Source organism: Diospyros lotus, chromosome 5, assembly GCF_014633365.1.
Source record: "Diospyros lotus cultivar Yz01 chromosome 5, ASM1463336v1, whole genome shotgun sequence".
Taxonomy (NCBI): domain Eukaryota; kingdom Viridiplantae; phylum Streptophyta; class Magnoliopsida; order Ericales; family Ebenaceae; genus Diospyros; species Diospyros lotus.
In genome coordinates this window covers 9,180,165-9,289,608 of record NC_068342.1, presented here as the reverse complement: position 1 = coordinate 9,289,608, position 109,444 = coordinate 9,180,165, and the positions used below count along the sequence as shown (strand labels likewise).

Below are 109,444 nucleotides of genomic sequence, written 5' to 3'. Positions count from 1 at the left end.
GTTTTTAAGCTGCAACAAACAGGTCCAACAACAAAAACAATAATACAATAATTTTGAAGAATACAAAAAGATTTATAATGTTTTGTATCTCACTTTACACTCACTTTACTATACCTTTGTACAAATAAGTCTCCTACCTATTTATAAGCAAAGCCTTGTTAAATAAATGGTTATAATCAAGTTGATCAAATGGTCAATATTTGGTCTTTAAATAATTCTTACAAAATATCTACAATAAACAATTCTATAGTCTAGTCTGATTTTCTCTAGATTATTTTGCACGGAGAAAGCTAGTCTCTGTAATTCTCTATACAAATATTTTAAGATATTGTCCATACAAAAATTTATCATTATCTAGAATATTTAAAATATATTGTATCTAAATTTTTTCATGTAAGAGCCATGTTCGGCAAGTCATAAATTCATCCCTCTTTCAAATATGACAGTCCATTTTGTATTATGAACTTATGTGACGTGACACAAAGGAACTTTGATATTTAGTTTAAAATTGACAAATTATACATGAGGTTTAAAAGATAAAATTTATATTTAGACAATACCTTTTAGATATTGAGATTTTTTTTTAAATTCAGATCACGGATCTTGTGTAAAAAATAGGGTCTAAATGGAAATTTATCTCATTTGGATTACAAATTAAATATAATATTCTAAGCCAAAAAGGAGAAAAATTTTATGATATTTATAGGTATTGATATAATATCTTATATAATATAAAGAGTATGATCTATAATATAAAATTATATTATAAAAGATATATTATGTAGTTATTAAATAAATACTATTTCACTTGGTATAATCACTTTTGCACGGCCTCTATCGCTCGTGCCCTCAAATTCGACAGAAAAGGTAAATCGCAGGTGTGAGGCTTTGTCTCATTACGTAGAGTGAGAATCGAATTCATGACCCATCGATGCAAACTTGACATATTACTTGGCTGATCACTCGACCTATGCCCTAGGGACAACTAATATTTCACTTTTACGATACACTTTGGTTAAAATAAGACGTGTTTTGCATTATATAGCATAGTCACTTCCTTGCAAATGTGAGATTGGATACTTGGTTGAGGTGACCCATTTATTTAGCCCACCATTGGCCATCAAGCAAAATAAGGTTTCGTGAACGGGGTGGGATCGTGTGGGCTAAATCTAGGCGTGACTGCTTGTAATACCCTAAGAGTCTAAAGAAAGTTAGTATATATCAAGGATAAGTAAGAAAGGAAATGGACCGTCCGGGCCCAATCTCGACCCTTTCCTTAAGGCCCAATCTCGGCCCTCTCCTTATACCCAATTTCGACCTAATCTTGGTCATCTCTCTAGACCTAGCCTTAGCCTAGCGCCAGCTTACCACAACATCATTGCGATTCCCACTGGATATCCGTGTGACCGCCTTAGATTCTATCCTCATTAATGGTAGATCTCATTCACATTAATAAGGGTCCCGTCGCCACCATGCTACCACCTGGGAACCTCCACTGGCGCCGAATAGTCAATCTTATCACCTGCAAACGCACGACGCATGCATGCAGGATGACCTCTTATCCTCTTATATCAGTCAGCTCTCTTCAGAGCCAATGTATGTTCTGACCTCTGATCTACTGATACACTGTCTCTCCTTACTCTCTTATTCACTAGAGTGTAAGAGTGTTTGCAGGTGCTAGCCGCCCCCCGGACCGACTCGTCGTCGGAGCCCGTGCCCTGCCTCCGATCGTCCTCTTTTGGTCAGGAAGGAACATCTAACGCCCATCGTGGGGCTCGATAAAACTTACCTACCCCATAAGTTCACTAAAGCCTTTCAAACCAACCTCCTCGTTGCTGCACCATGACAAGAACTGGAAACGCCTATACCCAAGGATCAAGCGACGACCACCACCGCTTAACTGCCGGCACCCATTCTTGCATTGGCCTAGCCCCAGCCAATCGGATAACTGGGGTGGTCGACACCATTTCTAGAGGTTTTACCAACTGAGTGCCAAGCTCGGCACAAGGGCAATACCCTCATGCGATCATGACAATAGACGATACTAAGAAGAAACCAAGAAGAATGGCCCGACACCTTGCGATTTGCTTCACGGATAAAGATTTTGAAAGAGTAAATCTGCACCTCGACAATCCCATGGTAATTTCGGTTGCCGTCGCGAATTTTTTGATAAAGAAGGTTTTGGTAGACCAGGATAGCTCAGCCGACCTGTTATACTTGTTTACCTTGAAAAGAATGAGCATCTTCGAACGAAAGTTGGGACCCTTTAATGAAAACTTGATCGGCTTCTCAAGAGAGCAGATAGGTATCAAGGGTTACATCGACCTGTCAACCTCATTCGGGATAGCTTCGCTAGTCAAGACCATCATTATCCAGTACTTGGTGGTGGATTGTCGGGCGCCATACAACGAGCTCCTAACCTGACCGCCTCGCAACGCTTTGGGCGCAGTAGTATCCACTTTCCATCTGGCCATGAAGTTCCCGGTATCAAACACCTAGGTTGGGGTTGTCCACGCTAACCAAAAGAAGGATCGATGATGTTACCCCGACAGCCTCAAAACCCGGGGTCCTGAGCTTAGCAAGGACGGGAAGAAAAGCCAAGACCCGCAACACCATGTACATATGGTTGAGCTAGACCCGCAGAATGACCTCTCGGACAGACATCCCCAACCCACATAGGAGCTCCACCCTATAAGCTTGGGTCCTCGCCCAGAACAAATCATCCGCATAGGCTCTATGTTATCAAGAGAGTTAAAGGAGAGGCTCATTAGCTTACTTCGGTAAAACGCCAACTTCTTCGCTTGGACCCCGATTGACATGCCCGAGATAGATCCACTTGTCATCTGCCACAAGCTAGTGCTAGATCTGGAGGCCAAATCGATTGCCCAGATGAGAAGAAGATTGGGAGAAGAAAGACGACATGTAGTTGCCGAGGAAACAACCAAACTCCTAAAGGCCAGATTCATCAGAGAGGTTCCGGACACAACGTGGCTCGCCAACTTCGAGGCACCAAACCCCTTGAGGAAACAATAGCCCGATCCCATTCTGCGGACCAAAATTATGGTCATGATAAGCTAGCCAGGACATCAAAGTCGCAAGGACCAAGTAAGACACACACAAAGAGAAAGATAGGAACAAGTTATCTCGATAAGGGAAGAAACGCGATTTGTTATTGACTAAGAAGCACTCAACAAAATTACAAGACAAATGCCAAAAATCTACACAACCATACAAAATCACGACTCGACTCGACTTCCTTTGAGAAGGCCAAAACTCGAAAGATCTAGCTTCGGGAAGGTAGCTCGGACATCGGACAGGGTCGTTTCATACCCTTCACTTCTCGACCCCTCCGCTTTCGTTTTCGCCTTTGCCATCTTAGATTAAGCAACGGCCACCTCGGCCCTCACTCTCATCCCTATTGCTGTCACTTTTGATTTGGCTAACGCCATTTTTGCCTCCCACTTCTTCAACTCTGCCTCGACAGCATCCATCTGAAATTGAAGAATACCAACTACATGACCGGCCTCATCAACCTGCTTCTTCTCCCCTACGGTAGTCGTCTCCATGGTCTTCTTAACCTCTCCACTTATCGACTCTCGAGCCTCACACAACTCCTCTTCGTGGTCTGTTTTCATCTCAGAAAAATAAGTCACCACACCTACCTTGAGCAAGAGGCAATCTGCGGCAAGTTGGAGCACCTGGTGCTCGACCTGATGAAATGCGACCGGTGAGCCAGCACTTGGTAATCCTCTTTGATTCGACGACAAGTTAAGATAGGCGTCAATGAAGAGGTCACTTCGAAACTCTGGGTCTTGAAACGAAGGCAAGTAGCCACCATTCTCGACAAGATTCGAACCATCGGGTGATCGAACCTCCCCATCAGGACCCTTCTGACACTTCTTATGTCGGGCCAGTTTTTCATAAATCATAAGCTCCGTAGGGCTTGTGCCCGGAGTTGTGGTCTCAACAACCATAGTAGCAGGTTGCGTGGTGGGACCAGCAGATACCAGCACAACAAAAGCCCTACCAACTGCCTTATCCACTAGAATGGAGCCTGACGCAACTCTACCTCTCTCCTTGCGAAGGATGTCCATCTCTTACCTGATATCCTTCTTGCCATATGTGGAAGCCATTCGCCCTACAAAGCACACAAGCATAAAGAACAATCGAATAGGCTGTTACTCACAAAGTTCACCAAAACCCCTGCACTTACCTCTTCCTTCCTGATACTAGGAAACAAGAAAACCATAGCCCAAAGGGGATCCTTATAAAGATCTTTGAAGAACACCCATAACACATCCCTCAGATCTACCATCACCAAACCGCCACCTGTCGCGCATCTAAGGGATTGCCAATTACCATCCAAATAGCACCCTCATCTGCCAGGAAAAATGCCTCGAATCCCAAGGCCACACGGATCGAGGGTTAACGCATAGAAAATACTACTCTGCTTTCGAGGTCCGGCCAACCTCGAAATGACTCCAGGATCGCCATTCCAGCAATGAAAAAATCAGCTCGACCGACCACCTCGGTCACACTTAATCTGACCCTCCCAAACTAGCACATGCAGCAAAAACTGCCCACGTTTCCCTTTTTTAGCTCGAACACTTGTTGCTTGAGCATCCGACTTAAGGGGCTGTGGACCGTCTGGGCCCAATCTCGGCCCTCTTCTTAGGCTTAATCTCGACCTTCTTCTTAAGGCCCAATCTCAACCCTCTTTTTAGGCCCAATCTCGGCCATCTCCTTAGGCCCAATCTCAACCAAATCTTGGTCTTCTCTTTGGACCTAGCCTTGGCCCAACACCAGCCTGCCACGACATCATTGCGATTCCCACTAGATATCCGCGCGGCCGCCTCAGATCCTATCCTCATTAATGGCGGATCCTATCCACATTAATGAGGGTCCCGTTGCCACCATACTACCACCTGAGAACCTCCACCGACGCCGGATAGTTAGTCCCATCACTTGCAAACGCATAACGCATGCATGCAGGAGAACATCTCCTCCTCTTATATCAGTCAACTCTCTTTAGAGCTAAGGTATGTTCTGACCTTTGACCTATTGATACACCATCTCTCCTTACTCTCTTACTCACTCGAGCATCGAAGTGTTTGCAGGTGCTAGCCGCCCCCCTAACGGACCCGTCGCCGGAGCCTGCGCCCCGCCTCCGATCGTATTCTTTTGGTTAGGAAGGAACATGAAACAACATCAGCTGAATACCTTTTGAGTTGAATATAAGCAAAGAACTCTCGGGTTAAGCGTGTTGAGCTGGGGAAGCTTAAGGATGGGTGACCCCTAGGAAGTTCACGTAGGGCCATCAAGGTAAGTTGTTCCGGTCCTTCATTTCGCTCGATATGGGATGTTATAGGTGGTATTAGAGTCGACCCTTGGTGAAGACAATTCGATGAGAGCAGGGAGTGGCGCCGGGGCGGGAGGGCTTGAACAAGGAGCGACTCCTAGCAAGTTTCTAGGATGTCAATCTTTAAAGGAGAGAAAATTTGAGACCAGTTGTAAGGTCGCATGACGAGGACGTCATGTGCTCAAGAGTGGAGAATATAATACCTCAGGAGTCTAGAGAAAAATAGTATATATCGAGGATAAATAAGGAAAAAAATAACACCACTTGAATACATTTTAGGCTAAATGTAAACAAAGAACTCCCGGGTTAAGCATGCTTGAGCTGGGGAAGCTTAATGATGGGTGACCCCTGAGAAGTTCGCGTAGGCCCATTAGGGTAAATTGTTCCGATTTTTTTTTTCGCTCGATGTGGGATGTTACACTGCTAGTGCTAGCGTCAATGTCGGGGCTAGTCTAATTGGGATCATAAAAGATATAATATCTTATATAATATAAAGAGTGTGATCTATAATATAAAAATATATTATATCATAAAAGATATATTATGTAGTTATTAAACAAATACCATTTCACTTGGGATGACAGCCCTTGCACAGCCCCCGTCTATTCTGTTCTCGATTTCGATAAAGAAGATAAATTACAGGTGTGAGACCTTATTTCACTGCGCAAGGTGAGGAGTTGAACATACGACTTACTGGTGCAAATCCCACCTTATTGCTGTCCGACCACTTGACCTATGTCCCGAGGGCAACAAATACCATTTTACTTGGGATTATCGCTCTTGCGTGGTCTTCCGTCGCTCGTGTTCTCGAGTTTGGTAGATGAGGTAAATTATAGGTGGATGCTTTGTTTTACTGCGCAGAATAAGAAATCAAATCCATGATCTATTGATCTAAATCTCAATTTATCGTGATCCAATTATTTGACTTGTAGGCAACAAATACCATTTCAGTTGTACAATACACTTTTGGTGAAAGACACGTTTTGCATTATATAGCATAGTCGCTTCCTGCGAGGTGAGATTGGATACTTGGTTGAGGTGACCCATTAATTCGGCCCACCATTGGCCATAGGGCAAAAGAAGGTTCCGTGAACGGGGCGGGATCGTGTGGGCCAAAGTTGGGCGTGACAGCTAGTGCCAGTGTCGATGTTGGGGCCAGTCCAATTGGGAAATAATCGAAATTCCATTCTTTGGGTGCAAAAGGTGAAATCCATCACTTAAGGGCTCCACACACTACTCCACGCACGTGAGAGGGGTTAATCACGGTACACAACAGTGCATCAGGTAAGAGGTACAGTGCATGGTGCTCACAAAGAGCCACCCCACAGGAGGGTGAAACTCTCATAATTCGACTGCCATGATTCGAACATGTAACCTTGGATGTAATTTGCTACGTGAGAACCGTGCTGCCCACTGGGGACAAAATGCCATTCTTTTGCACGGAGAGAAGCTCGATATTGGGAGAAAATGTCCGTTGCTTGGATAGAAATTCGAATTCCTGAAAGCGAAAAGCAGTGATTGTGAAAGTGAACAAAATGATATGAAAAAGACAGGTAAACAACCTTCCAGTACACGCGGTTGATGGAACGCAGCATTTCGCTGTTTCGGTAGCACGGAAGTCGCAAGGAAAGTGTCCGAGAATTTTGAATTTTCGCGGCATTGCAAGGAAGCAGCGAAGCAAAGTAATTTGTGGAAGCGGAATACTGAAAGTCCCTGGGAGGGATTTTCTATGTATGCTAACAGTAAATTGGATTTCTGAGCCCAATTTTATTTGTTTGAGTTCCAATTACATTACAAACTCTTAGGAAGAATTGGTATTCATGTTTCTTTGGTGGATTTTTGTTCTATCCATCTAATCCATCAGAATGTCTGAAATCCAATCATTTTTTAGGGCCGAATTTATTTTATGTACTCAAATCTTTTTTTTTTTTTTTTTTGCATCTGTTAAACAGATTTCTTAGGTTACATGCTGGACGTCGTTCAGGGGAAAATTGAATATAAACAGAGAGAAACTTATCTCAAAGACGTTTCCGAAGTTCCCAGAGAAATACAAGAACACAAAATTTCTTCTTGCTTATATTCAACTTTATCGATTATGTCCTCTCTACAGCAATCATGTCAACAATCCAATCCCAAATGCACCACGAATGACCAAATAATTTGGTGAATCCTGATGGAGGTAAAAGAAAAGGAAGAATAAAAGGTTGAAAAAATTACATTCCGATAACTCATTTACTTACCCTCTCACCCAGAAAGAGAAAAAAGAAAAAAAAAAACAAAATTGCAATTACAATCAATTAACTACAGTAACATTTCCCTTTTTCCCCTCTCTGTGTAAAACTTAGAACATAAAAAGTAAACTCTCAATCTGTAGGCTGCAACAGGAAATTAAAGTCCGATCTTTGACGGAGGAGGGGTGGTGGATCCACATTTGATATGCTCATGTCGAGGAAGGATCTGGACATCTCTTCCAGAGTGAAAGGTATGCTGCAAAATTTGGATGTCTTTTAGTACAAGTTGTTAATGTACATTTTATTTACTGTATTTAGGTACATATGCATCCTCGTTTTATTTTATTTTGATTTTTAGGGGACAGGGTGGTGAGATTGCGTAGTTTAAGTTCATTACCTGGAATCCACATCAAGCAGGAAGGAGTTATTTGGCATGCTGATTGACTCTTCTGCCATTAATGCTCTCATCTTGCCAATCACCTGGAGTCCAGAAAGTACCAAGAATTTTCAGTCACTTTTTCAGAATGTTGACTCAAATATGTCAATAACGTATATCATTTTGATATTGCATATACATGTATATACCTTTTTTTTTTTTTTTTAATTTTCTTCTCTTTCATGCTTAAGCATTACAAGTTAAAGCCTGATAGTTCTAAACTATGTCAAGGTAAAATTAGGAGTTATGAAAGAAATTGGTCTTAAACACAAAATTTGCATTCTTCCATGTCTGATGCATCTTTATTTATTTATTTATTTTTTCTGTATATGATCCATCTTTGTTATAGATGTAGATGCCACCCAGGGTACAATATCTAAGAGAAATTATAGTCATTATCTCTTCTAACGTGATGAGCAAAGGTTTTGAAGATGTCCAATCATGGGAGAAATAAACAAGAACAAAGAATAAATTGAGGGGTTGTCTATGTTTATAGTGAACTGAAATGGCTTAGATCCTTTTCCAAAAATTATGCATTTCCGTTGCTTAACTTCTCATCTAAGAGAGATCACATACATAGGCATCCTAAATTTGCTTAATTGAGTACCTTGTCACCAAGAACCCCTTTCTTTCTTCTTTGCCTAACCTATAATGGTTTGAGCATCCCCTTCCTCAATGGATAGCCCCTCTGAAAGACATCTCCTTTTGGTAACCTTCATGCGTGCTTTTGATTTTTCTATTATAGATCTTTTAGCTCTTGAGAGCATGCCTTGGTAACAATGTTAAGGTTGCTTTCTTGTGATTGGATGGTTGCAGGTTCAAGTTGTGGAAACAGTTTTTTACAACACAAAGCGACGAGCATTGTTCACTAGGGACATCCTTTCAGATCTTCTAAATCTTTTGGCTTCATACAATATAAAATTAACACTATCCAGCAAATTAAGGATTTAGAAAGGAGTTTTTACAATTGTCATGCAAGAAAGCTGAGATTTTCTTTCAATTGGCACAGACATGAATACATTTGTACTCAATTATTTTGCTGACCATCAATGGGAATTACCTTAAGCATTCAGTGTCTCAATACTTTTATGCTTTATATGTTTATACCAGAAGAAACACTCTTAGACGAGGGACTAAGAATATAATTATATTCCCTAAAGATAAAAAGGCATTGCATTTGCAAATTGATGGTGGGAGATTGCAGATCTACTCTAGCAAAGGGGAAACACCCTTTTTTAAAGTCTAAAAGATTCATTTTTCTGGTAACCACACAAAGGACATCATCATTAAAGTGAAACAAAAGGGTCAGAGGAGATGTAAGTAAAACGAAAGAAGTATGAAAATTTGTGCATATACGTTGTCCGCACAACAACCTACCTTAGAAAAGAATTGAATTGCTTTTGAAGCAAATGTAAATTGTGTGTGTGAAAAATTTAATGCAATTCATATCTTTTTCATTTTATTTCATAAATTCACTTTAGTAATTGTTTATAAGCATAGTTTTGCGTAGCATCTGTGATTATAACTCAAATATTATAAAGACTTACCTCTGATGATAATCCTTGAGTTCCGTATTTGTCATCCCAAAACATTGTTCCAATGCGGTAAATTTGTGGAATGCTCAACATCTAGATCAAGAAAGGAAAACAGAATACCGTAGAAGGTTATTCGCGGTTCATTATATGTATCTTTGATATTGGAAAACCACTTTTAATGGACATTCTGATACATGAAGAAAAAAGTTGATAGGGCTAATTCAGTGCATAAGCCTCTTGCCATTGCAAGAGCTGAGGAGGCTGAAATATATGAAGCCTCACCTCTGCAAACAGACAGGCTGTTTCCATGATTAAAAAAAGTTGGTATAAAAATGAAATTGCATGCTGAACAAGTTTTTTTAATTACTTTGAGAAGAGTGGTTAAGTTACCGGACAGAGTTCATTTGTAATCTCGTCTAATGATTTTTGAGACTTTTGATGCAAAACCTGCATGATTTAAGTATGGTCTTGTTAATTTTCAGTCAACAGTCAAGTTTATTGGTGGATTCATATGGGTCCAGAACATCTTACCAGAAATCCTACAGCTTGTCTTATGTGTTGGAGTTCATCCCATGATGATCCAGCAAACTGTGTATAAGATAATTGAAGTATGTCCTTATTTCCATCAGTTTGAACCTGGTTTGCATTAGTTTGCAAAAAAGATTCACGTGGATAAATATCTTACCTGATCTGTTGCTTTAGTGCACCAGTGTTCCAGTTCTTGCAAACCAAGCTTTACATATTCTCCATTGCTGAATGAACAGCACTCACGACGAAGCAATAAACTGCAAAAACATAAAAAATGAGGTTGAATGCTATACAACTTACTAAACTGGATCTCTTTACTTCTGGAATTTGGTTATATTTGGGTAGGAGCTGAGAGTGGGTTGGAGCTGTACCTGTTGAAAAGCTGGACATTTATGAATGAGAATACCTGACTGAAAAGTTTCTTTAGGATTAAGCAGGGAACCTGGGATGCAGTAGTTATCCATCAAACACCTTTCAATTTCCCTTTGTAAGACACACTGTATCCAGAATGAGATGTTAGAAAATTTCTTCTTACATGGTTTTCTGACAGGATGGTCAAGGTATGATCCAAGTTGTTCACAATACTTTGCCAGTGTATGTTTGATGCCTGTTGTTTTGCTACTATACTTGAATGAATACTTTTAGATGACGCTCTAATTGCTTTCGCCCTTGTCATTCTTGGTGCCTGCTAATAATTCTTCTAGAATTCATCAAATGTTGGAGAAAATAATTATGAATTGTGTATTTTTTTTTTTTTACTTGTGTACAAGACACTTACCTGAATACATAAGTTCAAGAATGGGCTGATCTCTTTCTTTAAGCTATCACGGATCATACCATATATTTTCTCAACACAAGCAGTCAGATGTTGCTTAAAAAGAAGGGCTGGATATTTAGCTTCTATTCTTGACCGTATTGTTGGCTTTCCTTCCATTCCACTGTAACCGCTTGAAGTTCCCATTCCCATTGATGATATGCGAAACCCCTGATATTTTATGTTTAGGGTTATAAATCTTTAAGTGGTGTCTGTGTTAACAAAATGTTTTAGAAAAGCTTACTTGTGCCATTCTACCAAACAAAGTTGTGGGTGAGGTTCGATTACGATGTGAAGTCATGTTAGGTGCATTGCTGGCTTTGATTGTGTTTTGTAGAAGAAATAAAAGGGTGGAAGTTGTTGAGAGCCAATATGCCAGATCTTTGATGTTATCCTGATTCTGCAACAACATAATGCAGTAAATTAGTTGATCAAAATGTTAAATGATTAGAAATAAAAATAATTTGGCAAATAAGTTCACTTATCAAACAGGCTACTGGATTTATCGCCAAAAGGACCACATCCGGTCACTAACACATGATACTTAACTTAAAAGTGCCTAGAGCACTTTTAGTACTTCCATGATGGTTGCAAATGCTACCTCTATTGATGACCGGATCATGTGGATAATCCTATCGAATATATTTGTCTTCTCTGCTTCAAAAGATCTCCAATGGAGAAGTGCTCTGTATACTATACAGGCAGCAACAGGTCTGCTATTGTCAAAGCGCTTGTCTTCTATGAGGCACTTTATTAGTACGTCTTGATTTTCCTGTTTATAAGAAGGAATAAGAAGAGATATGTAACAGGAATACTGCGTCCCCACCCCCTATGACACCCCCCCCCCCCCCCGGGCCATAAAAAAAAAAAAAAGATAGCATAAATGAAGCATTTTTTCTATTTTACTCATCACATAATCTTTTTTACTCTATACCTGCTGTCTATCTGTTGTGGATCTTTGTCTTGTTAGGATGGGAAGAAGGAGAGGCTCTGGTTCCTGCACACATAATTTACTCATTTTTTAGACCTAACAACTGAATACTCAAAATTCTCATTACTGGTAAATTACTTAAGAATGATTCTATGAGAAGGTTGGCAATACTTTTGCTGTTTCATTCTCTGCTTTAGTTGGTTGGTAATGCTCCTCTTTGTGATGCCCATTGTCAAAACACTGCATTGTTATTGTGGTCAGTTACAAACAGTCTATCAATTTCACTATCAAATGGCTATTCAAACGCTTACCCTGGATTGCAGTTGCACCTGTTTGGGACTAGCTATTTGCTCCACAATAACTTTTTGGCTGCGGAGCAGTTCATTTTCTGATTCCAGTTCTCCAATCTTGCTCTTGAGGCTGTTGGATAAATCCTTCAGATTCATGTAGTGGGGACTAGTTTCAAAAGTAAAAACCTATGTGGCTATCTCTTAGCTAATGATTTCTGTTATCTCAAAACTATAAAATAAGTTGAATCCATGTCTAGCCAACTTGCAACAATATAGATATACCATGGAGAAAAGCTCCTGGACTTGTGAACTTGATATGGGCTATATTTTCATCGTTAAGATAATTTCCCAAAGAATATTTGATCTGAAGAATTTAGCATGCAACCAAAGTAGTGTCACACAGTCCCAATGATAGTTGAAGATTTTCCATAAGTTATTAAATTGTTTGTCAGACACATTGTTTCGTTTATACAGTCTGATGAGAAGCAGGTTAGGTTTACAATTATGCCTTTTATGCAACAACTGAAAAAAATTTGATATTGTGATCTTCGTTCAAACTGAAGGGAGCAATATTAGCCTTTCTTTCTTTCTTTATTTATATATTAATTTCTTCCTTTTCCATTTCACTCAAAAGAACATCCAAATCAGTCAGTGTTGGTTTTTGGAAGATTATGTTTTTTTGGTTATATTTTCTATCTGTTTAAGCAGCACATAACACTACAATGTTCTTGTTTCTTACATTTTCATTTCGTAGGTGAGATCCTCATTTTCAAACTGAAGGGAGCAATATTATCCTGCCTTTCTTTCCCTTTTTTTTTTTTTATGTATTCCTTACTTTTCCATTTCACTCAACGGAACATCCAAATCAGTCAGTTTCAGTTTTTCCAAGATTATGTTTATTTGGTTATATTTTCTATCTGTTTGAGCAGCACATAACACCATCATGTTCTTCTTGCTTCTTACATTGTCATTTCGTTGGAGAGATCCTCATTTGTTGATGCAACCAAAGCTTGCTGACGTAGAACCTGGTTCTCAGACTCAAGGGTGGACAAGTTCAATTCTAATCTGAAAGCAAAAGCATAAAGAAGAAATAATTTGATCAAAATCACTGTCATACAAATTGATCAATGGATAAGCTTTTTAACTACCTTTCAATAATTTCTTGAAGCTCTATAACTTTACGCTGTGAATCTTCTCCCTCTTTTAGTCTTGTCTTGCTCTCATTTTCAACTTGATAATATTTCTGCTCAAATTCCTCAACCCTCTTCTTTAGCTCTCTTATTTCACCCTGCATGCCATTAACATATAATAAATCAGCTCTCACCTCCAGCACTTGCAAATTTTTGACTTTTTAAATTATTTTCTATATGGATGGCATGCCAACAATAGATGACTGTATTTTTCTGTGAAGTGGCATGATGGCTAAGGGAAAGAAATAATTTTTTTGTCTGAATTTTTTGCACTGTTCTGTGTCAACTGTCCAGACCATTTCGTATTTTACACTTATCATTTATTCCCTATCTATTATGTGAGAGTAAGGTTCTATTAAAGTTAAAGAAAAAATTTTACTAGGACAACTATAAAACTAGCTTTGTTGTATGGCACAAAATGTTGGACAGTGAAGCACCAATATGTGCAAAATATGTAACATAATGGAGACAAGGGTGTTATGGATGTGTGGCCTTGCAAGAAAAGAAAAAAAAAATAGAAATAAGGTTATTCATAATGGTTGGAGTGGCTCCTATTAAAAATAAGACATGTGAGATCCAATTAAGCTAGTTTGGTTATGTGAGAAAAAGACTAATAGAAGCATTTGTGAGCAGAGTGGATGGAATTGAACAAGTATCTAACAAAAGTGGTAGACAAAGATCAAGAAAAACTTGTTGGAGACACTTAGGTAAAATATAAGTTATAGAAGCTTTATAGAAAATAAGATGAATTAGAATTTATGTAATTGACCCTAATAGTGGGATAAAGACTTGGTATGTTTTTGTCGTCGTTTATTTATTCCACAGCTCATTTTCTGCCAAGTTTCATGTCTGACTCTGACCTTCTGTTGTTTCTATTCCAAAGATCCCTTTCTTCTTTGGATAAGGGTTGATCCACTAATTCTTGCGTATTCTTAAAAGTTAGGGGTATCTATTCTTTCATTAATCTTTAAGATTCAGATACTTTAGTTTTGCCTGCATTTAGTAAGTGTTAATCATCATAAGTTCTGCTCTCTTGATTGTATAACCTTTATGCCACTTATTATAAAATGTATAACCAGTTGGATAGACAGATATTACCTCCTGTTCCTCATTATGAAGTGTCAGTTCCTCCACCTTGCCGTTGTCAACAACTGGTACTTCTTTGATGACTGGGGGAGCTTGCTCAATTGCCAACTTTGCTGCTTCTTTCTCTCGAATGATTGCAGCATGAGCTTCATCCAGTTTCCCTTGCATATCCTGGAAGGCACTTTGTAGCTTTGCAATTTCTTGTCCTTTTGCTTCTTCGAGATCAACCTACAAGAAAATCACATTTTTAGCACTGTGAGCTGTAGCCTCAAGTGGATCCATTCTTTCAAATACGAACTCTGTTTCAGTTTTCTTTAGGTATCATTTATTTTGTCCTCATATGTGCTATAAGGTCAATATACCTTTGCATAATTTACTAAATTTCGGGAGAGTTTTCCCAAATCAGGCATATATGAGGAGAGTGGATGAAATGGAACAAGTTTTTAGCAAAAGAGGTAGAGGAAGACAAAGAAACACTTGGTGGGAGACTCTTAGGTATGATTATGAGTTATAAGGGCCTTATGGAAGATATGGTTATGGATAGAAATGATTGTATGGGCTAGAATTCATGTAGCCTACCCACCTAGTGGGATTAAGGCTTGATATGTTATTGTTATTGTAGTTTAGCTCTGGCATTGGCAAGATGGATTGCTTGATAGGTCTGACCTACCAACCCCTGTTTGCTAAAATATTAACTTCTCCTATTTAAACTGGAACAAGTACAGTTGCATCTCCTATTTAAGTTTTGCTGATGTGTTTCAACCAAGTTATCAGAGAGTATACCCTCAAGTGCTTTTCAAATTCTAGTCTCCAGGTTAGCTCTTCAACACGCTTCTCCAGCTTGTCCTTGGCTTCCTTAAGTGCTCCTGTTTCTCTTGCTTCCTGCAGTAACAAATTCAACAATTCTTAACATCATATTTTGTTTATTAGGTTAGGTTCTATTTTACTGAAGTTGGATGTTTGATATTGTCCCATAGTACTTGAAAGAAAATAATGTACCATTCTGAGCTTTCTGAGCTCCCTTCTTGCAACTCTGGATCTCCATAGACACTGAAGTGCAAGTGTTGCTTTCTTGTGCTGTTTATATGCAGTAAGTGCATGGTACCGTCGCCATTGAGTCTGTAAGGAACAAAAAGAGATATAATTATGCTTTCAGTTTGAAGGTCAGAATGCTGCATATGTTATATTTGCATTTGGGCATTGTTACCATTGGCACTAACTACTACCATCCATCCCTAGACCATGGCCATATTCTCAACTCATTTATGTATTTTATGTTAATGTTATCCTAATTCATCATCATGTCAGTGAATTCTGACATTGTAGCTCAAATTCTGCACGTCCTTCAATTTTTTTTGGTTTCTTCCTAAAATTCTTGATTCTCCTTACAGCAGGTTGCCTTTTGTAGAATCCAAATATTGTAACTTGTGAATTGATTCATGATCACAAATCACTGCCAGTATTGAAGTTTTCTCTGTTTTCCTTCATCTTCAAAATTTCTAGTTTAAAGAATCAATCCCGTATGTCTCAATTGGACCCAATTTAGTACCTGAACTAAAGTTGCGGCCTTGTTTCTTCTTCTGTGCCTGTACTCATTTCGAGCTGTCATTGCTCGTAATCCAGTTTGAATTGCTATTGCTGATGCTTGTGAGTTTGTGTAAGATTTTCTTGCTGCGTGAGCACGTACATGTTTCTGTACACGGATTGAAGCAGCTTCCTTTCTCATATATTCATATAGCTTGCGTGCAAGTTGTGCTGTTCAAGGTAGCAAAAGGAAACTAGTTATTTCCAGATCTTCCCTATAAAATTTCTTATTTAGCTGCATCTGGCATTATGCAAGTATCCCTTTGTTATGTTATCTGCTTATGATTGGGATGTAAAATTTTTTGAGTCAATCCCAAGCCTGGCAGTAGGGCCAAACTGACATATACTTAACTACTTCATTTTACTTAAAGTACAGAATATAGAAAACATAGTGTCATTACAGAAATTTGATTATCAGTTTGTTTCTATTTTCCTAATTATTGTGAGCAATGATGCTATTATATAATTTAGGAAAAATAGATTACCTCTCCAGAGTTTCTGCATATGAATTGTAGCACCTCTTAAGGTGATGAACTCTTTTCGGGTGAGATATGTACGGATTTGTCTTTGGATGTGCCTTGCAGCATTAGCCAGAACTTCAGTTCTTCGAGCATCTAACTCGGCCATTTGTCCAGCTCTGAGAAACACCTTAGTTTTCCCAATCTGTAATATGGAATATTATGTAGAAAAGACTCTTGCATTAGTTTGCAAAAGTTTAAAAATTCATTTGCATGGATGGCGTATATATTATGTGGCATAGGCTTATAGCTCTCAAGTTCATACCTGATAGCCCTTTAAGCCCATCCTGTCACAGATGGCAATGCATGCTGATTTCTCGTCAGATCTGCAGACAAAAAGCAGTTGGAATCAGAGTTATTGCTGCATCAGTGTATATCTTATTACTCGTAAAGGAAATATATGTACTTAATAATGTTTCTGTGGGAGTTCCCGAGGAAGATAATGAAACTATGTTTGATATTGTGTTGAATTGAACCTAAAATATAGCTATCAGGGTAACATTTTGTACAAGTTAATAGTAAGTAGCTATCGTGTACCCATCCAGAACATCTGGAGCTAACATCCCAAAGCGGTCAAGGAACTCGTCGAATGTTCTTTTTGTTGGATATCCAGCACAACTTATCCTTATTGCCTCTAGTACACCCTGCCACAATTTTTTCCAGGAAGAACTTTATTGTAAAGGAAGTATCAGAGTATTGACCAGAGTGAATGCCAGGTGAGGTTGCATCGGGAAGCGACTTACCCCACATCTTAACTGATTCAAGACATTGTAGTTCTCAAAGATTCCGGGTTTTAAAACTGTATTCGGCTTCACACATCTGATGTAGTGGGGCTCCGTTGTGCTCAGGGTTTCCATTAAAGCTTGGAGTTGTTGCTGTATTTCAAAGTTTGATGTATGAACTGGTCAGGTCTTAAGAGTCCCCAAAGTTAAAGTTCCTTCAAGCTGTGAAATTTGGGTTACCTTGAAGCGGGTACCAATAGATGAGAACTTGGACTGCTTAGATGTTTCCTCTGGTAATGGAGGAAAGAGATTTGCAACAAAACTGCACTTGGAGGCATTTAATAGAGCTTGATGTTCTGCTACGACATAATCCTTGTTTTTATCGAGGAATTGATCAGCTTGGTAAACAACCTATTGGACCAAAAGTTTTACATTGATTAAGTGGTCAGTATAACCTGCTATTAGATGATCAAATTTGGAATTTTAGACTTAGCAACAAAAAAAAATAAAAATAAAATAAAGGAATTTCAGGGTTGCTTACATCGCCAGCATAATGGTTAATTGTGAAGTCTGTTCGAGCAAGTTTTGGCTTGCTAAACCGTTTATGACCCTTATATGTCTGGTACATCTTTTGTGCAAATGTCTCATGGGTTGACTTGGGAAACATACTGCAAAGGAAGTCAATTAAGCATGTGCCATGCATATATCTGTTTTTGATTATTTTAGGTCTTCTGTTAGATATAAGTAGGATTGACATGAGAGTGCTGGAAGTATTTTCTTCACCCCTTACAAGATAGCGATAGACAAAAATTCTTCTGGATGTAGATATTATTTTGCTGTAGGCAACACTGACTAAGTTCAAGGTTCAAACTTTGACCATGTTGGTCATTCAAATCATGTCGTTCACTTATTAATATGCTACATGTGTTAAAATAACATATTGATATGATTATGATATTGCAAGTAGGCAAAATACATACCAGGCTTCATCAAGAAGGGCAATTATACCTCCTGGTTTCTGCATACAGAAATGAATAATCATCATCTGTGATGCCAATGTAGTCAGGTAGTGTGGAAATTGGATTTGTCAGTAAGTACCTTCTCAATAAGATCCAGAACATCTTGATTATCCACAAATTCTACGTAACTCCAGTCAATTTCCTCTCGTGTGTACTCCTCTTGCTCCATCTTGAATACATGCTGTAGACATGCTTTTTCCATGTAATTTCATATTGAGCATTGCAGAATGTAGGAGATACGAATATAAATACTTCTATACATACTGATCTACTTGCATACATATATGTATATACTCTTTTATTGCAGCGTACGTAACTGAAAGATACAAAAAATGTATTCTTGTCCTCACCTGATTGAAATGCTGTTGCAACTTCTCATTTGTTAGATTGATGCATAGTTGCTCAAAACTGCCAGATGAAGCATGTGACAAGCTCCTTAGGTAGAGATGTAAAGAGATTTATGTTGAGAAATTAAGGAGCATACTATTATTTACCTGTTGATCTTGAAACTCTCAAAACCATAAATATCAAGAACTCCAATTATACTCTTTGCATCAGGGTCCTGGCCAATTGAATTGTTTATCTTGTCTACAATCCTGCCACAGTTTAGACATGAGTATTCTAGATCAAGTTTTGCTGAGCATAATAAATACCTTGAATCAAATTGCAAGTGCACTTAAAAGATGTGAGTTTGATTGCTTGCCAATCAAAAAGTCTGGAATATATTGTCTTTGCTAGGGCATCCCGACTTGTGGCAGCTGAAGCAGGATCTAGTGGTTTTGTAATGTTTCCATCAGGAGTTACTATCACACGCTTGCAAAGTGAGTCTTCTAGTGCCTTCTCGTCACACCTGGATAAAAGCATATTAGAGATGACATTGATAATAAAATCTGCCAAACGGTAGCTTCTACGGTCATGATGGTTAGAGTTCAGACATGAGTAGCTCTGCTGCTGTTTGAAGATGATAGCATGATTTCTCATCTTTCAGTTTTGAAGAATCCATCTCATTTCCTTTGATGAATTCTATGTTTCCTAGATGGAGTATTGCAGCTACCACACGAAATATAGCATCCTACAAGAGGAAAATTTAATATGTTAACGACTACTTTAATTAGGTTTCTCTGTATCATTTGCATTTATATGGGGCACGCACCTGCTCCTCCGGGCAGATTCCTACCACATCCATGGCATTTCTGGTCTCCAGATATTCCCTTGCATCATCTACATTTGCAACTTCATAGCAATTAGTTTGATTTAGATAGTGAAATGTCCTTGGATCTCCTAGTTTGAATTTCTTGACATCCTGAAAAATAATACTTTCAGTTCAATGTTTATGTAGTTATGGTCATTCATATGACTGCTGATTCAAATTTGATCGTGTGGGATCACCTCAGCTGGTGCTGCACAGAGCATGTAAAAGCAATGATAATTCCGCTCTGGGTCAGATACTTGGCAAACACGTGATCTCTCAAGAAGATATGTCCGAACTGCCGCACCAGAGATCTTTCCGTGCTTATCAAATTGGATCTCTACAAATTTACCAAAACGACTGGTACAGCCATTCAGCCATATAAATTTTCTTGTAAGTCAAATAATAGAAGTAGATTGAAATTAGAAACAGAATACATTTGAAGAACAAGCACCCTAACTAATGCACCTGGAGTTGTTGTTTTTCACTGTTTTGGCATTCCCAAATGCTTCCAAGACTGGGTTGGACTGAAGGATAAAAGTAAGTTAACTAAAATCTTGTGCCATCACTTAATGTGTATGTAGTAATACTGAATTTTACACACACCTCCAAAACTTGTTGTTCAACTGTTCTTCCTTCAGTACAAGATCTGCCACCCATGAATGCAAGGTATCTCATAAGCATCTTAGTTGTCTCTGTCTTACCAGCCCCACTCTCTCCACTCACCAAGATGGATTGACTTCCATGCTCATTTATCATTGCCCTGACATTAAATGATAAAAAACTTTTTGTTAGATTATGTTTGTATGGAAGTCAGGTGTCATTTGTGACCATTTGGTTTCATCCAAGTTTTTGTATACCTGTAACAGGCATCTGCAACAGCAAAAAGATGGGGACTTAGCTCACCAAAAGCAGCCCCTTTATATTGTTCCATCATGTGGATGTCATACAAGTGTGGCAGTCTCCGGAAGGGATTGACTGCTATTAGAATATTCCCGGTGTAAGTCTGTTTATTTCAGAAGTGATTATCAGTCTTCTAGTTGTTTCCAGATATGCATTATGAAGCTTTTACTGCATTGCTAGAGAATTTTACTGCAAATTCAGTCTTCAGTAGGCTTGAGATTACTCACATATATCTCATTGAGAGCAAACCGGGAAGCGAGATTGCAAAGAACTCCTGGCTCGTGGAGGTAAGCTAACTTGGTCATGTCATCAACCCCTGCTGGTGGCGCTTCTGTGTCTTTTGGGTATACGCTTGAGATATCCGCAGTTATCTGCAAATGTCAATGGTGGTATTGCTTAGTTTGGATGCATTATGTTCAAGTTGTTAAATTGCTGGGGTGTTTAGTTTTTTGCTATATAATGTTGGATATACTACTCCTAGGAAAAGAAGCAGTGAAAGCTAGGGGACGGTACAGCTCAAATTCCTCTCATACTTGTGAGAAGAGTTTCTGCATAACAAGGACCGTTACCATCATTAGCTATTGAAATATGAGTACATTTTTGAAGAATTATACAGGGCCAAGGTCTCTTCTAGGGTTTTCAATACTTCATTATGAATTTTCCCTAGCTTGAAAGGTAGAACAGAGCCACGGACCTTTTACTGGCATTAGATTTTTCTTCTATGAATAGCAATTTATCACAATCCATAGCTTCTGACACTGATTAATGAAAATGGTTGTGTCTTCAGTTTTATTGGTATTATCTTATATATGAAATATTGGTTGTCTATTTGAATATGCTATCATATATTTATATTACTATAAAGTGTCCGGAGGAACAGATTTTATTCAAGCGTTATGACCTCTGATTGATCAATCAAAATGGCATAGAGAAGGCCTTCAGTAGTGCTAATATATATCTTATAGACATTATTAATAACCTCTACTAAATAATTTCATGTTTTTATATTTTTTGGTTATGCGCAGGGCCTATAAATTTGGACGTTATTTTTAATACCTATGCTCTAGTGATCATGGCAATACGAATGAATATATGATCCTAATTGTTTGACCATGTTGCATATGGCAGCTTCCAAGAGAAGGAATGATAAAGAGTATCTTACAGTTCTTCCATTTGTGGTAACTATGGTGGCATTTGTGCCTTTGATTTCTATTACTTCACCATCGATCCATGCGGCTTCAGGATCTTCTGCCCACACATGTGATCCGACTATGATGTTTACAGGAGTTCCCTGGATTGTGGAAAAACCAGAAAAGGATATGTGATGTTTCCTTAGAGAGGAAAGATTGAAAAGTCATCCGGAAATGAGGAACACATACCCAGAATAGGGAAGAAAGCTTACCATGATTGTGATTCTATATGATCATCTGATGCAGAAGGGCGATACAGAGAAGCCAATGGAAGGAGGCAGGGAGAGGCGTTAAGGAGAATGGTGGTGCTATTAAGGAATGATGGTGTGGAGGTTTGCAGGAAATAAAAAGTAGACAGAATGTTGAAAAGGAATGTTTCAAAGCAAATAAAAAGCAGAGGAAATGGACGTGGTGGTAAACTCAAAAGGAAAAGGCAGGGCAGCCACCCCTCACCTCCCCCTCCGCCTCCCCCTCCCCCACCTGCTGTCATCTTTCTACTAGTTTTCCTATTTTTTTTTTATCATTCCATGTAGGATGCCGACTTGGCACCAGAGAAGCCCCAAGATACTAACATTGTATCATTCTTAAAGTCAGCCAGTGATGCGTTTCCATCGCAGAGGCAATATGGGGAATTCTTGTTCAGTTGATGCAGTGGATAGTTCTTCCAATTGATTCTTATTTCAGCCATCTGATGGGTGGACCCTTTGCTTTGCTATGTTAAGGCCATTGCGTTGCTAATTATGTTGGGCATTGCCAAGCACAGTGGGGATTACTAGCTGTGATTGAATGGTTATAAAATTATGAGTGTGTCCTTTTACATGGTTTTGCCTTTACTTTCTCTTAAATCAATAGAACTAAAGATGATCCTTTGTTAAGATAAAATGTCTCCATTTTGCCCCACTAATTGCCTATACTGCCCCATGATTTCTACCTTTCAATCTTACTTCTTTTTAAGATCCAATCTGATTTTTCCTATTCTTGTGAAACGTGAATTACAGGTGCCTGCTGGATGATCTTAAATGATCCTTCTATTATTCAGTGAGGCTGCTTACAGCTGGCCATCCCAGGGCTCACAGCAACTTCCTCATTTGATGACTTGTACGTTTTCAGATTGTTATTAATTGGTTGAACACGCATGTGTATTTCTGAGAGATTGGACACGGTAGAGTAGACAACTTGATTTTGAAGAACTGTTTTCATTTCAAAAGTACTCAATTGTCATGTTTTGACAATGCTTTCCTTTACATTGCTACTACCAGTTAGTTCCCCATAGAAATAGCTGAGTTGCTGAAGCCAATGAGGGAGGCTTGGGCATTCTTTAAGAAGTCAAAAGGGGATCAGCTGGTGATTCTATTGGTAAGTAAAAAAACACGAGAAAAGGAAAGGGGAAGGGGCATCATCTTTCCTTCCTGATCTGATAGTGAAGAAGAGAAGTGGGCCCCACTGGGGGGACACCTGGAAAGTTGACAGCCCTTTGATGTTCCCACCTTCATATTCTAAATTCAACCCACCAACCTTTGGGGTGGCTACTGGGCCTCCGTCGGCCTCAAATTGAGATCTTCTTTCTTTCTTTTTTTTTTTTTTTTTCTTTTCTTTTTCCATTCATTTAGGGCGGTGGGGGTGAGAAGGATGGCTTGGAATTGAATTGAAAATCCTTTCTCACATGGGAAAAGGTCCTGTGCAGTGGGACCCATAAAAGGCTCTCTCTCCCTTGCTTTCCAACCAAGCCTTCTTCATTCTTCCCTCTTTTTGCTGGTTATTATTTTAGTGGGTTGGTTTTTTTTCTAATGTTGAATGGACTAATTATTAGGTCTCTCTAGCTTGCTTGTAAGGCTGTTTAATCAGAAGCTAAACTAAGGTGCATGTGGTCTCTATAATAGTTCGCTGCACTGTTGCCTCAATGCCATGTAGATGTGGAGTACAATCTTTTTTTATTTTTAGGAATTTAAAAATAAAAAAATTTCTTCTGTACTTATATATTAAATTTGTTAAGTGGAATGAGATGAGAGGATCACGATCAAGATCTCAAAGTATTTTCTTTCTCTATTTGTTTATAAGAACAAAAGGATAAACAAAATGAGACTTTAGGTTTACTTTACTAAATAGTAGTTAGTTTATTTTTTTTAATAAACTTGAGCTGAGACTTTAATGGGGCTTTTTTTTTTAAAGGATATTTATTTATTTATTTGACAAAAAGATGATTTTAAATAAAAAATAATTGACAATTAAAATTTATGTAATTAATTTCTTTTGGTGAGATTTAGCCTTAATATTGCAACAAAACAGTATTTTACTGCACAAGACTTGTTCATGTATAAGAGTAAATGAGGATTATTTTTATATGTAATTTTACTTTTATTTCATAAAGAAATAATATTCACACTTCAACACAATAAGACTTAGACAGCAGGTGTGAGTTTAAAAGAAAAGGGTAAATTACATTTACACCCCTTATAATTTGGATAAATTTTACAAACTATCCTTGAAATTTACCTATGTTGCACATAATACTTTTATATTTTTAAAAATAACACAAACTTTACTTCACTTTTGTAATAGCCCTTCACTTTCCCTACTGTTAACTAACAGCAGTATTTGTCGGAGCATAATTTCGTTTTGCTTTCTTTTTCCTTACCAAATCCAAAATCCAGAGAGCCCTTCATTTGTTAGAGCAGAAGAAAACATCGTAGGATTACGGTTTCCTTGTTCTACAAGGACAAAGGCCAACTTTCTCAATTGACACTGGGCCGTACTAACAAAACTGGACCAAGCCCAAGCCCAATAATTATGAGGCCAGTTGTCCCATTATGCTTGAACCCGTGGCCGAGAACCTAATATCAAGAATTAGGTTACACTTGCCTGATCCATAAAATAAAGAATTGTCTTATATATAAATATATATATCATAGGAATATCCAGTCCTATCTTCTTGATAATTTTCCTTTGAACATGGCAGCCAATGAGATGGCGATTGCAGCACTGCTGTTGCGCTCTCTGATGGCCTCCACACAAAGTCAGCCGAAGAGGGCATCGCAATTCTCTGCTATTAATGCATGCAGCGTTATTCATCAGTACTTAATTGGTTCATGTAAGTTAATTAGTGCCTGCTAGTTTTTACAGAAAAAACAAAGAAAGAAAGAAAGAAAAGATTTTGATGGTGTACAGAACCCCTAATTAATGATTAGACTATTAACTTGGTTCAATGGTGGAAAAATTGAAGTTTCGTCAAATCAAATGTGCTCGTAGTTGAAAATCTTGCAATCACAAGAGAAAAAAAAATGCTATTAGGTATGCCTCTAAATGTTTTAAGTTAAAAGTGATTTAAATGGACTAATAGAACGTATGAGCCTTATAAGATAAAAGAGAATAAATATATGATAATAATAGATAACAAGTGAGAGATGATTTTTTGTACATAAGGGTCATGTACAACTCTTTTTTGTGATCAAAAAAGTATATATTATGGATGCATGATTATATATATATATATAATTGAGAGTTATTAATAATAAGGTCTCTATATTAGATGTGCCGAAGGTCGTTTCAAAATCTTTTATTGGTTATTTATAATTCGTCATTTTAAAATCTTTTATTAATTATCTATGAGAAAGGAGACAGTCTAATAACTGTATTGAGATGCATTCTAAAAACATGTATCAGGATATTAATGGTAGTGTATAAATTTTGGCAACATCATCTTTGCTTCAGCGGATGCAGGATTTAAAGAGCGTGCAGTGCAGATGTCTTTAGAGAGGCTCTGTATGCTGCTGCCTTTGCTATAAGATGCGCGCGCGCACGCACACACACAGACACACATCCATACTGCATGTGTCTCTTCCCTCTTTCCTTTTATCCCACTCCATTGCCTTGCAATGTTGACATAACATCTCATTTTATGATGCTTCAGGTCTAGTTTGACATGACCATCTCTCTCTCTCTCTCTCTATCTATATATATATATATATTACTATCAGATTCTTGTGGTGATATATATATTTATATATTAAGTACATCACAGATATAATTTCTATTTAAATAAATTAGTGGTAATATGTAAGATCGGGTGGATCCATTGATGCACCAACCGTTTGTTCAAGGTAATCATATATGTTTGGTTGACATGGGATGGGACCGGTTTAGGTCAAGCTCAAAATGAATAATGATGACAGCCATCCGTGAAGGACAAAGCTCCCAACCCTGGTTCTAAAAGTCAAATACTCTGCCTCCATATCCAATACCTATACGGCTATTAGGAAAGGCAATGGAGTTCAGTTCTGTTTACTCTATTTTATATTTTATTTTTATCTCGCATCTCCTTATGTTATAAGGTATATGTAAATTTTAATTTGTAACTATATTCTTAACAAAGGTGTGTGTACATATATGTATATATTTCATGTTTATTAATGATCAGCTTTATTAATTACAATTGCCATTAACCAAAACAAGTGCTATGTTAGTGTGATTCAACAAGAAATAATTCCATCATTGTCCACTCTAAACTGGAAGATGGATTTCAAACTCCTATTCCCTCCACGTATTTTCTTTTCTTTTCTCTCTTGTTATTATGCCCTCCAAATCTAATTAATTTGGGCTACTTTTTGAGTGATAATTAAATGATTAGCTTCTTGACGAAGGAACTTTTCCAGTCGAATTTGGCTTAATCTCAATACATGGAGTGGCACTAGCAGAAGAATTTCAAAAATTTAAAAAGAAGGTTATGAACACTGGAGAGAATAATTAGATGGCAAAAAATTATTGATATTGACATTAGGAGAAAAAATTGAGACGTGCAATGCCAAAATAAAGTCAGATTGGAACTCCCAACCTCAAAAGAAGGGCAATTATACCATTTATTTCCCTTCTTAAAGCTAATACTATTATTTATTGGATTCCCTTCCTCTCTGAGTGCAAATTGTGGGGGCACCCACTCACCATTTTAAAAAAGGGATTAATTAGCACAAGCTGATTAAACCCCCCCTGTCATTGTCCATCCATGCTCTACCAATTCTAATGGGATTTGGACCACATATATATATATATATATGTATATGTCTTTATTTGTTTATGGGCATTGGATTTCTCAGTACAACCAAACACCAAACATTTCAGACATTTCCTCTTAAATTTCCCCTTTTGTTGATCTACTATGACTGCATTAACAACAGTGATGCTCAAGTGCAATTTTAACATTTACAAGCTTCAATGCATTATGGGTTGTTGAATGGAACCATTACTCAGGCCAATAAATACTTCTAAAATAGGGGGAAAAAAGAAAATCACTTTGTTGCATCATTCTGAAATGTGAAGAATAGATAGGTTTCTATCTTTTCTTATTTCTAATATGATTTTATTTTTTTCTCAATCAATAAATATAAATACATTATTGTTGAAACAACCGCGTTATATGCTTAATTGTGTGTATTTGACAGTGAAAAGGTAAGGAAAGAGAGATAATCTTGAATGGATGGGAGAGGGAGGTCGGTCCATATAGAGCTGACTGCGGAGGCTCTGTCCCTCTCAGAGAAGTGAATGACAAGAACCACTTTGAATGCATTTGCCTGTAAATCTCCTACACGACAGCCTGTTTCCTTCTCTTCTTTGTTCCACCTCACTAATATTCAACTTCTAATACATCCTCAAAAGATAAAAAGGAGAACACACACAGTTGTTTTTATTTGTTTTTGGGGCTGTCAATTCAAATTCTAAGGAATTGGATCCACGATGTGAAAAGACCATCATGGCTGAGCAGGGGCAAAAGGAGTAGGGCCATTTCTGGAATTTCAACAGTATTCTACTATTTTTTTTTTTTTATCTATCAAAGAATGTTCTACTTTTGGCATGAGGAAAAAAAAAATTCCAAATGGGCAAAAGCGGATGGACCCTTCTCCTCTCTTCCACTCATTTATTTTTTTGGTGTGTTATTCAACCGCAAATTACTCGTATGTGATTAGAAGAGTGAGTTTGAGTTGTAAAAAGAGTTTTTTCTATAACAAAGAATAAGAAAGATATTAGGTATAAATATGATTTTGAAAAACATGAAGTTGGCAGATCAAATTTTATTCATATATCATATTTTCATAGAAGAGCATAAATTACATTTTTTTTTTTATCTTATGAAGTTAGATGAAGTTGAGGGGTCTCTCACTATTTTGAAAAATTAGAATGATCTTTTATAAAGTTTAAAACTTAATTCTTGCCATTCAATTATATGAAATAGACATCATGCGTGCATCTCTCTCCCTTTTTTTTCTCATATGGTAGCACATCGTCTTCAAAAGCACCCTCTTTGCTTTTTATATTAATTGATAAAAAACACCTTAGCAATTTGTTAGTGTTCATATTATAAAATGAACCATTACAATTAAGGGTGTGTAAATTTTAATCTAGATTAAAAAATTGGACCAAATTTGACTAAAATAACTAATTCAATCCAAGACCAAACCACCTTGGTATGGTTTTCGATTTAGAATATGGGCATTTTTTTTTTATTTTTGGTCCTTAGTCTTGGACCAAGAATCAAGATTTTAATATAATTATTTTTACCACTTTTGGTACCTTTGCACATAGCTAGGATCAAACCTTAATTTCCTTTGACATCAAACTTTAATTTCCTTCTCAGTTCTTCAATATCATTTTTGTTTATTTTATCTTACTCTTATCTTCTCAAATTATCGTTGTCAATCAATGCGATGTATACTTGCTATATACTTGTGCCACCATTAGGAACAAATTAACCACAACATTATCGTCAACAACACCACCTGTTTGCTTCATAACACCCATATTTCTAAGTGTGTTATAAACTGGTAATTTGAGATTTTTTTTAATAGGTACCCATTAACCCTAAAGTTTTTCAAACTTTTCTTTTTACCCCCTTAACATAACAACCTTAATAAAACAAAGTTAAGGCATATAATCATAATTTAACATGGAGCATAGTTTAGATTGAACCTAAAATTAAGTATAAAATTTCAAATGAACAATATACATATTCATTTGAGTGGACTTGAAATAAAAAACTAAGACTTTGTTCTCTTTACAATTTTTAGATCGTTTTTAATTTTTAATTTTTTTAAACAGTAAAAACATATTTACTTTTATATTTTCAAAAACAAGAAAAAAATTGTAAAGAAAACTTAAAACAAAAAAAATTATTTTAATTATTTTCATCACAAACACACTCAAAATTTTCAAAATACGAAAAATACTACAAACAAAAAGAATGCGTTTTCAGCAATCTCAAAACAGACACTCAAAACACAAAACTGAAAATGAATTTAAAAATCAAAATTAAAAATTGAAACACAAAGAGTATTAATCCAAAAGGATCTGAAATGAGAAACTAAAAATTTGTTCAACATACAACAAAATAAGAATACAAATAAAAAATGTTAAATATAAATATATATATATATATATATATGAGTGAGCGTGGAACTCTAAAGAACAAAAACAAATTTGTTATCTTCATGACTCCCTTTTTATGTAATACCTTTTTTTATGGATCATTAATTTCGTCTATGTGTGTGTATATATATATACATATTTTATAAAAAATATACATTTAAAAGTGAGGTATATGTTTCAAAAACATTTTTGCTAAGATACATGATATGAATAATCAATTTTAACAATTTGATAGTATCAAAATATTATATATTACACATTGGCATGAATTTTTCAAAAATAATATCCAACATGAGCAGTACCATTTTTCATATTTTATCACATATTATTTAACATAATGCTATGTAATCATGTATTTTTATATCAATTGTGCAAATAAAATTCTCTTATCCTGTACTTTAATTATATCTAAAGAGAAATAGGGAAAATTTTTACGTGGTGTCACTTTTGATTTCTTGTTTGTGACCTTGACATACTAAAAACTATTTTCTTGAACTTTAAATGTTTTGTGAATACTTGTTTTTCTAAATGAATATATTTATTTTTTTTTCATAAAATTTTCCCTCTTTTTTATTGTTTTCATTTTTTTTTCTTTTCTTTCGTATTTATTTATTTATTTTTATTTTCATTTTTTCCACTCTAGCACTTGTGTTTCATTCGCCTTATTCTATGCGTGAGTGAGACACGTATAATGCACACACTCGATAATTATCTAATATAGTATTTTTTTTCTTTGACAACTATTGTAATTCGTCGTTTCATTATCTTTTTCTTCCTTTATTCTTTTCCTTTCATTTTTGGTCAAAACACTCGCTAGTGTTGCTAGTTTTGTGCCTTGTTAGATTAGTTTTTTCTAGCGATGCATGTTTTCTATCAATCCCCTTTTAACTACTACTAAATCATTCTTTGAAATATCGAATTCTTTCATTTTTTTTTTCCCTTTCTTCTTGAACCCTTAATTTTTAGAAAACAGTCTAGGAAGGTCATTAATTTTATTAGAGAATACTCAATTCGGCGAGTATTTTTAGAAAACAGTCTAGGAAGACCATTAATTTTATTAGGGAATACTCAATTCGGCGAGTCGTAACTTTTCGATAAACTAACAAACCATACCCAAAATAATACTAAAACACTCAATTTGTGTCCTAATCAAACTCTCTGGCTCCTCTATGAAAACCCTCTATTAGGAGTCCTCAAAACCGATCAAAACATGATTGATTTTTACCCAAACTCTTAGCCAAAACCCTTTCCATTATACAGCCGCAAACCACTGCCCAAATCACCTAAATCCTCATATCTCTTTCATTCTTCCTTCGTCCTCAGGCTATATTGCAGGGATTCGACACTAGAGGTGTGTCATCTGTAAAGTTGCAAGTTACAGGTTTTGGGAAATTACAATTATACCCCTTAGGTTTGATTAATTCCAGTTTAACCCTTTATTTACAACCTTCTACTTTTGATATATTACACTATGACTTTCTTAAAATATCATCTATTCTTTAAAAAAAAAGAAAAGTAAACTCATTATCTTAATTGTACCCCTCCATCCACTTCTATGTCTCAAATAAAATAAATTTAAGATTGGAACGTCAAATCTCAAAAGAACTGGAGTCGCTCTGGACCACGACGACCACGGTCGTATATTTGAATGGCATACAGTAAATCCATGGAATTTTACCCATTTCTGGGAAGGGAAACAGAGCGTCGGCAGTTTGCAGTACTTTTCGCTGTCTGTATTCCAAATCTTTAATCTTATGGTATAGAAGGGAAATGATGAAATGTACCAGTACTAGTAGTTAGTGATAGCAGTAACAGTAGTAGTAGTAGGTGTCGCCATGTCGGATAAGCAGCAGAACAGAGGCTGCTTGTTCATGGAGTATATTCACGGTTGAACTTGGAGACCACCAACAACCCTCTCCCCCCCCCCCCTCCTTACCCTCCTTATCTCTCTCTTCTCTCTCTCTCTAACGACTCTTTTACCGTCCCTTCTTTGGCCATGGCGGTGGCGCACTTTGGCCGTGGGACGCGGAAGGTGGTGGTGGAGACGGCGAGTATGTGGTGGTTGTTGCTTTCTGTTGCGTTACTGTTGCCACTATGCTATGGCCAGAAAGCAAGCCTTTCTCGCCAGAAGCTTGAGATTCACAAGCACTTGAAGCGCCTGAACAAGCCTCCCGTTAAGTCCATCCAGGTTCCCTCTCTCTCTCTCTCTCTCTATATATATATATATATGTATTTATTGATTTGCATTGATGTTTGTTGCCAAAAACCAGAGCCCAGATGGAGATACAATCGACTGTGTCCATATCTCCCACCAGCCCGCTTTTGATCACCCTTTCCTCAAGAACCACAGCATTCAGGTCTCCCTCTTTTCTCCCCCTCCCCCTTCTCTCTATATGTATGTATATGTATTTATTTGCGTACTCTATGTGTTCGTTAAATTGTTTCGGTTGGGTATAGATGAGGCCAACCTACCGGCTAGAAGGCCTATTTGATGGGGAAAAGATGTCAAGTGCTCCCAAATCCAGTGAAGGAACGAAAAGGCCAATTACACAGCTATGGCATTTGAATGGTAGGTGCCCAGAAGGGACTGTTCCCATCAGAAGAACAAAGCGAGATGATCTTCTGAGAGCAAGCTCGGTCAAGAGGTATGGGAAGAAGCATCACAGAGCCATCCCCCAGCCAGCAAAATCTGCTGATCCCGACCTCCTCAATCAAAGCGGACATCAGGTAAAGAAAGCAGAGAGAGAGAGAGAGAGAGAGGAGCAAAAGGCAGGATCAAAAGGAATTCTTTTCTGTTGCCTTTCTTTCCTTTCTTCTTTCTTTTACTGTTAATGGTGCTTTCTTTTTCCATATTCTCTGTTGGATTTTGTCATTTATGAGTTCTTTGTTCTTGCTCTGTGATGTTTTGGGTTTTGTCATTTTGGAGTTCTTTTAGCATGCAATAGCTTATGTTGAAGGAGGCAAGTACTACGGAGCAAAGGCAACCATGAATGTTTGGGAACCCAAAATTCAGCAGTCCAATGAGTTCAGCTTGTCTCAGCTCTGGATCTTGGGAGGTTCTTTTGCTTCTGATCTCAACAGCATTGAAGCTGGTTGGCAGGTACTACTTTCATTTCAGCTTCATTAACAACACAACTATAGATTTCTTCTTACTTTTCATTTCACCTCTCTCTCTCTCTCTAAATCACAGGTTAGCCCAGACTTGTACGGAGATAGCAACACCAGACTTTTCACCTACTGGACTGTAAGTTTAAGTTCTAGATGTTAATTTCCACTGTTCTCTTCGGGTTAAAATCTTTCTTGTCTATATTGTCTTATGGGTCCATCTGATAAAATGGCAAATGACAGAGTGATGCTTATCAAGCCACAGGCTGCTACAACCTCCTCTGCTCTGGCTTTATTCAGATCAGCAACGACGTAGCCATGGGGGCTAGCATCTTCCCTCTTTCTTCTTATCGTGGTTCCCAGTATGATATCAGCATTCTTGTCTGGAAGGTAAAATTTTATACTTAAGCAAATGGACCTTGACCCACTTCTTTTGCCTTTCAAAGTTCCAAGAACTCATATATAAAATGTAGTACAACCAAATGTCCTTTACCCCTAATGTTTAGCTATAAATAAATAGATAGAAGGGTACAGAGAATCTATGGCACATGCTTTTATTTGTACAAGTTTCCTTCTTTCTATCTCTATATTATGTTTTTGTTTATTATCAAACCCATATTCTGTACAGGGAAGATGAGATCTTTGCAAAACTTTTTGCAAAGACATTATCACCATATTGCCAATTATTAGCCATTCTGATGGGTGTTTTTCTTTTGAATGTACGGTTATTAATGAGTTATATCGTTCTGTTTGAAAATTTTGTGTAGAATTTCTATTTGTATATCATTGCTCGTATTTTCAATGCTTTGGTGGGTGTTATAATTTGGTAGGACCCTAAAGAGGGGAACTGGTGGATGCAATTTGGGGAAGACTATGTGCTGGGTTACTGGCCGGGCTTCTTGTTTTCGTACCTTTCCGACAGTGCATCGATGATCGAGTGGGGCGGGGAGGTGGTGAACTCGGCGCCGGATGGGCAGCACACCACCACCCAAATGGGCAGTGGCCATTTCCCTGAAGAAGGCTTTGGTAAGGCCAGTTACTTCAGGAACATTCAGATTGTAGATGGGTCCAACAACCTGAGGGCTCCCAAAGACTTGGGCACTTTCACTGAAGAATCTGATTGCTATGATGTTCAAATAGGCAGGAGTGATGATTGGGGGAACTACTTTTACTATGGTGGCCCTGGAAGAAACCCTAATTGCCCATAACCAAACTGCAACCCCCCCCCACCCCCACCCAAAAAAAAAAAAAAAAAAAGAAAGAAGAAAAACCATCTCCCATCTTATCTGTGTAAACTTTTAACCCCTTTCGGTTGTTAGGTTAGGCTAGAACAGAGTATAGCAAGATGTGAATGTTCTTGGAAATTTGAGTATCTTTATTTGGCCCTCCATGAAGAAGCAGCTGTCAGCTTTCTGTGTAATTATTTGTGCCCCCTTTGGAGTAGTTAGATTGTGAATTGATGAATTGGATTCTTATGTTGGCAGTATCAAGTGTTGCTGTTCGTGGGACACGTAAAATGTGGCATGTATAAAGTCTAAAATTTCTCATGGATTGTCAAATTGTATTATTTAGTTAGCGATTTTGCGGGTAACATAACATTTGCCCGAAATGAGCAAATTGAGAGAGGGTTGTGGGCCCATTGGAGGGGTGGGATCCACACACCCAACACCCCCCTGTAGCCTGCGCGTAACATATCATTCCTCGACACAGCCTCAATTTGTTTCATATTTTATTCCTGCAGATTTACTAAGAAACATACTTGCAATTCTCTTGTACACAGTTTTTCTTAGCATTAAATTGCCAGATTCATTTCTCAAGCTGCAAAACATGGTGCAGCTTCTACTTCAAGCCAGGGGCTGCTACTACTTTAGTCCAGCTTCTTCTTATCCTGCTTCCCGGTATGATATCAGTAAACTAGTCCGGGAGGCAAAATACTGTATCCAAAACAACGGACCTTGACCACCACTTTTGTTTATTTATTTATTTTTTGGTTTTTTTTTTCAAAAGAAACATGTAGCCACTCTGTTGGGAGGAGCCGAAAGCTCAACCCTAATCAACTCCCTTTAAACTCAAATAGAAGCGACCTATTTCATACACAAAAGAATGGACAAAGAACCATAAACAAGCATAACACAAAAACACAATATCAACACAAGAGATTTACCGTGGTTCACCCGTTAAAGAGGGATACGTCCACGTTGAGCTCCGACAAAAGGAGTTCACTGCACTATAAGGGAAAAATATACAGTCACCGAGCCATCGATTACAAAACCAAAACAAAACAACTCTCTGATCTCACTGTACAAGAAAAATAATCCCTCAAAACATTTAACTCTGCCCCATAACCATAATCTAAGGTCAGAGGCTTACAACTTAGAAAATAGAACAAAACAGAAACATCAAAACTGAGAGAATGAGAACAAGAGAATAATCAGAACAAACCCTAGATGCAACGGATAATCGGAGGCCGTCTCTTAGATGATCCCGATGAGACTGTAGCTGATATAAAGGAGACTCAAGCAGTGGAGATCGAGTCGTATAAAGGAAATTGCAGAGTATCGACGATCGGGAGAGAGGTAAGCTAAAAGACAAGGATCAGCACGCCACATGAAATGGCAGGGAGGTTGTCGTTTTGGCCCTCCACCCAAGGTCCAAAACGCTGCCGTTTTGGGCAGCCATAGGGGTTGCCAAAAGACTTTCCAGCCCCTGCCAGAAACGATGCCATATTTGAAACTTCACTTACAACAATCTCCACCTTGAAGCTTCAAAATATTAAGGGACAATCCACTAAAAAGTGCAGTAAACTACAACCTATGCCATAATCACTCAGGATGTTTGGTCTTTCAACCAATTATGACATGCAGCAAGTCCAAACAGTATTTAAACTTGGCTGCAGTCACAATTTTTGTCCCCATATCAGCTGGGTTGTTTTCTGTTGGGACCTTTTGAATAATTACATTTTCTTTGGCTACTTGGTCCCTTACAAAATGAAACTTTACATCTACATGTTTGGTTCTCTCATAATATACAGGGTTCTTACATAAATGTATGGCACTCTGACTATCAGAAAATACTACAACCTTATCTTGCAACATATGAATTTCCTTTAACAAACCTTGGAGCCAGATGGCTTCTTTGAAGGCATCAGTGACAGCCACATATTCTGCCTCAGTGGAAGACAGTGCAACCAAAGGCTGCAACTGAGACTTCCAGCTGATGCAGTTCCCTCCTAGAGTAAAGAAGAAAGAAGTTGTAGATTTTTGAGAGTTCCTGTCACCAGCAAAGTCAGAGTCCACATATCCAACAAGATTAAAAACATCACAATTCTTTTTATAAATTAACCCAATATCAGCAGAGCCATTAATGTACCTTAACACATACTTTAAAGCTTCCCAATGAATTTTACCAGGGTTAGACATGAATCTACTATGTAGAGAAATTGAAAAAGCTAAATCAGGCCTGGTACTAATCATTGAGTACATTATGGTTCCAATAACATTAGTATATGGGATTTTTTCCATTTTAAGCATTTCAGAATCAGACATTGGATACTGTTTTTTAGATAAGATGAAGTGACCAGCCAATGGAACATTTACTGGTTTACAACTAGACATGCCAAACCTTTGAACAAATTTTAACAAATAATCATGTTGATGAATTTTTAGACAAGAATTATTCCTATCTCTTTCTATAATCATTTCTAAAATTCTTCTAGCAGGTTCTAGGTCTTTCATATCAAAGTTGGTATTTAACAGAGATTTTAACTCACAAATTTTAGACTTAGACTTGCTAATTAATAGAATGTCATCAACATACAGTAGCAAATAAACAGGAGTATCAGATAATATGAAGTAGAAACAATTATCATATTCAATTCTGTTAAAACCAATCCTAGTTACAAAATTGTCAAATTTTTTATACCATTGACGTGGAGATTGTTTTAACCCATACAAGGACTTTAACAAACAAACATGATCAGGATGTTTTTTGTTAACATAGCCTACTGGCTGATCCATATAAATTAATTCTTCTAAGTCCCCATGTAAGAAAGCAGTTTTAACATCCAGCTGTTCTAATTCTAAATTATACTGAACAACTATTGCAAGCATAATTCGAATAGTTTTAAATTTAACAACAAGAGAAAATATTTTAGTATAATCAATACCTTCCCTCTGGGTAAACCCTTTAGCTACTAATCTAGCTTTAAACCTTAAGGGATCAGAGGGTAACATACCTTCTTTTACTTTGAACAGTCACTTACATTTTATCAGCTTCTGCTTCTGAGGTCTTGGGACCAGTTCCCAAGTGTTGTTTGTCATCAAAGAGTTCATCTCTTCGTTCATAGCTTGCTGCCATTTCAAACAGTCATGGGAGTTGACAGCCTCCTCATAGGAGGTAGGCTCACTACTCCTCATCTCCAAACCTGCCACTAAGGCACAATAAACTAAATCTGAGTAAGAATAGCTTGTAGGAGACCTTATAGTCCTTCTACTTCTGTCTCTTGCCAGCTGGTAGTCCCTTAGGTTCTGGTGTGGAGAGTCATATTGCTCTTCCTCACCTTCAGGAGCTACAGATGGCTCCTCATGATCACTTTCATGATCAGAGGGTAAGTCAACTTCAGGGTTTGAAACATCTGAGGAGGAAGTAGCTGGCAGATCAGGAACATCTGCCGGCTGCTCCACCTTATTCTGGGTATTACCAATTATAAGGAAGTTATCTGGGGTGCTAGGTGTGGGATAGTCTTCCAAATTTTCTGATTTACAAGGGAAGATAGATTCATTAAATATAACATCTCTGCTAATTATTATCTTGACTCCACTTGAACTCCTATCCCACAATCTATATCCGTTTGTTCCATCTTGGTACCCCACAAAAACACATTTTATGGATCTACGATCCAATTTTCCCACTGATTGGTAAGCATATGTCTCACAACCAAAAACCTTAAGATAATTGAAATTTAATTTTCTGTCTGTTCATTTTTCTTCTGGACACTTTAAGTTCAAAACAGTGGAAGGGCTACAATTTATCAAGTGGGCAGCAGTGGAGAGAGCCTCTCCCCAAAAGGTTTTAGGTAGGCCAGCTATAAAAAGGAGGCATCTAACCTTTTCTAACAAGGTCCTGTTCATTCTCTCAGCCACCCCATTTTGTTGGGGTGTATTCCTCACGGTTTTATGCTTAACAATGCCATGTGAGTCACAAAACTCATCAAAGTCTCTATTACAGAACTCTAAGCCATTGTCAGTTCTTAGGGTTTTAACCATTTTGTCTGATTGGTTCTTTACTAAGGCTTTCCAAATTTTAAATTTGTCTAAAGTTTGATTCTTAGTTCTAAGAGAAAAAACCCAAACCTTTCTTGTAAAGTCATCCACAATGGATAGAAAATATCTGTTCCCACTGAGAGTAGGCTTTTGAGAGAGACCCCACAGATCAACATGCACATACTCTAAGCATACCTTCGCCAGGTGAGTTCCTGAATGGAAACTCATCCTATGTTGCTTGCTTAGGATACATGACTCACAAAAATTCAAAGGATCTGTAGGCACTAAACCAAGGTAACCTTGGTTTGATAGAGCCTTCAGACCTTTTTGGCTCATGTGACCAAGTCTCAAGTGCCAGAGATCTGTCTTATCAGATTTAGCCATGCATGCAATTGAAAAATTAACAGGGGGTAATGAATAACCATTTAAAACATATAGACCATGTTTTTTAGTACCAGTGAGAATTAGGTGTTTATTCTTAAAGACATCCATATTCCCTTTTTCTACTTTATAAGAATAACCTGATTCATCTAAGGTTCCAAGAGATATAAGATTTCTTTTTAACCCAGGCACATATCTAACATTTGTAAGAATCCTAATCTTGTTATCATACACTTTCAAAGATATATCACCCATGCCTTGAACACAAGAAGTTTGATTGTTACCCATATAAACAGTTCCTGTTTCTTTGTTACTAAAATTTTGAAACCACTCAATGTTTGGACACATGTGAAATGAACAACCCAAGTCCATTATCCATTCATTATCAACAGTTGAGCTAGAAACAATAAGAACTTCAGCTAGGTTATTGGAGCTGCTTGCAGCTACCGATGCCTCTCCCCCTCGTTTTTGTTTCTTTAGCAAGTCATAACAATATTTCTTTATGTGACCCTCTTTCCCACAATGGTAGCATTTCCATTTAGGCTTTTGCTTACCCTTTTTACCCTTACTCTTAAAACCTGAACCTATAGTTTGGTTACTGTTTCCTATGTTATTTCTCTTATCAGATTTACCTTTAACAAACAGATTGTTAGCTAGTTTCTTAGATGCATTTAATTCTAATTCTCTTGCCTTAATTCCTGAGATAACAAGGTCTAAGCTAGGCACAATACTAGTATACTGTAAAGCATGTTTAACCACATTGTATTCATCAGGTAGAGAATTTAAAAGGATCATAGCCTCACTGGTATCACCAAGGGCTTGATCAGTTCCTCTTAACAATAAACTAAGTTTGGTAAACTCATCTATGTTTTCATCCATAGATTTAGAAACATTCATCTTAAAGTTAAATAGCATACCCTTTAAATAAACTAAATTTGGAGCAGATAAAACAGAGTATAATGAATCTAGTTTATTCCACAGTTCAAGAGGGGTATTCATGCCATCTACTTTACGTATAACACTATCACCAAGATGCAAAAAAATAAGATTGAATGCTTCTTCCCTTACCTCATCAGCTTTTGAGAGTTGTTCTGCTGTCCATTTCTCTTCGTTGGATTCAAGTGCAATAAGCACTTTATGATGAGAGAGCAGGACTCTCATCTTTTTCTTCCAACTACCGAAATCACTTTTACCATCGAATGTACCGATTTCAAATCGGGTTGATGTCATCTTCGCTTTGCACGAAGGTACCTTAGGAAACCCTAGACATTGACCAGACTCACTCAGCAAAAATAATAGACCGACGAGAGACTTACAGTAAACCCTAGGAATCCAATAAAGACAACACCACACCAGTAAACCCTAACTGAGACAAACCTTAGTCGAAGGTACTGCGAGTATAAAAGGCTCTGATACCATTGTTGGGAGGAGCCGAAAGCTCAATCCTAATCAACCCCCTTTAAACTCAAATAGAAGCGGCCTATTTCATACACAAAAGAATGGACAAAGAACCATAAACAAGCATAACACAAAAACACAATATCAACACAAGAGATTTACCGTGGTTCACCCGTTAAAGAGGGCTACGTCCACATTGAGCTCCGATAAAGAGAGTTCACTGCACTATAAGGGAAAAATTTACAATCACCGAGCCACCAATTATAAAACCAAAACAAAACAACTCTCTGATCTCACTGTACAAGAAAAATAATCCCTCAGAACATTTAACTCCGCCCCATAACCACAATCTAAGGTTAGAGGCTTACAACTTAGAGAATAGAACAAAACAGAAACATCAAAACTGAGAGAATGAGAACAAGAGAATAATCAGAACAAACCCTAGATGCAGCGGATAATCGGAGGCCATCTCTTAGATGATCCCGAGGAGACTGTAGTTGATATAAAGGAGACTCAAACAGTGGAGATCGAGTCGTATAAAAGAAATTGCAGAGCATCGACGATCGGGAGAGAGGCAAACTAAAAGACAAGAATCAACATGCCAAATGAAACGGCAGGGAGGTTGCCGTTTTGGCCCTCCACCCAGGGCCCAAAACGCTGTTGTTTTGGGTAGCCATAGGGGTTGCCAAAAGATCCTCCAGCCCCTGCCAGAAATGATGCCGTATTTGAAGCTTCACTTACAACACACTCCTCTTCTAAGAATTAGGATTACTTATACAAACAACTTTAATGCTCCATAAACCTCTTCAAACTCTAATATTAGTCTGGTTATTAAGCAGATAATTTTAAATTGAACACTGATAGTTGATATGAAAAGGTGGATCAACTAGTTGAGCTTAGTGGGTGAAATGTCCACTCTACCCTTATTAGGTGAAATACTCGGTTGTTGGTTAATTTTATTCTTTTGTATTAGATAGACAAATTATTTTTTTTTTAATGAAGATAGATCATTAAAATTGGCATGTTACTTTTTGTTTTCTATCATAAGTGTATTTTATCTTTTTAATAGAGGAATATAAAATCCAAGTCATTTTACATGAAATTTTTATAAAAAAGTTATATTGGTATGACATTAATTATTAACTTTGATGTGGTCAAAATATGATTAAATTCTGTATAAAGTATTATTTGTTTTGATTCAAAAACACATAAAAGTACAGTTATATAATTTGCTTCGGTAATTAATTAAGAACAGAAGCAATATTTAGACAACCGAAGCCCATATTCTATAACATGGTGTGAAGTTGGGGAGGGAGAGGTGGCCAAAAGCGGTCACCTTTGGCTGCATGAATCTGCTTTCGTGCTCAAACCGCCATTTACAGGCCGTGAATTCTTGTAAAGTGAGATTACTGCACGTTTTATTTTTACTTTTACTTTCTTTTCAATTAAATACATAATAAACATTAAGCATACATCTTAATATTTTCATTCAAGGAAAAGATTAGGCAGATTCATTTCGCAAAAAAACACTTCATGAAACATAGTATTCTCACCAGACATGTGAAAATACATTTATTCCACACAAAAAGTTCGAAGGCATAATCTACACTCCAAGGAAAGAGGAAACTGCGCTCGAGTAGATCAAAGTTTATTACAAGATCGATGAAAGCTGCCTCCAATTTACAGAAAAAGAAAGCTGCCTTCATCACAGACATCGTCCAGGTCCAGCTAGCTGCTGCAAGTTCACTTGATCCTGCAAGGCAAACGACACAAGTAAAAATTGTTAAAAATGTGAGATTATGGCTTGATACGTTTGGATTTACAAGAACATAAACTAGAAACAGCAGTAGCATGAAGGAGCAAGTTGAACTACGTGGAGCAATCGACACTAGGGTCAATGGTGTAGCCCAAGTTGATTCCACAGTTCCCAGGAAGCGCCTTGGCAAGTGCAAGATTTATATTCACGTTCTTGGATGCAGTCTTGATGCAGTTACAAGCAGCCTGCCTATCGGCAGTGGTGGCTGCAGCAGATGCCAGAGCTCGGACCCCATTGCAACAATCAGCTGGCGGCTTCCCACTGCCGCTCCCCTGCAGGTAGGTCACACAAGGCTGCAGGTCTGTTATCACAACATTGCAAGTAATGGCTGCCATTGAAGTTGTGGCAAGCAAGAGAACAAGTAATGGAATAAACATGAAAGCTGCTTTGCTTGTGGAAAACTTCATGGTGGAGAGGAGAAAGGCCTGCCTGGATTAACTTGAGCTGCTCATGGTGTGGCAGTGGATTTATAGCAGAGCTGTGAGGATAGCTCAAAACTGCAAGAAAACGAGTGAAAATTTTTATTGGAAGAAGTCATTTTTAACCTAAGTCATTGAGTACAAGAAAGAGTGATATGTGTTCTCATGGGAGGTTTTCTTGATCCATGCATGCTGGGAAAGTCAAAATTTGGTAGGATTTGATGAATAAATTGTGGATGGAATACTTAAGATAACATGGTTGTGGAAAATATATAGAATCAAGTAGCTAATGCTAATGTTTTCTAATCAGTTTCAATTAGAATTATAATAAGCAGTCAGTTCGTGCATGATAGTAGGCACACTGAAATTTGTGTGTGGATTCACCCTTAGTGAGATTTGAACCCCTGGTCACGGAGGCCATTTACCCAGGCCAACCCATGGAGGTACAGTCAGTTTTAATTGTTTGAGTTTGAATTTAAAACTTCAACAAGTTTCCAAAAAAAATAAATAATAATAAACAAAATAAAACTTGGATGGTTCATCTTTTGAGATGATTCCAGATATTCTAATTAACTCAATCACACAAGTAGGCTAAGATGAAGTTTTAAATGCTTGCTAATTAAGTTCATGATCCTGCTGTAGGCCATTCAATTCTGTGTGAAGAAATTCATTAGTTGGGCAAATTATGTGAAGAAATTGAAACTGATTCATAATATCTTGACGTTAAATCTTTGTGAAACTAAATTGACTTGGCAAAAGCATTATTAATATAAGAATGCAGCATTTGAGAAGAAAACCACTTGGCACCATATGAAGCGAGCAGTGGCTTAATTGCAAAGACAGCAACCTGGGGCATATTTCTACCACAGGCCCCGCAAATGGACATCTCAACCATTTAGAGTTGTAGTTAATTAATAATGTAATAGATCTAAGAAAAAGGAGTTGTCATCCTCACCTTTCTTAGATGTTCTGCATTAATATCTATAGTTACATATATAGAATGTTAAAAAAGGTTATTATTTCTAGCTTGAGCTGAGAAGAGGTCAAGGAGAGTTGATCTAAATCTTAGGGTGCATTTGATTATAAACATGGAATTTATATGCTAGTATTAAATTTCAGGAAAAATATTAATTGAAGGTATTTGATTGATTTAATTTTTTATCTAGAAATTATTATATTTTTTTAACTTTTAATGTTTAATTGTCATTTTCTATGAAAATAATCATATACACACGTGTAGATAATCAATAAATACACAAATCAATAATCAATTACATAAAATAATCAAATATATATATATTTAAAAAATAAATCAAATATACATACACAAAATATTCAAAAAATAAATCAAATATACACACACACCTAACAAGAGGGATGAAGGAGTTGCCATCACTAGCCGCCACTGCCATCGCTGGCCACCACTGTCGCCATCACTGTTCACCCCTCGGCCACTCAGCTCTCACTTGTTGCCTCTCTCTCGCTCTCTCTATCGCTACCTCTCGTTCGCTTGCCCTCTCTCTCGCTCAATCCACATTGCCTCTAGTTTGCTCGTTGGCCGCTCTCTCGCTGCAAATTTGCTTTCAGATCTTGGGGGAAGTCAAACATCAGAACAATAGGATGAAGGAGGGTCGGGAGTGAGAGTGCAATTGCCTAGAAAACAATCTCTCTCCCCCCCCCCCCCCAATGGAAATTTCTTTCCTAGCAAAAGTGAAAAAAGAATATCACATAACCACAATTTGAAAAATATTTTTCATGAAAAATTTGATCAATCAAATATCTCAAATGTTGGAATTTAGATGGAAAATGACAATTTTTCATTAAATATATAGCCAATCAAACGGCTTATTTCTTTGTTAAATCTCTTTCACAAGACAAACTTATGTGCTTATGATACCAGCAAGTATTTGATGTGTCAGCTTCTAGAGAGACTATTAAAAACTAAATAATAAATAAATAAATAAAAGCAGATAAAAATAAAAAACAAAAATCAAGGAGCATATATGAGGTCTAAGAATAGGAGTGGCAACAAGGCAGTGGGCGACCAGGCTCGTGCCTTGTTAGGGTAAAATCGCATCCTCACATGCAACATGGAACGAGGATCATACAGTTTTTTTTTTTTAAGTCAATACTTTTTATCAAGCTGAAAGTTAACACCAATACTCTAAATTACGTTGTTTTGATATCCATATCTACAACCAAAGACAATGAACAAAAATGGAGGCAGATCTAGGGATTGATAGTTGAATAGCAGGCAGGGAAGAAAAATGAGATGAAGCTTGAAAGTCAGTTGATGACTTGGGAAGAAAATGGGTATTAATAACGCTACAGAGAAGACACACAACATCAGTTGGCGGGTTAGAGAGAAAAAAGGGGAAGGAGATAAGGTTGAGACGGTAAAAAAGTGTGAGAATTCTGAGAGCAGCTGGATGAAAAGAAATGGCAACAAAAGTGTGATCCAGAGGGGGGGTTAAGATGAGTGAGACTCTCAGACTACAAAAGAGAGGACTGAGTTGTGATTGGTGAGCGACCATACTAAATGATCTCAGATCCATAGACAGAGGAAAGAACTGAGAAAGTGAGTACTTGACCAAGAGGAGAAATCGGACCCAAATGAAGCCCTAACAACTTATGCACTATCCAGGGTGGGATGTGGTGGGCTTCAAGGTGTAGCAGGTTTCGGCCAGGGTGTGCATATACCAATCTCGCCCTGTTCTCTCTCTACTAGAAGGATTCGGGGAGTCAATAATACAGACATGGCAATGGTATGAAAAAGATATGTACGCAGTAATACAGACATGGCATAAAAACGAAAAAATAGGCAACACATGCCTCAGGGCATAGCCCGGTGATCATGGCGAACATGAAAAAAGCTTTCCGTTCTCATGCACGTTTGCGGTGTCCCTGTGTTTGAATCCTGACTGTTGCAGTTCCTGATTTAATCCCCCACCGTACTAAGGAGCCGATTGGTGAGGGTGCCCGTAATAGAACGTCGTCCAAAAAAAATAAAAGGCAATATATTAAGTTATAATTGAACATAATAACATAAAAACACTAAAATTTTTGAAAAAGTGCCATTAGTCAATATGGGGATACCATTCAATATGAAACACTAATCCAATATAAAGATGCAACTAATACAATATAATTATAATCAATTCTTCTGCATATGGAGTGCCTCCTGAAGGCACCCTTTAGGGTGTCTTTATATAATTTTATATTTGTTTACATATAAAAAGTATAACTACCACTCAGCATATACATACATAAATATATATGTAAAGCACTAGTTTGTTGGAGTAGCAAATTTTTATGTTTTTAATATGACCTAAAAATTTACCATATTTATGGATTTTACTTTCGAAATAGGTTCTAAATTATGTTCAAAATTAATTTGTACCGACAATTAAGTCTATTATATGTTCAATTAAATGAAAATGTACGTCCATCACATTTCTTAGACACCTCCAAAAATAAAAAGTAATAATAAAAAATAAGGAGGACAAGTCATTTGCCATGTTTGACATATATTTTGGAATGTCTGATGAGTATCTGTGTTCGATATGTGGTAGACATATTTATAACACCCAAAATGAAGTATCTGTGCTTCCTAGTATGAACTATGGCAAGTTAGACTAACTGCTTCATGGTGGAAGATTTTGTACCTGACTGAACCATGCAGCCGATTGAGTGGCTTTACACCTGAATCAGCGAATAATGCAGCTTGTAGAGTTGCAGAGATATTTCCTGCAGCTTGTATGGAATTAGGTGTCTTCTGCAGCCTTTTATGATCTTTTATCTACTGTATATTCTTCCCTCAGCTGGTAGCTGGTTTTTCTGGATTCTGAAACAAAAAAGGGATTTGGTAATTATTGTCACACTATAATGAAAACAGTTAGCCGACCAAATTACTTAATTTTGCCACTGAATTTGCAGGTAAGCATGAGCTTGGCAGCAGAAGGGATATGGATATGCTTGACCATCAGCTCTACTGACATACCCTTAGTGGTTGAGAGCGAGCTTTAAAAGACGAAAAAAATGAGTTACTACATCATGAAACTAACAAGAGTGTAAGGATACACATGAATATGAAAAATAACTAAGCCGAGCTGTGAGTAGTACAAATACAAGCATCTCAAATAGAAATGCAGACTAAAGTGAGGCAATATGCCTTGTTAGTCTTGGTCAGCTCACTGCAGAAGGAATGCAAAATGTAACAACAGTACATTCAGTAACAGGTCTCAAAAGAGAAGATGAGAAAAAGAAGCCAAGAAAACTATCACTTTATTCTTTATATCAATCTCAACAAACTTTGGTTTCCTTTATGCACACTCTTTATACATAACACATGCTATAACCTAAATAGGAAAAGTATTACTGTAATCCCAAATTGAAAACTTTGGAGATAACTGTTGTTATGTTTTAAAGTAATTTTGATGATGAAAAACTTGATGATTTTAAAATTTGAAAATGATATAGTTGATATATGTTTGAAATTTCCAAATGAAAAATTCATGGGAAAAAGGTGCCATTTTTCTTCTAAAAACTTATCAAGCCATACAAAATTTTAATTGAGGCACATTCTATAAAAAATATCTTTATCTCTTGAGGAATGTTTTGTGAGTGTGTGTTGAAATCTTGTCAAGTTTATTCCTCAAATCACACACTGCTTTTAAAAGAACAAGTAAAAAATGTCGATTTTTTTCATGCCTTTGTTTTATAAGTCTTTGTGAAATCAAAATTTGTCGACTTTCTAAATAACAAAGTTGACTTCTTTTGTTCTTTGAGAAAAATCAATTGATAGTTTTAACAATCTGTCGACAAGCAAAATTCATGCTCTCGGTTCAAGTTATTTTAGTTCAAAAATGGTCGACAGTGACTATAACATATCGACATTTCTTTAGAACAATTGACCTTATGCCTAAAACAATCGACATTTTGTTTATCTAAGTCGACTTCTTTTTAAAATGTCAAAAAATCTTCTTGAAAATTCAAATGTTTCGAAAGAAATAGTTGAGCGATTTTATGCATCTGTCGACAGTTTCTATTCTGACATCATTAAAGCGATTAGTTTTCAGGCATTTAATGCAGAACAATGGTCATTTATTTCAATTTTCTTACCTAGTTAATCAAAAAACTATAAATAAAGCATGAAGGAGCTTGTGAGAGAGCTAATGAAGAAGTGCAAGTGCTCAAGCTAATCTTTAACCTTACATCTCTCATTAAGTTTTCATTTTTCACATTCAAAGTCAAAGTATATTTCTTGTAACATTTATTGTAGCATTTGATTCCTATATTTGAGCTTCATTGTAACTAAGCGAGTTATCTCTTAAATTCTCATTAATTATAAAATTTACTGTGTATTGCCTAGTTTATGAGCTAAAGTAGGGGCGGATTTAGAAATTTATGTAAGAAGACGCTAAAATTTTTTTTAAGGTATAAAATTACACATCATAAATTTTGGGGTAGGTTAAAAATTTTTTTGGCTGAATTATTAGTAAAATTTATTATTTTTTATATTAAAAAATTAATTTTTTATATTAAAAAATATTTTTAATTGTGAGTTGCCCTGGGTTGAATCCCAGGGCAGCTCATGCCTGCATCCTCCCCTGAGTTAAAGGGTCTACCAAGTGTTAGTAGGAGGATTTGTATCCACTTATGTGATTGCTAGAGGGCATATTTGAGCTCAAGTAAGAGGTGTTAGTGGATTTAAAAATTTTTAGTAAAGAGTTAAGATAATAAATTAGATTAGTTGAATTAGACCACTATAAATCTCTTGCGATATTCGCTTTATTCTTGCTTTAAATGCTTTGCAAACTCCAATTTGCACTCATTGTTTCATAGCACTTTTTTCTCATTTCAAGCAAAAAATTTCAAAACTTACAAGTAATTTTATAACACCCAATTCATCCCCTAACAATAACAATACAAACAACCCCAAAGACGTGTAATTGCTTGTAATATGAAAAACATAATAATTTTATTTCAGCATAATCCAAGAAACAAACCAACCACTCTTGATGTCTTTCATTTTTCAATTCATGAAGGATATACGAAAGCAATTATATAGGAACAAAGAATAAATAGCTAAAATGGATTAATTAGCTGTAATTACACATGCCATGGTTTCTCACACACCAAAGTGGTTGAATGGGTTCAGCTCCAACTCCCCTCGCAAACATCCTATGCCTCCACTCATTTAAACGATCTGTAGCCTCTGCATACCTTTTCATGCCTGTTGCGTCGCGGTTCCCTGACCATAATGACTCTGCCATGGCTGAGGCTCTTGGCCATATCCTAGCATCCAGAACCGTTGGGTCAGCTTGCTCAGACCACAGTGCCACCTCCCCGCCTAAAACCAAACTGGCTTCCTCTTTGCTCAAACCATATGTTATATCATAGTTATATATGGTCTGCCATGTCTTAAAAGGCCCACACCATGATCCACCATCACCTTGGTCAGTGCCTGGCGGCTGATTATACAAACTGTTATTCCCCACGAAATCTCCATGTCCACAATCCAGATAATAGAAGTCTGCTGATGAAACAATGGCTCGGTACCCAGAGGAAACTATTTTCTTAGTGTTATTTGGGCCGTTGTTCCAGGTCTGTAGAATGGTATTACGAGGAGGAAGAATGGAGGGATTCACATTAATTTCGGAATCCAATAAAACATCTTCCCAGTAGACCACTGTGCGATTTAGGGAAACAATATAAGGTAAGGTAGAGTTAACAAACATTTCAAGAAGTTGACTGAGGGTTCCATTGTCTGCTAGGAAAGTTTGAATGGATGGATCAGCTTTCCAGCAACCTGGAATGATCTCATCGGCCCCTGAATGGTAGAATGGTTCCGGGAACATGGTTGAAACATCACGAATGACATTTTTTACGACTTCATAGGTTTTGGGGTTTAAGGGGTTGAGATGACCAGTTCCTGGTTCAGATGCAAGCCGGTCAGACCACTGGGATCCAGCAGGCCACCAAAACATATTTGCACATGCCACAATCTCTGGGTAGGCTTCAGCCCATGATCCTGTATGTCCTGCAAAACACAAATTAACCAATTTTAGTGCTGCAACTCACATGAATGAGAGGGGACAAGCTACTGTAGCTTACTATGTTAAATTACTCATTCATATCCATTGCTAATTAAGATATGATTATATGTTGTATTCGAACTGTATATCGATTCCATTCAAACCTTGTATTCAAGCTCCAATATGACATATCTATTAAATATGAGTTTTTAACTTTTAAGTTGTTTTACAAATGCTTATATTTACTAATATTATAATATATTGAAAGATCTGAAGATCAAATAACAGAAAGGATAAAATGTCAATTTAGCACATGAATTTTTTGCCATTTGTCACTTTAGTCCATGAACTTTTTTTTGAGCTCAAATACACCCATCTACTTCACGAATTGATCCAATTTGACCCTATGACTAAACTGGAAAAAAAAATCATAAAGTATAGGGGTGTATTGAGCCCAGAAAAAAAGTTTAGGAGTTAAAGTGACAGATGATGAAAAATATTACCCAAACTCAATTCAAATCTGATTATAAATCTAGTAAACACTCTGGAAATAAATTTATTAGCTCCAACATGATGAGAATCCATTGACATGCCTAGTTTGGATGCACCAAATGATCTAACATAATCTTGAAATTTGACTTTCTTTTTAACATGGGATGGCAATGGAGATGGTATGGATACAGACCCTTCCCCTAATCCCTATTTCTGCATCTCCATCCCTATCCCCTTGTCCCATACTTGTATCCTTTAGGATATTTTATTTAACCACTCATCTCCATACTTGCAGGGTATAATGGGTACCCATATACCCGATATATTTAATTCTAATAAATTCATATTTATAGTTTATCTATCTAAATCGTTTGATAACAAAGGAAGATATCATTAACAGAAGCGAAAAACTAAAAGAAAAAAACTACCAAGATTTTCAAAAGTAAAAAAGGAATATATATGACATTGCCGAAGTAAAGGCCTAATTTGCCCCTTGAACTTTTCATCATTTGTCAATTTAACCCTTGAACCCTTTTTGCTCAAATACACCCCACTACTTTACGAATTAGTCCCTTTTGACCATATGACTAATGGTATGTTAACGGTTTGTTAGTTATAGGGTCAAAGCGGACCAATTCACAAAGTAGAGGGATGTAGTTGAAGAAAAAAAAAAGTTTAAGGGAAAAAGTGACAAACGATGAAAAGTTTAGGGGCCAAATTGAGCTCTTATCCTAACAAAAATAATAGTTAAATATCATACCATAAAAACTAACTTTTTCAAATTCATTCCTTTTTACTCGGTGAAGGGTAAGGCTGAAAGTCTAAAGGACACCATGTGTTTTGCGGGATCTAGCCCAACCATGAGGTTAGGAATACTATGGCTAGCAACACTGTTTAAAATTCAGAAGATCAAGTATGAATGATCCACGAGTCAAATGAAATCCTATTAAGTTTATTTATGTGATAATACCATTAGCCTTTTGACACTAAAATCCGGATTCCAGATTACCATGACAAGACCGTAATGCAATTAAATGGAAGAGAAATTAAAATTGACTCAGTGTAAAAAGTCTCGTAACTGAAACCCTTTAACATACAACTAATCTACTGCCCAGCGGCAGAGGTGTGTTAAATTCAAGCAACGGGGAATTGATATGTTGCCCGCGTCGGGCAACACATAAGGTTGCCCGACGCGGGCCCCACCCCCACCCCAACACATGTAAGATAACGTTCGTGGTAGACGAAAGACTGCAAGAACGGCTTATAACAAACCTGGCATATCGATCTCGGGCAAAACCCGAACCCCGTGTTCCAACCCGAACTCCACAATCCTCTTCACATCCTCCGGCGAGTACTGCATTTCCGCGCCGTACGACCCCTTCGCCGCCAAATCCGGCTCCGACGGCATCACCAGAGGGAACGAATGCGAGTCCGTGATGTGCCAGTGGAACACATTCAGCTTGTTCCCACTCATCGCCCCAATCGTCCTCTCAATATCGCCCACTCCATAGTAATTCCTCGACGTGTCCAGCATCACTCCCCTGTGCGGGAACATCGGCGCGTCCGCAACGAACACCCCGGCCGCGATCCGGGTCGGGTCGCCCCACGCCAGCTGCGAGAAAGTCTCGAGCCCTCTCATGGCGCCCCACGCCGTCTCCGCAGCGAGAGTGGCGGCGGAGGATCCGGAACCCCCGGCTGGAATCGCGAGCGTGTAGGACTCGTTGACGCCGTTGTGGAGCGGCGCGGCGACATCGTTGATGACTATGATCAGGCTCTTCAGCGACGGGCATGCGGTGAGGTTGACGGCGGGTGCCACCAGGGGGCGGTGGTGCTCCGTCAGGACCTGGAGGCGGTAGCGCCCCACGGCGGCGGAGAGGTAGCGGTGGGCGGGGTGCGAGACGGTGAAATTGGGGGAGAGGAGGATGGCGTGGGGGAGAGGCCAGGAGAAGGAAGTTGGTTTGGGCCAGACGTTGACTGGGGAGTGGGTGGCCGAGGAAACGAACAGTGGACAGAGAAGGAAGAGAGAGAGAAAAAATATGGAAGTGGAGGCCATGGCCGTGGATTGCTGGGTGAGGCTGAGGGCTTATTGGAGCTACTGTAACCTCTTTATAAGCTTGCTTCCATCTCTTGTTTGATTCCGATTGGACCTTTACGTTTGATTTTTCTGCCTTGTCGTACACTTGGGGTTTAATTTTGGAAAGTAAAAATAAAAATGCATCTTTTTTGAAGTTAATTCGAATAAGATCTGATTCATCCTTGAGCACTATAATTTTAAGAATAATAATAATTGAATCAGTATTTATCATTGTATATTTGACGGCGATGCAAAATGTCCGACTTGGGACCGAACAAATGTCGATGAGACTGATGCAAAGTTGAAGGAAGTGGAAAACGACACCGCGGATACCACGGTCATTTCTTTGGGGTCCCCTTAACCTTGTTTGATCGTGAATCTTCATGCTACATCCGGCAGGCTAACACCTTCGTCACTTCAAAGATACCAGCTTAGTTGGAGTCCAGTTTCAAGTAGTGTGCTTGGTATGATTTGATCGGTCTGAATCATTTTTAGAAAGTTAAATTGTTGGTGTAGTTTTTTGACCAAATCAGACCGATCTGATTTGAGTGTGCCCAAATTACATAACATTTACAGTCTGATTTGATGTGATTTATCGTAATTTAAATTTATATTATTATAACTTGTTAGAATTTATAATCTATTATAAAAATATTAGATAGAATAATTATATATTATTATAAATAATTATAATCCGACAATTATAACCTGTTAGATAGAATAATTATATATTATTATAAAAATATAAGGTAATTTTTATAATAATAAAGATTGCGCGGGACTGTTGGGGTAATTTTTATAATAATATTTTTTTATATTGTTTTGAGCTATTCGATTTAAAATCAAAGTGCCAACTGTACAAAGGTTTGCGATCTGTACACCTTCCAAACTATTTTGGATTGCAAAAAAAAAAAAATTAACTGATTCAATTTAAATTGGTTCGATTTGGTCGATTTTTGTGTAGCATCAATTTTTGTGAACACCTCTCGTTTCAAGAAATAATTGGGGCTCTTGAGGTGACGATGAGGTTGAGGATTGTGTTTCTAATCACATTTATTCATATAGTTACTTATCATGTTTTAAGTTCATTTTAAAGATAAAAAAGAGATTGAGGAAGTTGTTATCAATGGTCCATTCAAAGTTAGTTAGTGTAAATTCCCCAATATATTATATATATATATATACTTTTTGTTTTTAATAGTCTCTTATTTTTTTATAAGAAGATTAAGGATACCCGATTTGTTTTTATCACTGAAGGCAGGAGTGTCGGGGCATGTTTGGAAACACATTGCCGGCCGGCCAGTGTTGCATCCGAGTATAATAATATATATTATAGACTAAGGGCACAAGGACTTGACTGATGATGCTTCCAATTGTCCTCTCAAGAATTTGAACTTTTTTTTTATATACAATTGGAAACAAGGATTTGGGTCCATTTGGTGGAGAACCAAACTCGGCCTTAAATTGGAGGACGGCTTCCAAAATCCAAATTGATAGATAATTCTTTCAGTTTAGTATAATCAAATTTGTTTATAGTTTTAAGCTTTAAGCTTAAAATTGGTATTATTTGAAGTTGGTCTTAAGCTTTGTCCCATCCCATTAGGCGGCGAACAGGGACACAATCCAATGGCATTTGATTGCTTCAAAATTCCTTATTTACGCTATTATTTGCTTATTCTTTTTATTTTGATATGAATATATATTTCCTAAACTTAGGAAGTTTGTTATTGAAGAGGTTAATTAATAATTTTTTAAGTTCATTTTTTTCTCTCCCCTAATCATATGATAAGACTTCTAATATGTAGTTTATGTAGTCAAACTAATCAATAAAAAACAAGAAAAATAAAATACAAGATGTAAGAATATATTTTATTTTATTTCTACAAAATTAAAACAATGTTACTTTTATTTTTAAAATAACAAAAGAGAATTTAAAAAATGTGAGTACGAACTAGCCCCACTGTCTAACGAATTTATGAAGCTTTTTGACTAATCAATTCATATTCTGTTAGACATGTTAGACGTTTATCAGCACATATATTTTCGTGTCGTGTGATTGTGGAAGAAGGAAAAAGGGAAATTGAATCTTTTAAGGTAGGATCGTTAATTTTTAAATTTTATAGTTTGTAGTAAATTAATTGTTGTATTTTAATTTTTATTAATTTTTATTTTTTTAATTTTTATTAATAAAAATTGACATGATATATATTCATAAATTAGTTGGATCTATTGATCAAAGGTCACTCCATCTCTCTCAAATCTTTTGAAGGGCATAGTCTTTGGAAGACTTTATAAGAGTGCGTTCTTTTAGTAATACTCTCCTAATGAGTTTTTATAAAACTGTTATGCTGTCTGTTTCAGACAAATTTTATATTATTTGATATAAACTTTTGAAAGATGGATATGTGAGTCCCACCCCCAAAGGCCGGTCGGCCCTCTCAATTTGCCCATGTGGGGCATAGGAGAAAATTTTGGTAGGTGTTTGAACTTCTTTCTTTAAGTTTGGATTTATCCTTAGTGTAACACTAATCCTTATAAGGTGTATTAAATATAATTTATTTAAAAATTAAGTATATTTATTACATCTTAATTAGCATTATGTAATATTTTATTATATATAAATTGTGAATTATAATAAGTGATAGTAAAAAATATTTTATTTTTACATACATACATATATATATATATAGAATTACTCACTATTGTGTATCTTGAGTTAAAGACACAAGAATACCTGGTAATAAGCTTTATTTTTATTTTTAAATTTATTAAAAAAACACTTAATACTCTTGATGTGAATTTGTAGCTCACAGATATATCAATTTAAAGACACCTTGATATCGATATATATAGATATGACTATTCATTTTTGTCATATAAAACATCTTCGTTAATAATAAATCACATTTTACCCTTAATTGCATGCCATAAAAAATGATTTCCCCAACACGGGAGGGGTTTATTGACTGAAGACACCATTTATCTAGTAAGTAATTCTCATATTTTTAAATCGCATGTCATTGTTATCATACAAATTATTATATTAAAAAATTAACAAGTGGTACCTTGAGATTTAAGGTAATTGTAAAATTTATATTTGATATTTGATAAAATATAGTTAATATTTTTTAGGTTTAATATTGTATTTCAATTTTTTTTTTTTTTGTGTTGACACTTAATCCTAATTAAATATTTATAAATAAATAAAATATTCTTATATTTAAAAGTCTTTTCCTTTGTCTCTCCTTATCCGTAGTCTAGTGATTGAAGACTTCCATAACCCTTTGTTTTTCTCCAACGTGTTTTTCTTTTTCTTCCATTTTCTCTGACACCCTAACCACATTTGCTTTCATTACCACATGTGCAACCACCAGACCAACTGTCTTCTTTATGTCCGGCGTAAGGCAACTTTTATTATTATTATTTTTCTTTTATTTTTTTAATCATTTTTTACGAGACAATATAATAATTATCTAATACAAATAATTTTTTTCAAAAAAAGAAGATATGGATCCTGGATCATCCGGGCCCAATCTCGGCTCTCTCCTTAGGCCCAATCTCAGCTCAATCTTGGTCCTCCCTTAGTAGAGTTGTCAAAAGGGTCGGGCCGGCCCGGATCGGCCCGTGGGCTTTTTAAATGGGTCGGGCCAGCCCTTTTATTAAAATGGTCGGGCCCAGCCCGGCCCACGGCCCCCTTATAGGGGGGCCGAGCCAGCCCGTGGGCTGGGCCCCTTTTTTTTTTTCATTTTTTAAATAATACATATATACATATATAAATATTAAAATAATGCATATATAAAAACTATTTTTTTTTCTTTTTAAACAATTTTCTATTTTAAGTGTTAAATATTATTTTATTATTTTATATTTCAAAATTCTATATGGCTTATAAATTTTCTTGTGAATTGATATGAAAAATAATACACATAAAAAGAAGAATATTTTTTATAATTTAAATATATAAAAAATTTAGCTTGAAAATTTTAAATATATTGATGGTTATTATTTATAAATATTGCGAAATGTAAATTTTTTAGCATCCAATATTAATAATAAATAAAAAATGACATAATTAAAAAAATAAATAAACAAGGGACACTGCAATTTATAGAGGTTCGAACCATTTGGTAAACAAATGGCCTACTCCTCTCTCTTCAAGCCATCACTTGAAGAAGTTCAATTAAATAATTTTTTTACCTTTTTTACATGAGCTAGCAACCATCCCTAATGATCCTAGTTTCTTTTTAGAGGTAGGAAAATTTTAAATTCATTACTGCAGCAAGATCATTATCTTGCGGCTAGCAAAAAACTCCCATCACTCAAATGGCAATTGCCAATATTGATTGGTGAGGGAGTACAATAATTAAATTAAATTTTTACATCTTTTCGATTAAATAAAAGAAAATAATACAAAATTGCAAAGGTAAAGTGGTTTCAGCTAGTTATCAACATCATCTTCACTTGATTCATCTACTAACTCGATCCTTTATTGTTCGAACTCCACATCGAGCCAATCTTTAAAACAAACACACATTTCCAATATTTTTGGTGATAATCTTGATCTTTTTGGATCTAACACCCTTTTACCTGCAGAGAAAGCAGACTCCGACGGTACTGTGGACACCGAAGGAGTTAGTACATCAAGAGCCATGGCAGCCAAAACAGGATATGTGTGTTGGTTTAGGCGCCACCAGGCCAAAATATCAAAATTATTTATTTCATCATCAGAAAATTGCATATCTCTATTTAAATAAAAATCTAATTCATTAAATGCACTACTTGACGTTGTAGTTGTTTTTTTTTATTGTTTACTTCTCAAAAATTTTGAAAATTCAAATTTTAAATTTCCTTTGGATTTTGTTTGTTTTGATAAGTCTTCAACTTGTTGTCTAGGTTTAAAATGAAATTCGTACAAATTATACATTTCATATACTAATTGTTTAACTTCATATTTCGTATCATCTATATCAATATTCATAGCATTGCCATAAAAATCTAAAAAACCATCTACAACATTCCACTTTTGTGTGGAATCTAACGTACTAGCTATTAGGTAAAGTGGTGGAATTTGTATCTAATATTTCCTAAATTTTGCTTCCATTGGGTCAAGAAATGGCATGTAACTTTGATGTTCTCTATATTCATTGAAACAATTTACTATACTATATATTTCTCTTAAAAAAAGGTGAGTTGTTGGGTATTTACAACCAGAAAATGTAATTGTAGCATGATAAAATTGTTCTAATATAAAAATAAGTATATTTAACAAATTCCAATCAAGTTCAGTTATGTGATGAGATGGGGGCATTTCTTTATTTCAAAACATTGTTAAAAGTTCTCTATACGGTGTTATCATTTGTAATAACAAAAATGTTGAGTTCCATCTAGTTTCAATGTCTTTTGGAAATTTTTTATAGAGAAGTTGATAAGCATGAACTAATTGTTTCCATTCTCTAAGTCTAAACGTATTAGTGCGTATGAATTTTAAATAACTTTTTACTTTTTCTAATGACTCTGAACCTACACGAAGACCATCTTAAACACATAGATTTAAAATGTGACATGTACATTTATTGTGAAATAATTTTCCCCCTAAAATTAAGGGCACAGAAAGTTTTAATCGTTCCACTGCGACATTATTATTACTAGCATTATCAAAAGAAATAGCAAATAATTTTTCCAAAATATTGTAATCTAAAACGGACTGTGAAATTGCTTGAGCTATGTAGTTTCCACTGTGTGCTTCTACAAGTTCTTTAAAAGTAATTATTCTTTTTTGAATAGCCCACATGTCATTTATCCAATGGGCCGTCACACATAAATAATGATTATTTGTTAGTCCGTCATACCATATATCAGATGTAAGTGAGATTTTACTAGTAAGTTGATTAAATACATTTTTTAGATTATCTTTATATATTAAAAATAATCTCATTGCTTCATTTCTAATAGTGTTCCTAGAAAAACCTCTAGACTGTGAATTGTGTACAGTTTTACAATACCACTTAAAAGCGGGATCTTGTGCAAATAAAAAAGTGCATTCTGATTTAATTATCATTTCAGCTAAACACTCCTTGTATAATTCTGGATTATAGCGATGAATATTACCTGAAAGATTTAATTGAGTTTGTGTACTACATTTTTCACTACAGGCCATTGCCTCCTTATGCTTTGCCGCGTGCCTTTTTAGATGACCTGTTCCATCTCCATACACAAGACGTTTTTTACATACCTTACATTGGGCTTTTTCACCCTCGTCTTCAACCTGAACTATTTCATAATAGTTCCAAACAGCACTTGTTCGCTGTCTTTTCCTAACAGCTCCCACATTTGACGGACCTGCATCATCTTCTTCATTCTCTCTAGGTGTTGGTGGGGGTGGAAAATCAGCAGGCCCAGCAAAATTGATGTTGTCATCTTCTTCGAGTGAATCAGGTGGAAGTGTTTCATTCTGATCTGCATAATTTGTGTTATACAAATCATGAATGAAATCCACTGGGGGTTGGGGCTGAGGATGACGAGGTGGACGAATTATAGGGTTAGATGTGCTAGACCGTGGTGGATCTATAGAACCAGAAGGAGTCCCACGAGAAAAACGGGTGGATTTTGAGCGACGAAGGAAAGACATTATTATTGATAAGAATACTATCTAATTTGAGAATGGATAAAAATTATAAAATAGAGAGGCAAAAATAAGTAAGAATTAAAAAGTGAAAACTTAAGAACAATTGAACAACAGAATTGCATGGAATTTCAGAGCAAATGAAAATAACTCATATTTGTTCTCCTATTTATAGACAATCAAGAGACTTACAAATTTGAATTTCAAATTCAAATGTTATGAAAAATTTGAACTTCCGTAAATTTCAAATTTTCAAATGTTGTGATAGAAAAGTTATAGAATATTTGTCAGGCAGCCTGACAAACGTGGGTGACAACTGACAACCTGACTCAACAGCCAAATGCACCATTGGTGGTCATCATGAAGGATACTTTTTCTGAAATTTTTGATGGCGTTTGATGCCTTCAGCCTTCCCACCATTTACTTTCCTATCAATGATATTGTAGGGAATCTCATTGTCACTTTTTGTATTTTATGCACTTTTCTGGGAAAATATTTGAAAATTCCAAAAATAACTCCTATGACTTAAAATTGATATATAATATGTTATTATATTATATTATACATAACAGATATAATATTATATTATAAATCACATATATTTATAATATATATTATATAACAAAAGAAAGTAGCATATTTAAATTTTAAAGCTTTTATAATGTTAATAGTCTCAGCCTTGTCATTGTCAAATTATATATGCTAGCCTTCAAATTTTCAAACGTTGTCAGGCAACCCTTATGGGTGAATATTTGTCACAAGTCATACTTTATCTTTATGTCAAGTTGTGGACTCACAAGCACAATAGTGAAACACATGCAAATTGCTTTTCCTTTATGTCAAGTTATCAACTCACAAGAAAAGTAACATGCAAATTGCAAAATCATTAATTAATTCCTTTAGTGTGGGTGATGCGTCCATGATTAAATTGATAACTACAAAGGATGGGTGATGTGCCCATGATTAAAGCTAATCATCAAGCCTTCTGCTTGTTTTATTCTATTACTCTTTCTCACAATCATTAATTAATTCGCTTAGTATTTGTTAGGGCCTAATGATGATACTAATTAACTTGCACTGGGTCGGACTTTGATGAAAACTTAGTTAGTTAGATAAAATTATTTTGGAAAAATTAACTCAATATGATGATTGAAGGCCATCAATTTTATAAGCCCATAAGGGCCTCACGGGCCAGGCCCATAAAGGCATCACGGGTCGGCCCATAGGGTCCCAACGAGGCCGGGCCGGGCCGTGGGCCCAAATTCTGTGGCCCGGCTCGGCCCAGCCCCCCCATGGGGGCCGGGCTTGGCCCGACCCGCTTGAACAGTAACGGGCCGGGCCGGGCGGCCTGCGGGCCGCCCGACCCTTTTGACAACTCTATCCCTTAGACCCAACATTGGCCCAGCGCCAGTCTGCCACGGTATCATCATGACTTCCACTGGATATCCGTGCGGCAGCCTCAGATCTCATCCCCATTAATGGCGGATCTCATCCACATTAATGAAGGTTTCATCGCCACCATGCTACCACCTGAGAACTTCTACCGACGCCAGATAGCCAGTTCCATCACCTACAAGCGCACGTCTCATGCATGCAGGAGGATATCTCTTCCTTCTATATTAGCCAACTCTCTTCAAAGTCAAGATATGTTCTAACATTTGACCTACTGATACACTACCTCATCTTACTCTCTTACTCACTCGACCGTTGGAGTGCTTATAGGTTCCAGCCACCCCCCGAACGGAACCGTTCTTGGAGCCCGCGCTTCGCCTCCAATCGTCCTCATTTGGTCAGGAAGGAACAGATCCCATGAAAGTAGTAGGGCCCATACACCACCCCTTGCTATCCCGCGTTGCCCAAAACGGATAACATATAAGCTCTACTATTTTTCTTTTTTTCTTTATTTTCATTGATCATATCTTACTAGGGTTTAATTAAATTTTAGTGAACCTTCTGTATTTGGATTCAAATCAAATCTAGATAAACCTAGTAGTTGATTAGTGGTTAATTTTATAAAAATTTTGTTATAATTATACCCTTCTTTTGATCTTAAAAATAGTTTAAATTAGATATTAATATATATTTTATGGTTATATGCAAGTTTAAATTGAAAAATGAATGAAATGAAATTTTAAAGTAAAATTTAATAATAATAATAATATATAAAATTATATATAATACATATACATCATTATATGCATTCATGTAATATATATAATATAATATAATATATATATATATGTGCCATGTGTAATACATATATATAATATATAATTTATTAATAATATTAAATTATTTTTATTTTTTTTTAGGCATGAAGAATTAAAGCCCATGAAGACTTAAAGTCCATGAAGAATTCAAGTCCATGAAGAAATCAAGCCCATGAAGAATTCAAGTCCATGAAGAAATCAAGCCCATGAAGAATTAAGGCCCAATTTGAGCAACCCATGGAAGATATTATTTGGAGAAGGCCCAAGGATTATTTTTAATCCTAATAAAGATTAAAAACCAATTTATAGAAATCTATTTTTATTTTTTATGTGAGAGCTTTATTAGGTGTGTTTTTTAGCTAAAATCCATTTAACTATTAGGTGGATATTATAGCTAAAATCCATTTAACTTTATGAATGCTTTATTAGGTATGTATTTTAGCTAAAATCCATTTAATATTAGGTGTGTATTATAGCTAAAATCCATTTAACTTTAAGTGTGTGAGTGCCCATTAGATATAATTATGTCTAGTTGAATAATTGAAATTGTGTGGTTTGTATTGCATCTTGTGGCCTATAAATAGATCACTTGATTGCATTTGTAAGTGTGATTATTATTCTTGAATCAAAGTTTAGTTATTTCCTTAGAATTCTCTCTTTGAGAATTTGTAATATCTCGAAAATTAAGAAACAAATAATGATTAATAATTTAGTGTTTGAAGTCATTACGAAATATTTGAGGAATTAAGAGAAAATGTTTAATTTTGTTATTTTGAGAAAATAGGTAAATAAGGTAATTAATAATTCTTATATTTATGAGGACTATTGGTTAATTGTGAGGTTAAAGAAAATATTAAATTATTTAGAAATTTAAGGAAAAGTAATAAGAATGGTATTACGATGTTATGTGGTTATGTACATGAAGGGTTATGAGTTATGGAGAAATGTTATGTAAAGTTAAGCTGGGAAGATATAAAGTTAATAATGTCAGTAAGTGTGTCTAAGGGTATGGGTACAAAGCCACTGACTGTTGATCGTGGGTCGTGGCAGTTGATGGCTGGATGTATGGGCGCCAGTCATCGGTTGTTACGATAAGCGCTAGACGGCCAGAAGAGCTGGTACTCCAGATTCCCGCCTTGGTTTGTGCATTTCATGATGTGTGTGCTACAAAGGGCTGGGTTGCATTCACGTGGGGACATGCTTTGTGTGTGACGGGATGTGTGAACATTTACATGACCCGGTTGGTCTAAGAGCCAATTTGGGTACCCTAGATGAGCATATGCATTTAGAGCATGTCGCATGTGTGAATTCTTATGTGTGGGCGTAGCAGGGCCTGATGTTTGGTTTATGGGGGCCTTGTCATCACGTTTATGCTACGGAAGCCCTTGCATTTCTTATGTGTTGCATCGCATGGTTCTAATGTTACTATTATTCTGGACGGGAGTACCGTGCCAGGTGTCGGGAGTACCGACTCATGTGAGCTTCGGCTCGGCTTAGATATTAGCTCGGGATTGGCCCGAGGGAAGACCAAGATCGCGGAAGTATATGATTATGTGATGTATGACATGATGAACACATGAGAATATGATGGGAACCAAGAAAAGTATGTAACAAGTATCAGGAAAAGACAAAAGTTGAATGTCAGGAAAAGCCGACCATGTCAGGAAAAGGCTGGTCTAAGAGAATGATGATATGGTAGCCTATGTTAGGCTACAACAGGTTTGTATGTGGGACCCGGGTGCCAATGTTTGACTTATGTGGGCCCCTGGTTCCTTATGTGCAGTTAATTTTATGTTATGCATGTAGAAGTAAAGTACGTATAGATCATGACATGGCGTGATTGCATTGACATGAATTGCATGGGGTGTCATGGGAAGAGTCCTATCCTAAACCCGTAACTTTCTTTCTAGAGCTTGCTGAGTCTCGCGACTCATGTTGTTTTACATCATTCCAGGTCAGCATATCCTGAGATCGCAGGTGTGTTCATCGGGGTTTGGGTCCAGACCGTCAAGTCATGGTAGCCAGTGCAGAGCTCTCCCAAAACTAGATCCTGGGTGTCATCGTGTCTTAATAAGGTTAATGTTTATGTTTTCAGAGTTTGTCGCATGTTATGTAAGCCCAGGTGGGGCCCAAGTGATGAATGGTTGTAAAGATTATGATGAGATGTTATAATAAAGAAAAATTATAATTTCAAAAAGGGTTATGTGTGTGTTGTAGGTGCGTCATTGTTCGATATCATTTTTATAATGACCCTCTCACGGATCCTCTATCCGCGATAGGGGCTCCGGGAGGCGGGCCGTTACAGAATTGCTTTTGTTCTCTCTCATTTTCTTTAGTATTTTCTCTTGTGATCTTACTTTCTTCCTTTCTTCTTTTAAATTCTTATGTCATTTATTATTACTTTATTATTCACCGCCTAAATGGACGGTTAGTTTATGCCTTTAAATTCTTGCAATTTTAATTCTTGTATTTTAATTATCTACCGCCTAAATGGCCGGTTAGTTTCTTCTATTTTAATTCCTGTCATTTAAATTCTGTTATTTAAATTATGTCATTTAAATTGTTGTCAATTAATTTAATAGAGATGAGTAGCTAAATCTAATCTTGGGTTAAGGCAAGGACAGTGTCTAACGCCAATGATTCCCAAAGAAAGCTACGCTTTAAATGAGTAACATTGGTTTAAACTTCAATATGAGTTTGTTTTGATTATTGAAAAATCACTAGGTTTGGATTGGAGCGTAAACCTAACTTAGAGCTTTCATGTCACGCATGAGAGTTACTAGAACTGGAAACGCTATCATACCCAAACCCGGATGATTAATTTAGTTGTTTTGTGTATTAATTGTAATTAAATTTATGGTAGTTTTTTAAATTAGAATCCCGCATATCATGTATGGGGATTGCTTAAACTAAAGCTATCATTATCTTTAATTGCATTTAATAACAAATCCTCATATATGAAATTAAATTAATGTTGCTAATCTTTTATGCTAATATTTGGGAATCAACGGGTTGGCACTGAAATTGTCTTAACTCAAGTACTTTTCAATTTCATATTCTCACGTTTAGTATTTATTTCAACTTCTGTCTTGCTTTATTTTCTAGTATTTGTTATCTAAAAAAATTATAAAAAATCATGTTATCAATCCATCTAAATGCGTGTGCGTGTGTGTGACATTCTTTTTTTTCTTTTGCCATAAATAAATCTCTCAGTGGACGACCTGGACTTATCCAGAAAGTATAAATTTAAATTTGAACTACAACTGCACTCGTACACTGACGAGTATAAACCTCTCGCCTAAATAAATAAATAAAATATAAAATTTTTATTGTGTTTTGTTTTGTGTTTTAATTGCAGGGTGAGAGTGCAGTCAGTAGTCGTTACCAACCAATGGTTGGCAACCTAGGTAGCACAGAAATGCGTTCGGAATTCCGTTTTGACGTTTTCAAACCATTTCTCGTTTCGGAGATGGCCAAAACTCCGAGAAACGAATTTTGGGCATTTCTATAAATTACGAAACGTATGGGGGGCCGTTTCGCAATTTATTTAAACATGCTGGAAATGCATTTCCAATTTCAACGACCAATAGCCTTGCATTCTGGAGGCGAAAAACTAGCTGCTCGGTGCCCGCCCACATCGCACACATCCCCAAAGGAACATTGCCCAATGCCCATTTAATGCCCATTTTCCTTTTCTTCTCTTCTTCTTCTTCTTTCTGATTTTCTCCTCCACTGTCACTCATGCACACTGGTTAAGTTACTGCTCCTAGTGTTAGCCTTGTCGTCGTCCGTCGTTCCTTCAGTTGCCATCGCTCTTTCTTTCGATGTCAACCTCGAAGTCTCGCCATCGCTCGTTCCTTCTCGGTTCGCTGTTAGTCTCTCTCTCTCTCTCTATATATATATATATTCATTTCTGTTTGTGTTTGGATTTAGATTTGTATATGGTCTGTGTGTGTTCATTATTATTTGAATTTGTATGTGGTCTGTATGTGTTCATTATTATTTGAATTTGTATGTGTTCTGTGTGTGTTTGGATTTGGATTTTGATGGCTGAATTATGTTATGGAATTAAGAACTTGGACAAATGTATCGATGTGTTTGGCTTTTATATGTATTAGAGGATTGGCTTCTGTTATTATATGAACTAATGGGAAATAAAATTCAGGGACTGGTATTGAATTCTTTTTACGGTTTTGCAGCTTGTTTTGAATTTGCTATAGATATTGATCTTGGCCTCATGAATGGTAAAGCTCAAATGGGAGCTTTTTTGGAGGCTTGAATTCAACGCATTTCAAGTGGTAATCATAATAAAAATTCTATTTTGGTAGAAGGAAAAGGGCTTGTAATGATAGAAATGGTATTTGGCAATCCTCTTTTAACTAATCTTTAATGTGAGGCTAGCCTTGGTGAAGGCTTTAAATAATCTTTAAAATATAAGTGTTATAAACTAAATCCTCTTTTAAGTGTTATTAATTTCAATCCTCGTTCAATCATCTTTTAGTATTTTAGTCAACTACTTTCAAAATTTTTAAATAATCTTTAAAATTTTCTTTTATTTAGTCTACCAATATCAAAACTAGTGCTTGAAAATTATAAATTATGAATACTAGTTATTGACAATTCACTATTCTTTTATTTACTTACAAATTTATTAATTTAATTCATAGGTTTGTTCTTTCATTTATTTATTGATTTATTAATTTAATTTATAGGTCATATGACTCAAGCTCATTCAACTTCAAGTTCAAGATCTAACAATTGTGTTGCATCAAAAAATAAGGATGAGGAAAATAGTCTGTTATGGAAATATGTTACTAGAATTAAGAAAATAGGAGAATGAGGGGGTAGTTGGAAATGGATTTGTAACTTTTGTAGTTTGCAAAAATTTGGGACATACACAAGAGTTAGGGCTCATCTATTAAATATCAGTGGGAAAGTGATTGCTTGTTGTAAAAAGGTAGGTCTTGAAATTATAGCTGACAAATAGTGTTTCTTTGGGATCTTCTTTGTCTTTACATAAACCAATAGTTTCAAAGTTAAAAAAGAGAAAAGCTATTAATTCACCTATTACTAGAGCTTTTGACATGCAAGTTAGAGTACAATTAGATGCTGAGATTGCTAGAATGTTCTATACTGGGGGTTCGCCTTTTAATCTTGCTAAAAACCCATATTATTTGAATTCTTATTCATTTACTGCTAATCATCAATTGGGTAGTTATGTGTCTCCTGGTTATAATATGTTGAGGACCACATTACTTCAGCAAGAAAAGACAAATGTTGAAAAATTGTTGGAACCTATTAAAAGCAATTGGTTGGGAAAATGTGTTAGCATTGTTACTGATGGTTGGAGTGACCCACAAAAAAGGCTCTTGATTAATTTTATGATTGTTTCTTAAAGTGGTCCAGTGTTTATCAAATTTGTGAATTGTTCAGGTGGAGTAAAGGATAAACAATTCATTGCTAATTTGATGAAAGAGGTAATAGATGAAGTTGGTGATCGAAAAATTGTACAAATCATTACTAATAATGCTGCTAATTGTAAGGGAGCTGGAGAAATAATTGAAGGTATGTTTTTGCATATTTATTGGACTCTTTGTGTTGTCCATACACTTATTATTGCTTTGAAGAATATATGTGCATCTAGGAATTTACAAAGTAATTAAGAGACATATGATAAGTGTCATTGGATCACTGAAGTTCATGGAGATGTTTTGGTCATCAAAAATTTTATAATGAATCACTCAATGAGATTGGCCATGTTCAATCGATTTAGTTCTTTGAAGTTACTTGCAGTTGCTGACACTTGATTTGCTTTTATTGTTATTATGCTTAAAATATTTAAACTACTTAGATGTGTACTTGAAGCAATGGTTATGAGTAATGAATGGGCACATTATCGGGATGATGACTAAGGAAAAACTCGATTTGTTCGTGAATTGGTTGTGAATGAAAATTGGTGGGAAAAATTAATTACTTCTCGCTTTCACAACACCTATTTATGACATGATTAGATTTTGTGATACAAACCAACCATATCTTCATTTGGTTTATGAGATGTGGGATTCTATGATTTTCAATATAAAGAAGTTATTTATGATCATGAAGGAAAGCTACCAAGCGAATTTTCATCATTTTATCATGTCATTCATTGTATTCTTCTTACTCGTTGGACAAAACATAGCACTCCATTACATTGCCTAACTCATTCATTGAACCCGAGGTAATTGTCAAATATAATCTCCATTTCTTATTAATTCAATACTTTATATATTACTTATTTTTTTAATTTATTTTTGTTGATTTTGTTTTTTGAAGGTATTATAGTTATAAATGGTTTGAAGAAAAATAAGGTAAAATGGCTCCACATATGAATGCAGAAGTCTTTACACAAAGAATGAAGTGTTTTAGAAGATTTTTTTCTAATCCAGATGAGCGTGCTATTATTGATGATGAGTTTGCTAATTTTTCTCTTGAAAGTGAGCCATTGGGAGATCTAAATTCTATCTAGAACAAAGATATGGGATGTTGGTGGAGATGAATTTGGTAGTATGGAAGATGTGGGTGTTCTCGAGTTTACTTATCTCTCCCTAGATGAACTAGAGTTGGAGTCTGTATTTTTTTATGAAAATGTTAATAGAGACAAGGAATGATGAATTGAATAAACTTTTATAAATTGTATTAGGTTTGATTTTGTTATTTAAATTTACTATTTATTTTTAATTACTAAGTTGTGTATGGATAATAGAACTTTAAAAATATTGTTGATGATTGTTTGAATGCATTGTGAAATTTATATTTATATTTATTTGAATGTATTATTGTTTATGTTTATTTGTATTATATTTGAATTATTTTGTATAATTTTTATATAAAAAATTATATTTACAAAAAATCTTTTATATTTTTTAAATTTACAATTTACCCCGTGTTTTCATTTTTTACCTTTTTTAAAAAATACTATTTTAGTGTTTCCGTATCATTTTCCGTTTCCGTGCTATTTAGTTGGAAACAAACAATTTTTGATTGTTTATTTATTTTTATTTTTCTAAAATTATAGAATAAATGATAGAGAAAGAAAAAAAAAGTATAAAACACTACAAGGAAAAGTGGTATTGCCGGCGAAGTTTTCCCGGCGGTTTCATGAAGTGTCGGGAAAACATTACCATTACCGGCGGTTTTTAAAACCGCCAGTAAAACGTTAGCATTACCGGCGGTTTTTAAAACCGCCGGTAATGGAGTCAACATGACCGGCGGTTTATAAAACCGCCGGTTATAGCATACACATCTCCGGCGGTTTTATAAAATCGCCGGTGATGTTGACCATAACCGGCGGTTTTTAAACCGCCGGTTATGTTTTTCCTTCACCGGCGGTTTTAAAACCGCCGGGGATAGTATCTATATAATCCCCGCGCGCGTTTTTAACCCCTTCGATTTCTTCCAAAATCTCCCCCTGCAAACCCTAACCGGTTCTCTCCTTCGATCACCCTCGCGCCTCGCTGCCTCCCTCGATCACCCTCGCTCGCCTCGCCTTCCCTCCCTCGCTCGCCTCGCCTCGCCTCGCCCTCCCTCGCTCGCTCGCCTCGGCTCGCCTTCCCTCGCTCACTCTCAGTCGGCCTCGCCCTCCCTCGCTCACTCTCAGTCGCTATCGCCCTCCCTCGCTCACTCTCAGGCGCTATCGCCCTCGGCCTCGCCCTCCCTCGCTCACTGATCAGTCGCACATGCAACCAGAGAAGTGGTGATTGGAATTGGGGTAAATTACAGTTCGATTGCTCCGCGATAGTTGTTCTTCCTTGATCAGGTTTGTCTCCAGCTTGTGTATAATGTATCTCTATCGTTTATTTATCTGTCTATACGTATGAATCTTGCGTGTTATCCCAGATCCTCTGTTTCTCCGTTCCAGATCAGTAGCATCATCTATGTTATGATTTGATTGTGCTTTGTGCTTTGATTTTGTTTTACCAGTTAGTGGTGATGCTATGATATGCTTGTGCTTTGTGCTTTGATTTTGGTTGCATTTATAGGCTAAGTTGGTGTCTGTATTTATAGATGCAATTAGCGATGATGAGCTACCTTGGATGGACACTTGTCCGTGGAGACAGATAGCATATACTGATTTGTTTGGAATGAGTTATAATGGGGATGGGCCGAGCTCAACTCCTATGGGCTTGTCAGATTGACTGAGATTGTGATTATGGTTGGAGCAGACGAAAAGAATCCACACTTGTACATATATAGATTAGGAATTATAGCAAACTCTAATTATAAAGGGAAAAAGAAAAGCCTGAAGTCCAAAATTAAAGCTTAAAACAATTAGGATTAGAAAATTAATTAAAAAAGTAAATTAATTTGGAGTAAAGTTCAATGAGCCTATATTCACGTAAGAGTCCACTTCTAAAACCTCATAATTTCTCATCTTGACTTTGAAATACCTATCAAATAATTTTAAGATATAACATTCAAGACTTTTACCTAAATCTAAAACCAGCTAGAAATGGAAAGATGAATAGAGTGGAGTGGATTGGTTGGCATACTAATGAAATGGACAAATGCATGGAAAAAAGGGATTGGTGATGGGTTCAGCTGCGTTAGCATTCCCATCCCATCCCAACATGTACATATGTATAAAATGACAAATTAAGAGGGGTTTATTTCGCACTGCAAAGTGTGGAATCCAGCAGTTTTTTTTTTTATATTTTTTTAGAGAAAGAGATTTGTCCAATGCAAACCTAAACATGGACAAATTTTACCACCAAATCATAAAAATTAAGTGCACTAATGTAGACATTAGGTGGAAATGTGCATTTTAAAGGCATTTCCAAAACTGGTCAAATGTTCATATAATGTGAAATTAATTAGTTTAGGAATATAAATAGAATACTAAATAAAAAAAAATAAAAAGTTAAGAGGGATGCATTTATACATTGAACCAATATTAATATTTCACACCATAACAAAATAAAAAGTAAAGCATCACATCACCTAATAGTCACAGTATTAACATAACATATCAATACTAAACATGTCCAAATTAATGAATTAGTCTAGTGGACTAGAATTCTCAAAGATAAGTTATGTAATTTTATACAAAAATTGTATACATACATAAATATATTTAAGAGTACTATTATTTATCTAAATTAGAGATAAAATTTTAATTTAATTATTATTTTTTTATTAAAAAAATAAAAAATACACGTGTAGACATAAACACCTACAACTCTTTAATTTTTAATAATAATGTATCAATTAAATTGAAATTGTGACCCAATGAATGTACGCAGCTTCCACGAAATGGGTTCTTTGAACCAAACTTAGAACCATTTCCATTAATATATATATATATATATATATAGCTAGGGGATTTGAATCGGTTGCCATTTCCACTATTAGAAGACATGTATGTATATCCATCCATATTGATGGATATACATACATCAATATGGATGTATATCCATATTGGGTGCTTTTGACCATGCCTTGGGAGAATTACTAAATGCAAATACTGAAAGTTATGCTAGTTCAAAATATAAACGTTCTATCAGTGGTGATGTTACCTTTTATGGAGTCTTAACAGATGTTGTTGAGATACGATACTCTAACGAATTCAAATTTGTTTTGTTTAAGTGTGATTGGGTTGACAATAACAGAGGGATGAAGGTTGACAGTTTGAATTTCATAACAGTAAATTTTTTTTAGTATTGTTGGTGCGTTTTTGTTTTTCGCCGTGAATACCTTTGCCGGCGGTTTAAAAACCGCCGGTAATGATATTATTACCGGCGGTTTTGAACCGTCGGCAATTTTTTTTAAACCGCATGCTTCACCGGCGGTTTTGAACCGCCGGCAAATTTTTTAAAATAGCCGGATTTTACCGGCGGTTCTAAACCGCCGGTATAAAACCTTTGCCGGCGGTTTTAAACCGCCGGTAATTCTGTTTTACCGGCGGTTTTGAACCGCCGGAAAATTTTTTTAATAGTCGGCTTTTACCGGCGGTTTAAAACCGCCGGTAAAGAAAAAACTTTGCCGGCAAATTTTAGTAACCGTCGGGAATTCGTATTTTTACCGGCGGTTTGAAGAAACCGTCGGTAATTTTTTTTTCCCGGTGGTTGAAAACCGCCGGTAATATTTTCCGACGGACGTATTTCCGACCGATGAAATTACCGCCGGTAAAAATTTTACCGGCGATTTTTTTACTTTTTCCGACAGTTTTTTAACTGCCGGAAAAAATCAAACCTCTTGTAGTAAAATGATTATTTTGTCAATTTATTTAATAATGGAGAAAGTTATTGCTATTTTTAAAAGGAGAAGAGTGTTTACAATTACATCAAACATTAGGAGTACTTATTATAAATTTTTTAAATCTAATCAATTTTATTGCTTTGTAATTTTTATTAAACCAACAATACACGAATATTTAACGTATAAATAAAATATAAAAATTATATGTAGAAATTATATTTCAGATTATACAATGTCTTCCTTAGATTCAGTCTCGTCTCCCCGCCAATTACCCTTCATGTTGGGGCCAACAGGCCCTTCCTCTCCAAACACTTCCTTAGGAATCCTCGTCTTCCTCAAAGCACCTCTCATCCCAAGACAATCAAAATACCTAATTTTAGGCCCCCATTTTCTGCAATAATTCAGCCATGGCGGCTCAGCCACCGCCTCTCCCAAATACGCCGCCGCAACGATCACACATCTTTCCGCAGTATCCATCACCATTTCACTCCCCGAAGTGTCATTCCCCACGCCGATCCCTATTTTCCCCTGCAGCCGTCCTCCAGCCCTCGGAAACAAGGCGTGGCCGTGCAGCGATGCGTAGATCGCCGGCCGGTTTCCATCTTCAAATTCAAGCTCCGAGGCGCTTATCCATCTTCCTCTACTATGCTGTGACAGATAGACGCTTCTTAGTTCTCCATTGAAGTTGCTGATTCGAAGCGTCAAGTGTTCCCAATCGCCAATGTGCTGCCCTATTTTCCCCAATGGAAAGGTAACAATCCCCCAGATTTTAGCCTTTCCTGGGCCATTGAACGGGAAGAATAGCCATATTGCGATATCAGTAAATGTTGCGCCGAGCATCGGCTTGATATGCAAGTAGACCTTGGCTTCATGAAGATCGCCGCTCTTGCCATGGCTCTTGGCGGCTCTGTCGGCCGGGAGGTCCAACCAGAAGGTGCCGTCGTTGGCCCCGCCTTGCGGGAGGTTCGATCCACTCGGCTCGATTGGAACTGGATTCGGCTCCTCGCCTAGTCGGTATAGTTTTGCCCCATTTTTGAAAAACCAGGTTACAGAAGAGGGGAAGTACTTTTCACTGGGATGGAAATAAATGTATGGAGAGTAGGCTTGAACCAGTGCCTGTATTTGGTTCAGATTAGGCATGGACGATAAGTAGTTGGCATTGGCATTCTTCAAACAAGCCAAAGCCTGTGGTGTGGAATCATTCTCGTTGTCTTGGACTAGAAATGTGCCTGTTGGAACAGCCAATTCTTTGATCCCTCTATGTACTGGTGTCAAGCTATATACATTCAGTTTCTTCGGATTGAGCTTCTTTTTGGGACCCCAAATCCATTTGTGTTTCTGGCAAATGTCAGTGAAATCGGATCGAACGCACCGGATTTTGTCGAGCGAGGGCTTGAGAGGTGAATTTGTGACAAGATAGCCAATGGCTTTGTACCCATCTGGTGGGATTGGCAGCCAGATATAGCCATGGCTATCTTGCTTAATTTTCAGGGCATTGCTGCTCCAAACAAGACCATAGTCAATTGGCAGCTTCAAGGCACTGTGCGATGAGTCAGTCGTAGCATCCTTTCCGGCAAGAACCCAGCCAAATAGCTGCTTGTTGTTCGGCTGGGCATAGTGACCGAGCACTGAGAATTCCTCAGGCAATTGGGATGGCTCAAAGAATGTGGCTCCGGAATTTCCAGGGCCACCCTGCAGGGCTGACCAAACCTTGGTGAAAGATGATATTTGGCACACTATCAATCCTCCCAGATCAATGGCTCCTCTGGCAAAGCCATCACCTGCAATTCAAAAAACCAAAAAGGAAGGTCTATAGCTGATCAGAAATGAAAATGGTTCTTGACGTATGATGACGATGGGGAAGACCAGGTACCCGGAGGCCAAGTGGGTAATGGGGAAGGAAGCTTGAACACGGTTTCAGCAGGCAATGGCTTCATATATCTGTTTTGTGAAGATGATCTTGGAAGGCTTACCATCATAGTTTAATAGGACCTTTCAAACAGGGGCAATGGCAGATGCTGCAGCTTTTCAGGACAAGCAAAGAATGTTTTCTCAGACCAAATAACGAAGCAAGAATCATGCTCTGCAGTGGGATCTAGAAATGAGATCAAGAAGAATCAGAATGAAAACAAAGCATCCCTTTGCTTAATCTATAATGCAAGGTATATTTTCAGGGTTCTGAATTATATTTGGATGCTGTCAAATGCCAATGAACCTGCAGAACTTCAATGATTTTGTACTTCTGAGTTTGATTTTCTTTGTGAGGGGGTTGAAAGTTGGACGTGCCCCACACGAGATATTGTTTAGGGTTGAAAGTTGTTTGTTTTGTTTCTAACACATGCTCAACAACAATTTGCCTTCATCTCACAATTTTATCCTAAAAAGATCCTTGCTGGGAGAGAGAGTAACACCGACTCTAGTCAAAGCTGAATTGTGACTTTTATCAAAAAAGGGCTATATCCTATCCCAAAAATAGCCTCTCTCTTTTTTAAGATAAAACAATAAGGTGGACATCAATTGCAATTGAGCACACGATGGAGGAACTAAAGCAAACGACGGCTCATGTGAAACACGTAGAAAACACTATCATTCAATATTAATATACTTGTTATTTTGATTAATTTGAGAATGATTTTTGAAACTGACATGGACAGTGTCGGATTCTTTAATTTCATAGATGTACAAATTAAAAATTAATAAGGACGTAATTTGGAAGGATATATTGGTAATTAATTAATGAAATATTAACAAGAATGTACAAGTAACAATTTTATTTTATTTAATACACACCGAAAGGTAAGAGGGGAGACGTTCAAGTTAGTTAAAGCACTCATTTAAGTATGAATTTATGTGTTTCATATTAACAATATTTTGATAAAATTTAACAAATAGTAACACCGTTCTGCATTTGAAACAAAAAAATAAATTTAATTACTAATTTGTGTGAATTTTTGTGGACTTATTCATAACTGACTCGACCACTTTATTATTAAAACTCGTTAAGTTTGCAGTTATTCTGTAATATAATTACTTAATTAGGGGAACTCGACCTCGCACGATTCCAGTGTTTTCCAATTCAAAATCTTTAACCATCGATCGAATAAGCATATTCTAGCATCATTGTGAATAAGATCAGCCTTGGCTCTTATTGTACCGAGTCATTGTAGGAAACAATATATATTTATATTTATATATATATATATATTTTCCAAGGGAAATGTATTAATTAGACATACAGAATTGAGTCAACGGAACAATAGTTTTGTCATCAAGTTTTTTTTTTTTTTTTTTTAATTTTTTATAGGTAAAGGAGTACAATCTGTTGGGATAATTTCTTAAATTATTTTCTTAATTGAAATTGTTATCATATCTGATTAGATTAATTAATGGAATAAAGATATTTCATATCAATTTTATTATATGATAATTTTAATTAAGGATTGAGATAAGTTTGGGAACCTAATTTTACTATGATTGTAATTTAGTGTCCATAAATAGACAACTCTAATTTAATGATCGATGGATCACTCCTAATAATATGCGAGGAGAGATATTCAAATTATTGTAGTTATATATCTCATGTGCTCTATAATTTGATCACTAGAGTTTCAGTATTCAAAGCAATAAGGTATCTAAATTCGTAAGATTAGTTTGTTTTATTTAGTGGATTATCCTTGTGTAGGGATTGTGGAGCTAGATTATTGTTGAGTGAAGCCATGTTAATTTTTTTGCATGTCATTATTTTTCTCGTATAATTACTAGATAAAAATTAAAAAAAATAAAATTGAGGGTTTTATTGGTTGTGTTTCGAAAGGCCAAATTGTTAAGGATAAGTTGGAATTTAATTCCATTATAATTGTGATTTGGTACTTATAAACATATAATTCTAGTCCATTGATTAATTTACCCTTCCCACTAATACGCAGAAAGAGATATTTAAATTATTGTGATTATGTGTCTCTTATATTTTACAACTTAATAAGTAGAGTTTCGATGTCTGATCAGTGTGACTAATTATTTAAAATTAAAAACGTATCTTTTTGGATAACAATTAAATAATCTCGCCAGATTATAAGATTTCTTGAGAATTTCCCTTCTAAATTAAAAAAATAAAAAAAAATCTTTGCAATGTTCTTAATTAATGACACTTGCTTCAAATGATTTAAATAAATATAGAAAAGCATCTGTTTCTCATTATGATGTGAGTTTCAAGTTCTTGTCCAATTGCATAGACTATATATACCACACAGGGCCAAAATTTGGGGGACGATGCCTAGGTCCATTTTCTGTCTCTTTCTATGAAGAACATTAACTGTAAAATTGGGAATTTTCTCTTATCGCATGACTACAATAAACAGACAAAAAATAGCCAATAGCCAATAGCCAATAGCCAGGCTTAGTTTACAAGAGAAGTTATGTACAAGATGATTTTCCAGACGTTTGGGAAGCTTTGCACATAACCAACTTACATATTTCATATAAGATATCTTGCACGTTACACCAACAATAGGGGCTGCCTTTCTGTTTATTTTCTCTTTATTGCTTCACAATATTCTTCAACCATCTCATTCAAATTTAATAATACAAGCATATATAATATATACATACCAACCTGTTTATGCCTTGACTTCTCACATTTTTTTATCTGTTTTTGTTCATCTTCTTTGTTTGAAAGACTCAACTAAATGGGCAATTGTCTGAATATTTCGTCTTCTCCAACCACCATCTCTGAGGAAACCAGCAAGCCATTGCCGATTGAAGCCATGTTCAAGCTCCCTTCTCCACTGCCTGCTTGGCCTCCAGGTGCGTCTCTATACCAATATTGTTGTCTTGACTTCTTTCTTTCCTTTTTTTTTCAGTCGAAAGGAAGGAAAAAAAATTAGGAGTAATAAGGGCCAATAATGCCTTTGATTGTTGCCTATAAAAGGATAGGTATATCGGTTGGGTATTCTGGTATGTGTTTAGATTCTCGTTAGTTGGTCATTTTCATTATATATATGTTTCTTTCGAGTAAAATCTTTTACTAGAAATCTTAATAGCAATATCATAAGTGCCTTTTCTCGTTAAATCTGTAAGTTATGGTCAAAGAACCACAAATAACTAGCGAAAATAGTTCTATTAACCACGATATCCAGAAGTCTCGTACGTCTTTTGAACTAGTAGAGTACTCCGATGGAGACTCTGCCGGATGCAAGTTAGACCCAAAAATAGCTGTTTTGATCACAGGTGAAGGTTTTGGCGGTGGAACCATCGATCTAGGAGGACTAGAACTTTGTGAAGTATCATCCTTCACCAAAGTTTGGGCGACTCACCAAGGGGGACCCGGCAATTTGGGTGCGACGTTTTTCGAGCCGTCGCCGATACCCGATGGATTTTTCATGCTTGGCGGCTATGCCCAGCCCAACAAGAGGCCATTATTTGGGTGGGTTCTCGCCGGAAAAGATGTCACTAATGATCCATCCGGCGCCGGAGCTCTAAAGCCACCAATTGACTACACTCTTGTTTGGAGCAGCGAGTCTTCAAAGATCAAGCAAGATGGCAGCGGATATATCTGGCTCCCAACGCCTTCCGATGGTTACAAGGCCGCCGGCCTCGTCATCACAAACTCGCCGGCGAAGCCTCCTCTCGACAAAATCCGATGCGTTCGTGCCGATTTCACCGATGTGTACCAGACCGATGAATGGATTTGGGGAGAAGACGACGAAGTCAAGCCAAACGGGTTCAACGTTTTTTATACAAGACCGGCCAATAGAGGAGTTCAAGCTCAAGGGGTTTCGACTGGAACATTCACAGCTCAAAACAATGGCGCTGCGTTATCGATAGCCTGTTTGAAGAATGCTAAAGGTGGGTTATCTTCAATGCCTAATCTAAGCCAGATTCAGGCTCTAATCCAAGCTTACTCTCCATGGATTTACTTTCATCCTGATGAAAAATTTCTACCCTCTTCGGTGAGCTGGTTTTTCGAAAACGGAGCTTTGCTTTACAAGAAAGGGGAAGAATCCAAGCCTGTGGCTGTGAAGCCTAGAGGCTCGAACCTTCCCCAAGGTGGCTCAAACGATGGTTCGTATTGGCTGGATCTTCCAACGGATAATTCTGCCAAAGAGCGAGTCAAGAAAGGGAATTTACAAGAAGCAGAAGCTTATTTCCATGTAAAGCCAATGCTTGGAGCCACGTTCACAGACATTGCCATATGGGTATGAAATTATATACAAGGAAGTAGCTATTTTTTATTTTATTACTCAAAATTTCTAAGGCTCTCTGCACTTTGCACACTAAACTTCACAACCTCTCTACATAGTCACGGTAGTTACAGAAAATCTATTCTCATCATGCGTAGATTGTTATCCTAAATCTATTAAATATTAGATTAACTATTACATATTAATTTATCATTAATAAACTAAAACAGGTAGAAGTTAAGGTTCGTGCTTGGCTTATTTGGCTACAGGTTTTCTACCCATTTAACGGGGCAGCAAGAGCCAAGGTTGAATTCATCAACATTTCCCTGGGGAAAATAGGGGAGCACGTCGGCGATTGGGAGCACGTTACTCTCAGAATCAGTAACTTCAACGGCGAGCTGAAGAGGGTTTTCTTCTCGGAGCACAGTTCAGGGACATGGACGAGCGCTTCAGAACTCGAGTTCAAAGACGGGAACAAGCCGGTGGCGTACTCGTCGCTGCATGGCCATGCAGCCTACCCGAAACAAGGGGCGAACTTGCAGGGCAGCGGAGGGATAGGCATAAGGAATGACACGGGCAAGGGCAAGCTTTTCATGGACACCGGAGCTAGGGTTTCGGTGATGGCGGCCGAGTACTTGGGGCCGAGCGCTGTTGTGGAGCCCCCATGGCTGAACTATGCGAGAGAATGGGGTCCAAAGATTGAGTATAATATTGCAGAAGAGGTGAAGAAGGTGGAGAAAGTGTTGCCGGGGAAGCTGAAGAGGGATTTTGAGAATTTCATCAATCGCCTACCCAATGAGATGTTGGGTGAGGAAGGGCCCACCGGGCCCAAGATGAAGAACAGTTGGATTGGAGATGAGAAGATTTAATTTTATTTCTTAATTTGTAGTATGATAATTAAAAATGGTTTGAATTTGATTGTTTGATTTCTATATATTAATTAATTATTTTTTTCTAGCTAGTAATCGATCATTGCTAATCCTTTTGTCATCTTTAATTATCTAGAGCATCGTATCATATAGAATTCTTCGTTTGGTTAATTAGTTTGATTTGCATTATCAATTATGCTAACGAGCCATTCTTTCTTGAAAATATTTCTACACAAAATTCTAACACATAAACATTGATGATGAAGATGTTGATAGATAAGAGTAATCTACAAAAGAAGAAAAGAAAAAATGTTGAAATTTAACGTTTTCAAAGTACATTTCAAGAAAATTTATTTGACAGATGAGTCTATACAAAAAGTTACTTGCAACTTATAAGTGGGTCTTGACAAGATACAAATAACTGAATTTGCAACTTCTAATTCTTCTTACCTTTTTTGTTTATTTTAATGAAAAAAATAGGGAAGAATTAGCTAAAATGACTTCTATTGAATATTTATCCTTCAATTTTGGTAAAAAAAAATAATAAATAAGATTTGTAAATTATTGTCAAAATATTTTAAATCATTCAGCTAAATGTGTGCTTAGAATCACTCTTACAAGTATATTTCATTCACTTTAAAAAAAAAGGGAAAAGAAAGTGTTATAAAAAATTTCCAAAAATTTAAATGGTACTTTTTTTATTTGTAATCATGTTTGGAGCTAGTGATTATTGGCAAATGCATTCATATTACATGTCATTGGATTGATGATATATAGTTAGAACATTTAAAAACATATTATTGCATTTAGAAATTCATACCATGTATTAAATTTATGTGTTCAAGATGGATTGAGGTCTGTTGAAATTTTTCTTGACCCCTATTAAAAAAGCTATTTCATATTTGTAGGCTCACCCAAAAGTAAAGAAAAAAATGGGCCAGATTTTGTAAGAAAAATTGAATGAGATTTAAAAGATTTCATAAAAATGTTCCAATATGTTGGAATTCAACTTATGAATTATTAAATGAATCATTTTTCATAGACAATTGTTATGTGTTTTTATTATAAATAATATTGATTTTATTATTGTATATCCCCAACAATGGAATCTTTGTGAAAAAATTTTAAACTTTTTAAAAGTGTTTAATGATACTACATATATGTTGTTCGGTGTTTATTATACTACATCTTCATTATTTTTAAAGGTATGCATTAATATTGTATAAATGTTATGCAAGAGTATGAAAATGATGAAGAGTTATAAAAATAATTAATTTGATAAAAACAAAATGGTGAAATTATTTTGATGAAATTTCTAAAATTTATCTTGTTGTTATTATTTTTTTATTCCAAATGTAAATTAGACGGTTTGTTTAACTATTTGACTTTGTATGTTGAATGTTTAGGAAACAAATTTTTGTAATTTTTGTCTCAAAGGTGGCAGTTGAACGGATATTTAGTATAAGAATGAATATTTTGAATGAGACGCGATCAAGTATGACTCTCAAAGTAGGTGAGGCAGAGTTTGTGTGGATGATTAGATCAAATCAAAACTTAAACAATAAGAGATCGTCGACAATAATAATAAAAATTTATATAAAATTACAATCAAAAGCACAATAATCGATACCTCTAAAAATAATATCAATTAAGATTAAAAAAGTACAAATTCAAATAATAGGTGAATTATGTGGGATTAGATTCTTTTAAATTTTAAAAAAAAATACGTACACAATTTAATTTATAAAATTGATTTATATAAATTAAATCTAAATTCTTTTAAAATATATTATAATTTTTAGTTCTTGAACCGGAATTAAAAAATGGAAACAGACGGTTCAATTCTGGTTTTACCTTCTATTGAAACCGAAACCATCAGGTTCGAAACCGTTACCTAACATTGAAATGATGATTGGGTTTGGATATTTTATTGGGTGAGCCCAGAAAGCCGTGTCTACCCATTTTCTTTTTGTCCTTTTCAAATTTATATTTCTTTATTCTGGAGGTTGATTGCATGTTCACCTTCTTCCGGTCCCACCATACAAATGCACATTTATTTCTGTTTTTTTATTTCAATTAAATATTAAAAAAATATTCTTGACAAATATTTTACATCCAACCAAATAAAATTTTAAGGAGTTTCGGAATATAAGTCAAGCAGTGTAATGAATAATATATCGATATTAATTTGATGGGCTGTGAATTTCATTCTTATATTAAGAGTTAAATATTTAATTTGTGATTTATCTTTTTTGATATAATAAAAAATACGAGAATCAAAAATTATGGAAGGACGATGATCCCAAATAAAATTTAAAAGAAATCAGATTTTATGGGATTAATTTAATAACTTTTACCTTTAAAGGGTAATTATTCTTCCTGATACACTGGAAATTGCAGTGTCTTTTCTACCCTCTTCGTTGCCTTTTTGTTGATTTTGGTTTACGCATATATTCAAATTAAGAGCAATTTAAACTAAATTACACATTTCATACAAATTAATAACTAAAGAAGATAAAATATTTTTCTAATAAAATTACGAGAAAATTAATTAAAGCAACAGTGCGTCAAATAATTTGATTAATCCCTATCCTCTCAATCGTGCGAATTTACTTACTTAGCATCCATATTTTTATACGCGCCATTGTATAATATATATATCTTAAGTTGTTTGCAAGCTAACTTTTTAAGTTTCTATAAACGATCAATTTCAAACATCACAGACCAAAAAGGCTCCTCGGTGGTTGGTTGAGGCCAAGATCTCCCTATTCCATCGTTGAAATTTGCTTTTTTGTTGTACTTTTGACACTACAAATTTGAACAATTATTAATGAAAAGAAAATAAAAGGAGAGACAAATTTTCTTCAATCTGTTGGAACTCACCCATTTTGATGAGAACAATAGAAAGCACAAGATGATAATTACATAGTCTATGGATAATTACGACCAACATTTCCTTTCATTTTTAACCAATAAACATGGGGCAATTGCGCATTCACAGCTTTAAATTGGAGGAGTGTGCTTATAGGCTGAAATAAAGGCAGTAAATACCACCCATCTTCTTTTTGTACTTTTATAGGAAAGGCATCCACCCCCACAAGACAAAGCAATAAAAAAAAAAAAAGGGGACCAATATGCAATTATTTTACGTAGTTGTGCAGTGGAGTGTGCATTCACGTGCCTCGTTCCAGCTGCAAATTATTATTTAATTCACTTCATGGGCCGACACTGCCCCATCTCCACCTCATAATGGCTTTGGTGGGTGGGATTTAAGTGACCAAACACAATCTTGATTCACTCAAAACATTGTAATGTTTTGCTTTGATGGTCATGCCAATGGCCTCTTCCGACACCACCATCATCAAGACCTTCTTCTTCCTTTTTGCCATCTTCTCTTTACTGGGTAATTACCTGAACCAATCTTCTCCACTTGATTCGTCTCTGAAAGCCAGCAAGCCCTTGCCAGTAGAAACCATCTTCAAGCTTCCTTCCCCACTCCCCACATGGCCACCAGGTGCCTGTCTTTCTCCCCTCTTCACATTTGGTTTTGCATGTCTTCAAATGTTTGTAATCTTCTGCTGTTTCGATTAAAGGTGAAGGCTTTGCAAGTGGAACCATCGGTTTGGGCGGATTGGAGGTGTGCCAAATCTCATCTTTCACCAAAACTTGGGCAACCCATGAAGGCGGACCAGAAGACCTCGGCGCCACATTCTTCGAGCCAGCCTCTCTGCCCGATGGATTCTCCATGCTCGGATCCTACGCCCAACCCAACAACAGGCCGCTATTTGGATGGGTTCTGGCAGCAAGAGATCTCACAGCCGGAGCTCTGAAGCAGCCAGTCGACTATACTCTAGTTTGGAGCAGCAACTCTTCAAAGATCAAGCAAGACGGCAATGGCTACATATGGCTACCAAAGCCACCGGATGGGTACAAGGCCGTCGGCCATCTTGTCACGAGCTCGCCGGAGAAGCCGCCTCTAGACAAAGTCCGGTGCGTTCGGTCCGACTTCGCTGATGTTTGTGAAACCGATGGGTGGATCTGGGGACGAGATAAGTTCGACGTATATGGTCTCCAGCCAAGCAGTAGAGGAATTCAGGCGCAAGGGTTTTCTGCGGGAACATTCACAGCTCAAACTGGGTCCATTTCCTGCTTGAAGAACGCCAAGGGGAGTTCATCTTCAATGCCCAATCTAAACCAAATTCGAGCCTTGATCCAAGCTTACTCTCCATGGATTTACTTTCACCCTGATGAACAGTACCTACCCTCTTCAGTGAGCTGGTTCTTAAAAAATGGGGCTTTGTTGTACAAGAAAGGGGAAGAATTCAAGCCTGTTTCAATTGACCCACTTGGCTCGGACCTCCCCTTAAATGGATCAAGCGATGGGGCGTATTGGTTGGACCTTCCGGCGGACCCAGCGGCCAAGGAACAGGTCAAGAAAGGGAATTTACAAGATGCAGGAGTCTACTTACATGTGAAGCCGATGCTTGGAGCCACGTTCACCGACGTTGCGATATGGGTGTTCTACCCTTTCAACGGGGCGGCAAAGGCCAAGGTTAAGTTCATCAATGTTTCACTGGGGAAAATCGGCGAACATGTGGGGGACTGGGAGCATGTCACATTGAGAGTGAGCAATTTCGACGGCGAGCTGAAGAGCGTCTATTTCTCGCAGCACAACGGCGGGATGTGGCTGAGCGCATCTGAGCTCGAATTCCAAGGTCAGAAGAAAGAAACATGATATTGATACTATTTTGGAGAACAGATAAATGAGTTTTGATACTATTTCTTGCAGGCGGTAACAAGCCGGTGACTTATGCGGCCCTGCACAGCCACGCTATATGCCCGAGGACGGGGGTTGTGGTGCTGGGGAACGGCGGGGTTGGGGTGAGGATGGAGGCCGGCAGGGGAAATTTGGTGATGGACACGGCGGCGAGGTTTGTGGCGGTGGGGGCGGAGCAGTTGGGGTCGGCGGTGGTTGAACCGCCATGGTTGAACTATGCGGGAGAGTGGGGTCCGAAGATCAGCTACGACATCGCGGAGGAGACCGAGAAGGTGGAGAAACTGTTGCCGGGATTGCTGAAAGCGACGCTGAGGAAGATGATATCGAGCCTTCCGGCTGAAGTGTTGGGGGAGCAAGGGCCTACTGGTCCCAAATGGAAAGATAACTGGATTGGAGATGAGAGATGATGAAGAATCTTTCTTTCTTTTCTTCCTTTTCAACTTTTGCGGTGAAATATTATTATTATTATTCACACAGCACGAGATAGATAAGAGGTCAGTTGAGTCATTTCAACTTTTCCTGTTCTTGTGGTTGTGGGCTCCCTCCCTTCCTCCCTCCCTTGTCATCAGTTTGCGGCAGCCATGTAAAAGTATTTCTTTCTTTCTGTAACCCTTTTCTAACGCTCATAAATATATAAATCAAATCAAATGCCCATAGTTTGATTTAAATTAAATATATATATACATATCTATTAATTTTTTATTGTCAATCATATTTTATTTTATCTTAAATATAATAATACATAGAATAATAAAATAAAAAAAATGTTTATTAATATACCCGAGGGCATGCAGGAAGTGGGGAGAGGGGAGGTGGGGCCCACACCTCTAATCGCATAACATGACAATTTGGTAATATACCCTTCCCAACAAAGTGGAAATCATAATCATTCTATTTATTTATTCTACTAGGGGCTCTGGAACCGAAGCTATTCTACTTCTTTTCTAAGATTAAAGCAGTGAGTGTGTGTCCCCACAGGTTTTTCCTCTCCTCCGGGTCCGAAACCAGCTGGATTCATCATATACCTATCGGATTGGAACATGGGGGGTAAAATTTGTCATTTCTAGACCTTTTTTTTTTTTTTTTAATTTTTCCTGCATTTGTAATCCTTACGTAAGGATGCATTTGAGAGGGATAAAAAAATATATATATATTTTTTATCTAAATTTTATTAAATAATTTTTTTCATAAAATTTGAATTCTATCATAATTTAAAAAGTAAATTTTTTTCTTAAAATCAAAATATTAAAATTCGAAGTGGGATGAAAATTAAAATTTTATAAAATTGAAATTTTGTCCCACTTCCAATTCGTCACTTAAACATAAGATGTGAATTTTAACGTGTCAATTTGATTCAAAAGTATTGACGTACTTACTAGTTAATTATCAGAAAAATCATGTACCTCGCTTTTCTTATTTATTTATTTTATTAAAATAAATAAAATTATATTATATTAAAATTAAATTAAATTTTTTTTATTAAAATATGAAATGATAAAAATAAGATTAAAAAAATTAATTTTTTTAAATTATATTACAAAACACATGTATCATTTTTTCTTATATGTAAGCACCAAGATAAATTTATTTAAAGAGATAGATAATTTTTTTAAGAAAATTCAAATAAAAAGTCACAATTTTTTTTTTAAGAATCGTCGGATAAATTTAATAAATATAATAAGAAATATTTTTATTTGAAATATTTTTCATATTTTAATTCTTTTCAATTTATGTATTGATTAACAAACACTAATGCATATAAATTTAGTGTGCTTTGCCTTAACTATATATATATATATATATATAGATAGATAGGGAGGGAATTACAGAAGATGCACACACTAAAAACAATAAAACATATCTTCTAAGACTTTGGATGCGCTGCTGTGGTCTACTTGGTGAGCTTGAACGTGATAACGTGAAATGTACGTGGAGGCTATGGCAGCATTGAAAGGGGTTAAGTTTATGCTTCTTGATTTAGGATATGGCAACATTGAGACTCTTTACCTCAACGCTATAACTTCTTGGCATTTGGTTTAGGCAATTCAAGAGCTTTTGGAACCCCATTGGATTTGGAGCATAAACCAACCTGTCATGTCCGCAAGGAAGGCAATGAGTTGGTACAATTTTTTTTTTCCCTTTGTAAAATTAGAATTGGAATGATAGTTGATTTCTATAACGTTCTCTATTCTATTTTTTTATTATATTATTATTATAAATAATCCATTCTCTATTATATTTTATCTCCTTTACTCAAATCATACTCTTTATTCTCCTTTACATTCGACTCTTTAATTCATTTTATGAAAAAACTATAAATATATTTAACACAATTTTCTCTAATTTAGAGAACTTGTCACATTTTGTTTGGAAATTCAATTAATCTAGTTTTGTGATTATCTTTGAACACTTAATACATAAAATAATTAAATATACATATACACAAAATAATCATATACACACATACATAAAATCAATAAGTAAATACACAAATATACAATATCATTCATCTAATATACAAATAAATAAATAAAAAATTCAAAATCAATAATCACAAACCCAGATCTATCTATTCCCATTGTGGCCGCCTCGAACAAGCTTTTCATTTCCACCGATGGATATACTACTCATTGCCCTCATCACAGTCAAATTTGGTGGTCGTTGCCTCGCCTGATTTGTTACTTGTCATCGTTGTGGCTGTATATGTTCTGTCACATCTATCGGTTGACGAACGAATTTGGCAATGGCGAGCAACGTTGGAGGCCTCCAAATCGACACAACTCGCTATCTATTTGGCTTGGACAAGTAATTTGGCGATACGTTGGAGCCAGTCTTAAAAAAAAGGCTATTTCTATGGCTATAGCTATTGAATATTGATGATGCGTTGTCTTGTATAATGGAATGCAATTGCAAGACTTTTTATGGATTAATTCGAACTCAACTTATCTAAGGGGGTTTTTTTGAAATTACTGTTTTTGCATAATCTTTCACCGCTCGTGTCATCAATTTCTGCAAATAAGGTAAATTACAGACGAGCCTTTAACCCTTGTCTAGGTCAAGCATCAAACTCGTAATTTATTAGTACTAATCTTAACATATCATTTATTCGTCACTTAATCTATGTTCGGGGGATATTTAAGGAGCTGTTTTTTGGATGGACGAAATGCATGACAATTAACTTAAAATGGGATGATGAAATCTGTATAGATGGGGGCGGGCACAATCACAATGCTAGACCATATAACTCTTCCAGTATTATCCTAGTCCCCCCCTCCCCACTACAACCACCAAGCTTCAAGGCCACCAAACTACACTCTAGCCAAGCCAGAGAGAGAGAGAGAAGGAAACCTCAACCACAGGGCTGGGATGTATAATCCACGGGTAATATTGTGGAAAAATTTTATACAAAATCATATACCTCTCCTGTATATATTAATTTCTCTTTGTTAAAATAAAAAAAGTAACCACAATATATACATTATGTTTAGGGAAGTATTACTATCACATCATTTTCGTGTGATTTTTCCTCTAAAAATTCTATAAGAAACTATATAAGAATGCAATTTTGGTATGGGTTACGTACATTAGACAAATATTATAAACTATATATATACAAACTTATGCAACATATATATTTTAGAACCACAAATTGACAAGAACAAGACTCGTCCAAAAAATGCATTACCATATGTGGTAATGATTCAATATGTGGATATATCTGAATCAGTTAAACCCAAATTTTAATGCTTTAATTTCAGATCTCAAGCCTGTGACCAAAAGTATATGTAACATTGCATACAAAATGGATAAAACTAAATTGTTAAGTCTTCTTCTTAATTTTTTTTCTTAGATCACGCTAGCTACATTGTGTGTGTATAAATTTTATATTTTTTAATAAATTAATTATTGTACTTTAATTTTTATTATAATAATTACTAAATTTTAATTTTTATTAAAATTCAATCTCTCTCAATTATTCACAAAAAAAAAAAAAAGACACTCAATTTTAACATCAACCAAGGTTTAATGGCTTTAGTGATAAAAATTAAAATATTGTAATTAATTAATTTCCTATTGTTATGAGTATTTCCAGGAAAGAGTTAAATGGCTAGATTCAGTCCGGTAGGCCGGCCCAATCGCCTAAAGCCCAGCAAACCCAACAAGCCGAGTTCGATAGAGCAACCTTACGCATCGCTGAAACCTGAGCTAAGGTCGAGGATCCTAGCAAGCTCCGAGCAATGCTTCTAGTGAGCTCTCAACAAACTCCCAACGATCCCTCTAGCTCGCTGACTAATAGTTCAGCTCACCGACTAATAATTCAACTCACCGATCAAACTATTCAGCTCACATAACAATATTACTGCTGAATAATCGGAGGTAGGACCCATCTACTTTACCCGATGCAAACCAGATCCCTGGTAATACGGAGCCGACTCCCTATTTCATGGAATTGATAAAGACATTTTGTCTTCATAATGTCATTTTATTACCACCTGAATGCATTCAATGTCCAAATGGATTTATAGACAACCAGCTCGCTAGTCAAATATCATATCTTCCTAACGACCTTAGGTGATATTCCCCGAGCTTGGCTCAGGGGTGTAACACCCTAAATTTCTCGAGCGTGTTATAACTTAGGATTTCGGGAATATAAAAATTTTTCATATCACAATAGCTGTCATACATCACATAATATCTCAAAAACCTTAATTTTCACCATCTCAGCTTAACAAACCCAATAATCGAATAGCTAAGACAGGCGTTAAAATCTGGAATACGGAAACTAGATCGAACCTGATGTGGTTCACAACCATAACACTTTATTTATCATAAAATTGTTTAAGACGTCTACAAAATATATTACATGGACATCATCAAGTGATAACTGAACATCTTAAACATATCCAAAATTACATAGGTTCGCACATAAACAAAAATATGCTAATCATGCTACAGACAGTAATTTAAGTTAATTCTCCAGCTACCTCCTTTCCCTTAGAGTCGCTCGTCGAACCTGAAACGTTTGAATATTCCAGGGACATAGTCCAATTAGAAGATGAATCTTCTAGTGAGAAACTCCAAAAACAATTTATATCGATGCATGATCAGGTATAAAATGTATGAGAAGACAACGAGAACTACTCCGAAGTGCCTCGTGAACATGTCAGCCTCCTCCAACGAGAGCTTTCTCAATGGCGCATGCATAACGCATCTCGGGAGGTCCCTAACCATGTCACTTCAGCCCGATCTCATAGAACTTATGCAAGCACCACATCCGTTGTTCCTTAGACTCACGGTCTTCCCCACAAGAGCTTTCTCGATAGCGCACGCATAGCGCCTCTCAGGGGATATCCGACTTTTACCCTCGGCTAACAACAAATAGGTACAACAGTATAGCCACACGAATTTTATAAATGCAACAGTTAAAAAGCCAACAACATATATTTTTCAGAAAAATACAGTTCATATATGCAACATGATTTCACGTAAGAGAATAACAAGAGTCTACGTACAAAAACTTCACAAAATACGCCTCATGCAATAGAAGTCTCTCATAAGAAAATAAAAAATAGGATTTGAAGTATAGGAGTCTCACCTTGTTAGTTTATCTCTTGGACAGTATAACTTCACAGCAAACAGCCTAAGTTTCTGTAGAAAACACACGTTTTGGTAAACTTAACCTCAAATATTTTTACATAGGGTTTAAAGGTATTAAAATAGGGGCATAACTGGAAAATTTTAAGAAAAAATGGGCACCTCGCGCTCCCTAGGAAGGTGGATCACACGCCTTCATGTGCAGCCACTTCCGGCGCGTGTATCTCACGCGTTGCCTACCAGATTCGGACAACATTGCGTCGTTTTCGTATTTCAGCCATATCTCCCTCGTTTTAACTCCGATTCGACCCATGTTTGAACCTACGCGACCTTCTCTTTCCCCTCTACAGGATTATAAAAAAGATCGGACTTACCTCGATTTTTTTTTGACTGATTTTGGCGAACTCGGGCGAAGGCTCGTAACTTCGACGAGGCTCGTTCTCCCCGGCTTCTCCTTCAATTTCTTCCCGTCTTCTTATCAAACTTCCTCTTCTCTCTCTAGAGCAAGCTCCACCTCTTAGAGTGCCTCAACTCTCAAACTTATTTGAAATGATTTGAGAACAACCCACGGTGCCTATTTATAGATTTTTTCAACCAATCACATTGTGCCACTTGTCACAATCTTAGCCATGGACTCCAAATGCTCAAACCTATAATTCAATGGCTTTTCAAATCCAAGGTAGAATGAATTTAACTTTTAAAATCCAAACTAAATCTCCAAACTTCTCCCAAATAATATTTTGGCCCTTATTTCAAGTCCTCAACTTTAATATTTTACCACATAGGCTCTTAATTTTATCCTTATTTCATTTGAATAATTCTCTAATTACAATTACACCATCAAACATCAAATTTATCGAGATACTTAAAATCTGAAAACTAATAACTCAAAATTACTCAATATGTACGATTTCCCGAAGCTCCTTACCATCATTCGGCTATTTTAGGCTACAACTTAGCTTAATCAAAAAATCGTTTCTGATTTAATTTCTTTCAGCGTCATAAATCTCGTCTCGAGACGCTTATCAAAAATATACCTTTATTCTCAGGTATCTAAGGTCTAGGGCACTCCCTGCGACTGATTTGGTCACTTGTTGTCATTTCAAACATATTTTTTGATATTTTAAACTCACTTAAAATATACGGCATCTTCACGAAAATATGGGGTATTATAAGGGGCCTACCGCCTCGCAGCATCAACAGTTGGGAGGAGTGCCAACAGAGATTTCTAAATCAATACAGGGCGCTAAAAAGGCAGTTCGCCCCTTTGTGTCACCTCGCCATAGTGTTCCAGAGGACAAACGAGTCTTTAAAAGACAATATCACCAGGTTCAGGTACGAGGTGAGCAATATCGAATATCCCTCCAATAAAAACATCTTGACTGCGATCTCCGTCGGCCTCTGCAAAGATGTGAAGCTCTATGAGAGCATCTATAGGACCCCTGTTAAAGACTTGGGGGAATTCTATGAACGAGTTGCCAAGGAGATTCGGTGGGAAGAGGCTTTTGGCTAGAAGAAGCCCACCGGACTGAAAGAATAGGTTGAGAGCTCCAACCAGAATAAGAAAAGAAATAACGAAAATAATGGAAGGGAAGCCCGAGGAGAATGCTCGAACAACCAAGTCTCCAAGCTAGCTCGCATGGCTAGTGACGACCCTCTAGGCCTTAATTGGGAATGACCCTTCGTCATCAAAGAGAACTTAGGAAATTGAGCGTATCATTTGGCAAATATGGATGGGAAAACTCTCCCACGAGCTCGGAATGCGGAGCACCTCCATTCTTACTACCCATAAATGTAATTATTCTTGCCTATGCTCCATCTTTTTATTACGATTAATCTTCATAATTCTGATTGAAATTTATGAATTGTCATGCATTATACTTTATTCTTATTGGTATTCAATTGAATATCTCTAAAATTGGGGGTGGAGACACCATAGTTTGCGAGTTGGGGCCCATTCATCTTAGCCTCCGTCTATGGTGTAATATCCTGAAATTTGAAAATAAATAATAATTAGTCAAATTGGTGTTTGAGGACATTATTAAATATTTGAGAATTTAAGAGGAAGTATGTATTTATGTGGTTTTAAGGAAAATAAGGAATTCGTGGTTGATAATTATTAATTATTGTATTGGTTGGGAACAATTGATAATTGTTAAATATTTTTGGGTTTAAGAGAAATATTAATTAATAATTATTATGTTTGTGGAGATTATTGAATACTTGTGGGTTTAAATAAAAAAAATGATTTAACTTATATTTTGGTGATTATTGAGTGTTTAAGGTTTAAAGAAAATAATTAATTATTGGGGATTATCTAGGAAAATAATAAATTAATTTAGTGATTTTGGGGGTAAAAGTGAAATATAGAATAAAAGATATGTGGGGGTGTGTGTGTGAATAAAGGAAACTGTGGGGGTTCAAAGGAGATCTGTGAAATTGAGCTGGGATGGGTTTAAAATTAATAGGAGGCATATATATGTTAAAAGCAGCGTGTGGCGCGGTGGTCGCGCGCGAGGAATGCCAGCGGGGAGGCGCGGGTTCGAGCCCCGCGGGTGCGCGCGCGCTGTGGAGGAATTTTGGCTGATTTTCAGCCAAAACCCTTGCCCAAAACGACGTCGTTTTGGGTAAAGCGGTGGCAGCCATGTACAGCTGCTGGGCGCGCCACGTGGCGCGCTGTGGGCCGCCCATTTGCCTCGCGTTAAAGCAGCATTTTTGCTGCGATTTTAAGGCCGATTTCGGCCAAATTTGAGACAGAACCAGAGGAAGAAAAATGAAGAAGAAGTAGCGCGCGCGAGGGTCATTTTTTAGAGAAAAATTGAAGAATAAACTACGTTTAATCGTGATTTAATTAATCAGGTAAGTAAATAATTATGTGTTATACATTCTCTACGGTTGAAATTTAATTTTGGGCTCAATTTTATTAATTTTGGGAGTTTAATCTAATTTACACCGTGTATTAATTTGGTGATGTTTAAGCATGGAAACGCTGTAATCAGCTTAAGCGAGGCAAGTTCTCCTCTACCCTTGCGATCTATTTCCATTTGGTGAATCCCTTGTCTTCCCTTAATTCGGTTTGGTTTTGCGTATTAATTATACGAATTAGGGATGTTTTGGGCATGATTTAATTTAAAAGAAATATGAGATTTATTGGGATTTTATTTACGAGGTGCCTATGTGGGATTTAGATGGCTAAATTAATTATATTACACGGTTAGATTTAATTAATGTGAGCCTCAGGTTTTATTAATTGTTATCAAACGTTTTTAAACGTTTTACTTCACAGCGGGAATGCAAGAAATGGAGGAAACGGCCGTGTAAAGGCAAGCTCTTAACCCTCTCTTCCTAATCTTTACTTCCCGTGAAAGACCCCGTGATTTCCTGTACTTTATCCTCTCGCTTACTTTAATTCGGCACCTAACTTTATTTGTTAAATTATTATTCATTTGTTTTAATTTAAATCCGAGACTTCTAGAGTTTTGTTTGTTGTGAGCTTATGGGGGTTTGTACCGCCCCCACTCCTTTCGGGAATGATGCTGAACCAGTTTGGGGACTAGGTTCCTAGACATAAGGGTTTATTTACGATTTTATTGGGTTTACTTACAGTTTTTCTCAGATTTATTTATGGTTCGGTTAGAGCTATCGAGCAGTGGGGCAGGGGTCGGTTGTTGGTGACGTTGGGGTAGACTATGGTACGGCCCTGATGTGGACCGTCTGGTGGACACCCCTAGTCACTGGCCATTGACCGGTGCCGGGCATTGCTGACTAGCTCTGCCGGTATGTGATTTACTGCATGGTTAGATACATTGTATTACTGTTCATGATTTGATATGCACATGGGTACGGGATGCATGTTGGGATATTCATTTATTGAGTATGCTTGGACACGGACATTCTAGATTCGTTAGGTTGCATCCAGCGCGGCATATGCATGGCGTGTGGTTTACTATGTGGGCGGAGCATAGCCTGATGCCTGGATGTATGGGCGCCTTGTATCACGTTGATGCTCACTACGCCATTGCATTTTTATGTGCATTGCATGGATACTGGTAGTATTTAGTTCTCGGACGGGAGTACCGTTCCGAGGGAGCCTATGGCTCGGTTGTCGGGAGTACCGACGGATACATGTGACGGGAGTACCGGCCTGGGACAGCGCGCGTAGGTTTGTGGAGACATTTGTTGCCTTTCAGGGCAGCGGCAGGTTGGTATGGGACTTGGGTGCCAAGTGTCTTATGTGGGCCCCAAGGACCGGTATGTGCTTTTATTTTGTTATGCTATTGAGCTGTTGTGTTGTAGCGTCTCATGGCTTGTGTGTACCTAGGGTTTATTCTGGGGTGAGATTTCTGGTTTTGTGTAGCCTTCAGCCTTTTCTTCCTTATGCTTGCTGAGTCTCTCGACTCACCTTGCTTTCCATCATTCCAGATAGTGGCGGCGTGGGCCATAGCAAGGGAGTCAACTTTAACGGTAGAGTCGGTGTGGTGTACAGGCAGTCTCGTCAATCCCTATCCACTCTGATGTCTAAGTAGAATTTACTCTATTATTTCGTACTGTGCCAGGTGTTTTCTCGAGTCTTGTGTATGTCGGCACAGGAGTTTGTGTTTATTTATTTATCTTGTGACCGCTGTGTTAGCGGGGTACCCATAGTGCATGCATGTCTTGAGCTTTGCTTCCGCTGTTCTTATTTTCGTGTATGCATGCCGGGGTGGTCTTTGTCTCTGTGTTTATTACTTTTCTCCTCCCGTAGGTGCTCCCGTTCGGGTAGTCCTGGTGGTTGGGGATATCCGGGCGGGGGTGCTTACATTGTTGGTATCAGAGCGTAGTTTGAGTCAGTTTTGAGGGACGAGTTCCTGTACACCAAGGTTGTCGGGTAGAGTTAGGGATGTCTAGGTGAATCGAATAGGGTTAGACTGTGTCCCATTGGTGTTTTGCTGATTCGTGTAAGAGATCGTGTCCCAATTTATATTCGTGCAAGGGTGATAAATGCACGTTAGGAAGGGACCGTGAAAAGGTATGAATAAGGTTTATTTAGGACTTGTGCCTACCCCTAGGTGTTCAAGTAAGAGGTTGGTTTTGCCTTAAGATATTTACCTGATATTTGGTGTTGTTTGCTGATTTTGAGTATTCCCAATGGAACCGGAAGACCTAGATCCCAATGTACCCTTACCTAATCTAGATGACCTGCCAGCATTGAATCGTTTATGTTGTTAGTAGGAACAGGAGTTTGCTTCTGGATGGGGAGGCGGGCGAGACGAAAAAGGAATACCTAATGAGTTATATGTATCGGTTTGACGAGTTGTCTCAAGAGACGATCCACGAGATCTTTTGGGACTGTCAGAGACAAGTCTTGTTCGCCCATGAGCACATGAAGGACATATGGAGGTGGCTGACTGTTGTAATTATGAATGATGTGAGACTTTGTTCCCATTATGATATTTTTGCCGAAGCGGTGAGATAACAAGTTGCCATTTGGAAGTTTTTCCCAGGGACCAGTACAGGACGTGCCTAGGATTGGAGCACTACCGGACACTCAGTCAATCCAAGCCACCGTGAGGGTACCGTCACAGCCACTAGAGGGACCTGTTGAACCCGGCTCTAACGTAGCTAGCAATGAGGACTTAGCCTACTTGGAAGATGAAGTTACCTCGGTTGCTAGGGGTGATGAGGTGAGTTCTAGTTAGTATGATTAGCAGGGGGCCATAATGTAAATGCCTGGTTGTAAATTACGAGTTTTGTAAGGATGAGAATTGTGTGGGAAACACCAGGTACAATGTTTGAGGGTATTATGTAATGACATATATTTAGTAAGTTTATGAGCCTTGGGATCCTTAGGAATCAAGTAGTTATTGCTATTAGCAAAGAGTATCCTAGTGACCTGATGTGAAGAATCGTATGCACCTGGAAAGTCACAGGGTTGACCTGCGATAGACCTTTGGGTTGCGGATTGTTTTCGACGGAGTGGACCGGATACCGGATTTGTGGTGGGTTTATTGGGTCCCTAACTATTGTCTATTGGCGATAGAAATAGATGTTTGGAGCTTTCCTTGGCCTCGCCAGGCGTTGTCGACGCCCGACAAAAGGCTTGCGTCAATCTCATGAGAGATGAGGTCGTGGTAGTATGTGAGTTGGAGGTCTGTGATTGGATTTTACCAGGAGTGGCACGGAGAGGTCCCACCGTGTGGGAATGTGCTATAGGAGTCCAATGGTTACTAGTAGATCTGTAGGTACCGAGATGTGTATAGGGTGTACTGAGATGGGAAACTGAAGGTTGGGTAGTGCGGTAGCTCGTGTGTAACAGTTAAATTGTCTGTACTTATTTGGTCGAGAGATGTGTTATATGATGAGGTATGGAGGTAAATTGAGGTTCTGAGGGGTTTGCATTTCCTTGGAGGTTTAGGGCAGCAACCCTAAGTTTTAATCGAATTTGGATGGATAACTCGGAACACTAATACAAAGTCCCAAGAGAGATCTGTGATGAGAATTCACTGAAAGACTATTATGGAATTAAGGACTTGGCTTTTACAGCAGTTATGCTGTTTGGAGATTTGGCATTACAACCTGGCTAGGGTGTAGGTGTTTAGTTCTCACAGGTGGAGTGGAGTTCAGGTGACGCCGCGATTGGCGTGGCAAATGACTAAGGCTGTGAGGTTCTATAATAAATATGATTAAGCAAATGTGGTAATAGACGTTTTGCACTGCCGTAGAACATTGGTGATAAAGTGAATTAGGAATAAGAAAATTCCCTCTAAGATTATTGTTGTGGGAGATACCCAGGTGTATGGCCAAGGCCAAAATTGGATACAGGTCTAAGTAACTGTTGGATTTTGCTGTAAGGGTAGTGGTTGCTATGAGTACGCGCGGTACTGATCACGGACCACATGCCCTAGGGTCGGTTATTGACCGAGTGAGGAGATGAGACTCCTTTGGGTGCTGGTCAAGTGGTACATCGGCAGAAACATGAGATGGCTTGTTATGCCAGTCAGAGGAACGCTTAACCATATCTTTAAGTTGCTTTTTGTTTGTGAGGAGACCTATGAGATGCCTAGTGGACTAGAATGACTACTGGTACGATGAGTTACTTTTAGTCGAGCAGGCTTCAGAGCAAATAACACCGATACTAAAGATCGAGTCCTAGCTACCGTATAAAGTCTTGAGGAGGTCACGGTTAATAATTAATAATCAAGACGAGGTACGGCCCAATTAGCTATTGGGAGTTAAGATCAGTAGCAAGGACAAGATTAAGGGTTGGTGATCGCCGAATGAGTTATAATAGGAACCCCTAATTGGATGTGCCGATTCCTTAAAGGAGGGGAGACTATCGGGTGACATCTTAGACCTCGAGATGTATTGAGTGGAGAACGTCTATTTTTTTGATAGGCCTGATTAAATGGCTACCCGTATTTATTGACGGAACCCCGAGCATTCGCGGCAAATTGTGGGAGAAAGTACTGCCGAGAAAATGTTGTGTATCTGGTTAAGAATCAGTTGGAAAAAGTCAGACTAAAGGATATTGCTGCTAAACCCTTGATTGAGTATGTCGTATCGTTTCCATGTTTCCATGGATCGTAAGTACGTGACAGGTTCAGGTCACGTTACTGAGTATTAGCCTTTCGTCCTATTTGAGGATGGTTCCACTCCAATCACTACCGGTTGCACTTGATGTTAGTTGTATTTGCATTGAGCCTTGGGTTGTGGATCGGTTTATTATTGAGATTAAATATCTCTGAATTTTGAGCTTACCTTTAGGTTGATATGTGGTCGAGATAGCTTCGGGGACCGATTGAGTTATGATGTTGTAATAGGCGAACCACGTCAGTGCGTGTAATATGATGGATGACGTTCGTTAAGTCGGTTAAGGTATTAGTGGTCATAACGTGGTCCCAATGAGGTGATGGATTATGGGAGATGTGCTAGTGTAATTGATCAAGTAGGATGCATGGTAGACTCGGACTTGTGGGAACTGGAAAATGATGATATGGTATATCTTGGAGGTGATGTTGGGTAATATCACGAGAGGTGTGAGCGTATTTTGAAGGCATGGACTGAGCGCGAATTTCGAGGACGAAATTCTATTAAGGAGGGGAGAATTGTAATATCCCGAAATTTGAAAATAAATAATAATTAGTTAAATTGGTGTTTGAGGACATTATTAAATATTTGAGAATTTAAGAGGAAGTATGTATTTATGTGGTTTTAAGGAAAATAAGGAATTCATGGTTGATAATTATTAATTATTGTATTGGTTGGGAACAATTGATAATTGTTAAATATTTTTGGGTTTAAGAGAAATATTAATTAATAATTATTATGTTTGTGGAGATTATTGAATACTTGTGGGTTTAAATAAAAAAAATGATTTAACTTATATTTTGGTGATTATTGAGTGTTTAAGGTTTAAAGAAAATAATTAATTATTGGGGATTATCTAGGAAAATAATAAATTAATTTAGTGATTTTGGGGGTAAAAGTGAAATATAGAATAAAAGATATGTGGGGGTGTGTGTGTGAATAAAGGAAACTGTGGGGGTTCAAAGGAGATCTGTGAAATTGAGCTGGGATGGGTTTAAAATTAATATGAGGCATATATATGTTAAAAGCAGCGTGTGGCGCGGTGGTCGCGCGCGAGGAATGCCAGCGGGGAGGCGCGGGTTTGAGCCGCGCAGGTGCGCGCGCGCTGTGAAGGAATTTTGGCTGATTTTCAGCCAAAACCCTTGCCCAAAACGACGTCGTTTTGGGTAAAGCGGTGGCAGCCATGTACAGCTGCTGGGCGCGCCACGTGGCGCGCTGTGGGCCGCCCATTTGCCTCGCGTTAAAGCAGCATTTTTGCTACGATTTTAAGGCCGATTTCGGCCAAATTTGAGACAGAACCAGAGGAAGAAAAATGAAGAAGAAGTAGCGCGCGCGAGGGTCATTTTTTAGAGAAAAATTGAAGAATAAACTACGTTTAATCGTGATTTAATTAATCAGGTAAGTAAATAATTATGTGTTATACATTCTCTACGGTTGAAATTTAATTTTGGGCTCAATTTTATTAATTTTGAGAGTTTAATCTAATTTACAGCGTGTATTAATTTGGTGATGTTTAAGCATAGAAACGCTGTAATCAGCTTAAGCGAGGCAAGTTCTCCTCTACCCTTGCGATCTATTTCCATTTGGTGAATCCCTTGTCTTCCCTTAATTCGGTTTGGTTTTGCGTATTAATTATACGAATTAGGGATGTTTTGGGCATGATTTAATTTAAAAGAAATATGAGATTTATTGGGATTTTATTTACGAGGTGCCTATGTGGGATTTAGATGGCTAAATTAATTATATTACACGGTTAGATTTAATTAATGTGAGCCTCAGGTTTTATTAATTGTTATCAAACGTTTTTAAACGTTTTACTTCGCAGCGGGAATGCAAGAAATGGAGGAAACGGCCTTGTAAAGGCAAGCTCTTAACCCTCTCTTCCTAATCTTTACTTCCCGTGAAAGACCCCGTGATTTCCTGTACTTTATCCTCTCGCTTACTTTAATTCGGCACCTAACTTTATTTGTTAAATTATTATTCATTTGTTTTAATTTAAATCCGAGACTTCTAGAGTTTTGTTTGTTGTGAGCTTATGGGGGTTTGTACCGCCCCCACTCCTTTCGGGAATGATGCTGAACCAGTTTGGGGACTAAGTTCCTAGACATGAGGGTTTATTTACGATTTTATTGGGTTTACTTACAGTTTTTCTCAGATTTATTTATGGTTCGGTTAGAGCTATCGAGCAGTGGGGCAGGGGTCGGTTGTTGGTGACGTTGGTGTAGACTATGGTACGGCCCTGATGTGGACCGTCGGGTGGACACCCCTAGTCACTGGCCGTTGACCGGTGCCGGGCATTGCTGACTAGCTCTACCGGTATGTGATTTACTGCATGGTTAGATACATTGTATTACTGTTCATGATTTGATATGCACATGGGTACGGGATGCATGTTGGGATATTCATTTATTGAGTATGCTTGGACACGGACATTCTAGATTCGTTAGGTTGCATCCAGCGCGGCATATGCATGGCGTGTGGTTTACTATGTGGGCGGAGCATAGCCTGATGCCTGGATGTATGGGCGCCTTGTATCACGTTGATGCTCACTACGCCATTGCATTTTTATGTGCATTGCATGGATACTGGTAGTATTTAGTTCTCGGACGGGAGTACCGTTCCGAGGGAGCCTATGGCTCGGTTGTCGGGAGTACCGACGGATACATGTGACGGGAGTACCGGCCTGGGACAGCGCGCGCAAGTTTGTGGAGACATTTGTTGCCTTTCAGGGCAGCGGCAGGTTGGTATGGGACTTGGGTGCCAAGTGTCTTATGTGGGCCCCAAGGACCGGTATGTGCTTTTATTTTGTTATGCTATTGAGCTGTTGTGTTGTAGCGTCTCATGGCTTGTGTGTACCTGGGGTTTATTCTGGGGTGAGATTTCTGGTTTTGTGTAGCCTTCAGCCTTTTCTTCCTTATGCTTGCTGAGTCTCTCGACTCACCTTGCTTTCCATCATTCCAGGTAGTGGCGGCGTGGGCCATAGCAAGGGAGTCAACTTTAACGGCAGAGTCGGTGTGGTGTACAGGCAGTCTCGTCGATCCCTATCCACTCTGATGTCTAAGTAGAATTTACTCTATTATTTTGTACTGTGCCAGGTGTTTTCTCGAGTCTTGTGTATGTCGGCACAGGAGTTTGTGTTTATTTATTTATCTTGTGACCGCTGTGTTAGCGGGGTACCCATAGTGCATGCATATCTTGAGCTTTGCTTCCGCTATTCTTATTTTCGTGTATGCATGCCGGGGTGGTCTTTGTCTCTGTGTTTATTACTTTTCTCCTCTCGTAGGCGCTCCCGTTCGGGTAGTCCTGGTGGTTGGGGATATCCGGGTAGGGGTGCTTACATATGGTTTGCGACTTATCTGAGCATTCATCTTGGTCCTCCCCCAGGTCGTGGTTTGCAAGCTGAGACCCATTCATCTTGACTTAATGTCATGGTTTGACACCTACTGAGCAACCACTTCCATTAAATGATTTCGAGTAAGGGTTCACTAGTTGGGGTCATTTCATCTTGACTCAAGTCATGGTATGCGACCTACCTGAATGTTCCCTCTTAACTAAATTATTTTTATTGATATTCGATTGAATATCTTTAAAGTTGCGAGCTAAGACCCATTCATTTTGAATTAATGTCATGGTTTGGCACCTACTAAGCAACCACTTCCATTAATTATTTCGAGCTAAGGGTTCACTAGCTAGGGTCCTTTCATCTTGACTCAAGTCATGGTCTGCGACCTACCTGGGTGTTCTCTCTCAGCTCGTTAAACTTGCAAAAAGCCATGATATGTTAGCTGGGATTGCACCGCGATCTACCTGAACATATATCTTGGCAGGATTTCTGATATGATCCAGATATGTCATCTCTCTATGACGCATCAGCTGAGGCTCGAATCAATTTAATTATTATCTCGTAAATGAATCATTATTACCTTGCCATTACGGCTGAATGCATCTTGATTATTATGTCCATGAGAAATGAGCTATTTCAAGCATGCGAGTTGGCATTTCTTTGGATTTGAAGTCAGCTAAATGAAAGCCATGGTATGTTAGCTGAAATCGCAGCACGATCTACCCGGACATATATCTTGGCAAGGCTTTCGATATGACTCATACATTATTTCATCAGAACATGTTCACTACGATCTGCCTTAATTTTCCTACGTATGGCTATTCGTTATTTACTGGACACATATTTTATTACGTCAATTAATGACGAGCTATTGCAAATGTGCTAAGTCGCAAGCTTGGAATTTATTGGGTCTTTCTTAACTTATATTCGGTAGAATCATTCCGAGTTTATATTCTAAAGACTTTTTTCCAAGTTGTACTCTTGAGCATATCTTAATGTGTAGAAGCTTCCTAGAGCTCATCTTAAATTACATCCTGAAGATTGGTTCAAGTGCCATCTTGTCGAAGTCTCACTTAAACTCTAAGCTCAATTGGGCAAAGGTCTAACAAACAGATTGGCAGCTCGCAAAGCTCGCTTCAAATACTTGTACCAGCTCCTAGTCCGAAGATCGCACTACAAATTGAGGGGGCTTATGTTATGGGTATTTCCCGGAAAGAGTTAAGTGGGCTAGATTTAGTCCAGTAGGCCGGCCCAATCGCCTAAAGCCTAGCAGACCCAACAAATCAAGCTCGACAGAGCAAGCTCATGCATCGCTGAAACCCGAGCTCAGGTCGCGGATCTTAGCGAGCTCCCAGTAATGCTTCCAGCGAGCTCTCAACGATACACCCAACGATCCCTCTAGCTCGTTGACCAACAGTTCAGTTCGTCGATCAAACTATTTAACTCGCATAACAATATTGTTGTTGAATAACTGGAGGTAGGGACCCACCTACTTTACCTGATGCAAACCAGATCTCTGATAATACGGAGTCCACTCCCGATTTCATGGAATTGATTAGGACATTTTGTCCCCATGATGTCATTTTATCACTTTTTGATTTTATGTAATTGTAAACATCCATCGCTATAAATAGGGGTTAAAAATACCATTGTAAAGAGGAGAACAACCATAATAATATGCTATGACTCTGCCAAAATACTCAGAAAACAGCTATGGAGTAGGCATCGTTCTAGCCAAATCACGTAAAATTTCCCTATCTGTGCTTCCACTTGATTCCTCCTATTTGCATTTGGGTTTAATTATTCATTGTGAACCTACGAATCACAGTCGGCTAAATCTAAACGTTGACAACTATAAAATTTAAAATTCAACTACTTGTGGTATAATTTTCTTATATAAAAATATATCTAAAATTCAAGCCAATAGGCCAAGAAATTTCTTTGACAGAGTTTTCATATAGAACTTAAAACTTATGCACAAAACAATTAATGTGATTAACTAAAATTCTATTAAAAGGACACACACTATCATAATATACGAATTTTGTATTTGGTAACGTCTTCCTCACATCTCAATCGATCCGCAAGCATGCGCGACGGCGTTTTCGAGCTATGAACAGTGAAGCTAACGACGTTGAAATTAATTATTTGGCTCTACATTACGTACGTACACATTTGGCTATATATCTATATAAATATAGTGTGCAATAGGATGAATGCTGCTTCTTTGACTCAGCTAACACGGAGGGATGATGGGTTTTGGATTTAACTGCATTGGCATTGGTTTCATCAAAGGAAGGAACTACCACATGTCCCTGCTTCCATCTTCTGCGTATATATAAATATACGAGCAATTAGACACAAATTGATGAGTTTCTGCTGAAACGTGCATGTTGAGGCTTCTAATTGCTTCAAAGCGATCGAGTAGGAGATAACTTTATATCCGATCGATCGAGAAGCACAGCCAAACAGATCACGTAAGACGTCTTTCTTGATTCATTTTCCTCACCTGGGGAAAGAGATTTCCCAAGATTTTCATCAAAAGTTCTGTTTCGAACGTCTTTAATTTCTGGGATAAATAAGATTTTCTAGTGTATAGATACATAAAAATATGCGTATGAGGTCGATGATTTGGCTCTCTATGAATGAGTTTTCTCACTTAATCTCTTTATGGTTTTCTTCCTTTGATGATTGATACGGTTGAAAGAGTTGCAGAAAGAAGGAGACTGTAATCTGAATTGAGAACGATCCATCGGCTGGTTTTGGCCATGGAAGTCACTGCCGAGTTGAAGCTTGTGAAGAAGAGGATAGCCATAAGGTACAGTTCATACGCCATGAACTAATAATGCATGTGTTTTCTCATTTCTTAATCTGTTCATTTCCTTTTCTCTCGTCATTTTTAGGATTCTGATTTTTGTAAAACAACCCATTTTATTGGTTACTAATCGGATTTAGACCCTGTGAATAGGTTTGATTTTATCATCAAGACTCTCTGTATTATAATTTTTTAAGACTTTCATTTTAGAGGTATTCAAAATGATATTGTTTCAATAAATTTGTTAAAAGTGTAAAGATGTTAAACTCCAAACGAATCCATGGGTATGTTGACATATTACAAGATCCTCAACTACGGAATTTAAATCACAATAGAATTTTTTTTAAATGACACAAATTATACAGTTTTAAGTAAAATTTCCCAAACTAATACCTTTATATAATTATGAACAACATAAGCATGTATGTGTTTTCTTTAAACATGCGTGATTGTAATAAATTACATTAATATATGTTGTCCCCAGAAGTAGTTGACAAACCACAGCACAAGGGCAACCAACGTTAGTGTCTGATCGAGTGTGTTTTAATTAATTGGCTCAGTAGACACAGAAGACAAATGGCAGAATAAATGCTAGATGGGGAGAGAACCACCATATATATTCATTGTTGAAAAAAGGGATTTAGGTCAACCAACCTCTAACCCAACAAGTATATATTTAAGTTCATTGAAACATCATTAATAAGTTTACCAACGGCGTAGTAGTTTATATCTAGCAATAGGTACTCAGTTCTGGTGATCAGGTTTAAGTATTTAAGTTTGAGTTGTCAAGTTTTATATATTCTTTTCTTGAGTTTTTGTGGTTTTATATAATATATAATATGTTTATTAAATTCAAATGGTAAAAGGTTAAGATCCATCGACGATTTTGTCCAAACATGTTTGATATATGCGTTTGTTGGCTATTCGTTGACAAAAACACAAATTAAATTAACATAATAAGGTTATGATTATTAAACTCCCCTTTGAACGCTGGTTAAATTAAAGACCATTTAATACATTTATTTTTTAGATAATATGTGTTTATTATATTTTTTTATGTTTAAACATTTTCTACTAGTTGATGTTAAACAAAACATTTATTACAATAAAGTTAACTAATAAAAAATATTTAAATTTGAAAATATAATAAAATAAATAAATATAATTTAAAGATATATATATTTAGTAATTCTTAAGAAGTGACTTTAAAACACTCATTCACAAATGCCTTATTTAATTGTACTTTTTAACTAAAGTCATTTGTACCTGTATTAGGGCCATTCCACCCAATCTCTCGCTAGTACATTGATTTCTTGACTACTTATTGCTTTGCTTGTATCCTTTGTTCATTATGTACAATTGCTTTGGTTGGTAAGCAGTTATGGTTCTGGGTGAAGTGAAACATGGAGAAATTGAAGGTGCATAAGGGAGATTTTAATTATATATATATATATAATGAAACTAACTTTAATAGATAATAGATATAGTACTCATTTTGACTAGTGGATCCAGATTGGGGTAAACCTGAAAGGGTAGGCCGACCCGCAGAGGATGTTGTCTGGACTCTGGAAAGTGGAAATATATAAAAGAGAGAAAAACTCGGTCAAAAGGCTCAGGAAATCGCGGGAAATCAGATAGAACTTTGGGCTTGGGCTTGCCAATTGTTAATTTCCTTTCTAACCTCAACCTCAACCTCAAAATTACACTTTTAAACACATTTTGAGTATTCCACCTTCCAATTCAGCAATAACTCTCACTAGCCACACTAAATTAGTTCTCTCTCTGATCCCTGTGCCTTCTTAATTCTTACAAAGTAAGTCTTAATTAATAATGATCCATCATCCCCAAATTCAATAACTGCTGCTCTTCTCCATCCACGACAAATTTTTATCATTTCTCGATGTTTTTTACGTGTGTTTCTATGGCTGCTTTAGGCCTGCACAATTCAACAATTCATCGTTGCTGTGTGTTTTTTTAATGGGGTGGTGGGTTAAACACGATGAATTCGTTATCTTTTTGGCTTTTTCTAGGGCAGGCCGGTTCGCCAGACAAAGATTTTCCTCTCTTCTTTGTTTATTATGAATTAAATTACTTGGATATATATACCATCAATTAATTGTCTAAAAAGCAGAGCACTCACTGTGTTCTTTTCCCTATTCATCTTTTGTGCAGAAACATGGAAGCAGCCGGTGGTGGTGGTGGTGGCGGCAGCGGCGGCGAAGGCGAAATGAGAAGAATTCACATCATTTACTTCCTCAGTCGAAAGGGTCGGGTCGAACATCCCCATCTCATCCGGGTTCACCATCTCTCTCGAAATGGGATTCATCTTCGGGGTAACTCTTTTATGTTATGCAAATTTTTAATTATAGCCTCTTATTTATATATATGCATGGATATATATGTATTATGTATATGCTTCTGGTGGATGTGTAGATTAATGTGTGTTTTTGGTTTAATGTGTATATTGAAACAGATGTTAAGCGATGGCTCTCGGAACTGCGGGGAAAGGACCTGCCCGATTCATTCGCTTGGTCTTACAAGAGGTCAGTTTGTCATGCATGTATATGTGTGCATCACCATGCAAGCATAGATGTAATTAACATCGATGGCCATCCATGTGAGCATGAGAAGATATGAGAATCTGTAAGACATGAGAGAATTACGATGCAAAACTTAGCTAGAGATCATGTGTTTGATTTTCATGAATGACTTTACCCTATTATTAGTGTCGGCTGAATCGCTTGTCACTCGGTTTCTTAAAATAACAGTTGATGAGTGCAGAGCAAGAGCATCGATTTATCACAGTCTTGCAAGGCCAAATCTCATGAGCGGGCCGACGCACACTCTTTCTTTTTTCTGATGGAACAAGAACTTTTGGGTTCATGCAGGAGGTACAGGACAGGCTACGTATGGCAAGATCTTCTGGATGAGGATCTCATCACTCCAATCTCTGACAATGAATATGTCCTCAAAGGCTCCGAAATTTCCTCATTCAATCTTGGTAATGCTTTCGGAAATCTTTTAAAGAAGTAGTAGTACCAAGAATGGAATCAAAATCTTCTATTTTGGGCAGTTACCATTCTAAGAAATACGAATGGATTTTCATGGCAGATCTTTATAATTCACAAGGTGAGAAGAAAGTTTCCATGGAGAATAAAGGTCCAACCCTCCAAACAAATGCCAAAGAAGAAATCCAAGAAAGCCCAGCAAAAACGGCGACAGACGCCTCTTCGGCAAAACCATCGCCGCCTTTAGGCTCCGAGGCCTCCACCATGACCGAGGATTCGACCAAGCTTGAAGATGAAAAGCTTTCAGACATAAACAAGCAGGAAACGCCGCCAAAAACAGACAAAACGCTTCCGAAAGCCAGTAAATATGAGAAGTCTTTTCTGCTGGGCAAAAGGAACGCCAAGAAGAAGAACAGGAACAACATTAATGTCGAGAGTAATCCTAGTACGCCGGCGACTTCGTCAACGTCTTCATCTTCAGCTTCGTTTACTAAAAGCAAGAGCTACTCAAGCGGGGCCTCTAACATGTTACTGAACCTCATCAAGTGTGGTGGTGTGGACACCACTGAATCGACCGTGATGGTGATCAACAGGCCGGAGAAGAGATCTTCGTACATGCCTCTGAAGAAGCCACCAGAGGTTGATACTTCTGTTACTAACACCGCAGAGATTTGCAAAGGAGATGGGCTTGGAGGGTCTGAGAGGATCTATGGCACGTACTGGAATAAACAATTACACTTTAATTCAAGGTAATTTTATACAAATTTTAAGCATTTTATGAGTTATAAGAGTCTTACAAAATATAAATATTAATATAGATAAAACTGAAAGCTGTGTGTGCGTGTGTGTGCGTGTGTGTGGTGTTGTTTAAGGCATATCTTTGGTTGATTGGTAGTGAATGAAGTGATTAATGGCGCAGGAGGAGTTTTGATGGGTGGAAGAGTTCAAACAATGAAAAGAGTGAAGCCAATGGCCAAAAGCCAGTCTCTGCTGTTTACAAGCCAGTCAACCGGCCCAGTTGCTCGTAAGTTGGTTTTACTTGGCCAAAAACAAATCCATCCCATTGATTAGCCGACCCTGCATAATGTAAATATAGTAATAAGAATAATGTGGCAGTAATATATTATTACAATCATCATTTCAATTGGTGTTTGGCTTTGTGCTCCCGTAGAATAATTGACTACAATGATGCTGTACTCGGGAAAAAAAAAAAAAAAAATTTGATCACCCAAATGTTTAGAATTTCAACTTGTGTTCATGCATGGTTGCAGTAGCTAGTTTTGATATAATAATAATATTCAACGTTTATAGTTTTATTCTTAATAATCAATTAAGAATATATTTTATAATAAAACTAAAAATATGTTAATTATAGTATCAACATAATTTACTATGTGATGCAGGCAGTGTGGGAAAATGTTCAAGCCAGAGAAATTGCATGCACACATGAAGTCATGTAGAGGGCTGAAATCCCTATCAAAGAGTGCTTCTGCTTATGCTGCTGCTGCTTCTGAGCCAACCAAATCAGAGAATTCTTCTAACTCCCAACAATCCCACTCTCCCCATTATTTGACTTACTCTAGTTAATTAATCTCTTTTCTTTTCTCTTTTTTTTTAATAGAGAATTTTAATTATTTGCAATTCTAATGAATAGAATTGGCCTTGAATGCCCTTCACTTCTCTCTTTCTCCATGAATCTCTTCCGTCCTACATTATTGGCAATGCAGAGAGCTTAGCCTCAGCCATGCATGGTAATTAACTATATATGTGAAATGAAGGGCGGTGACACAACAAATTGTATATTATAAAGTGAGCATTCTTTTAAAATCGTTTAAATTAATAAAATAAAACTGATCGATGTAGGTTTGGAAATGAAACTCTGAAAATGTCAATTTTCTTGGTTGTCTTGGATTAATTCATAAAGATATATAAACCAATTATGAAAAGGAAATTGCCTTAACTTCTCAGTTAACTACTTGAAGCCATCAATATTACCTACTCAAAAGGACCACTTTCATAAATACAATCTCAATTAATTTTTAAAACTCATATTGGTAATATAAATACATGCAAAAAAAATATATGATAAAATTTTAATGTTGGAAATCATTTTTTATTCAATATTTCAATGAAAGAATGACGAGATAAAATTTAAACACTACCTTTGTAAGTTTTAAGAGATGACAATAAAATAAAAATAATTAATATAATTATGATATATCACATATATAATTGATATTGTAAAATTAATTTGTACAACATAAAAATACATTAGATCGAAGACATTAATGTAATGTGTGTGTGTGTGATCCCCCCACAATTTTATCCTAAAAATAGACCATACGAGAAGGAAAATTGCAACTCTTTCCTTTAACAAATCAAACAATCAGGCTCATATATATATATATATATATATACACATTTCTAAATTCGAATTCAAAACCAACAATACTTGGTATTAAATAATGTTTATGGAACGTAATTAATTTGTGTGGTGCCATGAGTCATTCAGCACCGGCCAGCTTGTTGGAGAATGAATCAATCAGTAGTGATGTGTGAACCATTGAGAAAACGGACATCCCACCTCGATCGATCTCAATAAACACTCTTCAATTCACTCTATCCATCGTGTAGAGGCCTATTTGTGATCATTTCTTTATTCTGACTCTCTGCGCAATACAAGCAAATATATATTAATGGGTAGCGAATACAACCCGGCGAGTAAAGCCCATTATGATATCAGCTTGTCGAAGAGAACCAGAAAGCCACTGTCGGATCTCCAGAAAGAAGTTCGCTCGTCAGGTTCTCCAGAGAAAGGAAGCCCCAATTCCGAAGAAGAAGAAGAGGAAGAAGAAGAAAAGGCTGGTGGTAAAGAAGCTAGAGAGGAGACTGAGCACAAGAGCTTGAAGCAGCTGATCAGAGAGAGGAGTCCCCTTGGTCGCCATTTCACAGAGGATCAGGATCAGGATAATCTTGATCAGAATGACAAGGCCCAGCAGAAGCGGCAGCTTCAACTGGTGGTGGTTAAGCAGCGTGAGGAGGACTTGGACTTGGATGGGGTGAAGTTGAAGAAACTGGTGGGTAGGTATGCCAGAGTTTTGAGCCGCCTGATCAAGGTCAAGAGCAAGAGGCATAAGCCACCCCCACCCCTCCCATTATTGCCCATGCAATAATTAATTAGTAAGTACTCGATATATATATATATATATAACGAGAAATTTTTGTGTGAATCTAGTCTCTACTGCGTGGGTTTATCGACTCGTGAATAAAATGATGAGTTAATCTTGATTAGTGTAATGACTAATCAGAGTTAACTCTTCTTGATTTTATATCTCATTTTTTTAAAATGCCACGTGTCCTGATTTTATTCATGAGTCACTACATATCTTAATTTTATTCATAATTAAATAAATTCATAATTGTAAGTGATGGACTATATATTTACTATATTCACTGCTCCTTAATTCCCTATATATTTACTAATTAAGTCGAATCCTTGTACTCTTGATGCTACGTAAAGTCTTGCATGTTTCTGTGGCGGCATTATATATACACGTATGTGCCTATATGTGATTGTGTTGTGCAGCCTTTCATCTGATAAATAAGCTAATTAATTCTTCTTTTTTATCATTCTTTTCTGTTTCTTTTTTAAATGTATTAAAGCATCTTTGTTTAGTGTAGTTTTTTTTATTTTTTGCAACAAAGATTTCTAAAATTCACGAAAGCCCTTTTTTTTTTTTTTTTGGTTGGGTTTTTGATAAAATTTGAACGTTGCCAAATCAATTCCCTCTAATGCTCGCGATCGCCTTCAGGTGCTGCTTGCTTATACTTCAATACTTCTCTCATCTCATGCACCATTTAGCCTTTGCTCTGGTTGTTGCTGTTGATCTTGAGGCTATTTTTTTTCTATTTGCCTCGCATGTTTGAGGCTGCTTTGGTTTTAATTTTGTTTCTTTTGTTTGTTGTGAGAGGGTCATGCTGTATTTTGTTTCATGGTAGAGTATGATTCAGCTTGTATCTGTAGGCATTTTTGCGCTTTTCCTGTCAATATATTTATTTACACCCAAAAAAATTATTTTCTGAAACTAATTCATATGCAATTATGAATTATTTGGTTAATGTAGTACCGAAACTTTAAAGAAAAAGAAAATCACAAGATCAACAAAAAAAAAATGTTCATGGGATGTTTGTTAATTAAGATAAGAGGGAGAAAAAGTCAAATATAAGAAGCATTCCGAATATTTGATATTTCCAACGTGTTTGTTAAGCTTATCTGACTATTTTCAGAAAAAGTCTCACGTGACCTCTTATTTTCTTCTTTCAAGATAATTTATCCGACCTCTCTCATTAAATAAATTATAAAAATTTATTTATTTAACTCTTATAATTAATATTATTTAATATATTTTTAAATTATTATATGTTTTGACAATTTTTAAAATTTAAGTGACATTATTCATTAAAATTTAAATTTTTCTCTCTATATATATATATTTTATTAACTAATATAATTCTTTTCATCAATTTTTAAATTATTTTATTTAATTTTATATTTTACTATCTATTATGAACATATGTTTTGGCCATTTTTAATTATCTAGGTGGAATTATTGTAATACTAATAATTATTATTTATATTTTTCAACTCTTTTTAAATTTATTTTTTAACATAAATTTAGAAAATAAAATATTATTTTTAATTTTAATCTTAATTTTTTTGACAATTCATATTAATCATAAAATACTATTTTAATCATAAATTTGGTAATAAGGATATTTTGGTAAAAAAAACCTTATCTTAGTGTTTATCATATGTATTAAAAACACATGAAAAGAAAAAGTATAGTTACCAATAGATTTTAAAAAATTTAACAAATAGTCTAATAAAAATTTTAGAATACTTCCTAATTTTTTTTTATTATTTCATATCTTGATCTGAAAAACATTCTAATTTTATCTTAATACCATCATATTTGCTCATTTTAACAAACATCCCCTTAAAAGACAAGGAAGCAAGAGGGACCGTAAAGAGTGGTCATTATTGACCAGATCGAATGAAGGTCCTTTGTGTTTCAAAAATGTTATTAAGATTTTTACAAAATCAGTATAAATAAAGGAAAAACAAACAAGCTAATTGCATCAAACGTGTTAAACTTTTATTTTCAGATAAAAATAAAAATCGAACATGGAATCTTAATAAAAAAAAACCAATAAAACGGCCCCCTGTCCTACTGCAAGAAAGCTGATAAACGGGAAGCGAAGCCCTGTCCGAAAACCAAGACTTGCAATGCCGTAGTCAAGGAGTT

General features: G+C 36.8%; 10 protein-coding genes and 1 long non-coding RNA gene across 18 annotated transcripts; 6 read left to right on the top strand and 5 right to left on the bottom strand.

Moving 5' to 3' along the window:
* Nucleotides 1–7,420: 7,420 nt before the first annotated feature.
* Nucleotides 7,421–21,886, bottom strand: LOC127802060 (myosin-12). 6 transcript variants are annotated; one of them, XM_052337723.1, is made up of 40 exons: nucleotides 21,738–21,886; nucleotides 21,498–21,626; nucleotides 20,563–20,706; nucleotides 20,293–20,438; nucleotides 20,039–20,195; nucleotides 19,901–19,959; nucleotides 19,633–19,792; nucleotides 19,397–19,546; nucleotides 19,179–19,315; nucleotides 18,947–19,093; nucleotides 18,738–18,839; nucleotides 18,594–18,651; nucleotides 18,323–18,424; nucleotides 18,205–18,242; nucleotides 17,766–17,892; nucleotides 17,465–17,635; nucleotides 17,246–17,377; nucleotides 17,040–17,146; nucleotides 16,768–16,828; nucleotides 16,470–16,647; nucleotides 15,950–16,155; nucleotides 15,400–15,519; nucleotides 15,184–15,282; nucleotides 14,413–14,628; nucleotides 13,273–13,412; nucleotides 13,088–13,189; nucleotides 12,146–12,254; nucleotides 12,006–12,074; nucleotides 11,838–11,900; nucleotides 11,505–11,675; nucleotides 11,148–11,303; nucleotides 10,868–11,074; nucleotides 10,625–10,777; nucleotides 10,461–10,531; nucleotides 10,247–10,346; nucleotides 10,093–10,149; nucleotides 9,952–10,008; nucleotides 9,574–9,654; nucleotides 7,988–8,070; nucleotides 7,421–7,846 (listed from the first exon to the last, which is right to left on the bottom strand). In XM_052337723.1, exons 1-40 carry the CDS (start codon nucleotides 21,738–21,740, stop codon nucleotides 7,723–7,725), a joined length of 4,692 nt encoding a protein of 1,563 aa, XP_052193683.1. In that variant the 5' UTR covers nucleotides 21,741–21,886; the 3' UTR covers nucleotides 7,421–7,722. The 6 variants fall into 6 exon arrangements, 2 of the variants coding, with proteins under 2 accessions (XP_052193683.1, XP_052193684.1); XM_052337724.1 differs by having other exon boundaries at nucleotides 7,423–7,846; nucleotides 10,625–10,774; XR_008023259.1 differs by lacking the exon at nucleotides 7,421–7,846 and having other exon boundaries at nucleotides 8,042–8,070; nucleotides 9,929–10,008.
* On the top strand, nucleotides 18,229–20,430 carry LOC127802062 (uncharacterized). The gene is made up of 3 exons (XR_008023263.1): nucleotides 18,229–18,314; nucleotides 19,583–19,795; nucleotides 20,302–20,430. It is a non-coding gene; the product is annotated as an uncharacterized LOC127802062 (long non-coding RNA).
* An 8,648-nt stretch (nucleotides 21,887–30,534) lies between the features above and the next one.
* Nucleotides 30,535–33,592, top strand: LOC127802885 (uncharacterized). Its single transcript, XM_052338964.1, has 7 exons — nucleotides 30,535–31,123; nucleotides 31,206–31,292; nucleotides 31,393–31,662; nucleotides 31,871–32,035; nucleotides 32,126–32,179; nucleotides 32,284–32,430; nucleotides 32,871–33,592. The coding sequence occupies exons 1-7, from the start codon at nucleotides 30,932–30,934 to the stop codon at nucleotides 33,246–33,248; spliced, it is 1,293 nt and encodes a 430-aa protein (XP_052194924.1). The 5' UTR covers nucleotides 30,535–30,931; the 3' UTR covers nucleotides 33,249–33,592.
* A 1,291-nt stretch (nucleotides 33,593–34,883) lies between these two features.
* LOC127801590 (secreted RxLR effector protein 161-like) lies at nucleotides 34,884–35,585 on the bottom strand. Its single transcript, XM_052336837.1, has one exon. It carries the CDS (start codon nucleotides 35,583–35,585, stop codon nucleotides 34,884–34,886), a length of 702 nt encoding a protein of 233 aa, XP_052192797.1.
* A 4,977-nt stretch (nucleotides 35,586–40,562) lies between these two features.
* Nucleotides 40,563–41,352, bottom strand: LOC127802357 (non-specific lipid-transfer protein 1-like). The gene is made up of 2 exons (XM_052338114.1): nucleotides 40,954–41,352; nucleotides 40,563–40,833 (listed from the first exon to the last, which is right to left on the bottom strand). The coding sequence occupies exons 1-2, from the start codon at nucleotides 41,301–41,303 to the stop codon at nucleotides 40,824–40,826; spliced, it is 360 nt and encodes a 119-aa protein (XP_052194074.1). The 5' UTR covers nucleotides 41,304–41,352; the 3' UTR covers nucleotides 40,563–40,823.
* A 5,920-nt stretch (nucleotides 41,353–47,272) lies between these two features.
* On the bottom strand, nucleotides 47,273–50,973 carry LOC127801165 (beta-hexosaminidase 2). Its single transcript, XM_052336053.1, has 2 exons — nucleotides 50,117–50,973; nucleotides 47,273–48,357 (listed from the first exon to the last, which is right to left on the bottom strand). Exons 1-2 carry the CDS (start codon nucleotides 50,895–50,897, stop codon nucleotides 47,417–47,419), a joined length of 1,722 nt encoding a protein of 573 aa, XP_052192013.1. The 5' UTR covers nucleotides 50,898–50,973; the 3' UTR covers nucleotides 47,273–47,416.
* A 19,236-nt stretch (nucleotides 50,974–70,209) lies between these two features.
* On the bottom strand, nucleotides 70,210–72,001 carry LOC127801295 (hypothetical protein At1g04090-like). The gene is made up of 2 exons (XM_052336259.1): nucleotides 71,860–72,001; nucleotides 70,210–71,767 (listed from the first exon to the last, which is right to left on the bottom strand). The coding sequence occupies exons 1-2, from the start codon at nucleotides 71,963–71,965 to the stop codon at nucleotides 70,212–70,214; spliced, it is 1,662 nt and encodes a 553-aa protein (XP_052192219.1). The 5' UTR covers nucleotides 71,966–72,001; the 3' UTR covers nucleotides 70,210–70,211.
* Nucleotides 72,002–74,532: 2,531 nt separating this feature from the next.
* On the top strand, nucleotides 74,533–77,128 carry LOC127802441 (hypothetical protein At1g04090-like). The gene is made up of 3 exons (XM_052338263.1): nucleotides 74,533–74,789; nucleotides 75,213–76,180; nucleotides 76,435–77,128. Exons 1-3 carry the CDS (start codon nucleotides 74,672–74,674, stop codon nucleotides 77,032–77,034), a joined length of 1,686 nt encoding a protein of 561 aa, XP_052194223.1. The 5' UTR covers nucleotides 74,533–74,671; the 3' UTR covers nucleotides 77,035–77,128.
* A 3,078-nt stretch (nucleotides 77,129–80,206) lies between these two features.
* On the top strand, nucleotides 80,207–82,487 carry LOC127802627 (hypothetical protein At1g04090-like). Its single transcript, XM_052338542.1, has 3 exons — nucleotides 80,207–80,548; nucleotides 80,628–81,749; nucleotides 81,824–82,487. The coding sequence occupies exons 1-3, from the start codon at nucleotides 80,359–80,361 to the stop codon at nucleotides 82,216–82,218; spliced, it is 1,707 nt and encodes a 568-aa protein (XP_052194502.1). The 5' UTR covers nucleotides 80,207–80,358; the 3' UTR covers nucleotides 82,219–82,487.
* Nucleotides 82,488–100,546: 18,059 nt separating this feature from the next.
* On the top strand, nucleotides 100,547–105,817 carry LOC127802354 (protein SOSEKI 1). 3 transcript variants are annotated; one of them, XM_052338110.1, is made up of 8 exons: nucleotides 100,547–100,792; nucleotides 101,031–101,133; nucleotides 103,303–103,463; nucleotides 103,604–103,673; nucleotides 104,019–104,131; nucleotides 104,242–104,887; nucleotides 105,058–105,162; nucleotides 105,546–105,817. In XM_052338110.1, exons 2-8 carry the CDS (start codon nucleotides 101,084–101,086, stop codon nucleotides 105,586–105,588), a joined length of 1,188 nt encoding a protein of 395 aa, XP_052194070.1. In that variant the 5' UTR covers nucleotides 100,547–100,792; nucleotides 101,031–101,083; the 3' UTR covers nucleotides 105,589–105,817. The 3 variants fall into 3 exon arrangements, with proteins under 3 accessions (XP_052194070.1, XP_052194068.1, XP_052194069.1); XM_052338108.1 differs by having other exon boundaries at nucleotides 105,542–105,817; XM_052338109.1 differs by having other exon boundaries at nucleotides 101,023–101,133; nucleotides 105,542–105,817.
* A 939-nt stretch (nucleotides 105,818–106,756) lies between these two features.
* Nucleotides 106,757–108,207, top strand: LOC127802421 (uncharacterized). The gene is made up of 2 exons (XM_052338218.1): nucleotides 106,757–107,318; nucleotides 107,951–108,207. Exon 1 carries the CDS (start codon nucleotides 106,835–106,837, stop codon nucleotides 107,309–107,311), a length of 477 nt encoding a protein of 158 aa, XP_052194178.1. The 5' UTR covers nucleotides 106,757–106,834; the 3' UTR covers nucleotides 107,312–107,318; nucleotides 107,951–108,207.
* Nucleotides 108,208–109,444: the final 1,237 nt, after the last annotated feature.

What these genes read in the sequence shown, in the direction of transcription:
- LOC127802060 (XM_052337723.1), bottom strand. An exon ending in GCCCTTCTTGATGAAGCCTG is followed by an intron (nt 17,893 to 18,204) that starts GTATGTATTTTG and finishes CTTCCTTTGCAG; the next exon opens with TATGTTTCCCAAGTCAACCC. An exon ending in TCTTGAACTTATGTATTCAG is followed by an intron (nt 10,778 to 10,867) that starts GTAAGTGTCTTG and finishes AAGAATTATTAG; the next exon opens with CAGGCACCAAGAATGACAAG.
- LOC127802885 (XM_052338964.1), top strand. Translation starts at nt 30,932, where the DNA reads ATGGCGGTGGCGCACTTTGGCCGTGGGACGCGGAAGGTGGTGGTGGAG. An exon ending in GACTTTTCACCTACTGGACT is followed by an intron (nt 32,180 to 32,283) that starts GTAAGTTTAAGT and finishes GGCAAATGACAG; the next exon opens with AGTGATGCTTATCAAGCCAC. An exon ending in TCAGCATTCTTGTCTGGAAG is followed by an intron (nt 32,431 to 32,870) that starts GTAAAATTTTAT and finishes ATAATTTGGTAG; the next exon opens with GACCCTAAAGAGGGGAACTG.
- LOC127801590 (XM_052336837.1), bottom strand. Translation starts at nt 35,585, where the DNA reads ATGTCTGATTCTGAAATGCTTAAAATGGAAAAAATCCCATATACTAAT.
- LOC127802357 (XM_052338114.1), bottom strand. Translation starts at nt 41,303, where the DNA reads ATGAAGTTTTCCACAAGCAAAGCAGCTTTCATGTTTATTCCATTACTT.
- LOC127801165 (XM_052336053.1), bottom strand. Translation starts at nt 50,897, where the DNA reads ATGGCCTCCACTTCCATATTTTTTCTCTCTCTCTTCCTTCTCTGTCCA. An exon ending in GCCCGAGATCGATATGCCAG is followed by an intron (nt 48,358 to 50,116) that starts GTTTGTTATAAG and finishes TGTGTTTTGCAG; the next exon opens with GACATACAGGATCATGGGCT.
- LOC127801295 (XM_052336259.1), bottom strand. Translation starts at nt 71,965, where the DNA reads ATGATGGTAAGCCTTCCAAGATCATCTTCACAAAACAGATATATGAAG. An exon ending in ATTACCCACTTGGCCTCCGG is followed by an intron (nt 71,768 to 71,859) that starts GTACCTGGTCTT and finishes TTTGAATTGCAG; the next exon opens with GTGATGGCTTTGCCAGAGGA.
- LOC127802441 (XM_052338263.1), top strand. Translation starts at nt 74,672, where the DNA reads ATGGGCAATTGTCTGAATATTTCGTCTTCTCCAACCACCATCTCTGAG. An exon ending in ACTGCCTGCTTGGCCTCCAG is followed by an intron (nt 74,790 to 75,212) that starts GTGCGTCTCTAT and finishes TTTTGATCACAG; the next exon opens with GTGAAGGTTTTGGCGGTGGA. An exon ending in TCACAGACATTGCCATATGG is followed by an intron (nt 76,181 to 76,434) that starts GTATGAAATTAT and finishes ATTTGGCTACAG; the next exon opens with GTTTTCTACCCATTTAACGG.
- LOC127802627 (XM_052338542.1), top strand. Translation starts at nt 80,359, where the DNA reads ATGGTCATGCCAATGGCCTCTTCCGACACCACCATCATCAAGACCTTC. An exon ending in ACTCCCCACATGGCCACCAG is followed by an intron (nt 80,549 to 80,627) that starts GTGCCTGTCTTT and finishes TTTCGATTAAAG; the next exon opens with GTGAAGGCTTTGCAAGTGGA. An exon ending in ATCTGAGCTCGAATTCCAAG is followed by an intron (nt 81,750 to 81,823) that starts GTCAGAAGAAAG and finishes TATTTCTTGCAG; the next exon opens with GCGGTAACAAGCCGGTGACT.
- LOC127802354 (XM_052338108.1), top strand. Translation starts at nt 101,084, where the DNA reads ATGGAAGTCACTGCCGAGTTGAAGCTTGTGAAGAAGAGGATAGCCATA. An exon ending in AATTTCCTCATTCAATCTTG is followed by an intron (nt 104,132 to 104,241) that starts GTAATGCTTTCG and finishes TTTTCATGGCAG; the next exon opens with ATCTTTATAATTCACAAGGT. An exon ending in CAATTACACTTTAATTCAAG is followed by an intron (nt 104,888 to 105,057) that starts GTAATTTTATAC and finishes TTAATGGCGCAG; the next exon opens with GAGGAGTTTTGATGGGTGGA.
- LOC127802421 (XM_052338218.1), top strand. Translation starts at nt 106,835, where the DNA reads ATGGGTAGCGAATACAACCCGGCGAGTAAAGCCCATTATGATATCAGC.